The sequence below is a fragment of the Nesoenas mayeri genome (assembly GCF_963082525.1).
Source record: "Nesoenas mayeri genome assembly, chromosome: W".
Classification (NCBI taxonomy): Eukaryota; Metazoa; Chordata; class Aves; order Columbiformes; family Columbidae; genus Nesoenas; species Nesoenas mayeri.
In genome coordinates, this window is record NC_137553.1 from 16,793,405 (window position 1) to 16,937,583 (window position 144,179).

A 144,179-nucleotide genomic window follows, 5' to 3' on the forward strand; every position below is an offset into this window, starting at 1 on the left:
GTGTTTTTTAGAGGAGCTTATGCTTTGAGTTACATGACTTGCGAGCACTAGTGATATTTACAATGTGCAATGTCTTGAAATGTTTTACAGACAAAAGGTACATCATCATTTGGTAAGCGACGAAATAAGACACACACCTTGTGTCGTCGATGTGGGTCCAAGGCATACCATCTGCAGAAATCCACCTGTGGAAAATGTGGTTACCCTGCAAAGCGTAAGAGAAAGTGTAAGTAACAGACCTCAGATTAAAAACTTGTGTTTTTTTGTAATTTTCAATAGTCTGGTTTTTTTCTAACCAAGGAAGAATACTGTGTCATCTTGTAGTGGTTGGAGCTTTTTTTGAAATTACACTGATTTAACTTTATTTCAGCTAGCATATACTTATAAGTTTTTTTTCTTTTGTTTCTGTGTCAGATTGAATAGTTGTGCTATTCAAACTTACTGCGCATCTAATTATTTGTTGCAGATCTGTAACAGTAACTTATATGTTCTAGATAACTGGAGTGCAAAGGCTAAAAGACGCAACACCACTGGTACTGGTCGCATGAGGCACCTGAAAAGGGTCTACCGTCGATTCAGGTATGACATTTTATTACAAACTAGTGTAACATGAAATCTTGCATGGATTTCACTGAATTATAAAATGTGTCATTCAAAGTTAACGCACTTACTTAGTATGCTTAATGTGTTATGGTCTTGCTTTTTAAATATATTGTGGAAATAAATTATGCCTTATATCTTCGAAGAAATATACTGCCTATTATAAATAGCTCACTCACTGTTAATACATAGGATGTATAGCAAGCTCTGGTGTTTCTGTTAAGTGTAGATAGTACAGAACACAGAGGGTGTTGTAATAAAATGCCCATATTTAAAAAGGTATGCTTTGTGTAGCATCACCTCTATTTGTGAGTCACTGAAATTGCTGGTTGCACTGAAGTGTGGGGTTTTGTAAGAGACAGTTCTTGAGATGTGTTCCAGTCCCCTCTTGCCCACAAAAAAGAAGTTCAGGATTGAAATACTTCAGTAGTCACTCTCTAATTTGGAGTTCGGTTAGCAGTAAGTAAATATAACATGAGATTCTGAGTTACAGGTTTCTAAAACATGTTATAAAGCGTTGAGTTGCACTTACAAGGTACTATACTATTAAACTTGATAAGAATTTATTTTGTATGACCTCTATGTTCTAAACAGAGCTCTGTAACTTCTGGCTTAATACACCTGAAAGCTGGATGAAAAATACCAAGCAATTCAAGAGTCTTTTCCTAAAAATGTAAATTGGATTTAATAGTGAAAAGTAGGAGTCTTTTAAGACCTGGAACTAGGTGTCGTTGAGGGATCCCTTCATCTGGTATTTTTGGTGGGTGCAGTCTTTCCCAGCAGCAGCCAGAAAATGCCTTATGATGTGCAACTGCAGCCTGATTTCTAGCAAGCATTGCTGAAGTAGAAATGTCATATCCAAAAGCAAGCTTGGGGTTGACTCTTCTTTTGTCATGCCTGTCTTAATCTCTGGTTGGAGACATAGATGATTTCTGTAAGAAATTGACTTGTGCTTCAGTACTAACAAATGTGAAATCTTTTGCTGAGGTTCTTAGCAGGAACATAAAGTAAGGAGTGCCTTCAGTGAGTGTGCTGTATCTGATTCTGTCTTGCAGTGTTTACTCAGTTACTGAAATCTTTATTTTTGAAGAAGTCAAATTTACTTCAGCAGAAGAGAGAGAAAACCATATTGCTTAATCCAAACAGCTTGCCAATGATGTATCTTCTTAAAAATGTCTGAACATATGAACTCCATAGTGATTTCAGTGCATTACTGAGAGAAGCTGAAAAAAAGCTGATGAACTTGATCTAAAACATTGCTTGTTAGAAAATAACCTGGAGCAGAAATCACCCTTTCAGAAAGTGGTAACCATATTTCTACTTGTAGGAATGGATTCCTTGAGGGAACCACACTGAAGCCCAAGAGAGTTGCAGCCTCCAGTTCATCGTAAAGACTCATCTATTTGTTAAAATAAATGGTCTTATCCAGAAAATGTCACCTTTTATATGTTTTACTTCAGTGAAATATGGGACTTCTGAAAATACATCTATTTACACACACAAATTCTTGATGGTATGCACTGAAGCAATTCATTAAAAAATCCTTTAATTGACTTTTCATTTGATAGCACCTCCACCTTGAAAAGGACCATTATCTCTTTGCTGAACTTAAAAAGAGGTTTGTATGTGTTACTCAAAAGAACTTACCTGCAAGAGAAAAGGCATATCAGCACTATAGAGTGAGTTTCATTGTGCCCTAGCACAGAGGGTCAGAATTTATCTCAAAGATAGTAACTTTTAATAATGGCTCTATGTGCTGTTCTGGGAGGGACTAGTTTAAGAGGGATTCCCAGTCTTAGCCACTGTTTACTCACTGTTCTGTGGCTCTGAAAGGCCTGCAAAAGTGTTGCCTATTCAGTGGGTCATTGCTGCTTCAGTAAAAAGAAATTCCCAAGTCTGGAGCACACATACTGCCAGATATGAAGGGACTGGAGATCTGCTGTAGTTAAATCAGAAGTTATCCAAATTATCCAGGAAGGTCAGTGTGGAAATTTGTCACACAAGATCAGAGTTAATTATGCTGGGTGTAAACAACAAATGGTAGGTAGTATGATACAGAAGTCAGTGACTTGTTTGAATTATGGATTGATACCTGATAAACTTGCACTCTACATGATGTGTTACTGAGTCACTCAGCTGGCACTCAAACTCAGCTTTAAAAAAAGTGATCATAAGATGCTGTTATGAAAGCTTTGGGAATTCAGAAGATAGTAATCACTGCAAGGGTTTAGAGGATTTTCAGATGCCTTGAAGAGAACACATAAATAACACCACACCAAAAGCTTCTCATACTTTAAGCTGCTGAGGCTGTTCTATGATTCCTTTGGTTTAATCATGAATTTCCAGAAGTACCATGCTGCTTTGTCAGCACTGAAGGATCAGCAGTCAACAAATGTATCAGCTTGTGCAAATCACTGAAGAAATTTTCAGCCAGGTTTGAAATTGGAGTGCACCTGACTGCACTTTCTTATATTTTAAATGAAGTATAGTTAATGCTTTTGGATAATTGAGTGTATCTACTTAAGCTGTTTCCAAATAAAAAGAGAAATCTTGCCCTGCTGTTCTCAACATGTAACAAATATACTGTACCTGCTCTGCTTTCAGTTGGTCCTTCTGAGAGTCTGAAAGTGGTGTCGAAGCTGTTAAATTAAAAATACGTTTTGCATGTATTACACATCTATGTATTCACAGGGCTCAGGAGTGCATCTAAAATGTGGGTTTTGATGATATACTGGGAAACAAATGTAGGAGGAAGTAATCATGTTTTTTGTTACTCTGAGAGTGAGAATAACAGAGCATCTTAAAACGGGTCAGCAAGGCACTAAGGGCTTGTTGAATGATGGTGCATTTGGACAGTGGTATGGCAGGTATTCTGACTGGGTGGGAATTGAAAGCCTTTGCTTTGCAAAGTCTTATATGATGTTCTTTCTGTAACGCAGCATTTTTGTTTTGAGCAGCCTGTTACGCTGACCCACAAACATCATATAATACTGCAAAGGCAAGCGCTTAGCTACTTGCTGCTGTTACCCGTTAGCTCCTCAGCATGAATTATCCTGTACCATGCTTCTGAAAAACTAGCCTTTGTATAATATGCAACATATCAAGGTAATAGAGATTGAAACTTGCGATGGCTTGCAGTAACTTTGAAAACTTACAAACTTCATTTCAGAAGGAATTTTATGTACAAGCAGTTTGACAGCCACTGCATTTGCAACTGTTTTAAAATTCTTGGTGAGAGGCAGGAAATCAGTTAATTTGGGTTATATTAAACCCATTCAGAAGAGCTCAGGTAGCTCACCATTACGTCAGTCATAGTTGTGAGGCGCAGAAATTACTTTACAACCCATAAGATTGTAAAGAGGTATGTTTATACACGGCGCTGGACACACAAGGGAATCTTTTCCACCTAAGACGTTGTCGAGGGTTAAGATTGTGGGGTGACAATAAAACCCTGGCAGATGTATTGTTAGCCTCCTCTTCCCCCCACTTCCCCCTTTTGCCCTTCCCTCTCGCCCCTTCCCACTAAGGAGAGGCAATTGGGAGGAAAAGAAGAACAGAGAGAAGAGAGTTGGAAAAAATTAACAATGTTGTACTAATGCTACTAATAAGAATAGAGAAAATAATACAAAATATACAAAACCAATCTTGAAAGTCTCAGCAACTGCAGAGCCGGCACCCGAAGTCCTGGATTAGACTCTGCAGCCAACCGGGACTGGATTTAGTCTCTCACTAGGCCTCAGTTCGCAGGGACGACTAGCAAGGTCCTCTCCTAATGTTGGCCATAAGAACAAGAGAGCGAGATCCTCGTGATCTCCCATTTTATATGAAGTATTCACGTGAATGGAATGTTATACACAGTTGGTCAGTTTCTTGGTCACTTGTTTCTCGTCGCCCCTCTCTCAAGATGTCCATCCATGCTTACCAATAAGTTTGCATTCCATTGCAAGGTTTACCAAAACATGTGTCTGGTTCTCCAGGAAAATGCAGTTAATATGAAGGCTTTAGCTGACAGGCAAAATTCACTGAAAGAGAAACTTGTTTTTAACAAAACCAGGACATTCCACCCACCCCTTATAATATGCCATTCACTGAATACTTAAACCTTATCAATCAACACAATCTAATTAATCACTACTACTATATATATATACATATGTACATATATACACAGGAGTAATTAATCTTAATCAGTGGACCATCCTTTGAAAAGTTCATTAAGTTCATTTTGTCACAATAGTCTCCCAGGGCAGGAAAAATGGTACAAGTGCATTTCATGACCACTGTTTGTGGGTTAAAGACATCAACTTCGAAGAAGTTGTCAGGCGCCACTCGAAGAAGCTAGCTCTTGTTTCATCATCACTGTCTTGATCTGGAAGACACTTATTAAATACTGTTAGTATGGCAATTCACATCCTGCAGTTCAGTATTGCATATTTTCACCTAAACTCAAATCCCCTTGAGGTACACACCAAACTTCTCTATCCTTAAGCATCACCCACCAGGTGCTGCCAGGTCCCTGGGCAAAAACAATCCCACGAATGGGCTTGCCTTTGCCTGAGGCAGGAGTAACCCAGACTGCCTTTCCTAACAAATTTTTCATGTGTACTACAGGGACTTTATCTCCTTCTACAGTCCGTAGAATTTCTGATTGGGCAGGCCCGGCTCGATTGGTTGATCCCCTGGTGTTGACCAACCAAGTGGCTTTTGCTAAATGTGAATCCCAGTTTTTAAAGGTTCCACCACCAAGTGCCTTTAGTGTAGTTTTTAGCAAACCATTGTACCTTTCAATTTTCCCAGAGGCTGGTGCATGATATGGAATATGATATACCCACTCAATACCATGTTCTTTGGCCCAATTGTCTATAAGACTGTTTTTGAGATGAGTACCATTGTCTGATGCAATTCGTTCTGGCGTACCATGTCGCCAAAGGACTTGCTTTTCAAGGCCCAAGATAGTATTTCGGGCTGTAGCATGAGGTACAGCATATGTTTCCAACCATCCAGTAGTTGCTTCCACCATTGTAAGTACATAACGCTTACCTTGACGTATTTGTGGAAGTGTAATATAATCAATTTGCCAAGCTTCTCCATACTTATACTTTAACCATCGCCCCCCATACCATACAGGCTTTAACCGTTTCGCTTGTTTGATTTCGGCGCAAGTTTCACATTCATGAATAACCTGTGAAATAGTGTCCATAGTTAAATCCACCCCTCGATCGCGAGCCCATTTATATGTTGCATCTCTACCTTTATGCCCTGAAGCATCATGGGCCCACCGAGCTAGGAAAAGTTCACCTTTATGTTGCCAGTCCAAGTCCACCTCAGCTACTTTAATCTTAGCAGCTTGATCTGCTTGTTGGTTGTTTAGATGTTCCTCGGTGGCTCGACTTTTAGGCACATGAGCATCTACATGACGAACTTTCACAGGCAGGCTCTCTAGCCGAGCAGCAATGTCTTGCCACAGTGTGGCAGCCCAAATGGGTTTACCTCTGCGCTGCCAGTTGCTTTTCTTCCATTGCTGTAGCCACCCCCACAAGGCATTTGCTACCATCCATGAGTCAGTACAGAGATAAAGTATTGGCCACTTCTCTCGTTCAGCAATGTCCAAAGCCAGATGGATGGCTTTCACTTCTGCAAATTGACTAGATTCACCTTGTCCTTCAGTGGCTTCTGTGACTTGTCGTGTGGGACTCCACAAAGCAGCTTTCCACCTTCGATGTTTTCCTACAAGACGACAGGATCCATCTGTGAACAGTGCATACTGCTTATCAGTCTCTGAAAGAGTATTACACGGTGATGCTTCTTCAGCACATGTTACTTCCTCCTCATCTGGAGACATCCCAAAGTCTTTGCTTTCTGGCCAGTCTGTAATCACTTCTAAGATCCCTGGACGGTTAAGACTTCCAATTCGAGCTCGTCGCGTGATCAATGCAATCCATTTACTCCATGTAACTTCGGTTGCATGATGTGGAGAGGGAACTGTCCCTTTGAACATCCAGCTCAGCACCGGCAGTTGAGGTGCTAGGAGGAGCTGTGCTTCAGTACCGATCACTTCTGAAGCAGCTCGAACTCCTTCGTATGCTGCTAGTATCTCTTTTTCAGTTGGAGTATAGTTGGCCTCAGATCCTTTGTATCCTCGACTCCAAAAACCTAAGGGTCGACCTCGGGTTTCTCCTGGTGCTTTCTGCCAGAGGCTCCAGGTAAGTCCATTATCTCCGGCTGCGGTGTAGAGCACATTTTTAACATCTAGTCCAGTCCGAACTGGTCCAAGGGCCACCACATGAGTTATCTCACGCTTAATTTGTTCAAAGGCTTGTCGTTGTTCAGGGCTGTAGTCAGGAATATGCATCCTCCAAAAACCTACAACGCCCAAGAAAGTCTGTGTCTCCTTTTTATTAGTAGGTGGAGACATTGCAGCAATTTTGTTGATCACATCCATTGGGATCTGACAACGGCCATCTTGCCATTTTATTCCTAAAAACTGGATCTCTCGTGCAGGTCCCTTGACCTTGCTTCGTTTTATGGCAAAACCAGCATCCAAAAGAATCTGAATTATTCTCTCACCTTTCTCGAAGGCTTCTTTCACTGTGTTGCCCCATACGATGATGTCATCAATATACTGCAAGTGTTCTGGAGCTTTACCTTGTTCCAGCGTGGTCTGGATCAGTCCATGGCAGATGGTAGGACTGTGTTTCCACCCCTGGGGCAAGCGATTCCACGTGTACTGGATGCCCCTCCAGGTGAAAGCAAAATGCGGCCTGCACTCTGCTGCTACAGGAATAGAGAAAAATGCATTAGCAATGTCAATTGTAGCATACCACTTAGCTGCCTTTGACTCCAGTTCAAATTGCAGTTCTAGCATGTCAGGCACAGCAGCACTCAGTGGTGGCGTAACTTCATTCAGGCCACGATAGTCCACAGTTAGTCTCCACTCGTCACTAGACTTACGCACTGGCCAGATTGGGCTGTTAAAAGGTGAGCGAGTCTTACTGATCACACTCTGGCTTTCCAATTGACGGATCAACTTCTGAATAGAAATCAAAGAGTCTCGATTGGTGCGATATTGCCGGCGATGCACTGTCATGGTAGCAATTGGCACCTGCTGATCGTCAACCATCAGCAGTCCTACAACAGAAGTATCATCTGAAAGACCAGGCAAATCAGACAGCTGTTCAATTTTCTCAGTGTCCACAGCTGCTATACCAAATGCCCACCTATACCCTTTTGGGTCCTTAAAATACCCTCTCTTGAGGTAGTCTATGCCAAGGATGCACGGAGCATCTGGACCAGTCACAATGGGATGCTTTTGCCAGTTTTTTCCAGTTAGGCTCATTTCAGCCTCTACAACAATCAGTTCCTGGGATCCCCCAGTCACTCCAACAATATTGATGGATTGCGTTCCTTTATAATTAGAAGGAATTATTGTGCACTGAGCACCAGTGTCCACTAAAGCTTTGTACTCCTGGGGGGGTGTTGTACCAGGCCATTGTATTTGTACAGTCCAATAAACTCTGTTGTCCCTTTCCTCTGCCTGGCTGGAGGCAGGGCACTGTAGAGCGAGATAAGGACCAAGCAAAACAAGTCGATTCAATGTGAATCACGCTAAGCCATTTATTACAGAAACAAGTCTCCTTATATACGTAACTATATTCTAATCATGCGTCCACGCTTCAAGCATGGATTCGTTAAATGAGTATCGTGGGCTGTCCGTGCTCTGGAGTCTCACTGATGATACGTCCGATGATTCATGCCACGCCAGGAGCCCGGGGATTGAGGAACGCCCCTCTTTCTCACAGCAGACTCTGTTCTCCAAGTGGCCTTGAGATACCTTTGAGCCTGACTAATTCAGCAACAGGTCTTAATCTATCAAAACCCATCCACAGGGCACCTCTAATTTCTGTTTTGCACAGTCTCTGGGTGTGAATTAGAGGTTCCTTCAAGAGCATCAGAATCTCTTCTGCTCCTTTTGTAAACTGGAGCAGCCACCTTCCTAGGAGTTTTTCCTTTGATCTCACGTACTCATTCTTGAAGTTCGGAGGTAGGTCTTCCATGCCACTTATTCATGTTTTCTCCCTGCTCATGTAGGAAGAACCACAGTGAACCTCTTTTTGTGGGCTGCCTCTGTCCTCTCTCTCGAGATTGGAAACGCCTTTTCCTAATAGCTGAAACATAGGTTCGTACAGGTCGTGAATGGTATGTGTCTTCTCTGAGTTCTTTGATTTCTTGCAATAGCTTTTCAAACCGGTCATCAGATTTTTCACACAGTTTCTCCACAGCAGAGACACAAGCCCGTAGAGAACCAGCAAGGCTGTCCTCAAAGTCAGGGAGCTGCTCAATCACTTCAGTAATATCTTGTACACCTCTAGATGACCAGATCATTCCTGCCAATGACTTAGCATATGCAGGTGATGCACTTTGTCCAAATCTGTGCCACAGAGGTTGTGAACAATTGATTCTATCTGGGTCTGTTCCCTCTTGGCTGTTTGGTCCAAAATAGATGATCTCTCGCACAGCTAATTCTCTCAGGAACTGAATACCTCTCTCCATAGTATTCCATTTCCCTAACTTGGATATAGAATCTTCCTTGTAGGGAAATCTTACTTTCATAGCTGCCAGGAGTCGGGTCCAGAGAGTAGTGGCATTAGACTCTCTTGAAATTGCCCTATCAATGGTGGAATCTCTTGACAGAGATCCCAGCTGCCTGGCTTCACCACCTTCCAGTTCAATTGTATCTGCCCCATTGTCCCAGCATCGGAGCAGCCAGGTTAAAATATTCTCGCCTTCATGACGACTAAAGTCTTTTTGCAGATCTCTCAGCTTACCTGGAGAAAAGGACCGAGTGGTGGTCACTTCATCTCCTCTCTGTCCTAATGGTGCCCCTTGGTTTGATGTTGGCCCTGTGCCATCACCTGCTGCACGGGTAGTCTTTCTAGTGACTTTCTTACAACCAGCAACTGATGCTGATATGGGTTTACCATCATTTGATTCATTTCCAGAGTCTGAATGACTGTCACAGCGATTACTATGGTTACAGCAGCAACAGTGCCCACTGTGTGAAGAAGGGGGGGCTGCCTTTAAGGCTGCAGAATTAATGTTATCACCAGCAACCTTGGCAGAGGAACTCTGCGGAGGAGCTGTAGCTTCAGCCTGCGAAGGCGCCGTTGGTGGGGCAGTGGCTGCTTTCGCTGTTTTGCTCTTTCTCGAGCGGCCAGGAGTGCTTTTTGCTAAAGCTTCCGAAGACACACCGCAAATCTCAGGACAACAAAGAGACGCAAACCTCCTGTTGAATGCCATTTCTCTTAACAGAAGCACAAACTGACACACGTTCAGCAAACCAGATAACACCATCACAGTTCTATCAAAACTCCAAGGATATTCAAAGCTCTCTAAAACATTTGCGAACTGTCCTAGCGAAAAAATGAAAGTATTGTTAGTCAGCCTTTCTAAAGATTCGCTTGACCAATTAGCAAACACAGAGCCGTACTGCTCTTTAATCTCTCCTGGAGGCTTTTCAAGGTAAAGCAGAAGCGAGTAGAAATTCATTAGCGGCTGCAGTATAATGAAATAAACCAGTGACAAACCACACAGTATCATCATGACCATTGTCCAGTTCCTTGTTGTTATATAATGAATACTTCGATTTAAAAAGAAGGCCCAACACAGATATGGAATCAGTGAGCACAATGTAGAAAACAACTGATACAACTTATGCCATAACATCTTTAAATCAATGTAATTCACTTTGCCTTAATACAACCAAATAATATCCGAAGCAAACAGATGCGCAAGTATCACAACTCTATGAGTTGGCACCGTGCCAAGAAAATTGAAAGCTATGTCAGAGCAGTAGAAAAGCCAAAAATCTCCAGATTTACCCCTTTCTCGTGCCCCACGTTGGGCGCCAATTATCTGTCGAGGGTTAAGATTGCGGGGTGACAATAAAACCCTGGCAGATGTATTGTTAGCCCCCTCTTCCCCCCCACTTCCCCCTTTTGCCCCTCTCTCTCCCCCCTTTCCACTAAGGAGAGGCAATTGGGAGGAAAAGAAGAACAGAGAGAAGAGAGTTGGAAAAAATTAACAATGTTGTACTAATGCTACTAATAAGAATAGAGAAAATAATACAAAATATACAAAACCAATCTTGAAAGTCTCAGCAACTGCAGAGCCGGTACCCAAAGTCCTGGATTAGACTCTGCAGCCAACCGGGACTGGATTTAGTCTCTCACTAGGCCTCAGTTCGCAGGGACGACTAGCAAGGTCCTCTCCTAATGTCGGCCATAAGAACAAGAGAGCGAGATCCTCGTGATCTCCCATTTTATATGAAGTATTCACGTGAATGGAATGTTATACACAGTTGGTCAGTTTCTTGGTCACTTGTTTCTCGTCCATGCTTATCAATAAGTTTGCATTCCATTGCTAGGTTTACCAAAACATGTGTCTGGTTCTCCAGGAAAATGCAGTTAATATGAAGGCTTTAGCTGACAGGAAAAATTCACTGAAAGAGAAACTTGTTTTTAACAAAACCAGGACAGACGTGTGTAAATTTTCAGTAGCTGGGAGCTTGGTTAAATGCATTAAAGTGTTACATATTCATGAAAGTTTTAGGAACGCCTATACGTATTTATAACCTGTCCATGAGGAGGTGGTTCTTATTACAATGAGTTCCGGGAGACCATTTTCATAGTCTCCACCTCCGGCTTCTCCTGGTTGCAGCTGCGCAGTGATCGTGAACCCGGGTCCTCTTCTCTACATGGTCACCTTTGGTCCAGTGTGATGAGTTGGTTAGGTCTCAGACTGCTGAGTTGGTTAAAACTGGCGTATCTCCTGTCCTGTGCCCAAGTTTCTGTTATCTAGTTCACCCAAGGATGCACCCAAGGATTATTATCTTTGCAAGGCGTCAGCAAACTCCTGTTTCTCGTACAATAAGTTACACAAAGCTAAGCAAGGCTAGGCAATAGTGATGTGGGTTAAAGGGTTAGCTCTCTGTTAGCTCTTTAAGTGTTAATTAGTTAATTGTTAATTCCCTGTATCAGTTGGGTTAAAAGCTTTACAGGATATAGATTCTGAGGCGCTTCAGTTCTTTCTAGTGTTTTCTTAAATGTTGAAAGCTAGACTGCCTCAATGGTTTTTCAGTATATAAATAATCTTTTGTTGAGATCTTGTTATAATAATCTTAATTTGAGGGTTATCAGTTAGAATTGAACCTCTGCATAGTGTTCATTGGTAGTTTAGATCAGCCCCTTTATGTATAGAAGTATTACCATACATGGTCTGTAATATGTTTGATTTTTGTATCCTTCAGACTGATATGGCACAGTTAATCCAAGAGACCATTAGATGGTACAGTCTAAATTACATCAGAAGTTATTACATGTCATATTCAGTGTAGCACGTATTGCTTTTTAGACAAAAGTGTATCAGATGAAAGTTTCTCAGATAGGTGGTGTTCAAATGATTTTGGTGGCAGAAGATTTATCAGATTTGTTATGTCTAGCTCCAAAAGTGTAACTGCATGACAGTTTATAGTAAAGTGGAGGTTTTTGTGGTGTTTTTTTAAATTATTTTTATTTTTGTTTGTTTTGTGGTTTTTTGTTTGTTTTGTTTTTACTTATGTATGGAGTATTGAGGGTACCAGTACTAATGTTTGTATGTTGCAGTTAATAAAACTAATGCAGTCTCTCAAAGGTAATTTAGACTTCTAATACTGTTGTACTTCCTGCAAGGACGTGTAAATAACAGTACCTGCTTTAGGTAGGTTGTGTGTGTGAACTAGCAAGCCCAATAGGGTGAATGAGCTGTACCTCTCTCAGTGTGAGATTGTTGACTCCATAGCAGGAAAGGCTGAACAAGGTGTTTCACACTGACCCTCAGCTGTTTCTACCATCCAGTGTGCTAGCATAAAGTGGTACTAATTTCACTTTACCTATGAGTTAACTCATTTGTTGCTCTATTGTCAGGGTAGTATGGAGATCAGTCTAACTACATTTTCCACAATGACACAAGCAAACAAAACCCAGTAGATTTTTGTGACCCCTGGGAAGAGGAGAGGCAGGATATGTCATGGGATGCTTTGAGAAGAAAATGTTGGGGAAAGAAAGGTGTTAGTCACTTTTCCTCATGAATTTACATGAAAAAGTTTCATTTTTTGATTCATGACAATGATTTGAAGGCCTCTCCTAAGAGTAAATTACCTTCCTATACACAGCTGTAACTACTGCACTAGATTCTTAAGCTTCTCTGGTCTATTAAAATTTGATTCAGAGCCCTAAATGAAAACCTTTGAGGTCTTGACTTTACACTATAAATGTGGAGGCTTTCGTACTCAAAATATCAAATAACTTAAGTGATGCTGTTTGTTTTACTCCAAATGTGTATAAACTCCCTCACCTCATGGGGCAGTTGGCATAGGCTGTGTCCATAAAAACATGTAGATAAAGCAAGGTAAATTCCAACATAAGTATTTTTTTAGGTGTTTCATGAGGTGAACGTGTTAAGGCAGCAGTCCTCAATACAGGTTGTGGGCAAGCTGGCAAAAATGCAATTTGTTCATGGAAACAAAGTTGTATTTCTTGACTAATGGAGAGATCAAAGTTTCTTTCCAGAGAGCTTAGTAGTGTTATCTCTTGGGTGCCAGCAAACTGGGGACTATGCTTTCTTATAAGGTATTTTATATGTAGATAATAGAGATATTTATGTATAGGGAAAGATGATAGAGGACAAAGGACAGAATTTTCTAATTGCAGTAAAGCTGAGATAAATAAAATCCTGTTCATGGTGGGTTGGTTTTTGTTTGTTTGTTTTGTTTGTTTTTGTCTTTATGGTAAACTTACCTAATGATCCTCTAATTGTGTATATGCAAAATAATAATTAGCTGAACTTAGTACAGATCTTTGCCTATTTGCTACTGTTAAACTGTGGTATGTAGAGGGTCTGGTGTACTGTAGTAATGGCACAAGGTACAGTATATTGCCTACTGTATCAGTAAATACCACTGCAACTGTTTCAAGTGATTGCTGTTGCAGCTGTTGCAATATTGCACTGAAGCAGCAAAATATTACTAGATCGGAGTTACAAAAGAGGAATCGAGACTAAGATTTTTGGGATGCCCCATCTTCAAGAACAGAACAGGTATTTGAAAGCACATCTTCTGAAATCACTGGTTACTACCCTGACTATAACACTCTCCCTCTTTCACATATAATGAAGAAAGACCATAAAACGAACACAACAAGAATACAACACATGAAAGCTCATACACTTTGCAATAGAACAATGAATCAAAAGTTGTGAAAGTCCATAAGCACCTTCTAGAAAGTATGAAGAGGAGAATCTTGATGAAACGAAAGGGGCCACAAAAGGGAATGGACCTGTTTAAACAGAAAGCATGTTGCCTACTAGGTGATGCTCCAAGGAGAAAATGGTGAATAAATAGCTAGCTAACGTGCATGGACTAATATATAATTTATTTTTCAATTTGCTAAAGCATCTAAATCAAATCAGTGTGTACCACTAAACTGTAGATCCTAAGTGTGTATTTTAAAAAAATACACTGCTTTTCCTACAGTGTTACAGATTAGCCTTTCCACAAAGCCATAGATAGGATCCTATACAGAATGTAAGCATTTAGATCTGTTTGCAAACGTATTTGGGGGCTGTGCTTAGGGTAGGCAAGAGAAAGCATTTTAGTTTATATCATTCACTTAGTCTGGAGAACTTGGGAAAGGTGGTGAAAGGATGGGAGTTGACAGTAACCTTCCTCTTGAGTCGATGATCTCTCCATGCAAAAATATCCATCGAATTGTCACTCTTTCTACAGTTTCATCTGTTTTTTTTGAAGGCAGGGTTGGAAGTGATTAAAAAATAATCCAGTTATAGTCAATAATAAAGGAATATGGTCTTTGGTATGTAGAAAGCACACAATGCATGAATGGAAGGATACTGCCCTAAATGCAATGTGAATGAATGAGTTGGCAAGACAAACTGGAGGACAGGTTATCTGGTCAAGGTAGTAGGAGTTAAGCTGGTCCTACTTCTCTTTGTATTTCCCACAATAGGGTCTGGATTTACAAGGTCGATTGGAAACACAGAGACTTGATGTGTCTGGTTTTTGTGAGTGGCTATGTTTTCTGTCATAGGATCCCAATACTAAATTTTTAGTAGGACTAGTCTTCTGGCAGCTTATGCTCCTGAATTACCTTACTGAAGGATCAGACTGGTGTTTGCTTATGTCAGAGCAAGGCAGGGAGGTAGAAACATGGCTTTGCCAGCTTGCTTCATCTTAAAATGTCACAGACCTTTCTTCACTGCTGAGCACAGGTGGTTTGGAAACAGTATGCTCCCTGTGCCCGGATGCCACTCCTCATGTCGCATGGCAAAATGGGTTTGCTGGCCATTAGCCTTCTCAGCATCACTGGCAGAGCCAAGCGCATCAGCAACAACTGCACCTTGAATGGACCATTAAATCATGATATGCAACACATCGCATTATTAGCGCCTGAAACCCTGCCTGCATGTGGGTATTCAAGAGCTGCTGTGCACTCCCCACAAGCAGGCCTTGCAGCTGCTTATTGCATGGCACCCCGTGGCTGTGGCAATGCAGACAGCCTAGCAATTTCATTGTGATAGCATGATTTCTCAATTAAAAGTATGCATGTGTTCAACACATCTCCTTGCTTTGGCATTAGGAAGGACAACCAGTGCTGTGGGGAGCGCTTAGCCCTAGTTTCCCGCTATCTGCGGGCACACAGGAGAGCTTCCGCTTCGAGGCGGTGCCGCTTCTGATGCCAGCAGGCCCAGGCCAGCCCCTCGCACTGCGCCGGCGCTGAGGGTAACCGTCACTACCACTGAGAAGCGCCCTGCGCCCGCCTTCCCCCCTGGTCCCGAAATCCGGGTGAATCCCCAGTGCTCTTCGGGGGAGGTGATGGTGTAAAAACGCCCCGGTCCTCTCACTCCGTCTCGAAGCCTTTGGGGCTTGTTTCTCACATTCTGTCGCCTCGCCGGGAGGACCCGCCTACAGGAGCCGCACCCCTCTGGGCACCGCTAAACCGACTTAGCTCTTCCCCCGCGAAGAGCAATAGTTTGTCCCCGGGGAGGAAGGCGGGGAAGTGCGGAGTTCACTTCAGGGTTTCGGTGCGGACGGGCGCTGCATAGTTGCTCCTCCTCCACCAGCGTTTCGGTGTAGTGCACTATGCGCAGACTCGGGCCTTGGCTCAAGATGGCGGCAGATAAACAGAAGCATGAGCACGGGCGGGTGAAGATTGGGCATTACATTCTGGGTGATACGCTTGGCGTCGGTACCTTCGGCAAAGTCAAGGGTGAGCGGTAGGGCCGCATCCTGCCTCGCGGAGCGGCACGGCCCGGTCGGGCTGCAGGGGGTAGCGCGCCGGGAGGGTGTGTCGGGCTGAGCAGTGGAGTTTCCGTTGCTGGATGAGGGATGCAGTCGCCTGTGATCCCCTCACGGCAGCTGGACCCCTGAAGCTGGGGCCAGGTGGCCGCCGAGGCCTGACTGGGGCTGGGAGGTGTGTGAGGGCCGGGCTGCCGCCCTAGTCCAGGCTTGGACTCGCTCCATCTCCAGTTCAGAGTGTTAGGGGGGTATTGACGCGCGGAAACAACTTTACAACCTATAAAGTCGTAAAACTTTACAACTCACAAAGTTATAAAGCAGGTATGTTTATTTCGATGTCGGGCACAAGGGGGATCGTTCCACCATTCATGCGCAACTTCTAACAATATGAGGTGTGTTGAAATATAGTAAGGTGTTACATATTCTTAATGACCCCAGGAACACCTATACATATTCATAACCTTTCCCCACTTCTTATTAAAATGAGTCCCAGGTAGTCATTTCCATAGTCTCCTCCTTGACCCCGCCCTGTTGCGCCTGTGCAGTGTCATCTAGTGGTCTTGAGGAGGAGTCTTTGGATGAAGGCTCCTTCAGCTTTGTCACAGTGAGCTTTTTACCTTTGGCTCATTATGATGAATTCGCTGGAACCCGAGCTGCCAGGTCGACTGAAATCAGACTGGCGCCCCCTTTTTGCTGTAAATCTTGGCTATCTTGTCTCCTCAAGGTTACAGCTAGTGCTGTAAAACTTCTTATCTTGGCATTCGATGAGGTTCTGTTTTTCTTAACATAATTGTTTACATAAAGCTCTAAACTAAGCACTTATTGTGTGGCTAAGCCTTAAAGTGTTAGTTCATTAGTAGGCACCCATTATATGTTTAGTTAACCCTTAAAATGTTAGCTCCCTCTATCAGTATGAGCTTCGCTGGGGTAGCTGGGTTGCTGGGCGCTGCCCGGCCGTACCCACCGGGCTGGATGAGTCATTGGGCTGTGGCGATGCTAGTTCCGTGGGCCGATGGGGTGACTGTAGGGCTGACATGTCGGGGCAGCTGTGAGAAGGCGTTTCACATACAGTTAGATAGAGCCCCGGCTCTAGCCGCAATGGCTGTAGGGAGGGGGCCTGGGGCTACGGTTTGAATGCTGCTGAGTGTGGTAGTGTGGAAATAGCGCCTGGTATGCTGTGAATGTTTTTCAGGAACGAGTTGTGTTAGCTGATTTCTCAGGGACTGAGTGGGACTTGTAGTTCTAGAGCAGGAAGTAATTGCTGGAGGAGCAAAAGCTTTCTTTTCTGTATTTATGGAAATAATTTCTGGAAGCTATTGATAATAATAATTAATAATGCTGTGTTTATTTAAAACATCACTGGATGACTAATTAAAGTAGGCAGTCTTAATTCTTGAGCTGTCTGTATGTTTTGCTGCACAAATACTAATACTTGATGTCTTATAAGGAAGGCAAGCTTTGTTCCTTTACAAGGGGAGAAATAAACATAAAAAGATGGGCATGAGATTATTGGATTAACTGGCAACACAGTGGACACACAGACATGGGAAGACTTTGTGCTAAAAACATTTGACCAGTGGTTATCAAAGTTTTTTTTCACCTCAGACTTAAACAACTTTTCATAGTCGGGGTGCAGATACCATGCAGTAAACTTGAAGCCTAGTAGAAATAAAGCAGAAATTAAACTTTCCCTTGATGTCATTCACTGCAAGTGAAAAAACTCTGCATTATCTTAAACTGTTCCTGCTGTGTTGTTTGTGAGAACTGTTGAAATACTGGGGTATACAAATCGAAAATGTTGTTTCACAAATGAGTTATACTAGACTGAGGTTATATTATTAAAATAAGTGTATTTTTTTATGGTTAATCTAATGGATAACTCATTGTCAAGGGTTTATGATTGCGGGGTGACAATAAAACCCTGGCAGATGTATTGTTAACCTCCTCTCCTCTTCCCCCCCCCTTCCCCCTTTTGCCCCTCCCTCTCCACCCTTCCCACTAAGGACAGGTGATTGGGAGGAAAAGAAGGACAGAGAGAAGAGAGTTGGAAAAAATTAAAAATGTTTTACTAATGCTACTAATAAGAATAGAGAAAAGAATACAAAATATACAAAACCAATCTTGAAAGTCTCAGCAACTGCAGAGCCGGCACCTGATGTCCTGTATTGGACTCTGCAGCCAACCGGAGCTGGATTCAGTCTCTCTCTAGGCCTCAGTTCGCAGGGACAACTAGGAAGATCCTCTCCTAATGTTGGCCATAAGCAAAAGGGAAAAAGGAACGAGATCCTCATGATCTCCCACTTTTATATGAAGTATTCACATGAATGGAATGTTATGCACAGTTGGTCAGTTTCTTGGTCACCTGTTTCTCGTTGCCCCTCTTGCAAGATGTGAATCTGTCCTTATCGATAACTTCGCGTTCCATTGCTATGTTTACCAAAACATGTATCTGGTTCTCCAGGAAAATGCAGCTAATATGAAGGTTTTAGGTGACAGGCAAATTCACTAAAAGAGAAACTTGTTTTTTAACAAAACCAGGACACTCATGTACCAGTATAATTAGTAAAAAAACCTCCAGCTTATTCTGTTGTATCTAATGTGCTAGCTGGCTTTTAACATTATATCTTTTTTCAGTGTAGATGTTCTTATTGTATGTTCTCTGCACAAGCTTTTTCAACTATTGGCATGTTCTGAAGGAATTACTTATGTTTCAGCAGCCTGTTACCATGTTTTGTTTCAAATTTACCTCCCTTTAGTTCTGCTCAGAAGTAGCATTGGATTGTGGTCATATCTCTTTGTATGATTGAAGAAAGTGAATGAAGAACATAGATTTTCCTTTCTAGAAATTGAGAGTGATGTCATGGACAGTGCTCTGCATAATAGTAGAAACAAATCCTACCTGGAAGTCAGTTGTTAATAAGGAACTTCTGGCATCTTGTAGAAACTGGGAATATATTTGACTCTAAGAATATCTAGGAAAGCAGCAGAAGAATATTTTGAAGAGTAAAGCCCATTGAGTCTCTTTTTTTTCAAGACTGGCTTATAAAGTGACACCATCACCTGTCATCCACTGGGGAGCAGTGTGTGAGCTGGCACAGGCAGGATGCAGGAACAACCACAAAACCATGAATAAAATAAATGCAGAGTGTAAATTTATTTTCGTTACCTCACCAACCTGGGAATCGCCAAAGCAGTACCCAGGCAGAGGCACGCAAGTGGGGATGCAGGCACTGCAGAGTTTGGTTCATGTTAAAGGATCAGTGAACCTGCTGTTTTTGCCTGTATTTCAGGGATTTGTGCAGGTCTAGTTTTCCATTGTGCTTTGATCTTTTCCACAACAAAGCAGGAATCTCAAGCATGTTCAGTAGGGTGCTTCTAAATCTGTCACAGGCCTATGTTATCTAAACACAGCTGTTCTATTTGCCAAGCACACAAGACTAAACAACAATTAGTATGATTGTCCTGGTTTTAACTGAGCTAGCAATATAACCATAATAGCTGCTTGCTCACTTTCCCCATTCCCACCCCCAAATAGGAGAGAGAATCAAAAGGGAAGGGAGGAACTTGGATTGAGATACACACAGTTTAATAAAATAACAAAAAAACCTAATATACTAGTAATAAATATATATATATAATAGAAATAGAATATAAAATATACTTAATGCAATTCCTCATGAACTCTATCTGCACTGAGCAGCCAGTACTAGGAAGTAGCACCCTGGTCCCGAACAGCCAGTCCTGGAGAGAGGAGAAAAAGGCAGAAAGGCCCAGAAGCCTCTGCAAAATGGCAGGATGACAAAAGGCTGAACTAAGAAACTCCCAAACAGGACTCCACCCAACAGGTCTCTGTCCTGGCTCCAACCGAATGAGGAAAGAACTTAGCTGGAAGATCCCGACTCTCCTTAAATATGAAGCCTGATGCTAACAGCATGGAATATTCTTATTGATCAGTCTGGATGTCAGTCAAGGTCTGCCCCATCTATGCCCCCCTTACTAGCTGCCTCACACCTGTGGGCAGAGCACTCAGAATTGTCCTTGGCTCTCAGACCAGAGCAATTAAAAATATTAGCTCTGTCACAGAGTGTTATCTTCTTGTTCTCAAACTAAGTCCAAACAATGACCATGCTAGCTACGAAAAATAAAGGTTTCTAACTGCATGAAGGAAAGCTAACTAGTTTTCAGTCAAACCAGCACAATGATTCATGTGTTTTTCTGTACCCTAGCTGCAGATCATTTGAGTGTGTTTACAATCCTTCTTGCCAATCTTCCATTGTTTTCCCGCATTCAACCCCCTCACTCAAGAGACCGCTCCTGCTGAGACTGGCAAAGCTGGAGGGCAGTCGTGGAGAAGGCAAAGCTGGGCTTGCAGGGTAGTTTAGAGGCATGCAATAAACGCATATAGAAAAAGGAATAAACATATCCCTACAATAATGCTTTGAATCACATGTTTCACTCATCTTGTCTGGGGATTAAACCATTCATCCAGCCAGGCACCACCAGTAGATTGTTTCATTTGATGCATTAAGTCCCGAAGATATTGAATATCATCCTCTGCACTAGCTGATTCATCAGTTATGTTGAACATGCCTTCAAAATCAAAGCAGTGTTTATGGTGTTGAAGATTGAGAGTTTACTGCCGGTTGATTTTTGTAATGTTCCTTGGCATTCCTACTTGGAAAAAGCAGCAATGAGGAACATTAATATCAAAACCACTTAGCATAGCATAATTCTGTAATGCAGCTACTGGGGTTGGCATGCCAATGAAACATTGTCAAAAAATCTGCAGCTGTTAATCCTCTCTCAATACAAAAGGCAAATAAGTTAGTTACAGTCGAGGCTAACCAAATCTAAGTATTTACATGTTGATCTTGCAGAAATGTATCCAGGTCATGTGCTTGTAGTACAAGACTGCAAAGCACGAAGAGCCAAGTTGTGATAAGCGAGGAAAACAGGAGTGTAATTTCCTTCTAGTAATACATATGTGTTACTCTAGCTCTTGCCGCTAATATTAGTCCAGATAACCTGATATCAGGTAATTACTCACACAGTTTGGAGAGCTATAACTTGTGCTTTTTCAGATTGAACTTCAATTTGATGTTTGGTTTGTGACACCAATAACACCATTCCAATGCTCTCTCCTCTAGATAAAGCACAGGTATTCGTTGAAGATACCTGAAATACAATAACTCTAGAATCTGATATCAACAAAGGATGTAAAATAAGAGGACAAGTCAAGGTACAGGACCATATAGCATTCTCAGGGGTTGTTATATGAACCTTGCTAGTCTTCCATTATTTTACCACAAGTAGTGACCCCCAACTGGCAACTGAAGTACCATTCCTTTCCTTGAGAACTTGGTGCCTACTTAAATACAGAGGAAATGAGATAAGGGAGAAGACAGGCATCAGATTGTCCTTCTTCATGGAGGGGCTACATAGTTGAGGGGAGGAGTCAAATATATATATATATATATATATATATTTTTTTTTTTTTTCCAGTGCACTGCACAAAACTAAGGTGGGCATACCTATTGTTGTGTTAAGAGCGTTAATTTAGAAGTTAAGCCCTTTTGTTTTAGTGCGGCTGGGCTGAACCCCTGACCGATGCCCAATTACATCAAATAACCCTAAGTCAGCACTATTAGTCCAATTGTGCTCAACAGCCGGTCCGGCGTATGCCCTGGCACAGATTCACAAATAGTATAATATATACTATAAGTCTGAGTGCATTCAATGAGAAATTCTCACTATTAGATCCACAGATAATGAGGTATATTAAAGCAACAGGTACAAGTTCTTTTAGATGCTGTTGATAAATACAATGCCTGCAAAAACACTTTAGTTGCAAAATACACTTTAGTTGTTAAAAACACACATTAGTTGCAAGAAATAAGTATTGGTACCAAATATATATAAATTCTAAGATTACTATATAGCTCTATTGCCTTCCTTAAGTGTTCTGGGAATTTATTTAGGAACTGGAAGCAAGTGTTCATGGATTAATGATCTGTTTACATAAATTAAGTTTTATTATCTTGTCCTTAGATGTTGTTTTTATCTTGCTCTAGCTGTACTTCATAAAGGGCATATTTTCTGTGCTGCACTAGTTTTCTTCCTGAGCACGTTTTCACAATTTAATACCAGATACGTGATTGTTTTCCTGTAATCCTCAGCATTTTCCTTCTCTGGTGACTGATATGGTTTCATCAACTGACAATAAAAGGAAAAACTGTAGCTTTTTTTATTCAGTTAGGGTTTTCCTTGAGAGTTCATGTGATGTAGGGGGTCGGGAATATGGCTTTTTGAAAGTGGGTCTGCTGTCAAGGTAGCTGTCAGATGACTTCACCCTGCTACTTACCCTTTTACCCTCCCAGACAGATAACTGTTACTGATGTGTTATTTTTTCAGTTTAACTGTTCATCTGGCTGTACTAGCCTGAATTAACTACTGACTGACTTTAATCATTTGACTGTGCTTCAGATGGGCAGTCATGGAGAAGGCAAAGCTAAAACACCACAGAAGTAAAAAGCTGTGGGGTAAAAGAGAGTACTGAACCTAAACCTAAATCAGTTATGTGGAGTTTTTTGGTGTTGTTTTGTTTTGGGCTTGTTTGTTTTTTGGTGGGTTTTTTTGTTTTTTGTTTGTTTGTGGGTTTTTTGTGTGGTGTTTTTTTTTTTTTTTTTTTTGGGGGGGTGGTTTTTTGTGGTGGTGGTGGTAGGTTTTTTTTGTTTGTTTGTTTTTTTGGGGGGTGTCTGTATGTGGTTTTTTGTGGTGGTGGTGGTAGGTTTTTTTGGGGGGGCAGGGTTGATTTTTTTTGTGTGTTGTTTTTTTTTTGGGGGGGTGGTGTTTTTTTGTTTTTTGGTTTTTTTAAAGCTGATGTTTCCTGCTGAAACCAAATGCAAAATTTATTTCCAGATTTTTTCTTTTTAATAGCTTTCATAAAGGGAAGAGTAGTCAAGCTTCCAGTGATTTGTACTGAGAAAATGAGGGTACTAGTTAAGATTGTAAATATATTTGTTTCAGTCTATAGAACTAGGTTAAAAATCCTGGTCTGTGCAGCCTGCCAAACTGATGTAAATAGGCTATCTTGATTAAGGCAGTGATAAGAGACCTGGGAATGGACAGTGAAGATCACTTTGCTATCTAATGTTGTTGTGCAACAACATGCCTTTGCACAGCATTAACTTTTTTTTGTTGTTGTTAAATTAGTGTAAAAATTTGTTTAGCTCATTTTTTTAATGACTGCCTTCCTCTGAGCCTTGGGTTGGCTTTTTGGCATGTGACAGAAAGGCTTCATTAAATACAAAATATGCTTGTTCAGCTTTTTACTACAGCCTTCATGACTGGTACCTGGATTTCATAAGAATATGTGAATGGCCTTGGGATCTGTTTTCCAGTCAGAGATATAGTGAACTAAGTTTAGAGACTGTTGCTCCTGCACTTGAACAGTTAAAACAAGTCATTGCTGCTTTGAGTCTGTCTTGGAAATTCTGATGTTATGCATAGCCATAATGAAGCTTGAAGGCAATTTGCATTATCAAAGAAAAAAGAAATATAGGGTAATGTTGACTCTGTAAAGGGAACTTCTTTTCATAGTGATTCTTTTGAAGGACTGATAGCTCATAAAGGCTTAGGGTGACTAACATAAATATATTTTGATTACTTCTTATTTGTGAGCCTTCCCCTTCATAGTTAAAACTTTTGTCAAGAGGTAATACAAAGTAGCTTTTGTAAAGATAACACTGGCTTCTTTTCTACATGATGTTATCCGAGGTCTTACTTTTAGTTGTTGTCTTTATGCCAAATTCAAAAGTAATCAGTGGTTTCTTACCAGTTTTAGTGTCTGCTGCTTTGCTGATACCAGATACCTTGGAACTGCTTCATCATATAAGTTCTTATGGCATGTGGATAAAGACTTAAAACCTTAGTAACAGTTCAGTATGGTTTCTTCTTGGAATTAACAGTTTAGTTCTAATGTGATAGTACACAAACAATAACAAAGCTGCAAAGTCACTTTACAGTAGGAAAAAAAATGACAGCTCTTATTTATCTTTACTAAATGCATATGGAAAAACTTGTATTTGCTATTACGTTATGCAGCAAAATGAAGATTACTTTTGTCTGGGAAGACTGAAAGATTTCTGAAAAAAATACATAGTTTAAGACTTTGAATATGAGTTGTTGCAGTAACCAAACAGTGCTAATGGATAATTGGTGGATCACGTCCAAGACAGTTTTATTTCATGAAGTAGATGGTTAATGGAAACTCATATCTTAAAAAGCAAAATTTGATATAATCTTAAATTGAATGGGGGGGGGGGGGGGGGGAGGGAATTATTGAAGAAAATAGCCATTCATTTTTAAAAGTTTTAAGCAAGTGAAGAGGCTTTTTGGGATCTTTTTGTACCTGCACAAAACCACAGTGTGTTATCATTTCAATTATTTATTTGAAGTTAGCGAATGGCTGAAGAAGCAGAAAAACTTGTTTTCTTCCAGTCAATGAATAAAATCAAGGCTTGAGACACACAGTCTTGAAGGCTGTGATGGCTAGAATTGGTTTCAGTCAACTGCAAATATTACTGTTTAATTACTCTGAATGAAAACTGTGTTTGGATAAACTGTTTTCTTATGTTCCTTGCATATTGAACATAGAATGTTGTAGCTAATAAATTACTTTCTAATGTTTTTCTGAGTTCTGATTCCAGTTTTCATCTAAGGTAGACTGAGAAATCAGAAATGAAACAAACTTGCTGATAAATTAAACTTTATAATGCAATGCATGTCAGAACTGAATATCTTAATATTTATATGCTAAGCTGTAGAATTGCTCAAATGTATGCTACTTACATTTAAGGTGTTGTGGCAGATGTACTTCTGGACCACTACCATAAATGACCACAGCTCAGATTCAACTGGGTTATAAATGGAGTCTGCTGGAGACCCCCTTTGAGTTGGTCTTCCTTGGAGCAGTGGATATGGAGTCTTCTTTAGACTGGCTGTCTAAGGAAGGTTCCTTGAGGATTGAGGTGCCTTGCCTAATTGGCAAGTGATCTTCTGGGTACCCTTGAATGTCTTCACTTTGTATGAGTGGGAATGTAGTCATTACAAATTAAAGGAATTTATCCTGTCAGCAATTACTAACCTAAGGATGTGTAGGCAATATGCATCCTGTCAGCAATGACTAACTTAAGGATATGCAACCAGTGGACCAGTACCAGGTCAGTCTGCTCTTTAAACCAAGATATATTTAAGGAACTCCTTATCAGGAGCTGCTGTTCTTGCAGTTTGAACATCCTGGAACACGTGTAATTAGTGAAGTTTGTTTACCATATATCTTGAGACTGTCAGATAGAATGTCCCTTGGATGAACTTTGCTCATTATAATACTAAAAATAAGGTCCACAGGTCAAAAGACCCTTGCCTAGGTGAAGACCCTAACCCATGAGCATGTGTAGTACAAGAAAATGAATGTGTAACCATATGTAAATTACTAACCAACCCTGGAAAGGGGGTGGAAACATGGGGAGGTACTAATCAAAATCGAAAATATACATTATGTAAGTACTGTGAAGGTGGTGTGCTAGCTTTGTGGTTTTACCACCTAGCATCTGACATTGTGCAATCTTGTAATAAAATGATATTTCAGCTCTGTGTGTATGATTGGCAGATTGCACACCGGGTAAAGAACCCTGATTTTGGGACAACAGGGAGATGCGTATATTGAATCCATCACTCTAGAGTTTTGGCATCTGATCCCTTGAGTTTGAATTAGCTGTGTAGTAATTGAATTCCTAATTGGTATCTGAGATCTGTGTTTTATAATGTTGTCAGAGTGCTGAATAATTTTGGATAAACCCCATTTCTAGTTGGTTCTCCACTAAACAGTTCTGGTTAGAATAAAGTCTGTTTGGAGTTTATTGCCTGTGTGAATTGAATTTCGGAGTGCCTCTGTGATATTTAAATTGGTGTAGTTGAGCAGAATATCAATATTTGAGAAATTAGAGGCACAGCTGTAAACCTTCCCCCCCTTGCACACAGTGGGTGGAAGAAAAATGGTTTGATCCTAGCATGGTTGTAACCACGTGTACCATCCTATGTGCCTGTTTAAAACGGGCATGGGACCTGTATAAATACTATAAGCAACTGGAACAGGGTAATTCTAAGAGACAGTTGAAGATAAATGGTGTAAAGGTAGAATTGAAAAGAAAAAGAGAGCAGACACATGTATTGGAACAAAAGGAGATCACACTGGCACAAGTGGGCTGGCACAAGTTGGGGAGCCCCCTTCCCCCATGGCCTGAAGTCAAAAGTTGATGGCAGGTATGGATTCCAAGGAGGATTGGGATGGAGAAGTTTGGGGAGACCCTGATGAAAGCAGTTCTAATGAAATTGAGGAATTGGAGGGAAAAGACATGATCTCTTATTAAAACAGAGAGGCACACAGGTCCACAAGGTAGGAAACCCTAAGCTGTTGTCTGTGCAGCCCCAGGGATGGTCCTGAGCCTAGTGAATTGCAATGGAGACCAACACACTGTTAAGTTTGAGACAGGAGGGTGCAGGGGACCTGCACTGGATGGTCTCCCCCATCCTGGAAACCTAAACCATTCCATGGCTGGTCGGACTGGACTCCCCCCCCCCCTTCCAGAACCTGAACCCCATTCCCAAGTCGAATTTACCATCCAGGAGGGAATTAATTACTAGAGGAGAAAACTGGTTCAGCAACCACGCCCCTTCCACCTTTAGGAGGGTGAACTTGACCCTTTTGAGCCTCTGCAGGGAGAATAAAAAAAGTTAAAAAACTAAGTCACAGGTTGGGACATGGGCCACCCACTCTGTGGTAAGTTCTTGTCAATGGTCCACTGACAAAGGCTTTTTTTCTTTTATTAATACAGGAGTCACAGGGTGGAAGCTACCCGCATTAGGACTTTGCAACTCCGTCCTGTGCCGTTGCAGCCTGAGGTAGCAACTTGCATTAGGATCTGGCAGTCTGCTTCCATGCTGCTACAGCATGAAGAAGCTTCTAGTTTTAGGACTTCATAGCTCGCTCCCGTGCCACTGCAGCTCAAGGAAGGTGCTCACATTAGGACCTTGCAGTTTGCTCCTTCGTGGCTGCAGCCTAAAGAGAGTGTTTGCATTAGGACCTTGCAGCTTGCTCCTGTGTTTCTTCTATCCAAAACAACCTGTACTCCACAATACCCCCTGCTGAGTGCAGCAAAACAGGGCATTATGGAGGTTGTTAACGATCTTGAAAAAGACATAATCAGCTGCACTCATTCTCCCTATAATTCTCTGGTTTGGCCAGTTTGCAAGTCCAATGGGTGGTGGTACTTAACCTATCAGTTGTTGAAAACTGAATAGTAACACCCCACCCCTAATGGCCGCCATCCCAAACATAACTTCAGTGGTGACTGTGACACAAGCATGGCAGGAAATGGGACTGAACCTTGCAGCATGTGGAGGCCCTTAACGTTCTTAAAGATTAACTTAAAATCTGTCAGAAGCTGGGACTGCTGCACCCACAAGATCTGTTAAAGGTGGAATGAGGGTTCACAGTGTGTGCTTCCTTTTGTGGCAAATTCCAAAAGGGACCACAAGGGCCAGCTAGACCCTTTGTTATACCAGTGTGAGTGTTGTGTGAGTAGTTCAGTGTTTTATCCACCTCTAAGAATATTCAAAGTGATAATGGAACAGTGGTTCAGGATGGAGTTTGAGGGGAAGGTATTAAGTGGGCGTTCCATACACCATATTACCTTGTCCTGGTTTTGTTAAAAAAACAAATATCTCTTTTAGTGAATTTGCCTGTCAGCTAAAGCCTTCATATTAGCTGCATTTTCCTGGAGAACCAGATACATGTTTTGGTAAACATAGCAATGGAATGCAAACTTATTGATAAGCATGGATGAACATCTCACAAGAGGGGCAACGAGAAACCGGTGACGAAGAAACTGACCAACTGTGTATAACATTCCATTCACGTGAATACTTCATATAAAAGTGGGAGATCATGAGGATCTCGTCCCTTTTTTCCCTTTTCCTTATGGCCGACATTAGGAGAGGACCTTGTGAGTCGTCCCTGCGAACTGAGGCCTAGAGAGAGACTGAATCCAGCTCTGGTTGGCTGCAGAGTCCAATCCAGGACATCGGGTGCCGGCTTTGCAGTTGCTGAGACTTTCAAGATTGGTTTTGTATATTTTGTATTATTTTCTCTATTCTTATTAGTAGCATTAGTAAAACATGTTTAATTTTTCCAACTCTCTTCTCTCTGTCCTTCTTTTCCTCCCGATCATAGCTTCCCATGGATATATTTAAATAAAGCTTGAAACCTGAGGCTTAGTTAATTTTCAAGTGAGGAGAGGTACCCAGATGAATGAGTACTGTGTTCAGCAGATGTCTGTTACCAGTGTCCATTCAAGTGGACAAGGACCATGTAGGTATCCCTGGAATCTGCTTTGTCTTCAGAAGGTAGGATTCTGGGTGGTGGATGAAAGTGATGTAGTTATGATATTAATAGTTTTAAATCACTGCATGCAAAAATCAATGCAGATAGCAAAGCCTTCTAGTAGAAGAAATACCTTTTGTGGCTTATCTGTGATCCAGTGTTGCGTTTAAGAAAAATATTTTTAGCAAATCTGTTGCAGCTACTTACAATAGCACTTGCAAATTTAAGAGGGTTAAATGTCTAGGAAATGTTTTATATTTTCAGGTTCTCCTGTTTATAGAAAAAATGAAACTTGCCCACTCTCAAAGGCAGAGAGACTCTGCAGAGGGATCTAGGCAAATTGGGGAAGTGGGCAATCACCAACTGAATGAAGTTCAACAAGGGCAAGTGCCAGATTTTGCACCTGGGATACGGCAACCTTGACTGTACATACAGCCTGGGGAATGAGATGCTGGAAAGCAGCTCTGCAGAGAGGGATCTTGGGGTTCTGGTCAACGGCAAGTTGAACATGGGCCAACTGCGTCCTGGCGTGCATCAAGCACAACATTACTAGCCGGTCGAGGGAGGTGATTGTCCTGCTCTGCACTGGTGTGGCCTCACCTGGAGTACTGTGTATGGTTCTGGGCACCACAGTATAAGAAGGTTATAAAGCTACTAGAGAGTGTCCAGAAGAGGGCCACAAAGTTGGTGAAGGGATGAGGAGTGGCTAAAATCACTCGGTCTGTTAAGCTTGGAGGGGACTGATGGGAGACCTCATTGTAACCTACAGTTTCCTTGCAAGGGGAGGAGGAAGGATAGGTGCTGATCTCTGGTGACCAATAATAGAACCTGAGGGAATGGCAGGAAGATGTGCCAGGGGAGGTTTAGATTGGACATTAGGAAAAGGTTCTTCACCCAGATGGTGGTGGAGCACTGAAACAGGCTCCCCAGGGAGGTAGTCACAGCTCCAAGCCTGACAGTATTCAAGAAGAGACTGGACAACGCCCTCAGACACATGGTGTGAACTGTGTGGATGTCATATGCAGGGACAGGAGTTAGACTTGATGATCCTTGTGGGTCCCTTCCAACTCAGGACATTCTATGATTCTAGTAAATAAACTGAGGAATGTACAAGATTGCATGTTTACATTGCTTTTCATAGTCACTACTGGATTTTATTTTGTGCATTTCATATAATTTTTGCCCCTTTGTGTAATAAAGTCCTGATGTTTACTGCACAGATTGTGGAGCTTATATAGGGTCAGACTGCTCCAAGGACAGATAAATAGTTACTTTTCAAGTGAACTGATCAGATACTCTTAGCACTAATTCAGAGTAATTGCTGAAATGAGCTTCTTGGGAGAAGGCTACCAGTGATGTCTTCAGTAAGAGCATTGTTGTAGTAAGAGCTGTGGGAGAGCATGTCTGAGTTGGGTTACCAAGTGAGCCAAAAGCTTGGAGTGACATGTACAGGAAAAGAAAATGGTCTCCCTAATTAGAAAGGATGGCAGTGTTTTGGGATGCAAAATGTTTTGTTTGCAATAGTGCAAAAATGTAGTCATGTTGCAAGACTTATAAGGGTTAGGTTTAAGATTTGTTCCTACATATCTGGTTCATCTTCTAATGATAGGATTGTGGGAGGAATTGGAGTAGGGCAGAAGAAATAATGTGTCATCTGGTTTTCAACCTCCCCAATGATAATGGGCATATGTGGAATGCTTACATCTTAGCTGTTGTATTTCTTGGCTATAGTTGAAATGGTCTGATTAATGTATTTATGGAGCAATTGGAAACTCTGACTAAATACTTCTTTGTTCCTTGCAGTTGGTAAACATGAGTTAACTGGGCATAAAGTTGCAGTGAAGATCCTGAATCGACAGAAGATTCGCAGCCTCGATGTTGTAGGAAAAATCCGCAGGGAGATACAGAACCTCAAACTCTTCAGACATCCTCATATAATTAAGCTGTAAGTTTTGCTTGCTATAATCACATCTATTTAAGCAGTAATCTGTTGGTCTCACTGATCTTAAAAAAAAAAAAAAAAAAATGTTCTTAAAAACATACAGTATCACAGTATGTTTGGGATTGGAAGGGACCTCAAAAGATCATCTAGTCCAATCCCCCTGCTGGAGCAGGAACGCCTAGGTGAGGTTGCACAGGAACATGTCCAGGTGGGTCTTGAATGTCTCCAGGGAAGGAGACTCCACAACCCCCCTGGGCAGCCTGTTCCAGGCTCTGTCACCCTTACTGAGAAGAACTTTTTTCTCAAATTTAAGTGGAACCTCTTGTGTTCCAGCTTGATCCCATTGCCCCTTGTCCTATCATTGTTTGCCAACGAGAAGAGCCTGGCTCCATCCTCATGGCACTCACCCTTTATATATTTATAAACATTAATAAGGTCACCCCTCAGTCTCCTCTTCTCCAAACTAAAGAGACCCAGCTCCCTCAGCCTTTCCTCATAAGGGAGGTGCTCCACTCCCTTAATCATCTTTGTTGCCCTACGCTGGACCCTCTCCAGCAGTTCCCTGTCCTTCTTGAACTGAGGGGCCCAGAACTGGACACAATATTCCAGATGGGGTCTCACCAGGGCAGAGTAGAGGGGGAGGAGGACCTCTCTTGATCTACTAACCACCCCCCTTCTAATACATCCCAGGATGCCATTGGCCTTCCTGGCCACAAGGGCACAGTGCTGGCTCATGGTCATCCTGTTGTCCACCAGGACCCCCAGGTCCCTTTCCCCTACACTGCTCTCTAATATGTAATTTCCCAATCGATACTGGAACCTGGGGTTGTTCCTGCCCAGATGCAGGACTCTACACTTGCCCTTGTTAAATTTCATTAGGTTATTCCCCGCCCAACTCTCCAGCCTGTCTAGGTCTCGCTGGATGGCAGCACAGCCTTCTGGCGTGTCAGCCACTCCTCCCAGCTTAGTGTCATCAGCAAACTTGCTGATAGTACACTCTATTCCCTCGTCTAAGTCGTTAATGAATATATTGAAACCTGTTTGAATATATTGAAACCTGTTTGAAGTGCAATACTATTAGCAGTGTATTGTTAGGAAAGTAACCAGTTTCCAAGTATGCAACCATTTTCAGTGTACTCCATAATGCATTTTCACAAAACTGATCATCTCTGCAGGGCAGAGAGCTTCCCTTAGATCTTTACTTACAAATTCTTTGGGCAGGTATATAAAAGGTAGTTGCATGATGGATACTTATAGTAACATCCATTTTGTTTTGTTTTTTTTTTTTTTTTTCTGGTTATATTTGATCTTTGTTTCTGCTTAGAAACTAAGTTAAGAACAAGACCGTAAAGAGCATTTCCATAGTAAGAATATTGTGTTTTCTTTACTCAAAATAGTTTTGAGGGATGTGTTGATTAGTGACCTATGTTTTCCCTTGCTCTGCAGGTCTGTTAAGTGTCATCTGATATTTCAGAGTTCTTCCATATATTAGGTTGGTGCAAAAGTAATTGCAGTTTTTGCATTGTTGAAATTTACTGTTTGATATTGGAATGCATTCTTAAATGTGGTTCTGCTATACATCATTTTAATGCACTTTTCTCTCTTTATTTCTTTTTGCTACTGACTTATTACTCGCTGTTTATATTTATTTTAGACTATGGAAATGATGTTAGACAAAAAGCAAATCCGAGTGATTCTCTTATTCGAGTTCAAAATGGGTTGTAAAGCGGCAAACTCGCAATATCAGCAACATATTGGGCCCAAGAACTGATAATGAACGTACAGTGCAATGATGGTTCAGGACGCTTCACAAAGGAGACAAGAGTCTTGAAGATAAGGAGCATAGTGGCCAGCCATCGGAAGTTGACAACAACCAATTGAGAGCAATCATCGAAGCTGATCCTCTTAAAATTACATGAGAAGATGCCAAAGAACTCAACATCAACAACTCTACAGACATTCGGCATTTGAGGCAAATTGGAAAGGTGAAAAAGCTTGATAAGTGGATGCCTCATGAGCTGACCGAAAATCTGAAAAATCGTCATTTTGAAGTGTCGTCTTATTCTACGCAACAACAGCAAACCATTTCTCCATCAGATTGTGATGTGCAATGAAAAGTGGATTTTATAGGACAACCAGCAACAACCAACTCAGTGGTTGGACAAGAAGAACCTCCAAAGCACTTCCCAAAGCCAAACTTGCACCCAAAGAAGGTCACTGTCACTGGTAGTCTGCTGCCGGTCTGATCCACTACAACTTTCAGAATCCTAGCAGAACCATTCCATCTGAGAAGGATGCTCAGCAAATCGATGAGATGCACTGCAAACTGCAACGCCTGCAGCAGGCATTGGTCAACAGAAAGGGCCCAGTTCTACTCCACAACAACACCCGACTGCACGTTGCATAACCAATGCTTTAAAAGTTGAATTAATTGGGCTACGAAGTTTTGCCTCATCTGCCATGTTCACCTGATCTCTCGCCAATTGACTACCACTTCTTCAAGCATTTCGACAACTTTTTTGCAGGGAAAATGCTTCCACAACCAGCAGGATGCAGAAGATGCTTTCCAAGAGTTCCTAAAATCCCAGAGCTCGTATTTTACTCTACAGAAATAAACAAACGTATTTCTCATTGGCAAAACTATGTTGATTGTAATGGTTCCTATTTTGATTAATAAAGGTGTGTTTGAGCCTAGTTATAATGATTTAAAATTCACAGTCCAAAACTGCTATTGCTTGTGCACCAACCTTATAGCTTCTACCACTTGTCAAAACAAATGCGATATTTACAGTGTGCCTGTTTACATCTGTTTGATCAATAGTTCATCAGCAGAGTATAGTTGAATATGTTCCAGAGTAGACCCTTTATTTCTGATCTGAGGAAATAAATTAGAACTGCTGTTGACTTTTTAACTTCTGTTTCCTATAAAGTGAACCTGCATATCTAACAGGGCCTATCTAGAATGTGGGTGACTTTCACTATAAATCATGGTGTTGAATTTTAGTTTTTTTTCTTGGCAGTCTTTTCTTAAGACCATGCTGCAACTGATAGGTGCTATCCCTATACCCTCCTTTCACTTGGCAAGAGCACTTATACTGGAGCTAGATCAGATTGTGTCACATCACAGAATTATAGAGTAGTGGGGTTGGAAGGGACCTTCAAAGCTCATGTAGTCCAACCTCCCTGCAATGAGTAGGGATGTCTTTAAATCGATCAGGTTGCTCAGAGCCCCGTCCAACCTGAGCTTGAATGTTTCCAGGGATGGGGCATCTACCACATCTCTGGGCAACCTGTTCTAGTATTTTACCACCATCATTGTAAAAAATTTCCTCGTGTCTAGTCTGAATCTCCTTTCTTTTAGTTTAAAATCGCTATACCTTGTTCTGTCATAACAGTCCTTACTAAAAAGTCTGTCCCCATCTTTCTTATAGGCCCCTTTTAAATAATGAAAGCCTGCAATAAGGTCTTCTCAGAGCCTTCTCCAGGCTGAACAACACCATCTCAGCCTTTACTCATAGCAGAGGTGTTCCATCTGATCATTTTTGTGGCCCTTCTCTTGACCCTTTCCAGCAGGTCCATGTCTTTCCTGTACTCAGGACTCCAGGTGGGGTCTCAACAGAGCAGAGTAGAGGAGCTGAAGCACCTCCCTTGACCTGCTGGCCACGCTTCTTGTTATGAAGTCCAGGATGTGGTTGGCCTTCTGGGCTGTGAGCACACATTGCTGGCTCATGTCCAGCATTTCATCTACCAGTATCCCCAAGTCCTCCTCAGCAGGGCTGCTCTTAATCCCTTCATTCCCCAGCCTGTATTGACACTAGGGGTTGACCCAACCCAAGTGCAGGACCTTGCACTTGGCCTTGTTGAACCTCATGAGGTTTGCATGGGCCCACTTCTTGAGTTTGTCCAGGTCCCTCTATATGGTATCCCATCCCTTGAGTGTGTCAACTGTACCACTCAGCTTGGTGTCATCTGCAAATTTGCTGAGGATGTGCTCAGTCCCACTGTCTATGTTATTGATGAAGATATTAAACAGTACTGGTCCCAATATGGATGCCAGAGAGACACCACTCATCAGTGATCTCCATCTGGACTTTGAGCCGTTGACCACTACCCTCTGGATGTGACAATCCAACCAGTTCCTAATCCACTGAACAGTCCACCCATCAAATCCATATCTCTCAAATTTAAAGAGAAGGATATTGTGGGGAATCATGTCAGAGGCCTTACAGAAGTCATGATGACATCCATAGCTCTTCCTTTGTCCACTGATGTAGCCAATCCATTGTAGAAAGTCACTAGGTTGGTCAGACAGGACTTGCCCTTGGTGAAGCCATGCTGGCTGTCTCAAATCACCTCCCTGTCCTCCATGTGCTTTAGCATATCTTGTTGGAGGATCTGTTCCATCATCTTCCCATGCACGGATGTGAGGCTGACAGGTGAATAGTTCCCAGGGTCCTCCTTTCTATCCTTTTTAAAAATGGGTGAGATGTTTCCCTTTTTCCAGTCACCATGGACTTCACCTGACTGCCATGACTTCTCAAATATCATGGAGACCGCCTTGGCAACTGCATCAGCCAATTCCCTCAGGACTCTGGGATGCATCTCATCAGGTCCCATAGATTTATGTATGTTCAGGTTCCTCAGGTGGTCACAAACCCAATCTTCTCTTGCAGTGGGAAGGAATTTGTTCCACCAGTCACTGTCTTATAGTTCATCCACTCAAGAGATGTGAGAAGAGAACTTGCTAGAGAAGACTGAGGCAAAAAAGTTGTTGAGTACCTCAGCCTTCTCCTCATCTGTTGTTATCAGTTTACCAGTTGTGTTCATTAGTGGGGGTACACTTTCTTTGACCTTCCTTTTCTGGTTGACATACCTGTAGAAGCCCTTGTTATTCTTTGCGTCCCTTGCCAAGTTCAGCTCCAGCTGTGCCTTGGCCTTCCTGACCCCATCCCTACACAACTGGGCGGCATCCCTATACTCTTCCCAGGTTACCTGTGCCTGCTTGCACTGCCTGTGCATTTCCTTCTTGCCCTTTAGTTTGATCAGCAGATCTTGACTCAGCCATGCTGTCCTCTTGCCTTCCTTACCTGATTTCTTACACCTGGTGATCAAGAGTTCTTGTGCTCTATGGAAAGTGTCGTTAAAAATCTGCCAGCTGTGTTCCGCTCCCTTGTTGCTGAGTGCAGCTTCCCAGGGGTTCCTGTTGTCTAACTCCTTGAAGATCTGGAAGTTGGCTTTCCTGAAATCCAGGATCCTGACTTTACTCTTTGCCTGTCCCACATGACCCAGGACTGTGAACTCCATCAATGCATGATCGCTGCAGCTCAGGATGCCTCCAATGTTTCCTTCACCGATTAGCTCACTTGCATTGGTGACCATCAGGTCCAGTATCGCATACCCCCTGGTAAGGCTATCTGTCACCTGGCTGAGGAAGTTATCCGCAGTGCACTCCAGAAATCTCCTGGACTGCCTACAACTCACCATGCTACTTTTCCAGCAGATATTGGGATGGTTGAAGTCTCTCAGCAGGACAAGAGCTTGTGAGCGCAATACCTCCTGTAGCTGGAGTAAGGAGGCTTCATCGATAGTTTCCCTCTGATTGGGTGGCCTGTAGTAGGCACTGATCACAAGGTTTCCTTTGTTGCCTCTATTTCTGATTCTTATCCATAATCTTTCAAGCTGCTCCTGGCTGTTCTTCAGAAATGGCTCTTCACACTCTGTCCCTCTGGATGTAGAAGGCAACTCTTCCACCCTTCCTTTCTCACCTGTGCCTTCTGAACAGCCTGTAACCATCAATAGCCGCAGTCCAGTCATGGGATCTGTCCCACCAAGTTAAATGGCTTAATAGAAATAATTTGGAATTGGAATAGACATCTGAAAGTACAAAGACTGATCTTCCTATTGGGAAATATAAATTCCCTGCTAGTCTTGGCAATGATGGCATCACATAGTGAAAGTAGAGGAAATAGTTTCTGAAAAATATTATCATTCTAGTAGCTGTAAATTGGCTGATAATTTTTTTAACATATCCTTTTATTTGACTCTTTGCACAACTTTGGTTTTAACTAAATATAACTAGCTTCTTTTACTGTGTGCATAGACAAACAGATACCTTCTCTTATCAGGTACCAGGTCATCAGTACACCAACTGACATTTTCATGGTGATGGAATATGTTTCAGGAGGAGAACTGTTTGATTATATCTGTAAAAATGGAAGGGTAAGAACTCTGTAAATCAATGACTTGCATTCTGTTATTGCTTTTGCATCATTCCTGTTAAATGAAGGTTTGGTTTTATGTATTCAGCATTAATTTTGCAGTTAGCAGTTAAGATATACTTTATGACATTTTGTTTTGAAACAAAAAATGGTTATATGCTAACACGTTTTAGATCTTTATGTATTTCTTTGTAGCATTTTTTCCACTCTACTGAAGAATAAATTATACTTATATGTCAATTTACAATTACTGTGTACAAACTGGACGGGTATGTATCCAGTTGGAGTAGCTGAAAACTATTTCTTCAGTATAACCTATTGGAAAGTTACTCTTGTGCCCTTATTACCCTTTTCTACTAATAGAATTATTTATGTGAAAGTCCAAAAGTCACTTTTGACAAATCATCTAGATAGTCAGGATACTTTTAGTTAGTTGTTAGACTGAGCAAACTTTGACATGGATTAAGGTGTGTTTATAGGAAATGCCCAGCTAAGTCTGCTGTTTGGGGCTAGCTGCGAATGGCAGCATAAGTAGCATCTAAAATGTATCACTTCTGTACTGAGTGTCATCAGCTTTTGTCAACTTAAATCTTACACTGTGCTTAAATATCAAAGTTCATTGATATTCTAATTAGACAAAATTAATGTTTGGGTGCTAATATTTCTAATTACTGAGTATGTAACATCTGCCTAACCCATTTCAAAAGTGACTGAGAAATTTCAGTGACTCATAAGTTGGTGGATATTGTTTTGGTTTAGTCATTTTAGAACTATGAAGCTTTCTGCTACAAGTTCTGATCAGCTGCTGTATAAAGCATCAAAACTATGAATGTTAACTTTAGATCATGGGAAGATTTCCTTAATTCATATAGAGGAAAACCAAGTTATCTTCCACTGTCTCAAAATTGTTTAAAACCTTTGTTTGTCTTAGCTTGATGAGAAGGAAAGTAGACGTTTGTTCCAGCAAATACTTTCTGGTGTGGATTACTGTCACAGGCATATGGTAGTACACAGAGATCTGAAGCCTGAAAATGTGCTGCTTGATGCACACATGAATGCCAAGATAGCTGACTTTGGTAAGCATTGCTATTTTATATCTGATCACATTTCTGGTATTATTTAGATCCTGCTAATTGCTATGGGAAATATTTAATAAAATGTGTATACTTGAATATTGTAGTGGTGAGACATAATACAAGAAAACTTAAAGAGTATGAATATAAAGGAAAATGGTGTTCTTGCACATATGTAGAATTTGTTTTCCTCTAAAGCTTTCTCTTCAAGTTGGGTATTTTCTGTGACTGTGTGAAATTGTGAACTGCATTGTTTGGTCTTGCTTAATATTTTCTCTGAAATGCTAGACTTAGTTCCCCACCTTGCCACTTCAAAATTTACTCTCTTATTGCCTGTTTCTCCATCTGTAAAATGCAGATGCTTAGCTCTCTTGGAAGTACAGTGAAAGGGCAGTTCATCATATTTAAGAACCACATTGCTCTTGTAATGCACTACTCCTCCTATGAAACTACTCTAAATTCACTTTAAAAACTGTAAAGATGTGATTGAAAAAATGTAACTAAAGCATAAAAGTTAAAATAAGAACAATTAATCTTGCATACTCCTGTGCTTTTTGCTATATAGCTGCCTAACTTATCAGAAAGTTTAACTGTTTATATTAGCTGTTTAACACAGCTGCTGAGAAGACTGGTAGCTAGTTCTTTGAACTATCTGAATCTGGAAACCTGACCATATAAGCATAGTAAGGTATGCTACATCCATACTGCTACATCATCCCTATATATCTCTTGTAGGCATAATAGATAATACCTGCCCTTGTAAAGCACTTGGAAATCTCCAAAAGATGCTAGGTAATGCTGAGTATTTTAAGTATATCTTAAAAGTATTGTGTTCAAGTATGTGGGTGCTAGGATTCATAGTGATTTCTCAAGTGTAGAAATAGAAAATGCTTTGGGTGAAGTGGCTTACCTGGTAAAGAAATGGAGTACAGTAACTTATACAATATCATCCCGTAACTCAAGTATCAGAAAATCTGTAGCATTCAGTTAATTGTGGCAAGCTTATTAAACAATAACTTAATAAAAGCTTTTGTATATTAGAGTATGAAAGCTAGCCAAGCTGTGTTCTTCTATATTCTCCCCCTCCAAAGGGCATAATTCCTTCTGAGACTGAGTTCTCTGTAGTAATCTTGATTATGCAGCCTCCGCTGAGGAAACTAAAAGATGGTTTCCACAGCTATTCTAGAAGTGGTAATTCTTCATTGATCATAGGGTATGCTGAGGGCTGGGGAATGAAGATGGCCTAGTTCTAAAGTACACTTTAATCACTAACAGAATCTAAAAGTATCACAGTATCACAGTATCACAGTATGTTTGGGATTGGAAGGGACCTCAAAAGATCATCTAGTCCAATCCCCCTGCTGGAGCAGGAATGCCTAGGTGAGGTGGCACAGGAACATGTCCAGGTGGGTCTTGAATGTCTCCAGAGAAGGAGACTCCACAACCTCCCTGGGCAGCCTGTTCCAGTGCTCTGTCACCCTTACTGAGAAGAACTTTTTTCTCAAATTTAAGTGGAACCTCTTGTGTTCCAGCTTGATCCCATTACCCCTTGTCTTATCATTGGTTGCCACCGAGAAGAGCCTGTCTCCATCCTCGTGGCACTCACCCTTTATATATTTATAAACATTAATAAGGTCACCCCTCAGTCTCCTCTTCTCCAAACTAAAGAGACCCAGCTCCCTCAGCCTTTCTTCATAAGGGAGGTGCTCCACTCCCTTAATCATCTTTGTTGCCCTACGCTGGACCCTCTCCAGCAGTTCCCTGTCCTTCTTGAACTGAGGGGCCCAGAACTGGACACAATATTCCAGATGTGGTCTCACCAGGGCAGAGTAGAGGGGAAGGAGGACCTCTCTCGATCTACTAACCACCCCCCTTCTAATACACCCCAGGATGCCATTGGCCTTCCTGGCCACAAGGGCACAGTGCTGGCTCACGGTCATCCTGTTGTCCACCAGGACCCCCAGGTTCCTTTCCCCTACACTGCTCTCTAATATGTAATTTCCCAACCTATACTGGAACCTGGGGTTGTTCCTGCCCAGATGCAGGACTCTACACTTTTCCTTGTTAAATTTCATTAGGTTATTCCCCGCCCAACTCTCCAGCCTGTCCAGGTCTCGCTGGATGGCAGCACAGCCTTCTGGCATGTCAGCCACTCCTCCCAGCTTAGTGTCATCAGCAAACTTGCTGATAGTACACTCTATTCCCTCGTCTAAATTGTTAATGAATATATTGAATAATATTGGCCCCAGTACAGACCCCTGAGGCACTCCACTAGATACTGGCCTCCAACTAGACTCCGCACCATTGACTACCACTCTCTGGCTTCTCTCCTTAAGCCAGTTTGTAACCCACCTCACTACTCTATTGTCTAGACCACACCTCCTCAACTTAGCAACCTGGATGCTGTGGGAGACTGTGTCAAAGGCTTTACTGAAGTCAAGGTAGACCACATCCACCGCTCTGCCATCATCCATCCACCTTGTTACATTCTCATAAAAGGCTATGAGGTTGGTCAAGCATGACTTACCCTTGGTAAAGCCATGCTGACTGCCCCTAATAACCCTCTTATCCTTGATATGCCTTGAGATGGCACCAAGGATAAGCTGTTCCATTACTTTTCAAGCTATACTAACCTGCAGTGATTCAGGAACCAGTTGAAGTAGTGTAGGTGTCTAAATTGTGGCAAAGCTGTGTACACTCCTCAGTTCCCTTATTCTGTGTAACCTCTTAGAGAATTTTAGGCAGTTCTGTGGTAGCATCTTCCACTTCAGCATTTAGAAGCAAATGTGTTTTTTAAGACACTTTCTTGTTAATGACCCAAATCCTATATTGCTATGGTGTTCTGTCCCTTAGAGCAATTTTGTTCTCTATCATGCCTGTGTAATCCAAAATGGACTGTTTGGTTTTTTTTCTTGAATATATTTTCAAACATTCCTAGGTTGTGTGCAATAATGGATTGATGTTACATTTCTGGTAAACTATTAGGTTGGTGCAAAAGTAATCGTGCTTTTTGCATTGTTGAAATTTGCTGTTTGATATTAGAATACAGTCTTAAATAAATGTGGTTCTGTTATACATAATTTTAATGCACTTTTCTTTTTTTATGGTTTTTTACTACTGTCGCGGGGGAGTAATTTAGGGTTCTGCTTGCTGCAGAACAATGTTTAGATTTCTTAAAGCGAAGCGCGACTTAAAAGAGTTCGGTGGTGGGTTCACTCTATTATTTACTGCATGGGTGGAATATGCCAAGCCGAATGCTGCTTACCTTCTTTCAGACGAGGCCTGTATCTGTCACGGTGCAAACTTTCAGGATTCTTCTCTCCCTGATAACCGTTAGCTCTGGAGTCTGTGTTTTAGAACTCCAGCAGCAAACTTTCAGGCGAGGCCTGATAACTGTATGCAGAGCAGACTTTCAGGAGACAAAATTCTCAGAAAAAAAAATTTAACGGAGTACAATAGCAGAAGGGCTGGCTCAAGCTGGGTACCTGTGCAGAGGCCCAACCCGAGCATAGAAAACCATAGACTTTTATATCTTTACAAACCATTCACACCATGATTCAGTCCAATAGCAATATTTCACTTTGAGGTCTTCTTGCTTCTCATTGGATCTTTTTCCCTGATTCCACGTGGGCCTTTGTTTTATTCAGTTGTAGACATTGTTTATTGTCTGTAGCCTTGCGGGTACTGTTTTGTCTGAATAAATCCTTTCTTCTCAGCAAAGTGCAAAATAGGCCTTATCTTGCAAGTGTTCAGTGTAGTTTGTAGTTGCTTTTGGTAAATATGAGCAGAACTTTACAGCTTAAAATTTTAGCAAATCCAGCTTACCAAGTAACATGAATCAAAGAGTATGTTAAAAATCATGCAACCTTATATCTCTAAATAATCCATTACATTTGGTGTGCATCTACTTAAGCTAAATTATCAATATTGAACTTGAATTGGGCTCATCCACTGACCTGAGTAGTAAAACCATTGCCATACAGCTCACTTATTTAGCAGGGAGAGCTCAAAGTGGGCTCATCCAGACTGTTGTATTTATAGAATGAAGTGGTTGATTCGTAGTCAAATTGCATACAGTAGGAAAAGTATGCACGAGACTCCCTGCACTCACAAGTTACCAACGTTCAGTGTGCCATTCGGCTTCCTTGTGGGTCTCCTGGAAGGACTTCTTGGCCTCGCTATGGCTCAGACCCTTCCCTCCTCCGGAGCCTGGACCAAACTGCTGCTGGTTTGGCTGGGGGGGATCGAGTGCGTCTGCCACAGCTACTGACTTATTACTTGCTGTTTATTTTGTATTTATTTTAGACTATGAAAATGATGTTATACAAAAAGCAATTTTGAGAAATTTTCTTAGTAAAGTTCAAAATGGGTCGTAATGCAGCTGAGACAACTTGCAACATCAACAACGCATTCGGCCCAGGAACTGCTAATGAACGTACAGTGCAGTGGTGGTTGAAGAAGTTTCGCAAAGGAGACGAGAGCCTTGAAGATGAGGAGGATAGTGGCCGGCCATTGGAAGTTGGCAATAACCAATTGAGAGCAATCATCGAAGCTGATCCTCTTACAGCTACATGAGAAGATGCCGAAGAACTCAACATCAACCACTCTACAGACGTTCGGCATTTGAGGCAAATTGGAAAGGTGAAAAAACTTGATAAGTGGATGCCTCATGAGCTGACCGAAAATCAAAAAGATCATTGTTTTGTAGTGTCATCTTATTCTACACAACAGCAAACTATTTCTTGATCAGATTGTGATGTGTGATGAAAGTGGATTTTATAGGACAACCGCCAATGACCAGCTCAGATGTTGGACTGAGAAGAACCTTCAAAGCACTTCCCAAAGTCAAACTTGCACCCAAAAATGGTCATGGTCACTTTCCCTTGTTAAATTTCATTAGGTTATTCCCCGCCCAACTCTCCAGCCTGTCCAGGTCTCACTGGATGGCAGCACAGCCTTCTGGCGTGTCAGCCACTCCTCCCAGCTTAGTGTCATCAGCAAACTTGCTGATAGTACACTCTATTCCCTTGTCCAAATCGTTAATGAATATATTGAATAATACTGGTCCCAGTACTGACCCCTGAGGCACTCCACTAGATACTGGCCTCCAACTAGACTCCGCACCATTGACTACCACTCTCTGGCTTCTCTCCTTAAGCCAATTTGTAACCCACCTCACTACTCTATTGTCTAGACCACACTTCCTCAACTTAGCTGTGAGGATGCTGTGTGAGACTGTGTCAAAGGCTTTACTGAAGTCAAGGTAGACCACATCCACCGCTCTGCCATCATCCATCCACCTTGTTACATTCTCATAAAAGGCTATGAGGTTGGTCAAGCATGACTTAACCCTTGGTAAAGCCATGCTGACTGCCCCTAATAACCCTCTTATCCCTGATATGCCTTGAGATGGCACCAAGGATAAGCTGTTCCATTACTTTCCCAGGGACAGAGGTGAGGCTGACCAGTCTATAATTACCCGGGTCCTCCCTCCTGCCCTTTTTGAAGACTGGAGTGACATTTGCTTTCCTCCAGTCCTCAGACACCTCTCCCGTTTCCCAAGACTTGGCAAAGATGATGGAGAGCGGTCCAGCAATGACTTCAGCCAGCTCCCTCAGCACCCGCGGATGCATCCCATCTGGACCCATGGATTTATTGATTTCCAGACTATTTAGTTGCTCCCTAACCCAGTCCTCATTGCCTAAAGCAAACTCCTCCATTGACCTGGCTTCATCTGGGGTCTCAGGGGTACAGGGCTCCCCAGGACAGCCTCCAGCAGAGTAGACAGAGACAAAGAAGGCATTCAGTAATTCTGCCTTCTCTGTATCTTCTGCCACCAGGGCACCCACCCCATTCATCAGTGGGCCTACATTGCCTCTGGTATTAGTTTTATCTGCTATGTATTTGAAAAAGTTTTTTTGCTGTCCTTGACCCCTCTCGCCAACTGTAATTCTAAGGAGGCCTTGGCTATCCTAGCTGCCTTCCTACATCCTCTAACAGCAGCCTTATATTCCTCCCAAGTGGCCAGCCCCTGCTTCCATGACCTGTAAACTCTCCTCTTCTGCTTGAGCATACCCAACAGATCCCTATTCAACCACGCAGGCCTCCTGGCTCCCTTCCTTGACTTCCTACGTGTGGGGATGCTCTGATCCTGAGCGTGGAAGAAGCAATCTCTGAATGCATTCCAGCTATCTTGGGCCCCTTTTCCTTCAAGCAGTCTTTCCCTTGGGATTTCCCCTAGCAATTGCTTGAAAAGGCTTGTTGACCAGTTGGCATTGGGCAACAAAAAGGCCCCAATTCTTCTCCACAACAACGCCCGACCGCACATCGCTCAACCAACGCTTCAAAAGTTGAACAAATTGGGCTATGAAGTTTTGCCTCATCTCCCATATTCACCTGATCTTTCACCAACTGACTACCACTTCTTCAAGCATCTCGACAACTTTTTGCAGGGAAAATGCTTCCACAACCAGCAGGTTGCACAAGATGCTTTCCAAGAGTAAAATCCCGAAGTATGTGTTTTTACTCTACAGGAATAACCAAACTTATTTCTCATTGGCAAAACTGTGTTGATTGTAGTGGTTCCTATTTTGATTAATAAAGATGTGTTTGAGCCTAGTTATAATGATTTAAAATTCACAGTCCAAAACTGCTGTTGCTTGTGCACCAACCTAATAAATGCAGGATCATGTTGCATTTTCATATAAAAATTCCAGTAATTCCAGACCATGTTGCTTCCTTACTGAGACAAATTATTTAACTTTCTAATTTGAATTACTAGTGGTTTGTTCTAGGTGGTATATGCAGTGTGAAATCCTTTTGCTTTCTGAATCTTTAGTAGTTACTCTTATATACTTTCAGGTCTATCAAATATGATGTCAGATGGAGAATTTTTAAGAACAAGCTGTGGTTCCCCTAACTATGCTGCACCGGAAGTAATTTCGGGAAGGTAGTTTTTTTTCTATTGGATGCATGCGTGCATGTACTTCAGTCATTTTGCTGCTTAATTCTAAAGGCTACAAAACTAGTGTAATTGACAAACTTGATGCTGAGGAACTGTGGGCTGAACTCTTAATTTCCTTGATAATTTCTCATAAGTATTTAAGGGTTTGATAAACTAGCTTTGAATAGTTCCTGTAAGGTGGAGGTGATTTTTAATGTCCCAAATCCAGTTTTTGCAGTATGCCTGAATAGATTTTAAAATCTCACAGCGCAGATCTTGGAAGTAGAGGTATGGATAGAAATACAGGCAATCTACTGTAAAGCTGAGTAGCAGTGAGTAGTGTTGCAGATTGCAGAACAGGTATTCAGTCCGAAGGTAACTTTTTTTTTCATTTTGACTCTGTGATTGTCAAATCTGCTGCTTTCAGTTACCCACCTTAACATCTCTTGTTGATTGGAGGCCAAATGTATGTTTTATTCAGGTAGTAGCATAGAAGATGTAACAAATTCTGCTATATGGACTTGTCTTAAACTTCTCAGCCTCCAAAATTTGGAGGCTAGGTAACTGCATAGATTTCATTCAAACAGGGATAACTATGTATAACATAGGCTTTCTTGGTAGTAGGTGAAAGTTTCTTTCAGTTTACCATTGTCATAAATTGTATCTGTGAATTATTTTTATGTAACAGAGAAGAAAAAAGTAAGTACTTGTGCCTTAGCTTTTGATACCTATTTGGAGGGGAAGGATGCTAGATTTCAAGGGAGGTGTAGCACTGAAATGGTGTAGTAACTGCAGATTAATTGTCCCAAGTTCACACACTCTTAATTAATGTGATACAATGTAAGAAAGTAGAAAAAAAAAAAAAAAAAAAGTTTAACTGTATTAAGCACAAATTGCTAATAGTTAACTCTTTTACAGATTATATGCAGGTCCAGAAGTAGATATTTGGAGCAGTGGGGTTATTCTCTATGCTTTGTTATGTGGAACACTTCCATTTGATGATGATCACGTGCCAACCCTTTTTAAGAAGATATGTGATGGTATCTTTTATACCCCTCAGTACCTGAATCCATCTGTAATCAGTCTTCTAAAACACATGCTGCAAGTAGATCCAATGAAGAGAGCAACAGTCAGAAACATTAGGTAAAACATTAACTGATGTCTGATCACAGGATGCTGGAATGGTAATCTCAGTGAAAATATGCAGAACAAAGAAATCATTCTGATAGCTTGTCCCTGCTTTATAGTCTGAGATGGAAAAGTTCAACTTGTGGTTGTTTTGGCTTTAGCTCTGACTCTGATCTCCAGTGACCAATGAAGTATCTATTATAGGTCACAGTAAAACAAATATATATGTTACATAGAAATTCTGAGAAACTCTAGAGTTAAGACTGCTAAAGCAAACCTGTTTACTTGCAGAATGGTTTGCAAAAACTGTGCTATATTGACCTCTCTGGGCAAGAAAATTATTTGCTGTTAAGAACCGCTATTCTGTACTGTAAATGTCTGAGGGGAAGGTATGAATATTTAACCTGATAACTACCACTTTTATTCATATTTCTGCCGACTCTGAAAAATCATCTGTTAAGGCTGAATATTTCATGTGTGAGATGGCACTTTCTATTCTAGCATGAACCTGTGTATGAGTGACGATTACTAAATAGAATACTGAAAAGTTAAATCTTGTAGCTACAGATAGCCATAATGGGCTCCACATTCCAAGAGGGTGACCTTTTTGACAAGTGCACAGTGGGTAGAATAAATAAATAAAAAATGGTAGCTGATAAAGCTGTCCTTCATGCACTAGCTTAGTTTTTTCTTTCCTTTGTAAGAAGATCCAAGGACAGAGCTCTGAAATACTACCTTAGTGAAAATGCTTCCTCTTTTAGGGTTGGAAGTTAGGAAGCTGGCAATGTTCATGTTCTTTCCGTAGAACAAAAACTGTGGTACATGTATCCCTTGCTACTTTATTACAATGGGAAGTACTTTCTTGCAGAAATCAAAGACTGTAAGAACTAAACATTGTAAAACTTAAGCTAAGTTCCTATCCACTCATCTAAGTCATGTTAAACAAATCCAGAAGATAAATTATGTGAAAAAGATGTTGCAAAATGTTGACTACAGAGCATGGATGGATTTTGAATCCTAATCAGTTTTGTCCTCTTAGCCATGAGACATGCCATCTCAGTTTAAAGGACAAACTCTTGAGTTTAATTAAATACCTTAATTTTTCCAAGGGGAGGAAGGGCAAGGAAAGAAGGCCCACTGCAATGAATAGTAACAAAATACTCCTCTTGACCCAGTTATTCAGCTAGAGCTGTGCTTTGTAGTCATATAGGAAAAGCTTTTTCTGCTTTGAAATTAACTGCTTGCTTATGATTGAAAGTGCATTTTGCTCAGCACATTTGTGCTGAGGCATGTTCTCAGGCTCATACTGACTAGAGCTTGATCCATATAACTGCTCTTAAATATGTAGCAGGTCTTTATGCTGTAGACTAGGATACTTTTTTAAACTGTCATGCCATATCCTTTGGCTAGTTAAGCAGCTTACTCTAGGTACATAAAACAATTTTTTTTTTTCTGTATGATTGGGCAACTTAAGTATTTGGTTCTTTCTGTATATTTCCTTTTCCCTCTTATGAATACTAGCCCATGGATACAGTAGTAAAGAGGTACAGATTGATTCTTCCATAGCCTTCCCTCAACTCTTTAAGTCTTAAAGAGACAGAAGGGGTTTTTCTGAATGAAAAAATTATAGGCAGCTTATTGGGGGTGGGGAGGGTGTGACTTCAAAAATCCTTGTCCAAATATCTGCCAAAGAAACTATTCAGTATCAAGATTTCTTCAATTTGCTATATATTGTTATATATGTACTTGGGGAGGGACAACTCGAGTGGGTAACATTACAAATTTTAGTTTAAAATATCTCAAAACTAAGACAGTGGCTGGGAAGGAAAAAACCAAAACAATCATTTATATAAAAAGCTGGTTGATGAGTTATACAAAGATTTTTTTTGGAGATCAGGTAGTTAAAGTCCTTACAGGAAAGGGTTTTTTTCAGTCTCCTGCAAAGTGTCTAGCAAAAATCTTGTGAAGGAGGTGATAGCTTTCCATTATGCATTTTTGTGCTGCACAGAAGGGGACTTGAATTGACAACTGTGGGGTTTTTTGTACAGACTAAGAATTTTATTTTTTAAATATTTTAAAACTAAAAAGGCTTGCTTTACATACATATACTCAGACTTTGTTTTTAAATCTAGGGAACATGAATGGTTTAAGCAGGACCTTCCCAAATACTTGTTTCCTGAAGATCCAACATATAGTTCTACCATGATTGATGATGAAGCCTTAAAAGAAGTGTGTGAGAAGTTTGAATGCATTGAAGAGGAAGTGCTAAGTTGTCTATACAGCCAAAATCATCAGGACCCTTTAGTGGTTGCTTATCACCTCATTATAGATAATAGAAGAATAATGAATGAGGCCAAAGACTTCTACTTGGCTACAAGCCCACCGGATTCTTTTCTTGATGATCACAATCTGTCTCGCCCTCATCCTGAAAGAGTGCCATTCTTAGTAGCTGAAGCACCACTTCCCCGCCATACTCTTGATGAGCTGAATCCACAGAAGTCAAAACACCAAGGTGTAAGAAGAGCTAAGTGGCACTTAGGAATACGGAGTCAGAGTCGACCTAATGATATAATGGCTGAAGTTTGTCGAGCAATTAAACAACTGGATTATGAATGGAAGGTAAAAGAATAAAGGATCTTTACAGCAGACAACACTAAATTTTTGTTTGAGCTGTGTAATTACATAGCTTAGAAGTCTGAAAGTATGTTCTCCTGTGCTGGAAAATAATCTCATGTGCCTGTGCTGACAGCTTGTGCTTGCTGTGCAGGAAGGGTTTTGAGGGAGGCTATTGATGTTGACAGGAAAAATCTTGCTACTGTGTTTAACCTTTCTGTTGGGGCTGTAGGAATGTGTTGAGTGAGGTTGGTGTTTTTTGTTTGGTTGTGTGATTTTTTTTGTTTATTGGCCACAAAAAAAATGCTCTGACAGATAAGCTTTCAATCACTTGATAATACCAGTGAGTTGAAATAAGAAAAACAATATACAGTGCTTCTCAAGCAGTTCCAGTTACTAACTCAAATCTCTTTCGTACTAGGTGGTAAATCCATACTATCTGCGTGTTCGAAGGAAGAATCCAGTGACAAGTGCATATTCCAAAATGAGTCTACAGTTGTATCAGGTGGACAGCAGGACATACTTACTAGACTTCCGTAGCATTGATGGTATGTGAAGACTTACATAAGTTCATGGAGCTTTAAGGGAAATAATTCTAAATGCTAACGTCTTAATTTACTTGTTAAGAAGTGAAGTGTTGCCCTTTATTAGTTTAAGCCAAGCTAGATCTGAATTAGTGTTTCTTTATTGCTTCCTCGTCTAGTGTTCCTATGACCAAGTGGTTAGCTGCTTCATCCCTTAAATAATCACTTTTTAGCTATATCAGCTCCTGAACTACTCCATTTTCTGTCTGCACCAGCACTAATACCACTGGTGCAAAAGGGAAAGGATTGTGGGAGGTGAGATTTGGATTAACCTAAACTGCCTTTGGGACCTCACCCCCAAATTTAAACATTAATTTAGATCTGAAGCAAGTATGCAAACATATTTTCCTAGTGAAGATAAAGCTTGGCATCTATGCATGCAAATTTGACTTGGGCTGTACATGGCTGTACTGGGTCTGGCTGAAATTGATTTAATTTTCTTCATAGCAGGCTCTATGGTGCTGTGGTTTCGATCTGTGACTAAAAGAGTGTTGATAACATAGCAGCGTTCTGGGTATTGCTGAGTGCTACCTGCATAATATCTAGTCTTTCACCACTGTGCTGCACCCAATGAGTAGGCCAGAGGTGAACAAGAAGCTGGGAGGGGACAAAACCTGAACAGCTGACCCAGAGTGACCAAAGAAATATTCCATGCCATATGATGTCATGCTTAGCAAAAAAAACTGAGGAGGTGGGGGGTTGGGGAAGGTAGCCATTGCTCAGAGACTGGCAGGGCATTGGTCTGCTTGTAGGAGGTGGTGAGTGGTTGCCTTTGCATCACTTTTTTTTTTTTCCCCTCCTTCCCCATATTAAACTGTGTTTATTTTGATCTATGAGTTTTCTTGCTTTTGTTCTTCAAGCATACAACTGTTGTGGTTTAACCCCAGCCGGCAACTGAGCACCACTCAGCCGCTCACTCTCCCTCCCCTCAGTGGGATGGGGGAGAGAATCAGAAGAGTAAAAGTGAGAAAATTTGTGGGTTAGGATAAAGACAGTTTAACAGGTAAAGCAAAAGCCACACACACAAGCAAAGCAAACCAAAGAATTTATTCACTACTTGCTATTGACAGGCAGGTGTTCAGCCATCTCTAGGAAAGCAGGGCTCCATCACACATAATGGTTACTTGGGAAGACAAAATGCTATAACTCCGAACTTCCCCCTTCCTTCTTCCCCCAGCTTTTTATTGCTGAGCATGATGTCATATGGTATGGTGTTAGGGAAGTTTCTTTTCCTTAGGTTTCCCATAGCAGAGACTCAGGCATGGATTCCAGAAATTCTTCTCAATTTATTTGCAAGGTACAGCATAGAGCAGCTAGAGCTGGCTGCCTCTGGGAAGAGGAACCTGCAGAAAAAAAAACCTTGGACAATTATATCCCCACAATCCAAGCCTCTACCCCCCCCCCCATGTCACTCCAGGTCAATTGCAAAATTAGTCTTGGGTCTCCCCATTCTTCATTGAATCTCTTCATTTTTGTCAGGTGGGCTGTTAATCAAAGTCCTGACCTTCAGTTGCTATTTTGTACCTGCAACTGGAGAAAAATAACTTCTTGATAAACCAAAACATTCTTCTATTCCATCTTCTTTTAGACACTGTTCTGTTGTTTTACTTATCTCCAGGGATGCAGCTCCCCTTATCTAGTAGCTTGAACCACTCTGAGGCCTTTTTTACTTAAGCAGAAAGTTAGAGTTCACAGCTTGCAGAAGTTATGCTAAGCAAACTTACTTATGCCAAGTGAATTCTATATAAGCAGTTTCTAAAGAAGTTCTATAAGAAGCACTATACCAAATAATTAAATAAGCAAAGGCAGTCTATTCCCTAACAGTCCTCCCTTTGTTTTTGTTAAGCATCCCTGCTAATATGTGAAGTGGCATTCATGAAGTTTTTCTAAATGTATAATCATCTTCCTAAGTTTTATATACAAAATGATTATTTACAAGAGGTCCAGTAAGGCTAAACCTAGTAAAACTACTACAGGGTGCACTATGTGGTTGTATATTCCGGTTGCTGTGGGTGACCACCCTAAAAGGGTTTCCCACCAGAGGCGCGCTCCATCTTTTTTAAGTCTTTTGAGTATACTGTGTATTTCTTTTCACGGAATCACAGAATGGTTAGGGTTGGAAGATACCTCTGGAGATCATCTAGTCCAACCCACCTGCTAAAGCAGGTACACCTAGAGCAGATTACACAGGAATTAATCCAGGTGGGTTTTGAATGTCTCCAGAGAAGGAGACTCCACAACCTCGCAGCCTGTTCCAGTGCTCTGTCACCCTCGAAGTAAAGAAGTTTTTCCTCATATTCAGATGGAACCTTCTATGCTTCAGCCTGTGCCCGTTGCCCCTCATCCTATCGTTGGGCACCACTGAAAGGAATCTGGTCCCATCCTCTTGACATCCACCCTTGAGATATTTTCAAACATTGATGAGATCACCTCTCAGCCTTCTCTTCTCCAGGCTGAACAGACCCAGCTCTATCAGTCTGTCTTCATAAGAAAGGTGCTCTAGGCCCCTAATCATCTTCGTAGCCCATCTTTTGTATCATGGTGTGAACAGTGATCAAAGCATTCTATCCACTTTTACTTGCTTCAGCACTTGGTGTAGCTCATGATGCTGCGATAATTTCCTCACTAATGTGAGATTCATTCCAATGGATGAAGGCAGTAAATCTTAGTATAGTCTATAGTTAGATTGTAACAGTTGGTGGGAGATTACAGGGGCTGAATACAGGGGTTGAAGTCACACCCCATAATTTTGGTAAAGTTACAAATACAATTATTTGAGTGGTTACTTGTGTCTACAGGCACATTGTCTACAAACATAGAATTACAAAGGGTTCTCATACAAACACACCTCTTTACAGTGTACTCAAGTATAGTTTCAGGGGTTTCATCAGGACACACTTCAAAATGACAGACAGTTTCTTCAGTATCAAGACAAATGTCTCAGTCCTTAATGCTACTACTCTCTCAGATAAATCCTTGGTGTTTCCGCATAATGCATGCATTAGTGTCAGCAGTTTGCCATTTATTTTTGTTCCATTGGGCCCATGTTCTATGCTCTAAAGGGTACAGTTCCATTGCGATTTATTCATAAGGCAATGATTTGGTGTAAGGTATATACTGAAGCATTGCATATTGTTAAAACAAAAGTTGTGGCCTTGTTGTGGATAGGATCATAAGTAAAGCTAATAAATTCCACTAGGATTGGAACTCTCTTTCAAACTCAGTTGCAATGTCCCAGATTACTTCTCAAACTTCCGTGGATAAGGTGCCATCTTCACCTTTTTTTATAATTGCTGCTACCATTGATTGCATCCACAGCTGAACTTGGATACAACTGAGAGCTAGAGAAACATTATTTTGAGTTACACCAAGTGCATCCATGACTAATTGGTGGTCCTTTTCATTAATTCTCTGCCCTTGTGGCAATACATCAGATAAGAGCCATTGATTAGATCCTAGTGCTGATAGGGAGGACTGTAAGGGATGTTCTAATTTATTGAGATCATGCATGGCTGCACTGTTTGTTTGCAAGCACTTCAGCATCTATGTTGTTTAGGACTCCCAATTCTGTCCCGAAGATACTAGTTGCATCCCTTCTCGTTCTCTTCGAAGGGGTAAGAGACTGCCCATGTAACCATGCTAACTACCCTGCATAGGATGCACTTAGGAATGGTGAACAGACTGGTTTAATTGTAAAGATATTGATCTGCATTGATAGTTCCAATTGTTTGGGGGACCATGATGGATTAAATAACAATTGTTGCTGGCCTGTATTTTTAACCACATATGGTCCAATTACAGAAATCTGTGGAGATAGTATTTCTTATCTTTTACAGTTAGGGTGGATGTTAAGTGGTGGATATTGTTGTTCTAGGCTCAGCAACATCAATTTTGAATTTAAATGACAGTCCCACGTCTCTGTGAGCCCAGAGGCAGACTACAAAGACAGTTGTACTAAAGTAAAATTGTACCAACAGTCCAATTTTTCAGAGGTGCAAAGCTTTCTATCCTTTGCTGTTGGGTTTGGTGTAGTGTTGTACACAGAAATCTGAAATGCCTTCTCATGGGTAGACCCATTGATCATCTGCCATCCTATTTTAATTTCTTCCCTTGATGTTCCCTGAAGCAGGGGAAGTTTGCCATAAGCTTAATCTTTGTACCAGCTCCACTTATTCTCTAAGTATTTTTTTAGTTCCATGCATGACCATGGTGGAAAGATTTAAATTTTCCCTATTAGAATGTGTTCCCATACTCCTCATATACTTAACATGACCTTGAGACCATGGCCACTCTGGGGTTCTCCTGTTAATGGAAACTATCCTCCCTTTGGTTTTGTTAATAATCCAGAATTCCCTTTGAGATGGGGTGTATGCGGGATCTGTCCTTATAATACTTAGCCATGCTGTAGTAATCAACAGAATCAGCAGAAACAAGGGTGGTAAGATATCCCACTTTGGTTTTTGTCATTCACTGGTCATTCACTAGCTGGTGGGCTGCTGATTACTCGCTTGGCATGGGAATGATGTATCTGATTTTCTTTTCCTAGAACTTTAACAGCAAAATGAGAACACAATAAAACAGTGTATGGCCCTTCCCATTTAGGTTCTAATTTGGATTTCTCTGAAAATACCATAATAAAAACTTCATCTCCATTCTGTATATCATCCGTGTTTCTGGTGGTGCTGACTGATACCATTGAGCACATTTTCTGTTATTTTTGAACCCTTCTTGCATATACAGTATGTACTGGGTTAACCATTCATCTCAACCTAACAGGCTGGTCTTAGCTGGGATATAAGTCCCTGGTATAGCTAAATGTCTCCCAGAGAATTTCTACTGTGGTTAATGCTATGGGTTGCCATGGTCCATTTTGAACATCCCATAGACCTAAGTTCAGTGCTTCTGGCCACTTCAGTCCAGTGTGTGTGCATATCCTAGCTACTTTTTCCTTTAATGTACTGTTCATTCTTTCTACTTGTCCTGAAGACTGTGGGTGACTGGGAGTATGTAGGTTCTTCTCTATTCCCTCTCTATTCCCAGTGATAGATACAGCTGTTTGATTATACTTACTGCAGAATGGGTACCCCTGTCTGACTCAGTTGACTCTGGAACCCCATACCTGGGTATAATTTCTTTCATTAAGGCTTTTATTACTCCTCCTTTATCTGCTTTTCTTGTTGGGAAGGCTTCTACCCACTCTGATAGCTCATCTACTATTACTAAAAAATGTTCGTACCCATTAATAGTTGGCATATCTGCATAATCTTTTTGCAATCACTGGAAAGAAAAAAAGACCCATGGTCGTCCTCCAAACTCTGAGTTTGGTTTGGGATTTGAGAACTTTTGGCAGGTTGGGCACCTACTGGTGACTTTTTTTTTTTTTTTCTAGCAGTGCAAACCCCTGGTACTGTCCATACTCTCTGTACCTGGTCAGCTACTGCCTCCACTCCTCCATGAGCTTTGTCATGAAACCACCTAGTCACAGAAATTAAATAGTTCTTTGGTCATATCAGTTCTCACCCAGTTGTCCATATTCTGTTACTATCTTGTTTTGCTTCCCACTTTTCCCATTGTCTCTTTTCTTCCACTGAACAGTCTTTCCCATACATGATATGGGGTCTGTTAAGCTTGGCCATTTGCTCTGGTTTGCCAATAAAATTGCGATCAGATGCTGTCTCAATGGTTGTCTGGCTGCAGCCTTCACAGCTGCATTGGCTAAGGCGTTTCCTTTACTGATTTCTGTAGTGTCTTTAGTATGAGCAGTGCAGTGTACTACAGCAATTTCTTTTGGCAGTTGGACTGATTCCAGGAAATTGCATATCTCTTCCCCATTTACTACCTTTTTTTTCCCTGATGATGTGAAAAATCCCCACTCTTTCCATAATGTACTTGTTGCATGGCATACTGTGAGTCCATGTAGATGTTGACTTGTTTCCCTTCCCCAGATGTGCTGCATGTATTAAGGCTACCAGCTCTGCTCCATGTGTGCTCAGTCCTGTCAGGATTGGCTCAGCTTCTGTTACTTGTCCATGCCTGACCATGGCATACCTGGTCCGTTGTTGTCAGTGTAGGTAGAAGGACAAGCCATCTATGGCTGCACTCTCTCTAGTACCTCAATGGCCTTCTTATGATGAGGGGCCCAAAACTGAACACAGTATTCAATGTGGGGCTTCACCAGTGCCAAGTACAGTGGCACAATCACTTCTCTAGTCCTGCTGGCCACAATATTTCTGATACTGTTGGCCTTTTTGGCCATCTGGGCACTCTGCTGGCTCATGTTCAGCCAGCTGTCAATCAGCACCCCCAGATCCCTTTCTGCCCCGCAGCTTTCCAGCAACTCTTCCCTGAGCCTGTAGCACTGACTGGGGTTGTTATGACCCAAGTGCAGGACCCAGCACTTGGCCTTGTTAAACCTCATACAATTGGCCTCAGCTCAAGGATCCAGCCTGTCCAGATCCCTCTGTATGGCCTTCCTACCTTCCAGCAGGTCAACACTCCCACCCAATTTGGTGTAAATTTAAATTTACTAAGGGTGCACTCAATCCCCTCATCCAGATCATTGATAAAAAGATTAAACAGAACTGACTCCAATACTGAGCCCTGGGGAACACCACTCGTGACCAGCCGCCAACTGGATTTGGCTCCGTTCACCACAACTCTTTGGGCCCGGCCCTCTAGCCAGTTCTTTATCCGTCAAAGAGTACACCCATCCACGCCATGAGCTGCCAGCTTCTCCAGGAGAATGCTGTGGGATACAGTGTCAAAGGCTTTACTGAAGTCTAAGTACACAACATCCACAGCCTTTCCCTCATCCACTAGGTGGATCACCTTGTCATAGGAGAAGATAAGGTTGCTCAAACAGGACCTGCCTTTCATAAACCCATGTTGACTGGGCCTGATCACATGGTTTTCTTGTATGTGCCATGTGATGTTACTCAAGATCATCTGCTCCATGACCTTCCCTGTCACCAAGGTTAGACTTGACAGGTCTGTAGTTCCCTGGATCCTCCTTCTGGCCTGTCATGGTCCACTCGGTGATGGACTCGTGATGGTTCATTTACCTTGATCTCAGAGCGCAAAATTAAGGCAACCAAAAAGCCAAGGGGTTATGATTCAATCAAAGTGTTACTTTATTAATTTGCCCGTAAAGCAGCATGCGATAGAGAGAGAGAGAGTAAGAAAAAGAAAAGGGAAAATAAATGGGGAGAGTAAAAGTAAAGATGGGAAGTGAGGTTGCATTTACCACCAGTAGAGCTTCAGAGGCATCCCTCTGGTCTCCGGTCCTGTAGAGTCCTGCTGGTCCTCCGTCGTGGTTCGGGATCCTCTAGTGGGAAGATCTCCACAGTGTCCCTTCGGGAGTCATCTCTTATGCTTCTTCATCCCCCCTCGCTCCCATTGCTTGAGGCCAGTCTCCGCCTTGATTTCGCAACCCAGGCTCGTACTACGCAGACTCGAAAGATTCACGCTTTCTTTTGCCAACGCTTACGTGGCCAGCATTAAAGGGTCTTTCTCTGGTCCATTGGGTGACCTCAAGACCCTTGGTGAGCTTCTGGGCATGCTCCTTTTCATTGGCCATTGTTTGGGGGAGCAGGTGTGGGACACGTGTGACTGAGGCTGCAGGTGAGAACACATCTTCTGGACGGCAGCTGTTGTCCCTGGGTCAAAGAGACCCTCATAACAATCACTTTCAGGAGGTGGGGGCTGGTTTGGCTGAAGCAGCAGGCAAAGTCCATACAGCGGCCATTGTAAGCAGCAGCTCCCCCGTATCGGAGAAACCAATGCAACAATGCAATCTTGAAGAAGAGGTAGGTGAGGAGGTGGTGCCAAGCCTGCCTACAAGATCACATAGGAAGAGGTGGTTGACTTCACAACTTAAGACTGCCTCTGATAAGAAAGAAGGAAGGGTGATAGTAATAGGAAATTCCCTTCTGAAAGGAACAGAGGGCCCAATATGCAGAGTTGACCCTCATCTTAGGGAAGTTTGTAGTCTACCTGGAGCCCGGATCAAGGATATCGCTAGAGAGCTCCCCAAACTGGTGCACCTGACAGACTACTACCCGCTGCTGGTCTTCCAGACAGATGGGGAGGAAGCTGCTTCCCGTAGTCTGAGGGGAATGAAGAATGATGTCAAGGACTTGGGAAGGATGGTGAAAGACTCAGGGGCTCAAGTGATCTTCTCTTCACTCCTTCCATCTTCAAGTGACGATGTGGGATGGAATAGGAAAATTCATTCTCTAAATGGTTGGCTCCAGGACTGGTGCTACAGGCAGGGCTTTGGATTTTTTGATAATGGTTGGTTTTATAAGACACCAGTCCGGACAGTGTCACGCGGGAAAGGTTTATCTCGTAGGGGCAAAAGGATGCTGGGGCAGGAATTAGCTGGGCTCATTTGGAGAGCTTTAAACTAGGCTCGAAGGGGGATGGGGTTGTAGCTGGGCTTGTCCCAGTGGGGCAGCATTCTAAAACTGATGAGGGCCGGGTGGCCTCCTGTGTCCCTAGGGAGAAATGGGTGTGCTCTGCTCGCTCCCTGAAATGCCTGTACACCAATGCGCGCAGCATGGGGAATAAGCAGGAGGAGTTAGAATCCTATGTTCGGTCAGGAGATTATGATCTGGTGGCAATTACAGAAACATGGTGGGACAGTTCACATGACTGGAATGTGGTCATGGATGGCTATGCCCTTTTCAGGAAAGACAGGCCGGCCAGGCGTGGTGGTGGAGTTGCTCTCTATGTGAGAGAGCAACTACAATGTACTAAATTCTGCCCAGAAGTGGATGATGAGTGAGTTGAGAGTGTATGGGTCAGGATCAAGGGGCAGGCTGGCAGGGGTGACACTGTTGTGGGCGTCTGTTACAGGCCACCAGATCAGGCTGAGGAAGTTGATGAGGCCTTCTATGGGCAGCTGAGAGTGGCCTCACAGTCACAGGCCCTGGTTGTTGTGGGTGATTTTAACTTCCCTGATGTTTGCTGGAAGGACCATTCAGCCAGCCAGCCACAGTCCAGGAGGATCCTCCAGTGCATTGATGATAACTTCCTCATGCAGATGGTGGAGGAGCCGACTAGGAGAGGTGCACTGCTGGATCTCATCCTCACTGACAAGGAGGGTCTGGTCGAAGCAGTAAAGGCTGAGGGCTGCCTGGGTTGCAGTGACCACGAGATGGTGGAGTTCAGCGTCTTGTGCGGCAGGAACAGAATAGCAAGTAGAATTGCAACCCTGGACTTTAGCAGGGCTAACTTTGGCCTTTTCAAGCAATTGCTGGGGGAAATCCCATGGGCAAGACTGCTTGAAGGAAAAGGGGCCCAAGATAGCTGGATTGCATTCAGAGATTGCTTCTTCCATGCTCAGGATCAGAGCATCCCCACACGTAGGAAATCAAGTAAGGGAGCCAGGAGGACTGCGTGGTTGAATAGGGATCTGTTGGGTATGCTCAAGCAGAAGAGGAGAGTTTACAGGTCATGGAAGCAGGGGCTGGCCACTTGGGAGGAATATAAGGCTGCTGTTAGAGGCTGTAGGAAGGCAGCTAGGATAGCCAAGTCCTCCTTAGAATTACAGCTGGCGAGAGGGGTCAAGGACAGTAAAAAGAACTTTTTCAAATACATAGCAGATAAAATTAATACCAGAGGTAATGTAGGCCCACTGATGAATGGGGTGGGTGCCCTGGTTGCAGACTGGCACATCAAGGATAAGAGGGTTATTAGGGGCAGTCAGCATGGCTTTACCAAGGGTAAGTCATGCTTGACCAACCTCATAGCCTTTTATGAGAATGTAACAAGGTGGATGGATGATGGCAGAGCGGTGGATGTGGTCTACCTTGACTTGACTAAGGCATTTGACACAGTCTCCCACAGCATCCTAGTTGCTAAGTTGAGGAGATGTGGTCTAGACAATAGAGTAGTGAGGTGGGTTACAAACTGGCTTAAGGAGAGAAGCCAGAGAGTGGTAGTCAATGGTGCGGAGTCTAGTTGGAGGCCAGTATCTAGTGGAGTGCCTCAGGGGTCAGTACTGGGACCAGTATTATTCAATGTATTCATTAACGATTTACACGAGGGAATAGAGTGTACTATCAGCAAGTTTGCTGATGACACTAAGCTGGGAGGAGTGGCTGACACGCCAGAAGGCTGTGCTGCCATCCAGCGAGACCTGGACAGGCTGGAGAGTTGGGCGGGGAATAACCTGATGAAATTTAACAAGGGCAAGTGTAGAGTCCTGCATCTGGGCAGGAACAAGCCCAGGTTCCAGTATAGGTTAGGAAATTACATATTAGAGAGCAGTGTAGGGGAAAGGGACCTGGGGGTCCTGGTAGACAACAGGATGACCATGAGCCAGCACTGTGCCCTTGTGGCCAGGAAGGCCAATGGCATCCTGGGGTGTATTAGAAGGGGGGTGGTTAGTAGATCGAGAGAGGTCCTCCTTCCCCTCTACTCTGCCCTGATGAGACCACATCTGGAATATTGTGTTTAGTTCTGGGCCCCTCAGTTCAAGAAGGACAGGGAACTGCTGGAGAGAGTCCAGCGTAGGGCAACAAAGATGATTAAGGGAGTGGAGCACCTCCCTTATGAGGAAAGGCTGAGGGAGCTGGGTTTCTTTAGTTTGGAGGAGACTGAGGGGTGACCTTATTAATGTTTATAAATATATAAAGGGTGAGTGCCACGAGGATGGAGCCAGGCTCTTCTCGGTGGCAACCAATGATAAGACAAGGGGTAATGGGATCAAGCTGGAACACAAGAGGTTCCACTTAAATTTGAGAAAAAAGTTCTTCTCAGTAAGGGTGACAGAGCACTGGAACAGGCTGCCCAGGGAGGTTGTGGAGTCTCCTTCTCTGGAGACATTCAAAACCTGCCTGGACATGTTCCTGTGCGACCTCATCTAGGCGTTCCTGCTCCATCAGGGGGATTGGACTAGATGATCTTTTGAGGTCCCTTCCAATCCCAAACATACTGTGATACTGTGAACACAATGCTTCTCCTCGGGCTTCTCTCCAAGACATTCTCCATGCATTCTTTCTGTCAGGGCCTCAGTTCTCTCAGTTCCTGATGGCGATGTTAGGCAAATACTGCTCCATCTTCGGACCGACTCTTACACGGCCCTTCTTGTTGATGGGCATCATGTTAGCCAGCATCCAGTCAACTGGAAACTCCCCAGTTAACCAAGTTTGCTGATAGATAATGGAAAGTGGTTTAGTGATCACCTCTGCCAGCTCCCTCACCACCCTTGGGTGTATTCTGTCTGGCTCCATAGGCTTGTGGGTGTCCAAGTGGTATAGCAGGTCACCAACCATTTCCCCTTGAATTATTGGGGCTTGGTTCTGCTCCCCATCCCTGTCTTCTGGCTCAGGGGACTGGGTACCTGGAGCACAACTGTTCTATTAAAGACTGAGGCGAAAAAGGCATTTAGTACCTCAGCCTTTCCCTCATCTTCTGTCACTGTTTCCCCCTGCATCCCATAGCCCTCCTCTTCACAGAATCACAGAATCACAGAATGTTAGGGATTGGAAGGGACCTCAAGAGATCATCTAGTCCAGTCCCCCCACTGGAGCAGGAATACCTAGATGAGGGTACACAGGAATGTGTCCAGGTGGGTTTTGAATGTCTCCAGAGAAGGAGACTCCACAACCCCCCCTGGACAGCCTGTTCCAGTGTTCTGTTACCCTAATTGAGAAGAAGTTTCTTCTCAAATTTAAGTGGAACCTCTTGTGTTCCAGTTTGAACCCATTATCCCTTGTCTTATCATTGGTTGTCACTGAGAAGAGCCTGGCTCCATCCTCGTGACACTCACCCTTTATATATTTATAAACATTAATGAGGTAACCCCTCAGTCTCCTCCAAACTAAAGAGACCCAGCTCTCTTAGCCTTTCCTCATAAGGGAGATGCTCCACCCCCTTAATCATCTTTGTTGCCCTACGCTGGACTCTCTCCAGCAGTTCCCTGTCCTTCTTGAACTGAGGGGCCCAGAAATGGAAACAATATTCCAGATGCGGTCTCACCAGGACGGAGCGGAAGGGCAGGAGGATCTCTCTCGACCTACTGACCATCCCCCTTTTAATACAACCCCAGGATGCCATTGGCCTTCTTGGCCACAAGGTCACAGTTCTGACTCATGGTCATCCTGTTGTCCACCAGGACTCCCAGGTCCCTTTCCCCTACACTCTCTAATAGGTCATTCCCCAATTTATACTGGAACCTGGGCTTGTTCCTACCCAGATGCAAGACTTTCTCTAGTTATATTTCATTAAATTTTTCCCCGACCAACTCTCCAGCCTGTCCAGTTCTCACTGGTTGGCAGCACAGCCTTCTGGCATGTCAGCCACTCCTCCCAGCTTCGTGTCATCAGCAAACTTGCTGACAGTGCCCTCTGTTCCCTCATCCAAATCACTGATGAATATATTGAATAGTACTGGTCCCAATACTGACCCTTGAGGCACTCCACTAGATACAGGCCTCCAACTAGACTCCGCACCATTGACTACCACTCTCTGGCTTCTTTCCTTCAGCCAGTTTGCAGTCCACCTCACTACCCGATCGTCCAGACCTCACTTCCTCAGTTTGGCTGTGAGGATGCTGTGGGAGACTGTGTCAAATGCCTTAGTCAAGTCAAGGTAGACCACATCCACCGCTCTGCCATCATCTGTCCACCTCATTACGTCCTCATAAAAGGCTATGAGGTTGGTCAAGCACGACTTCCCCTTGGTGAAGCCATGTTGACTGCCCTTAATGACCCTCTTATCCATGATATGCCTTGAGATGGCACCAAAGATAAGTCGTTCCATCAGTTTCCCAGGGACAGAGGTGAGGCTGACCCATCTATAGTTACCCAGGTCCTCCTTCTTGCCCTTTTTTCAGACTGGAGTGACATTTGCTTTCCTCCAGTCCTCAGGTACCTCTCCCGTTACCCAAGACTTGGCAAAGATGATGGAGAGTGGTCTGGCAATGACTTCAGCCAGCTCCCTCAGCACCCGCGGGTGCATCCTATCCAGACCCATGGATTTATGGATGTCCAGATTGCTCAATTGCTCCCTAACCTAGTCCTTATCAACTAAGGCAGACTTCTTCCTTGTCCTGACTTCCTCTGGGGCCTCAGGGGTACAGGGCTCCTCAGGACAGCCTCCAGTAGAGTAGACAGAGACAAAGAAGGCATTCAGTAACTCTCCCTTCTCTATATGTTCTGTCACCAGAGCACCCACCTCATTCATCAGTGGGCCTACATTGCCTCTGGTGTTTTATCTGCCACATATTTGAAAAAGCTCTTTCTGTTGTCTTTGACCTCTCTCGCTAGGTTTAATTCTAAGGAGGGCTTAGCTTTCCTAGTTGCCTCCCTACATCCTCTGACAACAGCCTTATATTCTTCCCAAGTGGCCAGCCCCTCCTTCCATGATCTGTAAACTCTACTCTTCCACTTGAGCTTACACAGCAGCTCCCTGTTTCACCACGCAGGTCTCCTGCCTCCCTTCCTTGACTTCCTACGTGTCGGGATGCTCTGATCTTGAGCTTGGAAGAAGCAGTCCCTGAACACTAACTAACTATCTTGGGCACCTTTACCTTCAAGCAGCCTTGCCCATGGGATTTCCCCTATCAATTGTTTGAAAAGGCCAAAGTTTGCCCTGCTGAAATCCAGGGTTGCGGTTCTGCTTGCTGTTCTGTTCCTGCCACATGAGATCCTGAACTCCACCATTTCATGGTCACTGCAACCAAGGCAGCCCTCAACCTTTATCACTTCAACCAGACCCTCCTTGTTAGTGAGGATGAGATCCAGCAGTGCGGCGCAGACAGAAATTCATGCAGAGGCAGAGATCTTGTTCAGGAAGGAGTGCAGAGCCTGGCCAAGCAGAGAGCTGACCTAGGCCTAGGCTAGCTTCTTTATTCACCATTTACCATTTTATAGGATTTACAGGTACGAGCATGGACTAAGATGTTTACAAAAGGTGTTTTTCCACTGATTCTTATTAAGAACACACTAAACTCATGTGATGTTTGTCTCACTTGTATTTTCACTCATTCACAGACCAGGCCCAAGGACATTCACACATCCCATGCACTTGGGGGCAGTTATCCGGCCCAAGATACAATTCTCACGAGTCTGGGCTATAACTTTTTACAATTATGAGAAACGTACTTCAAAGTAATCTGTCCAAGCCTTTTATATATTTTATGTATTTATATATATATTTTATGTATTTTTATATATATATATTTAATAGATTTATATATCTGTCTGCCTTTTATATATTATTATGTTAGTATTATGTCTTCGACCGTTCAGATGGTCATGTTAGTATTGTTCTTCCTTTATCATCCAGATGGGTGGAACTGTACATCTTGCTTTCCCACATTTTATTTTCCAACATTTCCCCCTTTTTTGTTTTAAACATCAGGTTTTCAGTGAGCGCAGTAAGGACCCTGTCTTTGTTCTTTGCATTCTGTATCATTCTCCAGATGATTCGGAGGACTACAAGAAAAAACATCACACAAGCATATCCAATTCCCACAAAAAACCTATATAATGGTATTACACATATTTAGCACTCTGATAACAGAAAATACAGGTTCAGGTATCAGCTAAGGAGATTATTTAAATATAATATCATAAGAATAATGAGGAACCACAACGTGCATGTAGTCACTCACAAGAAACAAAACTAGAGGCCTTTTACTTCAGGGTACTCACAAGAAATAGTCACTCGCTCACATAAAGAAGTGAGGTGTCATTAATCCCAGGAAGTTTCCTTAGACGTTGTTCCTGTCTAAGGAAAGGACTCCAGTTTACAGACCCGCAGCTCCGAGAAGACCACTCAAAGGGTGTCTTCAGCGGGAACCCCGTTTCGTTATTTGGCCAGATGTGGCTGTGGGCATTACAACGTAGTCCAGAAGCTTCTCAGCTAGTCTGGGCACCTCCTTTGTTAAGGACCCTGTCAATTGACTGAGGGTCCCACCTCTCCTGCCCATCAGTTGGTAGAGGTGAATCTGATTGACAACACTTTGATACCTTTCTAGGTGTATATATGTGGGGACAGGCACGTGGGGCACACAAGGTGCTAAAGAACTGTCAACCTCCTCATTGAAGGCTCCAGATTTCAGGGGAATGTATACTGCCTCACAATCCAGCCTGTGACCACAGTCATCTGACAAACTACTTTGGAGTTGTAATGCAGTCACCTCTTGCCTCCAAAGTCAAAAGGGGGCATTCTGTTGGTGAGTTTGAATGACCACTGTGGATCATCATACCTTATGTGTCATTTTCTTGTTGCAAATCAACCTACAATAGAACAGAATAATACAAATTACAACAATTACAGCTATTAACAAATATTGGAGAAAGCTGGTTAGCCATACTAATAAGGAAAACAAATGCATTGAAAGTTTTTTCGCCAGTTAGTCCCCAGTCCAAATAATGTAAATTTGTATCATTCTGATATGCTAGTGCCTCTTCCTTTGGTCTCTTCTGTTTCTTTGTTGCCCTCTGCTGCAGGGACAGACGCTGTATCTCTGGCATTAGGTCCTGCATCGTGTTTGTCCAACTCATAGAAAGGTTTAACATATTTCGCAGGAAGCCACTTTGGTCCTGTTGGAAGAAGAACACAAGCATACCCCCTTCCCCAGGTGATTAACTCTACAGGCCCTTGCCACTGACTGTTGTGCAGGGGATTCTGATACAAAACCTTTGGTCTCTGAGACAGTGAATCTGGAACACGGAAGTGGTTTTCCACTGCTGCGATAGAGGAGGGAAGCATAGTACGATTCAAAAAATTTAAAGTATATGTTGCATTGTCTAATTGTTCTTGAGGCATCATATTCTCCCTTTTTTGTTTTAATAACATCCATTTCAGTGTGGAGCGCACCTGTTCAATAATAGCCTGTCCAGTGGGAGAACGTGGAATATCTGTGACCTGTGAAACACCCCATTGCTGTAAAAAAAATTGCGTGGATCTAGCAATGTATCCAGGACCGTTGTCAGTTTTAATCTGTTGTGGTACTCCCAGTATAGCAAAACAGCGGTTCCAGTGACGCTGAACATCTCTGCTTTTCTCACTTGTATATGCACAGATGCACAAAGCATACCTGAAAAAGTATCTATAGAAACATGTACATATTTCAAACAGCCAAAAGATGAAACGTGTAACATCAGACTGCCAAATGTCATTAGCTGAGAGTCCGCGAGGGTTAACTCCAAGGGAGGGCGAGCTTGCAATCAGACCTTGACATTCCGGGCAAGAGCGCACTATGTCTCTCGCTTGCTCGAGAGTGAGACCAAACACCTTTTTTAAGGCAGCAGCATTCTGATGGAAGAAAGCATGTGAAGCCCTGGCAGACTGGAAGCGGACTGTAGCTACAGTATAAGAATCCACAACTGCATTACCTTCAGTTGTGGGACCTGGTATAGTTGTATGAGAGCGTATATGAGTAACAAACAGTGGGTGTTTGCGAAGCTGTAATGCAGTTTGCAATGATACAAACATATCAAAAAGTTGCTGTTGTGAGATTTCTTTAAGAAAAGTGGAGGGGATGCGCTGTAGGACCTTGACTACGTACTCAGAATCACAAACCAAATTTAGAGGTTCCTCCCTAAAAAGCTCTAAGGCATGCAAAACTGTGCCAAGTTCCACTAATTGGGTTGAACCTTCAACAATTTTAACAGAATGATGCCAATCGTTATCTTCACACCAGACCACTACAGCTTCATGAGACTTCCCTGAACCATCAACAAAAACTATGCGAGCATTTGGGATAGGATCGAATACAAGTACGGTCTGTGGTCTGAAATCAAAGACATGCAGATTTTAAAGCAATTTACATTTAGGCATGCCAAAAGCTATTCTGTTAAGGAAATCAGCTAGCACAATTTGCAAGGACAGAGATTGTGAATAAAAAAAAAATCAAAATCTGCTTTCACAAAAGGTACATACATGACAGATGGATCACGGCCTACTAAAGCCTGAATCCGTTCTCTTCCTTTTTTGATCAGAGTAACAATCAATTCCAGGGGGTCAGTAATAGTTTTACGAAAAGAATTGGGCAAAAAAATCCATTCCAAGTATATCAGTCTGTTTGCATTCTCATCATACTGTCCCGCAATAGATAAAGGTTGTTTCTATGTTGTAGCTATAAATAGACAAATCTGCAAGTCCATTCAAATGCAGTTAGCTTGTAAGGTTGTCATAAATTTATTCATCCAAGTTTCTAACTCCATTTTGGCTGTCATATTTATTGGATATTGTTTTCCCTTACCGGATCGAAGTCCTGTTTCAGTTATATCAGTGTAGTGTTTAGTTTACCGATGCTTTGGTTGTCTATACTAGTGGAAATACAGCATCCAAAATTTCCTTGGAGATTTCTCACTTGAAGCAAGCATATCTGCACCATCCAAGCAGCTTCTTGTGGGACATGCAACTAAACAGAATTCTCAGAAAACATTATTTGAGATTACAATTTACTTAACAAATCTTGACCCAAGGGAGGTATAGGGCTTTCTGGCAAATAGAAGAATTCAGCTGTTAAAACTTTGTTCCAAATTTGGCATTCCATTGTTTTCAAAAAATGATCTTTCTTTCTTTCCCACAATCTCAAAAACTATCACGGTGAATTTACTAAGAAGTCTTTTACAACTAGTTACCACAGAATAAGTGTATTATCAAATTTTTGGTTTAATTTCCCAGTTTCATTAGAAGTACAGATCTACTAGGGATGCTTTTAAATTTCACCCTCAGACTGCTCTATTCAGTATTATAACATTGCTGCAGTGGTGGGGAGAGATAACCCCCTTTTCACCGCTTTAAAAGTGGGCAGCCAGGTTTTTTCTTTTTTTTTTTTTTTTTTTTATTTCTTGCTGCAGTTTAGATACAGGCAAGGCCACGCAGGTGGTGTTAAATGCTCGTGCTAAGTGGGAGCTGCCAGGGGGCTAAGTTTAATTTGCAGCTTGATACAGGCCTGAAATTTATGTTCAAACAGTACAGCACAGGCCTGGGATATTTTGCTTTTTTATTTTCCCATTTCATTCCAGCCATAATACACTCTATATGCAATTCTAATTAGCTGAGCAATAGTTACATTCCTCAGCCCCATTTACCGTTTGTAATGTCTTGCAGATGTCAATAAACAGCATATTAACTATCAACCGATTACTTTAATTTTCCTAGATCCAAACCAGGTCATATTCTAGCAGCTTTTAAATACAAGCTCCTCCGAGTTCACATCCATCATAGCATTTAGTTTTCTTTCCCATACCTCCAACAAACACATACATTCAATGCGAATCAGAGTTTAACTACTTAAATTCTTTTCTGGTCTCAAAATTATTAGATAACAATAAAAGCAACTACTCTAATGTGTAAAGATGTATCCTAAGGGGGAGCAAGGTGTTATTTTAGTAGAGGAACCGGTTCCCATTTTGTAATTATCTCCCCAAACAAAATTCTTTTGGTACCAAATATAAATATGCAAATTAAAATACTGAGCTCAGATATGAAAACCAAATACCAAGTTCAAATATGCAGATAGATCACAGTTACATTAATTCAAGACAATATCTTGATTTTAGCATTGCACCTTTGAACCGCTCACTGCTCAGCCAGGCAGAGGTACCGCTGGGTTTCCCTGACAAAACAGGTCAGTGCGCGCTGGAGCCCAATCAGCACCCGCCCCCCCCGCTGCTGCAGCAAGCTGGACTGGGCAAGGCTTTTATTAGCGTCTCATCTGGTGTGCTACAACTGTTATTCCAAAACCAGGATTCTTTACTTGGTGTGCATACAAAAGAGCCAAATCCAGCACATCGAGATGAGGCACAGCCTATCACAGAGCTGCGCAAGTCTGGATATTGGAATATAGCTAGCATGCTAGAAAGAAAAGTAACAGCTGTCACACACAAAATCTTATCATCACATTCACGCAGTAAAGAACTGAATTACGATCTTCTGTATTATCACAAAACGCACATTTTGAGTCCATGGATTCTCATTATTTAGCAGTCTATGAACTTACTGTACCATATAACAGACAAAGACCTATTAAACTGTAATATGCTTAAACAGATACCTAGAAAGAAAACAGGTTAATAAGGAAAAGTATCTCGCAGAGTTCAGCAAGTTTTCTATGACTTGTGTGTTATCACTTAATTCTCTCTCAGCTTGTTGAAGTTCAAACCATTCTGCCTGTAAAATTGTCTGAAATGATTCAATCATCTCTTGTAGAGTTTTATTTTTGTCCTGCTCGCTTTAGAAACAACAAAGTGTTATACTTCAAGGTTCTATTCTCTGGACACTTTTCCCAATCATCGAACTTATACAGCAGCCACCATTAATCACAATATTTCACAAGATCTTCCTTCTTCATATTTCCAAGTGCTTTCCTATATTCTAAAACACCTCCCAGTACTAATTTCTTAGGAACGTGACTGAAAAACAGTCGTTCCCGACCCCATCTCGTAAGTAAAAACCATGAGAGGAGGGAGGGAGGAGGGGAAAGCACAGAGCGGCTTGCGGCTCGAGTGGGAAAAGTGGGGAGAAGGCTTACAGTGCACTTATACAAACAATATCACAAAGAAACAACTTTAACAACAACAAATAAAACAATTAACTCACATTCCTGATAAGCTGCTTGATTTTCAGAAAGGCAATACACAGAAGCAGGTATTCCGTCATGTTCTGGTGGTTGTTATGGTTTGTAAGTAACTGGAAAGGCAAAAGAAAAATCGCCGTGCTCCATAGCCTTTTCACGGCATTTCGCATCACCCCTTTGTGTTCTGCTGTCTTAGTCATGAAGGGGTTACTGTGTGCTGTATAAGCATCATTAAAATCAGGCAAAGGAGGTACTGAGGGCAGAGTTTTAGACTCCTGACCCAGCTCCACACAAATTTCTGCTTTATCTTTACACAGCTGTGATGGCATTAATGATGGATATAGAACTGACTTTTTTCGAGATCTACAGAGCCTGACTCAAAAGGATGAGTGCTGTCAGGACTCAAATCATTAGCAACCTGCTCATTTGTGTTTTTCTGTCCATCCTCTCCTGTTTGCCCTTGAAGTATGTGTTCTGCCGACTGCAACTGCGATAGTGCAGAGTACACAAATCTCCAAGTAATATGTAAACTATTGGGAAGTGAATTCTTTTGCGCGTGTAGCTGTTCCCCGACCTGTTTCCAAATTTTACTGTCAAACGTCCCCTCACTAGGAAACCAAGCACAATTCTCTCTCACCCATACCAGGAGTGAAGCTACCTGCTTCTCAGAAATACGATACCCAAAAGAACGTAATAGCTGCAGTAAAACCTGCAAATACAATTTATGTTCCTGAGAAGCGACTTGCCCCATACTAACGCAATCCCGCAGCTCTCTCGTTCGATGAGGACTGCTTGTCCCTATCTATACCGTAGGGATTAATGTGGCCACATAAAATTTACTCGCCCGTCGGATTGTGTGGTCGCCGCCAAACACACTGCTCTATGAAGAGCCTCCAGGGCTCACACACTCAGAGGGGGCACCATTTGCGGCGATTAGGAACGACGCATACCAGGACGCAGACAGAAATTCATGCAGAGGCAGGGGTCTTGTTCAGGAAGGAGTGCAGAGCCTGGCCAAGCAGAGAGCCGACCTAGGCCTAGGCTGCCTTCTTTATTCACCATTGACAATTTATAGGATTTACAGGTACGAGCATGGACTAAGATGTTTACAAAAGGTGTTTTTCCCCTAATTGTTATTAAAAACACACTAAACTCATGTGATGTTTGTCTCACTTGTATTTCCACTCATTCACAGACCAGGCCCAAGGACATTCACACATCCCATGCACTTGGGGGCGGTTATCCGGCCCAGGATACCATTCTCACAAGTCTGGGCTATAACTTTTTAAAATTATGAGAAACGTACTTCAAAGTAATCTGTCCAAGCCTTTTATATATTTTATTTATTTATATGTATATAAAATATATTTTTATATATATTTATATATTTATTTATATATCTGTCTGCCTTTTATATATTATTATGTTAGTATTATATCTTCGACCGCTCAGATGGTCATGTTAGTATTGATCTTCCTTTATTATCCAGGTGGCTGGAACTGCACATCTTGCTTTGCCACATTTTACTTTCCAACAAGCAGTGCACCTCTTCTGGTTGGCTCCTCCAGCATTTGTGTCAGAAAGTTATTTTCAGTGCGCTGGAGGAACCTCCTAGACTGTAGCTGGCTGGCTGAGTAGTCCTTCCCAGCGATCATCAGGGAAGTTAAATTCCCCCACGACAACCAGAGCCTGTGACTGTGAGGCCACTCTCAGCTGCCTCTAGAAGACTTCATCAACTTCCCCATCCTGATCTGGTGGCCTGTAATAGACACCCACAACAGTATCACCCCTGCCAGCCTGCCCCTTAATTCTCACCCATAGACTTTCAACTTGCTCCTCATCCATGCCTGGACAGTACTCAATACACTGTAGTTGCTCTCACATAAAGAGCAACTTCACCACCACACCTGGCTGGCCTGTCTTTCCTGAAAAGGACATAGCCATCCATGATCACATTCCAGTCATGTGAGCTGTCCCACCATGTCTCTGTAATTGCCACCAGATCATAATTTCCTGACCGAACACAGATTTCTAACTCCTCCTGCTTATTCCCCATGCTGCCTGCATTGGTGTACAGGCATTTCAGGGAGTGAGCTGAGCACCCAGATTTCACCCTAGGGGGATGGGAGGCCTCCCAGTCTTCATCAACTCTAGAGTGCTGCCTCACTGATGCAAGCCCAGCTACAACCCCATCCCCATTCGAGTCTAGTTTAAAGCTCTCCAAATGAGCCCAGCTAATTCCTGTCCCAGCATCCTTTTTCCTCTGCAAGAATAACCTTTCTCACGTATCACTGTCTGAACTGGTGTCTTGTAAAACCAGCCGTTATCAAAGAATCCAAAGCCCTGCCTGTAACACCAGTTTTGTCACCAATCATTTATTGACTGAATTTTTCTGTTCCATCCCATGTCATCACCCGAAAATGGAGGGAAGGAAGAGAAAATCACTTGAGCCCCGGACTCTTTCACCATCCGTCCCAAGGCCTTGAAATCTTTCTTCATTCCCGTCAGACTGCAGGATTCATCTTCCTCTCCATCTGTCTGGAAGATCAGCAGTGGGTAGTAGTCTGTTGGGAGCACCAGGTTGAGGAGTGCCCTGGTGATATCCCTAATCCGGGCTCCGGGTAGACTGCAAACTTCCCTGTGATGAGGGTCAACTCTGGAGATTGGGCCCTCCGTCCCTCTCAGAAGGGAATTGCCTACTACAATTACCGTTCTTTCTTTCTTATCAGAGGCAGTCTTGAGGTGTGGAGTCAACTGCCTCTTTCCATGTGACCTTGTAGGCAGACCTTGCACCACCTCCTCACCCACCTCTTCTTCAAGATCCAGGGCCTCAAAGTTATTACAGAGGGGCACCTGGGGAGACAAAGCAGGCAGGGAGGGGGGTTGCCCGTGACTCTGAACTGGAACTTGCTTCCAACCCTCGCCATCTTTTCGGTCCCCTACTGCGAGGGCGAAAACTCATGGACTCCACACAATTCGATATTAATTCAAGCGAAGCCATTTATTTATTACAAAAACAAGCCTCCTTATATATGCAGTTATTTCCTGATCGATCACGCGTCCACGCTCCAAGCATGCATTAGCTGATTGGATATTGTCCATGTTCACGAGCTGTCCATGCGCCCGAGTCTCACTGCTAATAGGTCTGTTGATTTACATCTTGTTGAGGCCCTGAGGCCTCACTCCCACAGCAGGTGCTGTTTTTCAGCCTTTGAGCTGGCCTCAAGATTCCTTTGGCTACTTCAGAAATAAATTTCCATCTAATAGAAACCCATCCACACAACAACCTCAAGAAAATCCCTCAAATCTCCCACACCCTACCTCTGCCTGACAGCGACAGGGCAGGGGCTGTCTCGGGTCTTCCCCCTCTGCCTGACAGGGCAGGGGGTCCATCACCTTTTGGGGGGTATCCCCCTGGGGCCTTTCTGAGTGGCACACCAGGGAGTTACTCCACCAGTTGATCTCCTTTTCACACTCCCTGATGGACCTCACTGTCTCAACCTCCTTAAGTTTCGCAAACATGCTGAGCAGATTTTGCACCTGCTGACACCTCATGCAGGTGGAATGCTACCCTCCCTTCCCTGGCAGCAGGCTCTGGCACTCCCTGAAGTCGGACACCTGAACAGCCACAGTTCGGGGCAGGGCCTCTGAGTTGCCGCAGTCTTTTTGTGACAAGCTCTCTTTTTGGAGGAGACCATGGTCGGCAGCGGTCTGGGACACTGACAATAGGTGAGAGTGTCTAACAAGCAAGGAGTTACAACCTCTGTGCCCTACTGCACAAGCTATCACACCCGCTGCTGCAGCACAGTGTGGCTGGTACTCACCTGCATCAGAAGCTGGTTGCCCCTCCCAGTGCCTGATGGGTAGCGATGCGTCACTGCCCTCTCAGAGGCTTTTTCAAGATGAGGAGCTAATTTGGGCTAAGTTGCTAATATTTTTATAGAAACATTTCTTGTTGCCTTTTACAGCGGTAGCCAGGCCCAGCTCTAATTGGGCTTTGGCCCTTCTATTTTTCTCCCTCCATAACCTCACAGAATTCTTATGGGGAGGGATCAGGCACTACTGGGTAAAGAACCACTATGTGCTGGTTAATTTCCCGTATATCTCATACAAAGCGATATTCTGTGTTTCCTTCTTCATCTAATTTATTTTTCTATACAAGCAACTTCTAAACAAGTTCTGTAAGGACCAGTATACCAAATAATTTAATATCCCCTCCCAAGTTCTTGTGCACCCCCATCCTACTCACTTGTGGGATGGTGTGAGAAGCAGAAAAGGCCTTGACTCTGTGTAAGCACTGCTCAGCAATAATGCAAACATTCCTGCATTATCAACACTGTTTTCAGCACAAATCCAAAACATAGCCCCATACTAGCTACTCTGAAGGATATTAACTCTGTCCCAGACAAAACCAGCACATTCTCCACCCCTTGTTCCATACCATTTATGTCATGCTTGGTTCCCACACTATCCAATGCATTGTTATTACTCAACATCCCCCTTCCCATCCTTTGATATAATACCCTGTCGAGGGTTAAGATTGCGGGGTGACAATAAAACCCTGGCAGATGTATTGTTAACCCCCTCTTCCCCCCCCACTCCCCCCTTTTGCCCCTCCCTCTCCCCCCTTCCACTCAGGACAGGTGATCGGGAGAGAAAAAGAAGGACAGAGAGAAGAGAGTTAAAAAAATTAAAGATGTTTTACTAATGCTACTAATAAGAATAGAGAAAATAATACAAAATATACAAAACCAATCTTGAAAGTCTCAGCAACTGCAGAGCCGGCACCCAAAGTCCTGGATTAGACTCCACAGCCAACCAGAGCTGGATTCAGTCTGTCACTAGGCCTCAGTTCGCAGGGACGACTAGCAAGGTCCTCTCCTAATGTCGGCCATAGGGAAAAGAGGGGAAAAGAAGGGACGAGATCCTCGTGATCTCCCATTTTATATGAAGTATTCACGTGAATGGAATGTTATACACAGTTGGTCAGTTTCTTGGTCACTTGTTTCTCGTCGCCCCTCTCGCGAGATGTCCATCCGTGCTTATCAATAAGTTTGCATTCCATTGCTAGATTTTACCAAAACATGTGTCTGGTTCTCCAGGAAAATGCAGTTAATATGAAGGCTTTAGCTGACAGGCAAAATTCACTGAAAGAGAAACTTGTTTTTAACAAAACCAGGACATACCCAAATATCATTCCCTTGGTCTATGGACCATCCCTGTGAAATGTCTGTCAAATATCCACAAATGTCCACTGAGTCCATGACTTTGGACTCCATCTGTTATGGTGGTCACTCAGGATGGGAGAGGTGATGTGATGCATGGAGTTATTGGGCACCAAAGCCAGCTCAGATCAGCACACTACTGCACTTGCACTGCTTCTTTTAAGGCTCGTCCTCCATTGGTTCAGGTGGTTCCTACTATAGTTAAATTCCTATAACATGCAACTCAAATCATAGGTTACAATAACTTAAAGGTATTTCCATTACAGTCTCCACCCTTGGTCCCTTTGGGCCAAACCATAGGTTTTAACATTGCAATGAACTCTACCCCTTGCCCCTGCTCTGGCTTGGATTTATCCAGAGATTGCAGTCCCTTAGGGGTGTACCTACTCCAAGTGGAGCCTTATCTATGAGCCACAGTCTGTTTAGGGGTATATCTGCTGCAGTGTAGACTTATCCACAGCCACAGTCGCTTTGAGGTGCACCTGTTCCAGCATGGCCTAATCCATGGACCCCAATGCCTTCAGTGGTATACTTGCTCCAGTGTGGCCTTACCCACAGCCACAGTCCCTTTAGAAGTAAACCTGCTCCAATGTGAGTACCTGCTCTGCTGTGGGCTTATCCATGGCCACATGCTCCAACATGCACAGCCACAGATGCTTCGAGGTGTATCTTCTCCAGCGTGGATTTATCCTTTGGCCACAATCCCTTCAGAGGTATACCTACTGTGGAACAGACATAACCATGGCCACAGATGCTTCAAGATGTACCTGCTCTGGTGTGGACTTATCTGTGGCCACAGATGCTTTGGGGTGTCCCACTCCCACATCTACTCATCCACAAGTCACAGTCCCTTTGACTTGAGTTCACCCTGGCGTTCCAGACAGAACAGCAGCAATGCCTTGGCCATCTGCCAGCCCAGGTGCATGGCTATTGTTATCGAAATGTTTCCAAGCACAGCAGAGTATGATAATAAGCAGCAAAAGGAAGAAGAGGCCACTAACGAGCGCAAGACTAATTTATAGTAAGCCAAGCAAGCCCCATGGCAACCACAGGAGCCTGTCCATTAATAGCTAAACAACAATAACAGCTGTCAATTTGATCTAACACATTCCAATCAAATCTGTCATTACCTTGAACTCTTTATGCCCCATGTTGGCTGCCAAAAAGGACTGTTGTGGTTTAACCCCAGTTGGCAACTGTGCACCACACAACTGCTTGTTCACTCCCCTCCGGTGGGATGGGGGAGAGAATCAGAAGGATAAAAGTGAGAAAATTTGTAGGTTGAGATAAAGGTAGTTTAATAGGTAAAGCAGAAGCTGCACACGAAACAAAGCAAAACAAGGAATTCATTCACTACTTCCCATCGGCAGGCAGGTGTTCAGCCATCTCCAGGAAAGCAGGTCTCAGTCATGCATAATGGTTACTTGGGAAGACAAAATGCCATAACTGTGAATATTTCTCCCTTCCTTTTTCTTCTCACTGCTTTATATTGCTGAACATGACATTACATGGTATGGAATATCCCTTTGGTCAGTTGGGGTCAGCTGTCCTGTCTGTGTCTCCTCCCAAATTCTTGCGTACCTCCATTCTACTTACTGGTTAGGTGGTGTGAGAAGCAGAAAAGGCCTTGACTCTGTGTAAGCAGTGCTTGGCAATAACTAAAACATCCCTATATTACCAAAATTGTTTTCAGCACAAATCCAAAACATAGTCCCATACAAGCTTCTATGAAGAAAATTAAGTCTATCCCAGCCAAAACCAACACAAACTCCAAGTTGGATACCTTCCTGAAAATGGAGGAGCTAATATAGATTGGCCATAATGCTTTTTTAAGGGCATAGTAGACTGAAGCAGAATTACCTACAGCCAATGGAGTACACGAAATCCCTAGGAAAACATGTGGCATGGAAAAAGGATTTACTGGAATATGACTGGATTACACTATAGGATAGATATTACAGTATAGGATGCATAAGGCTGTGTCTCGTGACAGTTTAACCCAATCTGATTTGCCACTGCAGTTCTTGCCTTGTTCCTTCTGACAAGTGCTTATTTAGATCTAGTAGTATTTGATACAGGGGATGAATCACTTTCCTGTACTGACCTACTGCAGTATAGGACAAAGGCCATCCCTTTTGGAGGGGAGATGACTGCTTAAAGCCATGCAGCTGGGAGAGGGCAGCCTGCTGCAGTTCTGGCCTCAACTCTTGAGGAAATACAACCCAAGGGCATGGATTTGGCATCTCTTCCAATAGTGAAGCTGATTTGACTTTTCCTCTGCCACAGCTAACTGTTCTATTTTCCTCTTACTGAACTATAGTTTAAAGTAGCTTTGATGTGAAAAGGCAACCTCTCCTATGTTCACTAATTTATCCTGGAAATAACTTTTTCTGATGGCAGGTGTCAAAACTAATGTTGAGTATTTAAAGTAAGAATAAAGAGACTTCAGCAGAACAATACCTTCAGTATGAGGAGAAAATACTCCCATCTTAGAAGTAAACTTAAACTGCTGCAGCCCAAATGCATATTAAGGGGAAAAACTACCAAAAATGAAGGATAAATTAATGTACATGCTAACAATTAATGCATCAACGAATTATAATAAAAATACAAATAGCAAAGTATAAATAACCAACAAGAAAGAAAACAAATATAATAAAATAAACTCTATACTACCAAAAACATCTACAAAATGTTTGAACTGTTGTTTGACTTAACCTTATGATGCTATCCTGTTTCTGGTTTAAACTAAATCAATTGAACTATTAGGTGCTGAAACTAGTTCATGAAAAATATGATGAGTGCTGGTCTAAACTAGATCAGATAGTCCTGGAGCACAGTTCAGAGCACAAGAATAATTTGCATAAGGACATTTGATTCTGTGTTTCTATATATATAAATTTTTATTTTGTTATCAACTATATATAGTTTGCAAAAGCTGTTTATGTATTAATCAAGTTTTAAAAAATAAGATTAGAAGTGTGAGAAGGGGAAGATGTTTGCTGTTCCTATGACTGATTTGATACTTATAACTAACTTTCCTCCTCTCTCCACTTGCCCCCCAGATGAAATTACTGAAGCAAAATCTGGGACTGCAACTCCACGGAGATCAGGTTCTGTGAGCAACTGTAGATCCTTTCAGAAAGATTCAGATGCTGATGCACAAGGAAAATCTGCAGATATATCCCTTACCCCATCAGTGACCTCTTCGCTTGACTCTTATAAAGCTGACTTAACTCCAAGACCAGGGAGTCATACGATAGAATTCTTTGAGATGTGTGCAAATCTTATTAAAATACTTGCACAATAATTTTGAATATTGGGCTGATTTCTTTTACAGTAATAAGCATGCCTAAATCATAGTCAGATGCTTCCAGTTATAATCCAGTTAAATTAATGAAGGCACTGAACAAACTAGCCACAGAATGCAATTTGCAGAGGGATTGGAATGATTATGGGCAGTTATGTATATTATTTTGAACCTGGAGTGAATTCTGATTGTTTGCTGTACAATACCATTGTACAGGTACAGGAAGTCATATGCCCTTGGGGCAGTATTCACACTTTACACTGCATATTAGACTTCAAGTTACATGGACCTTCTTGATTTTTTTTGCTAGTAATACATCTGATTCACTGTAAGTAAATGTACACTTACTAGTTCAATGACTGAAGTATGACTTGTTGGTCACCATCTACAATTGTGCCTCAGTTGATCAGAATTGTCAACATCTAACAATAATGTGTTAAAACTGCTGTGATTCCTCCCCCTTATTTGACAGTAAATGATAAATAGTTTAATGAATTATAATGTAATAATGGCTAAATTTGATGAAATGCATGCAAATCCAACCAGGTGAAAAATGCATGTAGGTGCTCCGTAATGCACTAAGGGTGAAATTCTGTGGGCTGTAAGTAGAACAACTGACGCCACAACAGTGGTAAGAGACTTAATGCCAAGACGACTTGGCACCCTGTGGGCTGAAACAAAATGTTACTCTGTGAAGAATTATCAGCAGGTCCCTGATCTGTGCAGATTCGCTAGCTCATACCTTAGTGCGGTAGCAGCATAGCAGTTCCCTACTACTACTGCAGGCTGAGAATCCTGTTCCTTACAAACATGTGCATGTGGTTAAGAGCACAGCCCTAAGGGCTCTTGCATGCTATTCTAGAATCTAAAATTTACCATTTTTAAAATATATGTTAAAACTTTGATACAGCTGTTTATATTGTATGCTAGCTTATAATATATCATAATATATAGGATTCACTTTGCAGTTGAAACTACATATATAGATTTAGGTTTTCCCAAGCCACCTTTATAGTGAACTCTGCCATTTAAATTATGACATTAGTAGTTCAACTTTTCAGTTGAACATTTAAAACTGATCATGACAACTTGACTGTTAATATTAAAAAAAATTTTCAGCAGTAGATTGCCATTACAAATGACATAAATCCTTCTGCGTTTATGGTTTTTGCAGTGTTTTAGGAAGAAAATTGAACCTTAAATGTTAAAATCACAGCTAATACTTGCACAAAAATATATAATCTCTCGTAAATTTGATGTAATTATTCACAGTTCCATTTCCATCTAGCAGTAATAGATGTAAACATTAAAGAATAAACTGTATGTCATAAAACATTTAGTTTTGCATTCAAGCATGAGCATTCTCTTAAAAAAAAACTTCATGACCTCAGTTTCAAAGATTGTTCTCCCAGTTAGGGACTGGAAATCAAGGTATTAATATGAGTAGTGAAACCTAGACTTGTAAAAGTAATGGGGATTCTAGCCAATGACTAGTTGAAAACTGCTAGCTACAGCTTTAAGAACAGTCTAATCCAGGCCAGCTGATTTCAGTTCAGAAATTCATGAATATGCACAGCACAGAATTTGAAGAAACATAAAGATGCTTAACTCCTGAAGCTACTGTAACTGCGTTCTGAACTGGGCACTGGTATGGTCTGCCTAGTATGTAGGTACAAGTTAGAGCTTCAAGTTTTTATCCTTGAGTGTCACACACAGTCCCTGTAATGCAAAGTTGTATTACTGTATCTCAGAGTGGAAGATTTTTCTTAAATAAAGCTTTGGGTTTAAACTCCTGAGATTGAGATGTCAACATGAGGGACCAACTGCAAATCCTACTTAAGTTGGTTTTTTTTTAGCCTTGTAAGAATTGGTTCTGATGTACTGAATAAATTGGTGTACTCATTTTTGTTACCCTTTTATTTTGAAATTGTTAAATATTGCAATTGTACAATATAACAAATGCATAGTTTTTGTGTTTGTTTTTTTTTTTATTGCAGTAGTTCCTCATCTGGAAGTGGTTTGGGATCACTGAAATGGTCTCTCGCATATGCCAAACTAAATATTTGCAAATGATATCTGCTTCTGGTTTGCAAATTTGTAATGCTGACCACAAATGCAAGGTGTCAAGGTGCAAATAGCTTTTAATTTTTATATACTTTTTTGGCCCTCTTGCGCATTAAGGCAAACATGGCTTTTACTTTGTCTTGATGTCTGGAAGTTAAAGTAAATTTCTGGCCAGAGTGTACTGTATGCATAGTTTTAAATAAAGTAAATTTTATTGGTATGATAAATCAGTTTTGATGGCCAAAAGTTTCCTGATGGAAAAGAGTCGGGGTTTGTTTTTTGTTTGTTTCTTTGTGGGTTTTTTTGGGGTTGTTTGTTTGTTTTTTTGATATAGTGTGGGGGAGGGAGAAAGGGGGACTGACAAGCTATTTGAAGGGGGACTAGCAAGCTGTTGTGCTGTGTAACTTTCCTGTGTTTTGTAGATCTTGCTGTTGAAACTGCTTTCTGCAGATGTTCCTACTGATCTTACAGACCTTTTTTTAGCATCACACTAGTATCTGCCAATAGGCTGTGAAACAAAACTTAACAGAGAAATCTCCAAGGGTTGTAAGGAGGCAGCTTATGCAAATATACAAATTGGTCAAGTATGTTACTCTATGCTCCCAAGCTTACTCTAGTTGGAGTATGTTGAATTATCTTGCCTTTACATTGTAATTTTTTCCATGTATAAACCTCATTGTCCGTGTGCAGTATAACTCACTAGGTAATTAATAAAAATTTGATTTTGGTGGTGCAATATTTAAAAACTACTTTCATGGTTGTTCTGAGTTGGAAAAAAAAAATTTTACCAGTTCATTACTATTGTAAGATATAAAGTTCTGTTCTTTCTCAAAGATGTGCCTACTTCCTGTGTTGTGGGTCATTTTGTTTTTTGACAAAGCTGAATGGCCCAAATGTTTGTTTATAACTACAACTTTTTAAACTCTCAAAACTTAAAACTAAGTAAACATAAAACTAAGCCATCTTGTTTAAAACTTTACATGCTGTCTTCTAGTGTTATATATGTTATAAATTAATAGACAAACTTATTGGGTTGGTGCAAAAGTAATTGTGGTTTTGGACTGTGAATTTTAAATCATTATAACTAGGCTCAAACACATCTTTATTAATCAAAATGGGAATCATTACAATCAAGACATTTTTGCCAATGAGAAATAAATTTCTTCATTCCTGTACTGCAAAAAGACGTGCTTTGGGATTTGGGAAACTCTTGGAAAGCATTTTCTGCATCCTACTGGTTGTGGAAGTGTTTTCCTTGCAAAAAGTTGTCAAGATGCTTGAAGAAGTGGCAGTAGGTTGGAGAGGGGTCAGGTGAATATGGCGGATGAGGAAAAACTTTGTAGCCAAATTTGTTCCACTTTTGAAGCATTGGTTGTGCGACATGCAGTCAGGCATTGTCATGGAGAAGAAATGGCCCTTTCTGTTGACTAATTCCAACTGCAGGTGTCGTAGATTTTGATGTATCTCATTGATTTGCTGAGCATCCTTCTCAGATATAATGGTTTCATAGAATCATAGAATCATTTCAGTTGGAAGAGACCCTCAGGATCATCGAGTCCAACCATAACCTAAGCTACATCTAGCACTAAACCGTGTCCCTAAGAAACTCATCTAAATGCCTTTTAAACACTTACAGGGATGGTGACTCCACCACTTCCCTGGGCAGCCTGTTCCAATGCCTGGCAACCCTTTCTGTGAAGAATTTTTTCCTAATATCTAAACCTCCCCTGGCACAACTTGAGGCCATTTCCTCTTGTTCTATCACTTGCTACTTGGGATTCAGAAAGCTGTACTGGATCAGACTGGCAGCAGACCACCAAACAGCAACCATGACCTTTTGTGGGTGCAAGTTTGGCTTTGGTAAGTGCTTTGGAGGTTCTTCTCAATCCAACCACTGAGCTGGTCGTCACCAGTTATTGTATAAAATCTACTTTTTGTCACACGTCACAATCCGATTGAGAAATGGTTTGCTGTTGTTGCATAGAATAAGAGAAGATGACACTTCAAAATGACAATTTTTTTTTATTTTCAGTGATCTCATTAGGCACCCACTTCTTGAACTTTTTCACCTTTCCAATTTGCTTCAAATGCCAAACGACTGTAGAACAGTCAATGTTGAATTCTTTGGCAACTTCTTGTGTAGCTATAAGAGGATCAGCTTCGATGATTGCTCTCAATTGGTTGTTGTCAACTTATGATGACCAACCGCTATGCTCCTCATCTTCAAGGCTCGTCTCCTTTGCAAAACTTGTTGAACCACCACTGCACTGTACGTTCTTTAGCAGTTCTTGGGCCGAATGCGTTGTTGATGTTGCGAGTTGTCTCTGCTGCTTTATGACCCATTTTGAACACGAATAAGAAAATTGCTCAAATGTGCTTTTTGTCCAGCATCATTTCCATAGTCTAAAATAAATATAAAATAAACAGGAAGCAATAAGTCAGTAGCAAAAAAAACATAAAGTGAGAAAAGCGCGTTAAAATTATATATAACATAACCACATTTATTTAAGAATGTATTCCAATATCAAACAGCAAATTTCAACAATGCAAAAACTGCAATTACCTTTGCACCAGCCTAATATATTTTTTTTAAAACCAACTAATTATAATTTTAGAATAAGCAGCAATATGACAACTAAAATTATTGCAGAATTCCCAGCTAGGCAGGCTGGGTGCCACCAACTGCTAGCCTAGTGACTGACTGACTGGCTGTTTTCCCTTAGATTCTATAAACCCTCTTACAGCAAAATGGAGTTTGAGCTGGAAGGAACACTGGGAAAGTCCCCTCTTGCACTGCCCTATGGTGACTCGCCTTATCTATAATAGTATCTTGCACTTTGCTCTCTTTATGCACCATGGATGGTTCGTATAATGAGCAACGTTCAGCAAAAGGGCACTATCCAACAGTCGCGATATGTGTTAAACAAGACAACTAATTGTGCAGGCCTCAGAGTTTCTAAAGCTGCAGGGTCAGTAGTTTCTGATTAGGTGTTTTGCAAGTCACTCTTTCTTAGATGAGCATATGTGCTGGTTTGACTGAAAATGGGTTAACTTTCTTCATGCAGTTAGAAACCTTTCTTTTCCATAGCTAGCGCGGTCATTATTTGGACTTAGTTTGAGAACAAGAGATAGCACCCCAGCACAGAGTTAATGTTTTTCATTGCTCTGGTCTGAGAGCCAAGGACATTCTGAGTGCTCTGCCCACAGGTGTGAGGCATCGAGGAAGGGGGGCATGGATGGGGCAGAGCTTGACTGACATCCAGACTGATCAATAAGAGTATTCCATCCCATTGGCATCATGCTTCATATATAAGGAGAATCGGGACCTTCTGGGTGGCTCGTTCTCTCTCTGGGGGGCTCACTCTTCTGCTTTCTCTCTCTCACATCCCTGCTCTTGCTTGCTCTTGCTATTGAGCTGAAGGAGTTTGGTCGGGATGTTTAGTTTGGCCTTTTGCCATTTTGCAGAGGCCTCTGGGCTTTTCTGCCTTTTTCCTTTTTTTTTTTTCTCTTTTGGATCAACTGTTCAGGACTGCGGTATCATTTCCTGGGACTGGCTGCTTAGTGTGGATGGAGTTTGTGGAGAATTGCTTTGAGTATCTTTTATTTCTATTTTATATATATATTTGCTAGTAGTGTATTAGTATTTTGTTATTTTATTAAACTGTGTTTATCTCAATCCAAATTTCTCCCTTCCCTTTTGATTCTCTCCCCTATTGGGGGGGGGGGGGGGGGGGGGGGATGAGTTAGCGGGCTATGGTGGTTGTATTGCTAGCTCTGGTTAAACCAGGACAGCATACTGACCTAAACCTGATAGGATTTACATATCTTTAGGTTAGAAATTGCTGACAGGATTCATTCTTTTAAGTGGTAATGACTACACTGTGCCTACACCTCCCACCATGTCCCCTGGGGCAGATGGCAGTGAATTGTCTCTAGTGCCCTGAAAGATGGTGGGCCCTGCCACTCCCACTAGGTGGATGGGGAGGTCTCCTTCTTCCCGCTCTTCTTTGCTCCCTTGCCTTTTCTGTTGCTACCACCCTTCCTTTTCGCTTCCTTCCTGTTGGAAGGCAAAGGTCGCATGGGCCTTCCAGCCTGGCAGAGAGCAGTAGGTAACAGTTTCTCATTGTAGGCCCCTTTTCAAGGCTCAGTCTGTGAGAGGGCTGCAGGGAGCTTGGGATGGGATGGGGCCAAAGGAAATGCAGGATGCAGTCTCCCTCAGCCCGCCTGGCTGCTTGTTTTCTGCTGCCTCCCTGTTGGTTCTGCTGGGCCTTGTTCCCAGCCAGGGTGAACGGCAGGCTGTGCCCCGCCAGAGACACCCATCCAGGGGATGCCTTGCTGGCTGAGGAGCACCTGTGCGGAGAAGTTTCCCCACAGGCAGCCAGGCTGAAGGCATTTAGGTCTGTGCAATAGGAGGTTTGCATGGCTGTTGCACCTCATAGTGGTTTGGGATAGTGGCCATGCCTGTGATGGGTTGCTCACCTTGGACTGAGTTGTTTCCTTTTTCCTTGTGTCTGGTTTCTGGTGCGTTGGCTTCAATGTTACAAGGCTTTCTGGTGTGTCAGAACTCCGTGGTGTGGGTTTGTTTGTTTAATTGTTTGTGGGGGTTTTTTGTGTTGTGTTTTTTTGTTTATTTGGGGTTTTTTGTTTGTGGATTTTTGTTTGTTTCTTTTTGGGGAGTGTGTTTGTTTTGGTTTTGTTATTGGTTTGTGTGTGTGTGGTTTTTGTGTGTGTGTGGTGTGTTTTTTGTTTGGTTTGGGTTTATGGTGTGGGATTTTGTTTTGTTTTTTGGGGGATGTTTCTGCTTGATAATATCTTCTAGCTACACTCAAAATTATAATTGCCTGACTAACACCTCTAGTGAAGTTGATGGGCAGAAATTGGGTGGGTGGGTGGCAGTCTGTTACATACTTTTGTTTTAGAATCAAGATAAGCGAGTTGCATTTTTTTTTCTTCTACATACTTAAAACCTGAACTACCGAACTATTGAAAATATGTCTTTCTCTGGTTCTCCAAATGGCTTATTTTGAGTGGAAGAGAAAGATTGGTGAGAAAGTTTCAAAAGCTACTTCCCAGCAAATGGAAGCAGAAGCCAGAGATGACAAGTATCTGATTGATGACGATGTTAATTGGGTACAAGCAACTAAGAGAAGAAAGGAAATTCTCTTAGAAGATTTTGTAAAGAAAAGTAAGCAGCTGGAGGATGAAGATGCAAGTTTAGCAGAAAATAGGAGGTACAGCCACCTAGAACTTAGCTGAAACAAAAATCACTAAAAGAACCAGTCTTGTTTTTAACAAAACCAGGACAGTACTAATACTATTTTACTCTTTTATTTTTTGTATCAACTGAATATGTTAAATAGTATTTTAATCACTTCTCTAAATACTAGGGAATTTACTAGCAGCTGCATTCACATTTTTCGTATTTGAAAAATCTATCATTCCTTTCATTCTACCTTTACTGTCTGGTACTAAATAAGTTGTTTTCTTTGGTGGTGTTGGTAGCTGTGAATGAAGCCTGTATTCAATCTCACTTTTGTGTGTTCATGTAACAAAAAAATGATAGGAGTGAGACAAAAAACTGACTGGATCTTAAAGTTGAAAGGGTAAATAAGTTATGATGAGATAAGCCATAGTGTAAGTAAAGCTTTAGCTACTCTGGTAGCTTTTTCCTCTCCTGTAAATGTCTGGTAATCTTATTTTTCTGTTATTAAGAGTAAACTTATTTGCATGTATATAGTGTCTAGGCAAATTTTGCAAATAGCTAATGCAATGTAATTATGTCTAATTCTTTTGGAAAGTCAGGTTCAAGTAGCTACTCTGAATATCTGGTAGCAGTACTGAGTATTGAGACCAGCAATTTTGGAAGGATATTGCACAGATGGTTCCATTCTCCTATTATGCTTCAAGCAGAAAGTCACTGGAGTGAGGGAGGAGTAGAGGAGGGAAAGAGACTGTAAATTACATATTAATTGCATAATTTGACTACATCTTCTGGGAGGTGGGAGGGATGGGGGGCAGGACAATGGACATGGGGGACAGTTCCAAGAATAGTCTACTTAAAATCTTCAGAATGCTTTACATCTAAATCTGTATCCTGACTTTACTTGTGTGAGCATCTCTGCTTTATTCATTGTCCCAGACCAGTGATGACATTATTTTCCTGACAAAATAATTCCATAAGTCAGTATACGCTCCTGTTCTGTTAAACTATTTGTGTTAAGAAATTTTAGCCTAAAAAGGGTGCCCTGGGCAGTCTGGAAGAGATAACAACTTAGAAGTTTAAAGCAGGTAAGTTTATTTATAATAATAAATACACTGTGTGTGTGGTCTGATTTTAAAAAAATAATAATAAAGACTTTATTTGAGAAAAGGTTTTCTGTTCAAATATTTAAATAGTTTCCTCTTTTTACTGTTCAGTCTGATGGTGACACTGTTCAGGGGGGCAGTGATTAACTTTTGTACATCCTTTTGTATTCCTGAGTTCTGTAATTCCTGAATAAATTTTGAAGTGTTTTAAAGGTGATTTAATTTAAAACCAAATTAAGCTAAATCAGTTTTAAGCATGCTGCCATCAATATCTTTAATGCAGTAGCTGCATAAGTTGGTTACATTAATATTAATAGCTTAAAACACAGAATACACAAATTAAGAGTCTTTTGTTAACATCTTTGTTTCTAACACTGGAAATAAATCATACAGTGGTCTACAGAAAAGTAGGTCTCTTCTGTCCTTTTTGGGATATTGTCACAAAAATTTCTGAACTGACCCATGCCGACTGAGGAGAGAGAGGCTAGACCACAAAGTATAGAATTACAAAAGTAATTATTTTATTCATGCTCATGAGGTGTCCCATTCAAATTGAAGGCACCCTGTATGCAGTTTTACACTTGGTTCTCATACCTTTCAAGTGTTCAGGTACAACATGATTTGATCAAATCACTACATGTCCTTCTCCTTGCAATGAGCTGGGGTCCTTTAGTCATGTTTCCTTAACCATGACTATGCAGTATACAATTTAAGCTCTCATGCTCTCTTTCATGCAGTTTCATACTATAAAGACTAATTGGTACAATAGTTAGGGAATGAGATTTTCCTGACAATATAGAGATTGTGTTTTTAAGCTTGAGAAATTAAAAGTATTTCTAAGTGCTTTCATTGTACATCTGATAATTGCTAATATTTACTGTACTTAAAGATCAACTTCTGTTTAATAGATGTATTTCTCTCATATCTCCCTTCTCACCTTCACCCTCCTTGTATTTTGCTTTGGATGTTGTATATTGTGGAATAACCTTCTTTTCTCTGTATTTTACTGTATTTTTACTCCAGTGCTTTGCAAGTACTTTTTGTTAATTGAAGTAAATATTCAAGACTATTGCATTTCAGTACTCTTCTACTCCACACTTGTATTTGTCTATTTAATATATCATAGGACAGTAAGGTTAAGTAAATGCTTTTTGCACTTCAGCAATAATCCTAATGTCTTTTAATATTATTCATCATGCTGGCAGGTCAGTTGGGATGAAAGTGGTTGTCCACATGAGTCTTACTTGTGTGGCAGACATTCATATCATACTGTAGGAATGCAGTTGTCATTTGTTTCTTATACTGGTATCTATCACCATCGCATTTAGATGTCTGAAATCATGATCTTGGAGTGATGCAGGTCTCCAGGTAATGTGCCAATCTCATGGTGGCCTTGGAAAGATAAGGCAAGCTTTGAGCCATGTTATGTGTCATTAACTATGATTTATAGGCTTAGTTATGGAGATTCAATGCAAAGAATAGAATACTATTGTCCCAAAACCATGGTTCTTCACCCACTGTGCATACAAATGAGCCAAATTTAGCACACAGAAATACTGTGTTTATTAAAGAGTTGCGCAAGACTGGATGCTGGAATAAAGCCAGCATACCAGCAAGAAAAAGTAAAAGGCATTATATACAAAATCTTATCACTACGTTCACACCCTAAAGCGCCAATTGTTTACACATTTGCAAAATGCATTACATAATCCTTTTAGCATATAATGAGCAGTGTTCAGCTAAAGGACCCTGTATCCAACAGTCTTGAGATATGTATTGAAGCAAGACTCAGCTAATTGTGCAGGCCTCAAAAGGTCTAAAACTGCAAGGTCAGTAGTGTCTGTAGTTGGTGTTTAGGTGTTTTGCAAGTCACTCATTGACACGCGGAAACAACTTTAAAACCTATTAAGTCATAAAACTTTACAACTCACAAGGTTATAAAGCAGGTATGTTTATTTCGACATCGGGCACAAGGGGGATCGTTCCACCATTCATGCACAGCTTCTAACAATATGAGGTGTGTTTAAATACAGTAAGGTGTTACATATTCATAATGACCCCAGGAACACCTATACATATTCATAACCTTTCCCCACTTCTTATTAAAATGAGTCCCAGGTAATAATTTCCATAGTCTCCTCCTTGATCCCGCCCTGTTACTCCTGCACAGTGCCATCTGATGGTCTTGAGGAGGGGTCTTTGGGGGTCTTTGGATGAAGGCTCCTTCAGCTTCGTCACAGTGAACTTTTTACCTTTGGCTCATTATGTTGAATTGACTGGAACCCAAGCTGCCAAGTCAACTGAAACCAGACTGGCGCCCCCTTTTGCTGTAAATCTTCATTATCTTGTCTCCTCAAGTTTACAGCTAGGTGCAGTAAAACTTCTTATCTTGGCATTCGATGGGATTCTGTTTTTCTTAACATAATTGTTTACATAAAGCTCTAAACTAAGCACTTATTGTGTGGCTAAGCCTTAAAGTGTTAGTTCGTTAGTAGGCACTCATATGTGGTTAACCCTTAAAATGTTAGTTCCCTCTATCACTCGGTCAGAATGACCTAAAACTGAAAGAATTTACTTGTCTTTAGGTTAGCAATTGCAGACAGGATTCATTCTTTAAAGTGCTAATGACAACAGTATGGTAACAGGCTCATAGTAATATGTACTGCTGAGTAAAAGATTTCCACATTCAGAAACCTTTTTTTTTTTTTTTTTTTTTTTGTAGGGGACTTCACATCTAAGTAAGGCTTTGCTACTGCAGAATGCTTACTCTCTAGATACAACAGTCATTGTTAAGGGTAATTACAGAGATTGTGTCACCAACAGAATTTTGGTTTTTTTTGATCATGGGTCAGTCTACACAACACTAGACCTGCTAGCAACAGATGGGGTACACCTGTCTCAAAGGGGGAAAAGTATCTTTGCATAAGTGTTAGCAGGGCTCATTGAAAGAGCTTTAAAGTAGATTTGAAGGGGAAAAGGGATAAAATCAGACTCACTAGTGATAAGCCATGGGACAGCATACTGACGTTTGAGGGATGGTGTGCTATCGAGGTCCTTCAGTCTGCTCTACGATGTTCTGAGTACACTGGAGTGCATTTGAAATGTGTCTATACTAATGCATGCAGCATGAGAAATAAACAAGATGAGCTAGAAGCTTTGGCCTACTCCCAGAGCTATAACATCATTGGCATAAGCAAAACCTGGTGGGGTGAGTCCTGTGACTCTGTGACTGGGGTGCCATGATGGACAGTTATAGGCTCTTTAGAAGGGATAGTCAAAGCAGGCGAGGTGGTGGGGAGGTGGCACTGTATATAAAAGAATTGGATTGTATGGCATTTGCAGTTGGTGACAATATGACTGAGACCCTCTGGGTAAGGATGGAGGGGAAAGCAAATAAAGTAGATGTTTTGGGAGTCTGAAATTGACCACCCAGCCAGGATGACAACACCAAATAATTATTCCACAAGGAATTGAGGGATATCTCTAGATCAGCTGCCCTTGGGTGATTTTAACTTGCCAGATGTCAACTGGGAATATCATACAGCAGACAGAAACAGGTCCAGGAAATTCCTGAAGCAATGTTGAAGATAATTTCTTGGTGCAGGTACTAAGGGAGCTGACTGGGACATGTCCCCTACTAAATTTCTCGTTTGCAAACAAAGAGGGACTCGTGGGAGAAGTGGTGATTGGTGGCTGTCTTGGTCACAGTGACCACAAATTAACTGAGTTTCAAATCATTTGCAATAGGGAAAAACTGCCAGCAAAACTTCAACCCTGGATATAGGGAAAGCAGACTTTGGACTGCTGAAGGAGGTAGTTAGTAAGGTCCCCTGGGAATTTGCTTTTGAAGGTATTGGGGTCCATGAATGCTGGTCACTTTTTAAGAGCCATCTCTTAAGAGTGCAGGAGCAGGCAATTCCAAAGTGCTGGAAGTCAAGCAAGCAGGGCAGAAGGTTGGCTTGGCTGAGCAGGGATCTTCTTCTAGATCTTAGATGGAAAAGGAAAGTGTATGGACATTAGAAGCAAGGACAGGTGACACAGGAGAACTACAGAGGTACTGTTTGCCACTGCAGGGAGAAAATTCATGCAGCCAAAGCTCAATTAGAGTTCAAGCTGGCCAGCACTGTGAAGGACAACAAAAGGAACTTTTCAAAATGTTAACAGCAAAAGAAGAATCATAGATAACATTAGTCCATTACTTGATGAGTTTGGTCACCTCACAAATAGGAATGTAGACAAAGCAGAGACACTTATTGCCACCTTTGCCTCTAACACAGATGATGAGCCCTGGGACCCCCAGAGCCTTGTGTTGAAAGACCATGACTGGAGGGATTAACTTGTCTGAGACCTGCTGCTCCAGCTGGATGTGCATAAATCTATGGAGCCTGATAGGATTCATCCCAGGGTACTGAAAAAGCTGGTTGATGTTATTGTGGGACCCCTCTCCATTATTTTTCAATGGTCTTGGAAGTATGGAGAGCTCCCAGTTGACTGGAAGCTGACAAATCTTGTCTCTCTTTTCAAGAAGGGTAAGAAGGAAGACGGGTAATTTCAGACCTGTCATTCTCACTTCAGTGCCTGGTAAAATTATGGAGAAGATTATTCTGAGAGTTTGGCCTTTTCGAGCAATTGCTGGGGGAAATCCCATGGGCAAGACTGCTTGAAGGAAAAGAGGCCCAAGATAGCTGGATTGCATTCAGAGATTGCTTCTTCCACGCTCAGGATCAGAGCATCCCCACACGTAGGAAGTCAAGGAAGGGAGCCAGGAGGCCTGCATGGCTGAATAGGGATCTGTTTGGTATGCTCAAGCATAAGAGGAGAGTTTACAGGTCATGGAAGCAGGGGCTGGTCACTTGGGAGGAATATAAGGCTGCTGTTAGAGGATGTAGGAAGGCAGATAGGATAGCCAAGGCCTCCTTAGAATTACAGCTGGCGAGAGGGGTCAAGGACAGCAAAAAGAACTTTTTCAAACACATAGTGGATAAAACTAATACCAGAGGCAATGTAGGCCCACTGATGAATGGGGTGGGTGCCCTGGTGGCAGAAGATACAAAGAAGGCAGAATTACTGAATGCCTTCTTTGTCTCTGTCTACTCTGCTGGAGGCTGTCCTGGGGAGCCCTGTACCCCTGAGACCCCGGATGAAGCCAGGTCAATGGAGGAGTTTGCTTTAGTCGATGAGGACTAGGTTAGGGAGCAATTAAATAGTCTGGACATCCATAAATCCATGGGTCCAGATGGGATGCACCCATGGGTGCTGAGGGAGCTGGCTGAAGTCATTGCTAGACCGCTCTCCATTATCTTTGCCAAGGCTTGGGAAACGGGAGAGGTGCCCGAGGATTGGAGGAAAGCAAATGTCACTCCAGTCTTCAAAAAGGGCAAGAAGGAGGACACGGGTAATTATAGACCGGTCAGCCTCACCTCTGTCCCTGGACAACTAATGGAACAGCTTATCCTTGGTGCCATCTCAAGGCATATCAAGGATAAGAGGGTTATTAGGGGCAGTCAGTATGGCTTCACCAATGGTAAGTCATGCTTGACCAACCTCATAGCCTTTTATGAGAATGTAACAAGGTGGATGGATGATGGCAGAGCGGTGGATGTGGTCTACCTTGACTTCAGTAAAGCCTTTGACACAGTCTCCCACAGCATCCTCACAGCTAAGTTGAGGAGGTGTGGTCTAGACAAGAGAGTAGTGAGGTGGGTTGCAAACTGGCTTAAGGAGAGAGGCCAGAGAGTGGTAGTCAATGGTGCGGAGTCTAGTTGGAGGCCAGTATCTAGTGGAGTGCCTCAGGGGTCAGTACTGGGGCCAATATTATTCAATATATTCATTAACGATTTGGACAAGGGAACTGAGGACACTGTCAACAAATTTGCTGATGACACTAAGCTGGGAGGAGTGGCTGACACGCCAGAAGGCTGTGCTGCCATCCCGCAGGAGCTGGACAGGCTGGAAAGTTGGGTGGGCAATAACCTGATGAAATTTAACAAGGGAAAGTGTAGAGTCCTGCATCTGGGCAGGAACAACCCCAGGTTCCACTATAGGTTGGGAAATTACATATTAGAGAGCAGTGTAGGGGAAAGGGACCTGGGGGTCCTGGTGGACAACAGGATGACCATGAACCAGCACTGTGCCCTTGTGGCCAGGAAGGCCAATGGCATCCTGGGGTGTATTAGAAGGGGGGTGGTTAGTAGATCGAGAGAGGTCCTCCTTCTCCTCTACTCTGCCCTGGTGAGACCCCATCTGGAATATTGTGTCCAGTTCTGGGCCCCTCAGTTCAAGAAGGACAGGGAACTGCTGGAGAGGGTCCAGCACAGGGCAACAAAGATGATTAAGGGGGTGGAGCATCTCCCTTATGAAGAAAGGCTGAGGGAGCTGGGTCTCTTTAGTTTGGAGAAGAGGAGACTGAGGGGTGACCTTATTAATGTTTATAAATAAATAAAGGATGAGTGCCACGAGGATGGAGCCAGGCTCTTCTCGGTGGCAGACAATGATAGGACAAGGGGTAATGGGATCAAGCTGGAACACAGGAGGTTCCACTTAAATTTGAGAAAAAACTTCTTCTCATTGAGGGTGACAGAGCACTGGAACAGGCTGCCCAGGGAGGTTGTGGAGTCTCCTTCTCTGGAGACATTCAAAAACCGCCTGGACATGTTCCTGTGCCACCTCACCTAGGCGTTCCTGCTCCAGCAGGGGGATTGGACTAGATGATCTTTTGAGGTCCCTTCCAATCCCAAACATACTGTGATACTGTGAGTTACTGAAAAACACTTGAAAGACAACACAGTCATTGGTTATATCATGGGTTCATGAAGAGAAAGTCCTGTTTAACTAGCTTAATTTCATTTTATGACAAGGTGGCCCATCTATCAATAGCTGACCAAGGGAAGCTAGTAGATGTGTATTTTTTTTTTTATTTTAGCAAAGATTTTGATATTGCCTCTCACACTATCCTTCTGGACAAAATGTCCAGCACACAGCTAGACAAGTCCATAATATGATGGGTGAACAATTGACTGATGGGTTGGGCTCAAAGATTTATAGTAGATAGGGTTACGTTAGGCTGTCAGCCTGGTATTCTGTAGCACTCAGTTTCAGGGCCAATGCTCTTTAATGTTTTTATAAATTATCTGGATACACCGAAGTTGAATGCACATTAAGTCAGTTTGCCCATGATACTAAATTAGGAGCTGTGGACTCCCTTTAGGGTAGAGAGGCCTTACAGATTGATCTGGACAGACTAGAGAGCTGGGCGATCACCAACTGTATGAAATTTAAAAAGAGCAAGCACCAAATTCTCCACCTGGGATGGGGTAATCCTGGTTATACATACAAACCGGGGGATGAGAGGCTGGAGAGCAGCCCCCTTGGAAAGAGATCTGAGAAGTTGAATATGAGTTAACAGTGGGCCCCGGTAGCCAAAAGGGCCAACCATCTCCTGGAGTGCATCAAGTACAGCATAAATAGCCAAAGAAGGGAGGTGATTGTCCCACTTTAGAAAAAGTTAGGTGAGATGAACCTGTCCTCAGTGACTGAAACAATGGTGGTTGCCTGGGTGAAAAAGGTTATTAGGAAGGCGCTGGAGAGAGACTCGAACTCTCGTGGGTTACTCTGAGCAGTATTTATTGTAGAAGATTCGCAGGAACAGCAGGGTTGGATCACCTCCTCAGAGAGTGACAATCATACAGCCATACAGCTAGTCATTATATAGGGTTCTAACAGGTATTATGCAACTAAGCAAAATTTATCACTGTCTATCACTGTCAATGTCTTCAGGTTCCTTCCGTCCCAGTGGTCTGCAGGTTTCACTTCTTTCTTCATGTTCCACTTGGCAAGTACCGAACGAAAAGTCCTTGGGTTGCAGGGCTAGCTTTGAAGTTTTACCTGTCTCATTTGTTATCCATAGTTCATCAATCTAGTACAGAAATCAGCAAACCTAAGAATAGCATTTATCAATGTCTAAGGGTACAAAGCAAGCATAAGGTAACCACGCTTGTGGTTCTGGGCATGGGCTATACAGGGGACAAACTGAGGCTTGCAGCCTTAGCAGCACAGCTTATAACACTGATACAGGCCTAAAATCCAAATTTCCTATTTTCCTACAACAGTCCCCCATTTTCTCTTTAAAATTTCCCAATTTACTGATAACGATAATAAAGCTTCTGTTGATTCAAGAGATTACAGCAACAATTACAGAACATTGACATACATTGAATCAAGACAAAAATGATCACAATGACAATTACAATGACAATGTGGATGGTAGGGCATATGAAAAGCAGCCTGTATATCAAGAGCAACATAAACTTGCATTAGAACAGCAGCAGTAAAGTGCGGTCCCCTATCAGAATCAATAATTTCAGGGATGCCATACCTCGGAATGATATCGCGAAGCAGGGTCTTAACCACAACTTTCGAATCGTTCTTGCGAGTCGGAAAGGCATCCACCCAGTGCGAAAGTTGATCGACAATAACAAGAATGTACTTATACCCCATAGAAGGGGGGAGTTCTGCGAAATCAATTTGCAATTTTTGGAAAGGAAAGTAAGCAGGCGGCCGCTTGCCAGGAACTGTTGTGACCTTTGTGACCCCATATTTCTTGCAAAGATTACAAGAGTCAGTCAGGCGTTTTGCAGCACTGTAAACTCCAGGCGCTGCCCACAACTGTTGGATTTTAGAGGCTACAGCTTCAGGGCCCCCATGAGTACAATCGTGAATCCAGCGAGTTAGAGGAAGCACATACCTCACAGGCAATAAGGGTTTATCACCTAGTTTCCAAATGCCGTCCTGTTGCGTTGCTTCCCAGCGTTTCCATTTGTTGAGCTCTTCTTCATCCAGTCCATCATAAAAGGCAGGACCAACAGGAAAAGGAAGAAGAGTAGCAACCACAGTCGTAGCAGGAGAGACATCGTGGACTGCCGCTGCTCTCGCCGCAGAGTCGGCCAAGGCGTTGCCATGAGCAAAAGAATCGAGGCGTTTAGTATGAGCAGGAATGTAAATAACAGCAATTTCTCGTGGTTCCTGGATAGCAAGCAGCAAATCATGAATTAATTGTCCATGAGCTATAGTACGGCCGGCGGAGGTTAAAAAACCGCGTTCTTTCCAAAGTGCGCCAACAGAATGACAAATGCCAAAAGCGTACTTAGAGTCTGTATAGATGTTAACTCGGAGACCCTTAGCAAAGGTCGCAGCATGAGTCAAGGCAATTAGTTCTGCGGCTTGTGCTCCAAGCGCTGGAGAGAGAGGTTCAGCAAGAAGTACGCGATTTTCAGTGGCAACAGCAAAACCAGTAAAACGCTTACCATGTAGATAATAACTTGATCCGGCTGTGAACAGGTTAAGGTCAGGGTGGGCGAGGGGTACATCTTGCAAATCTTCTCTGGTTTTAGAGTAAGTGGTGACAAATTGTATACAGTCGTGTGGGTCGTTGGAAAGATGCACCTCAGGTAGAAGGGTAGATGGGTTTAAGGGTTTTGACCATTTTAGAGAAATATTATCAGTCAGTAACAGGATGGCTTCGTATCGATGTGTGCGCTGCGGTGAGAGAGACTTGGTAGCATATCGGGTTAGTAAAAGTTCAACTTCATGAGGCACGGCAACAATCAATTTGTGACCCAGAACAAGTGGGCGAACTTTTTCCACTAACTCCGCAGCTGCTGCTACTGATCTAAGGCAATGTGGTGAGCCTTTGATAACTGGGTCAAGAGCGACTGAGTAATAACCCACAGGTCTTTCATAGGGTCCATGAGGTTGTACTAGGACCCCCTTTGCAATACCACCCTTCTCGGTAGCATACAAAGTGAAAGGTTTAGAGTAATTTGGCAGGCCCAAAGCTGGGGCTGTGACTAAGGCTTGTTTTAAAGATGCAAAAGCATCGGTTAGTTCTGGCGTCCAGACAATTGGCTCTGGAGCTTTGTCCTTTGTAGTTTCAATAAGTGGTCTAGCTAGTTCGCTAAACCCTAAAATCCATGGTCGACAGAACCCAGCTTGGCCAAGGAAAGCTCTCATCTGTTTCTTAGTAACAGGTGGTGTAATTTGAAGAACAGTATTGATTCTGTCGGGATCAATCTTTCGAACTCCTCCTGCTAAAACAAAGCCCAAGTATTTTACCTCTGGTTCACAGAATTGTAATTTGGCTAATGAGGCACGATGACCCTTATGATACAGTCGAATGCAAAGGTGCTCTGTGTCAATTGCACAGGCCTCTCGAGTTCGGCTAGCAACAAGTAAATCATCAACATATTGAATCAGTGCAGACTTGTTTGGCAACTCAATATCTTGGAGATCATATTTGAGAATTTGCGAAAACAAGGTAGGAGAAGCAGTGAAGCCTTGAGGGAGCCGAGTCCAAGTCAATTGGCGACCTTCCCAGGTGAAGGCAAACAAAGGTTGGCTTTCTTCTGCTACAGGTATGCTAAAGAAAGCTCCTGTCAGATCTAAAACAGTGTACCAGTGCGCCCAAGATGGAATCTCAGTTAAAATTAAACTTGGGTCTGGTACAACTGAGTGTGGGGCTTCAACATAATCGTTGATAGCCCGTAAATCTTGTACAAATCGGTACTCAGGATCTCCATCCTCATCCAGTCGATTTTTACTAACTGGAAGAATTGGGGTGTTAAATGGACTCATAACAGGTTTTAGAATCCCTTCATCGAGAAAGGTTTGAATTTGTTTTCGCAAACTCGGTAGTGCAACAGCTGGTATTGGATACTGCTTAATAGCAGGAGGGGGGCCTCCTTTAGTTTTAATAACAACAGGTAGTGCAGATTTTAAAAGACCAATATCTTTAGTTGTACGGCTCCAAAGTCCAGAAGGGACATTCCGCAGTTCCCACGGAATGGCCACTTCTTTCTTCAGAATATGATCTAAAGTAAAAACACTGCCAACAAAAATTAATTTAGCTTTGTCTTTACCATAGGTTAATTGAGTGCCAAATTCTTGTAAAAGATCTCGTCCCAGCAAAGAAGTTGGTGCCCCCGGAGCAACAATAAAGCGAGCCCATGTAACTTTATCGCCTAAAGTAACAGGGAGCGGTTTAGAGAGAGCATGGTTAAGCACAGAGCCTGTAACACCCTTGATAGCAATAATTTCCTGCGATTTTTGCGGCACATCAAAATTAAGCAAAGAGAGAGTAGCTCCAGTATCTACTAAGAAAGAAACAGATTTTCCATTAACATCAGCTAAGACATGGCCTCTAGATGAAATTTCTAAAGCCATTATATGATTATACAATGCTTACTGAGAGTAGCTACGACGATACAGGGGTGGAGCAGAAGGAGCTCCAAATGGATTACCAGCAGCAGCAGGTGCAGGTGGAGTAGCTCCCGGTTGATACTGGGGTCGCAACGGGCATTCACGTTGCATATGTCCTAAATTACCACACCAAAAACAGGTTAATTGCGTTGCGTCATTCGTAGGGCTGGTAACAGCAGGGTTTGTAACTGGGAAAGAACCCCCCATGGGTGGAAAGGAACTTCCCATCCTAATTCCCCTACCAAGAAGTCCCCGACCACGAGGAAAATGAGCTTGGAATGCCCCACGGACCCCTCGGGGATACCCACGCCCTCGGTTTGCAGAAACTCCTTGAGCTATGGGTACAGCTAGTAAGTTCATATCTTCCTGTCTTTCTCTTTGATACCGGCGGCGTTCGACCTCACGTTCTTTCTCCTGCCAAAGGCGCTCAGCCTCCCTTTCTAATTGTAGCTTACGTTGTTGCTCTTCTGTACGGCCGTTATACACAAAATTAGCAACAGAGAGAACTTTCTGCAAATTCTCTGCTTGCCAGCCAGGCATATGTTTTTGAAAATGCTTTCTAATGTCAGGGGCTGACTGATTGACAAAAATGCTAATAGCCCATGGTTCCTGGAAATTATCCTCTGTCATGCCCCCGTATTGTATTAAAGCTTTTCTTAAGCGGTGCCAAAAGTCTCCTGGGTGTTCATCAGGAGCCTGTTGGCACTCTGTAACTTTTGACCAATTAGTCACTTTTTCATCACACTTTCGAATTGCTTCAATCAGATTATCAATTGCAACTAAATAGGTAGCTTTTTGGTCCTCCTCATGTAAGTTCCAATTTGGATCTTGTTCTGGCCAGGGAGTACGTCCCTGTGTCTGTTCAGCCAATTCTTTATCTTTAGCCAGGATCTTTTGTTTTTCCTCATGTGTAAATAATTCTGACAAAAGTGTTTGCATATCATTCCAGCTGGGAGAGTAATCTCGGGCAATAGTTCGAATTATTTTAGAGCACCGCTCCGCGTCGTCACGGAGTCGCGGCATTTTATCATGCCAGAGTAAAAGATCACCTGGCTTCCAGGGGTAATGTGTAGTCACCCCGAGAAGCGGAGGCTGGTTGCCAGCATTACTACGACCAGCTCTGGGATTTGCAACATAGGATAAAGTCATAGGGAAAATACCTGCAGGTGAATCAGTTTTGGACTTAGAATTGTCACTTATTTCATCATCCAGATAAGCAAGTAATTGGTGTTTATTCATGCTCTTTTGGAGTTGCTTTCGTTTTCGTATATCAGCATAGTCAAACCACAAATACAAATAGTCCATTTGTTGGGGCTGGCGGTCCTCCAGGATTTTACGGAGAGACTGCAATTTAGTTTCTTCAAAGGAGCCATAAATCGGCCACCGATCATCAGGGAAAGCCCCAGCCACTCTGCTTATAAAAAAGGCCAATCATCTCGGCAGAGGGCGATTAATCTTTTTATGTGCAACCCTGCGGTTCCTGACAATCTTCCCCAATTTGAAATCATTTCAGCCAAAGGCGTATTTTTAGGAACTGAGGGTCCCGCCCCCATCCTTGTAAATATATTTAGAGACTTGAACTCTAAAATACTTAAGAGACTTGAACTCTAAAATATAAAGAAAAGAAACAAATTGGGAGAACAGGGGAGACTCGAACTCACCTGTCCCTGGCCAGGTCCCGTTGTTTCAGTTTGTGCTGCAGAGTCCCATCTGGGTCGCCAACTGAAAAAGGTTATTAGGAAGGCGCTGGAGAGAGACTCGAACTCTCGTGGGTTACTCTGAGCAGTATTTATTGTAGAAGATTCGCAGGAACAGCAGGGTTGGATCACCTCCTCAGAGAGTGACAATCATACAGCCATACAGCTAGTCATTATATAGGGTTCTAACAGGTATTATGCAACTAAGCAAAATTTATCACTGTCTATCACTGTCAATGATGTCTTCAGGTTCCTTCCGTCCCAGTGGTCTGCAGGTTTCACTTCTTTCTTCATGTTCCACTTGGCAAGTACCGAACGAAAAGTCCTTGGGTTGCAGGGCTAGCTTTGAAGTTTTACCTGTCTCATTTGTTATCCATAGTTCATCAATCTAGTACAGAAATCAGCAAACCTAAGAATAGCATTTATCAATGTCTAAGAGTACAAAGCAAGCATAAGGTAACCACGCTTGTGGTTCTGGGCATGGGCTATACAGGGGACAAGCTGAGGCTTGCAGCCTTAGCAGCACAGCTTGTAGCACTGATACAGGCCTAAAATCCAAATTTCCTATTTTCCTACAACACTGGGTAATCGCAGAAAAACCTGTCTCCTTTCCATTCTGCTTATTCTTGCTCCTTTCACTCATATTTTTGTCATAGGTCCTGATGTCTTCACATGAAATGTTGCAGCATTGTATGCATCAGAAATGGCTGTCCAGAGAAACCCATGTTCCTAGGATACCTAGCAGACTGAGATGTGACCAGCTTGGATTAGGAAAGATAGCACTGGTACGAAATTAATGTGATAAAACTGTAAAGTGTATCTTCTGAATTGTGTGTGAGAGGATGAAAGTACAGAAGTATCGAGGTAGCTGAATATCCTTATGTAACTGAAAGTTTCTGTTGGAGCAAATAAAGGACTCAGCATTCCAACTCAATGTGAATCACGAAAAGCCACTTTATTACAGAAATAAGCCTCTTCATATATGCAGTTATTTCCTGATCACACATCCACGCTCTAAGCATGCATTAACTGATTGGATATCATCTATGTTCATGAGCTGTCCACATGGCTGAATCGCACTGCTGACAGGTCTGTTGATTTACGTCGTGTTGCTGCCTTGCAGCTGCTGAACTGTTTTACTTCCACAGCAGATCCTGTGTTCAGGTTGTCAAGGTGGCCTGGAAATTCCTTTGGGCCTGGCTAGTTCAATAACAAATCTCCATCTAACAGAAACCCATCCACAACTCCCCCTTTTTGTTCTTGAACCAGTCAGGCCTTGTTTACAGCACGCTAAATCATCTTTGAAATACACTGCGACATATAACACATGATTAACAACATAATTACAATTACATATAATGCAGTTAAGCCTTATTTAAGAAGATCAAACAACCACCCACCTATTCCCAAGATTTTAAGCCATTTGTCAAACCCTAATTCTACTATGACAATCTTATTAATGTGCTGTTTTAGTTTGTCTAAAGTACTATGAATAGATTCAGAATGATCAGACAAGTTCATACAATACATTCTCTTGAATTTTTCACAACCATAACCTAGTGTTAAAAGTAAAAGATCTATAACTGCGCAGTTTTGTAGAGCAGCATGCCTAATACCATCAACATCTACTATTAATTATGTTAGTATCTCAGAAGTTAGATTAGCCTGTTTAAAAGACCAACAGCTTAACTTTGATATGTCTCCTAAAGCTTTACCACCTGCTAGATCAGGGAGAAAGAGTGCAGTAAATACTATGGTAGGAACATCCCATAATTTTACCTCATCTTTGCATTGATTATCTACGCGTAATATCACCCTTTTGGGTGTCCTGCTGTTTGTTCAAATTGCCATTCTCTACAGAAGGTACACCACCTGCTTGCTAATGGGCTTCTAGACCACCAGGTCTGTGAGCATCTATAACAGTGAATTAGGATCCACGGTTTACATCTGAAACAGTCCTCACAACTTATCTCCCTCCTGTCCATCTGCATCTGTTGAATCTTTGTTGTCTTTATTCAGCCATGGCTTGACCCATTTCACAGGAATCCACTACGATCCTTGGCCTGTAATGACACCAGCACAACCTTTTCCCCAAGTTATTAATTGGAAAGGAACATCCCATTCACCAGTAACACTGTTGTGCACTTTGACCTGACACTGATTTTCTCTAAGGTCTGTCAGATGGCCTTTTAAACTTGTTCCCTGGCGAATCATAGGTGGCATATCAAACCCTTGTAGGAGGCGTAAAAAGTTCAAAACATATAATGCTTTGCTCAGTCTGTCATATGGAGTAGTGCAATCACTTCCCCCTTTTATTCTGTTATTTTGTTTTGTTTTAAAAACTGGTTTTTTAACTCTTGTTTTTAAACTGGTTTTTTTTTTATTTATTAAAAAAAAAACAGATCGGCGTCAGATAATCAGATATGTGCATTGGACCTTCACTACGTACTCAGAAACACAAATCAAATTTAAAGGTTCCTCCTTAAAAAGCTCTAAGTAATGTAAAGCTGCGCCATGTTCTGCTAATTGGGTTGAACCTTCAAAAATTCTTACAGAATTATGCCAATTGTTATCTTCACGCCAGACCACTACAGCTTTATGAGACTTCCGAGAACCATCAACAAAAACTGTGCAAGCATGTAGGATCAGACCCGATACAAGTATGGTCTCTGACCTGATGTTAAAAAGTTGCAGGTTCTGCAGCAATTTACATTTAGGCATGCCAAAAGCTGTGCTGTTAAGAAAATCAGCGAGTGCGATTTAAAAGGATATAAATTACAAATAAAAAAAAATGAAAATTAAATTTCACAAATGGTACATATATGACAAAAGGATCATGGCCTATTAAGACTTAAATTCATTCCCTGCATTTCTTGCAACAATCGGAATATCAGTAAGTTAGCAATCTCATCATACTGTCCCACAATAGCCACAGGTTGTTTCTATGTTGTAGCTATAAACAGACAAATTTGCAAGTCAAATCAAATGCAGTCAGCCTGTAAGGTTGTCGTAAATTTATTCCTCAAAGTTTCTAACTCCATTTTGGCTGTCATATTTATTGGATATTGTTTTCCCTTACCGGATCAAAGTCCTGTTTCAGTTCTATCAGTGTAGTGTTTGCTTTATCGAAACATTGGCTGTTAATACTAGTGGAAATACAGCATTTGAAATTTCCTTGGAGATTTCTCACTTGCAGCAAGCAGATCTGCACCATCCAAGCAGCTTCTTGTAGGACAAGCAGCTAAATAGAATTCTCAGAAAACATTATTTGAGCTTACAGTTTACTTAATACATCTTGACGTAAAAGAGGTATAGGGCTTTACGGCAAATACAAGAATTTCTATGGTAAAACATTGTTCCAAATTTGACATTCCTTTGGTCTCAAAAAATGGCCTTTCTTTCATTTTCTCCATGACCTCAAAAACTAGCACGGTGAATTTACTAAGAAGTCTTTTACAACTAGTTACCACAGAATAAGTCTATTAACAAACTTTTGGTTTAATTTCCCAGTTTCATTAGAACTACGGATCTGCTGGGGATGCCTTTAAATTTCACCCTCAGACTGCTCCATTCAGTATTACAACATTGCTGCAGTGCTGGGGGGGAGACAAACAGACAAACACCTGTTGGAGCGATAAAGGACTCAGCAAACAATTCGATTCAATGTGAATCACGCTAAAGCCATTTATTACAGAAACAAGCCTCCTTATATATGCAACTATATTCTAATCACGCATCCATGCTCCAAGCATGGATTCGCTAAATGAGTATTATGGGCTGTCCATGCGCTGGAGTCTCACTGATGATATGTCCGATGATTCACGTCACGCCAGGACGCCGCTGATTGAGGAACGCCCCTCTTTCTCACAGCAGATTCTGTTCTCAGCTTCTCGAAGTGGCCTTGAGATTCCTTTGAGTTTGACTAATTCAGCAACAAATCTTTATCTATCAAAACCCCTCCACAAACACCCCCTTTCACCGCTTTAAAACTGGGCAGCCAGGTTTCTCCATTTTTATTTTTTTTCTTTCTCTTCTTGCTGCAGTTTAGATACAGCCAAGACCACGCAGGTGGCATAATGGCTGATACGAAGTAGGAGGCTCTGGCAAACTTCTCAGTTACGTTGAGCTGAGTTTATCTTGCAGCTTGACACAGGCCTGAAATTTATGTTCAAACACAGGCCTGGGATATTTTGCTTTTTTGTTTTCCCATTTCATTCCAACCATAATGCACTTTATATGCAATTCCAAGTAGCTCAGCAGTAGTTACATTCCTTAGTTCCATTTACCTTTTAAAATTAAAAGATGTCAAAAACTAGCATATTAAACATTGATCCATTATTCCATTTTCCTAAATCCAAATCATTTCCTATTCTAGTAACTTAAATACAACCTCATACAATACCATGTTCACATCCATCATAGCAATTACTTTTCTTTCCCATACCTCCAACAAACACATAAATTCAATGCGAATCAAAGTTTAACAAGTTAAATTCTTTTCTGGTCTCAAAATTCTTAGATAACAACATGAACAATTACTCTGATGTGTAAGGATGCATCTTAAGGGAGAGCAAGGTGGTATTTTAGTAGTGGAACCAGTTCTCATCTTCCCAGACAAAACTCTTTTGGTACCAAATATAAATATAGGCAAATTAAAATACTGAGCTCAGATATGAAAACCAAACACCAAGTTCAAATATGCAGATAGATCACAGTTACCCTTATTCAAAACAATATCTCAATTTTTGCATTGCACTTTTGATCTGCTTACTGCTCAGCCAGGCAGAGGTACCACTGGGTCTCCCTGACAAAACAGGTCAGTGCGCACTGGAACCCAATTGGGACCTACTCCCCTGCCGCCCTAGCAAGCTGGGCTGTGCAAGGCTTTTATTAGTGTCTCATCTGGTGTGCTACAACTGTTATCCCAAAACCAGGATTCCTTACTTGGTGTGCTTACAAAAGAGCATAATTTAGTACACCAAGATGAGACACAGCCTATCACAGAGTTGCACAAGTCTGGATGTTGGAATAAAGCTAGCATGCTAGAAAGAAAAGTAACAGCTATTAGATACAATCTTATCATCACATTCACACAGTAAAGAACTAAATTACTCATGATCTTCTGTATTATCACACAACACACATTTTGAGTCCATGGATTATCATTACTTAACAGTCTGTGAACTCATCATACCATATAACAAAGACCTACCAAAACTGCAACATGGTTAAACAGACACCCACCAAAAAAAAACAGGTTAATGAGGAAAGCATCTTGCAGACTTCAGCAAGTTTTCTGACCTGTGTGTTATCAGTTAATTCTCTCTCAGCTTGTTGAAGTTCAAACCTTTCCGCCTGTAAAACTGATACAGGGAATTAACAATTAACTAATTAACACTTAAAGAACTAACAATTAACTCTTTTACACTTAAAGAACTAACCCTACCCCACATCACTGAAACTAACCCTTTGACTCATATCACTATTGCCTAGCCTTGCTTAACTCTGTGTAACTCATTGTACAAGAAACAGGACTTCACTGATGCTTTGCAAAGATAATAATGCTTGGGTGCATCCTTGGGTGAACTAGATAACAGAAACTTGGGCACAGGACAGGAAATACGCCAGTTTTAACCAACTCAGCAGTCTGAGTCCTAACCAACTCATCACACTGGACCAAAGGTGACCGTGTACAAAGAAAGAGGACCCGGGTTCACGATCACTGTGCAGCTGCAACCAGGAGGAGGCGGAAGTGGAGATTATGAAAATGGTCTCCCGGAACTCATTGTAATAAAAACAGCCTTCTCGGGGACAGGTTATGAATATGTATAGGTGTTCCTAAAACTTTCATGAATATGTAACACTTCACTGCATTTAACTAAGCTCACAGCTACTGTAATTTTACACAAGTATTAGCTGAAATGATTCCCCGTGTGTCTGGCGTCATAAATAAATACATATCTTCCTTATAACCTCAAGGGTTGTAAGGTCATTTCTGTGCCTCATTTTGGCGAGCCAGGCAGGAGGGTGTTCTGCTTGCCTTTTTGAACAATTGGGAAGGGATGTCTTAGGCACGCTCCGAAGATTTTTTTTTCGGAAAGTTCTCCAGTCCCTGTTGTTCATTGCAAGAGCAGACAAAAGACCTCCGGCCACGATAGCGGATAAGGTATGTTGTAATAAAATTGCGTTTAATTGCATTTGGCGGCAAGCCAGTAAGGCATGGAGAGATGTCTCACGCGTGGCCAGAGTTTCCACAATGGGAAAGGTACTCGAGGGAGAGTTGCTGTCTGTTCGTGGGTCAGCCGCAGCCGCTAGCGATCTTGGGGGTAGATAGAGTAACTCCGAGACTTCTGTGTCTTGATTCCGAGAGCCAGGATGGACTTTTGCTAATGACTAGTCTTAGAAAGAGTGAAGAGTAATGCAGAAATCTCTCTTTTTGCAGCTGCTGAAAAAAGGTAATAGTGAAAAAGGAATAATTGGTCTATAACTGCGTGTTATCTTTTGTAAGTGCCCAGGCATTCCATGCATTCCATTCTATATCGCAAAGTAACTCGTAACCAGCCGTGTCTGTGTGAGCTGTATGTGTGTTAATTACAGTAATTGCTGTTTATGGTGGTATGCTTTATATAAAACAGAAGATGAGCTTAAAACACCTTGATTTAAGTCACGTGACATATGAGTTAAAATTACAGTGCACACGATGTAAGAAAGTATATGCAGATATGTTTTTCACCCTTTGAAATAAGGGACATAGTAACAAAATGGGAACCTGTTCCGTTAAAATACTAAAATACCATCTTGCTCTTATTAGGATGCATCCTTACACATTGTAATAAATAATGGTCAAGGTTGTTGAACAAATCGAGTAGGGTTCAATCATATTATGCATATCATTGTAAGAAGTAATTGCGTTTGTGCAAGTTTCATTATATTTTGTAAAAAATAGTAGTTAAGCCAATGGCCGGATGCTGGGCCCCAACCAAGCCAATGGCCTGATGCCGGACCCCAACCAAGCCAATGGCCGGATGGTGCAACAGATAACAAAGCACCGGAATGGTGCAACAGATAACAGAGCGCCCAGATGGTGCAACAGATAACAGAACTCCAGAGGCAGAAACACCAAGCGACACCCAGCAACATCTTTCACTGTCGACTAGCCAACCAGGAGCTAACTTGTCAGGATGTCCCAGCGCGTGAACAAGTGTATAACATATATAAGCACATATGAAAAGTTGAGTTTGGTGCCGTTGGTGGAACTGAGCTTCCCCCGGTCACCCAGCGCTGTTTTGCTTAATTACTGCTTGCTTTAAATTCGCTTGCTCAATAAAATTAATTAATTGGCTCAAAGACTCGTCTACATTTATAACAAATTTTGGTGCCGTCACTCGGATTAAGGATTTCTCGGAGGAACTTCTAAACTTCAGGGAGGTGCCCCATCCCAGTTTCAGACGGCCCTGGAGTGGACGAAGGATCGCCCTGAAACCTTAACCTCCGAACCCTAAATTCAGGTAATTAGGCAAAAAATCAAGCCCCGTAAAACTTTGTGCACGAAGAACCGGATGAAGACCCCAGGGAGGGTAAGTATAGAAAGCGATTCCGTTCGGTTGGGGTGGGTTTCCTGGAGTGTGCTTGAACGAGACGCCCCCCCCTTTTTGGGGAGGAAGCGAAGCGAGTGTGGACCCTGCCGTAAGGCAGGGCGGGACTCTCTAGTAGTGCGGTTCTCATTGCCTGCGAGGGCGCGAGCCACGAACGAGGGGTGCGTGTGTGTGTGTGAAAGAAGGCACTCCAGAAGATGGGACAGAGGAAGAGCAAGCCCTCTGATCTCATGGGGAAGGGACCCAAGGAGAGGTCACCGGATATTCCCCGAGATTCCCCATTGGGCCTTATGCTCAAAAATTGGGAAGGTGCATTTTGCACGAGAAACAAGAGTAAAGAGAAAATGGTATATTATTGTATGTATGTCTGGGGAAACCAGCAGCGCCCTAATTGGGATAATCAAAACCCAGAACACAGGGGCCATATGGGAGATCTCTGCACTATAATCGTACAAGGGATTAAGGAATCGGTCCCTCGAGGGCAGAACATAAATAAAGCCTTTAATGAACAACAAAAGAAAGATGAGACTCCCACAGAATGGTTAGAAAGATTAAGAAAGAGCTTGCAGCTTTACTCCGGGATAGACCCTATGACACCGGCTGGGCAAGCTCTTTTAAAAACTCAATTTGTGGCAAAGTCATGGCCGGATATTAGAAAGAAGTTAGAAAAATTGGAAGATTGGCAAGTAAAAAGAAACCCGTAGGATATTATTCCAAATTATTAGATCCAGTTAGTCGCGGCTGGCCTACCTGTTTACAGGCCATAGTTGCTACTGCTCTCTTAGTCGAAGAAGCCGGGAAAATAACTATGGGAGGAGAATTAAAGGTATACACACCTCATAATATACGAGGGGTATTACAGCAGAAAGCTGACAAATGGATTACAAATGCTAGGTTACTGAAATATGAAGGAATCCTATTGCACTCTCCTAAGTTAGAGCTTGAAACCACTAATTTACAGAATCCAGCCCAATTTTTGTATGGGGAACCGAGTGAATCTCCTTCCCATGATTGTATCAGGGTAATAGAATATCAAACCAAGATAAGGGAGCATTTAGAGGAAGAGGAGTTGTTATGTGGAGAAAAATTGTTCGTAGATGGATCATCGCCAGTAGTGGATGGGAAAAGGAAGTCAGGATACGCTATAATAGACGGGAACAGTTGGACAATTAAAGAATCGGGTCCCCTTAACATAAGTTGGTCGGCACAAGCCTGCGAACTATTCGCAGTATTGAGGGCATTACAGTTGTTAAAAGATAAGAGAGGATCAATATTTACAGATTCTAAATATGCATTTGGGGTAGTTCACACGTTCGGAAAAATTTGGGAAGAGAGGGGCCTAATGAATTCTCAAGGTAAAGGATTAATACATGAGACCTTAATAAAGCAAACTTTGGAGGCATTAAGAGGGCCCAAACAAATTGCGGTAGTTTATGTAAAGGGCCATCGAAAGGGAACCTCCACGCAAATAAGAGGGAACAATTTAGCAGACGAGGAAGCTAAGAAAGCTGCGTTACTGGTAATAAAAGCAGTCGAACAGGATCCTGTACAAACTAAGTATGCTATGAGATTTACAAATCAGGAAAAGGAAAAATTGGAGCAAATGGGAGTAGTTGAACGAGAAGGAAAGTGGTGGCTACCTGACGAGAGGGAAATGCTCCCGAAAGGAGTAGCTTGGTGAGTCTTGAGAGAGTTTCATAGACAAACCCATTGGGGAGTACAGGCTCTGGTAGATCAATTCGCTAATAAATATATGGCCCTGGGAGTGTATGATCTAGCAAAAAGAATCGCTGGAGAATGTTTAACATGTCAAAAGATAAATAAACAGCGCCTTAGGGAAAGAGTCCCTGGGGGGAGGCAACTACCCAAGAAGCCATTTGAAAGGATTCAGGTAGACTTTACGGAGTTACCGAAGGTAGGCAGATATAAGTATCTCCTAGTTTTGGTAGATCACCTAACTCACTTTGTCGAAGCCTTTCCAGTAGCTTGGGCCACTGCAAGGACGGTAGTAAAAATATTATTAGAGCATATCATACCTAGATATGGGATCATGTCGGTTATCGATTCGGACAGAGGGCCCCATTTTACTTCCAAAATAATTAGAGAAACGTTAGAAGCTCTGGGAACCAAATGGGAGTATCACACTCCTTGGCACCCCCAGAGTTCAGGGAAAGTTGAAAGAATGAACGGAGAAATTAAAAAGCACCTAACCAAATTAATGATAGAGACCAAAATGAGCTGGGTGAAGTGCCTCCCCTTAGCCCTCTTGAACATAAGGACACAACCGAGGGCTGATACAGGACTTTCCTCCTTTGAAATGTTATATGGAGTGCCCTATGATTTGGAGAAACCAATAGAACACCCTAAAGTGGAAGAAAAGATGTTACAAGAATACCTTATAGAGCTCATGAAAAGGAGGCAAGAACTGTTAAAGCGAGGCCTGGTGGTTCAAAGACCACCTTTAGATATAGCAATACATAGTATTAAACCAGGAGATCAAGTACTCATAAAAACATGGAAGGAATCATCGTTAACCCCTCGCTGGGAGGGCCCTTTCCTTGTTTTACTCACCACAGATACCGCAGTCCGCACCGCGGAAAGTGGTTGGACATACGCTAGTTGAGTAAAGGGTCCTATTCTGCACACAGACTGGGAAGTCGCCGGGAAACCGGATGAGTTGAAGCTGACCTTCAAGAGGAAACAGACACGTGACGCATAGCCCTGGATACCAGGCTTTTTATGGACGATTGTAAGGAATTATAGAAGTCGCACATCGCATGTCCTGTATGTAAGCAATGCAATCCGTGGGTATGTCGCTGTGTAACGGGTGCGGGATACAGCAGTGGAAAAAGTTTCCTTATGTTGAATGATGGTGTAATGAGTGATGGGGAAAAACCTTAGATACCATTAGGATATTAATAATCACTGGACGAGAACATAGCACGGATCCTAGTTATGAATACTGTAGAAGAGATTGGTACAAAACTGTTGCACAATTAGAGGAAGAACTTAGGGATATAAGGTGTAATAAAACTATTCAAGTACCCTCTGTTTGGACTGTAAGTCCAGACATTTGGGAAATAACCAAGAGGAATTGTAAGAAGCTTTTTGGTAAGAAAAGATACAGGAAGTGTTCCAAAACCTGTGAGGATTCGGGACAGTGGCCAAAACCTTGTATTCAAAAATAGCCCTATTGGGTTGAGTATTAGAAAGTGGGTTGTGACAGAACAAGAAGAGAATTCAGGAGGCAGTTCCCTGAAGACTACAACTGCTGCCGAGAAGATAACTTACCTGGCTACTCTGAAGCAACAGAGTAGGCCCAGGGCAAGGCAGAGGGGTATCCTTGTGGGGATTGGCAAGTGCCTCCGAAAACTTCTAAAATAAAGCAGCTCCATTAAGCAGAACAACCCTCAACAAAATGAACCTCCACTGGCTGATTTTGAGCCAACTAAGGGCTGGGTCGCTCTCCCTAATCCTCCTTACCTTACCGGTAATAATAGCAATAAACCAAGGGAGTTCCCATCAACCTTTTAAATGGACCCTCTATCGATGGGAGGACCAAACGATAATACAACAACAAACCACATCAGGGTCACCCTCTTTTACTCCAACCTTATGCCAATTAGTTCAGGTTAAGCCATGCCTTAACGAAATGGGGTTTTATATGTGCCCTAGCACAGGGCCCTCATTTTGTAATACCCCAGGACACTATTATTGCGCTTACTGGGGGTGTGAAACAATTGCCTCAAATTGGCAGATTCCTCAGGCCAATGTGGATAAGTTTTTAAAGGTTGAATGGGGACCTCCAGGATGCATTTCCTCTAAGTGACTCAGGGGCGGGATGCAATTGGCTCGCCGTGGGAAACTAGAACCCGATGGCAGCTGTAAATACATAGTCATGAACATAACAAATCCTGAACATAATGGATGGCTTGTTGGAAAAACCTGGGGAATGCGGTATTATCAGCCGGGTGATGACAGAGGAGGCATGTTTATCATAAAGAAGGAAGAAGTTAAACCGACCTTTCGAGCAATAGGTCCCAATCCAGTAGCAAAATCCCCTCCCCCTCTAGGTAGGGAAACAAAGACAGTAGAAAAAGAGAATATAATAGTAAGAGAGGAAACTGTCACTGAAGCCTTGAAATCTCTGAATACTGAAGCCTCAGAATCTTTGAATCCTCTATGGGAAATTATCCGGGCTACTTATCAAACCCTAAACTATACTCAACCCAACCTAACCACTGGTTGCTGGTTGTGTTATAACGTTAATTCTCCTTTTTATGAAGCTATAGGGGATAATCGTCTGTATACCACAAGCAAGGAGTCTGCGCCTATTCAGTGTCTTTGGGAAAAGCAGTAAAGAGGGATAACTATGCAACATGTAACTGAGATAGGGACTTGTATAGGTAAAGTACCAAATTCCAAGAGGTCACTTTGTGGTAAGATCATACCGAGCCTTAATGAAACCACAGGATATATTATTCCCCCGAATGGAACAAAATGGATATGTTCCAGGACGGGACTTACTCCATGTGTGTCTTTGAAGGTGTTTAACAGTCCCCGAGAGTATTGCATGTCAGTTACCATTATTCCAAGGATATTATATCATCAAGAAGATGTGATGTATCCTAAATCGACTTATTGGACTAGTTAAAAGCCGTGTAGAGCAGGTACACCTTATGCTGCTACAAAAATATGGTACTGATGAAGAAGCTGAAATGATCTTACTAGCCCAAGAAGCGGTAACTCGATTTGATCAACAAATAGATGCTCGAAAGGAAAGGGGGGAATTGTAAGAAATAATGGTCAAGGTTGTTGAACAAATCGAGTAGGGTTCAATCATATTATGCATATCGTTGTAAGAAGTAATTGCGTTTGTGCAAGTTTCATTATATTTTGTAAAAAATAGTAGTTAAACCAATGGCCAGATGCCGGGCCCCAACCAAGCCAACGGCCGGATGCCGGACCCCAACCAAGCCAATGGCCGGATGGTGCAACAGATAACAGAGCGCCCAGATGGTGCAACAGATAACAGAACTCCAGAGGCAGAAACACCAAGCGACACCCAGCAACATCTTTCACTGTCGACTAGCCAACCAGGAGCTAACTCGTCAGGGTGTCCCAGCGCGTGAACAAGTGTATAACATATATAAGCACATACGAAAAGTTGAGTTTGGTGCCGTTGGTGGAACTGAGCTTCCCCCGGTCACCCAGCGCTGTTTTGCTTAATTACTGCTTGCTTTAAATTCGCTTGCTCAATAAAATTAATTAATTGGCTCAAAGACTCGTCTTCATTTATAACACATTAGAGTAACTTAGTAGGGAAACTTGATAAAAGAAAGTTTGAAACAATATTGTATTCACTTGTGGTTTGAATGTGGGGCTATATCTATTAGTGGCAATTAAATGTTGTTCTGCAGAACTTGGAAAATAGCATGAGATACAGTACTTTAAGTTAATTTGCTTTCATTGTTATCTAATAATTTTGAGACCAGGAAAGGATTTAAGTTGTTAAACTCTGATCCGTATTGAATGGATGTTCTAATTGGAGATATGGAAAAAGAACAAACTAAATGTTATGATGGATGTGAGCTTGGGAGATTATATTTAGAAGTGGTTTGAAAGTGGCTAGAATATAAATTGAATTGGATTTAGGAAAATAGAAATAATGGACTTATGTTTAATATGTTGTTTTTCTGACATCTGCAAAAGTTAAATGGGACTGAGCAATGTAACTATCACTGAGCTAATTGGAATTGCATATGAACTGTATTATGACTGGAATTAAATGGAAAAACAAGAAAGCGAAATATCCCAGGCCTGTGTTGTAACATAAATTAGAAGCCTGTGCCAAGTTGTAAGATAAACTCGACCTCCCCTGTCCGTGTGGCCTTTCCTGTGTCTAAACTGCAGCAAGGAGAGAAAGAACATAGAAAAAAAAAAACGCTGCCAGAAGCGGTGGAGGGGGAAGGAGGAGAGGGAGGACAAGCCGTATGCCTCTTAGGGTAGCCTGACACCTGAAATGGTGCGAGTTCCCCTAGAGAAGTTATAGAAACTGAGGGCAACAGAAAGAAGAAATTTGGAAATGTTGTTAGATGAAGCTTGGAGAGTATTCAGTAACAGGGAAAAGGAAGATTGTTGAAAGGATAAGAAAGTAGGGAACTGAAGAGGTTGTAAGACTTTGAAAGCCTTTAGAGAGATCAATGTATATTGGGAAAATGAATGTTGGGGAAAGTACAGAAGAAATAGGCAGAGAGAGAGAAGGACAGTAGCAAGTTTTGAAAAAGACTGATGGGAACCTGGAATGAACAGAAACAAGTGGAATTTTTGGTGGATTGACAATAAGTAACAATCAAATAGAAGGTAAAGGGAGTCACTGGCCAAAGTGAAAGGGCATATTTTCATGAACCTTTGAAATACAAATTGTGTAAACAAGTAGGTATGGATAAATTTCTATATATGTCCAATTCCTCAAAACCTTTTTGGGAGAAATTTGTTGGAACAAATGGATGCAGTAATCAGATTTGAAAAAGGAATAATTACTCTGGAGGTAAATGATCAGCAATATATGAAAATAGGCTTGCTTTTAGCAACTGTTCCCACAGAAGGCAAGATTAATGAAGAAGTCATGAACCAAGTGCATCCCAGGATATAGACTACTGATGTACCTGGAAGGGCAAAAATGCTGTACCCGTCGAGGTAAAAATCAAAGAAGGAGAACAGCTGGTAAGGATAAAACAATACCCTTTGAAAAGAGAGGACAGGGAAGGAATTTGGCCAGTAATAGAGAAATTCATACAAATCAGGTTATAAACAGAATAACAAAGGATCTCTATCCAGTGGTAGCAAACCCATACACCTTTCTGACTGTATTAACTCTAATTTGATTTGGTTTACTGTTTTAGATTTAAAAGATGCCTTTTTGCCTCTCTCTCCATGAAGCCAGACAGACAATATTTACGTAAAACCCAGATCACATGGACGGTGTTGCCACAAGGATTTAAAAACAGCCGGACAATATTTGGAAATCAGCTCGCTAAAGATCTTGAATCTTGGGAAGCCCCATCTGATGAAGGACAGATGCAACAATATATGTATGACATTTTGATCTCTACCAGAACACAGAAGACATGCATAACCTGAACTGTAAGCTTATTGAACTTTTTGGGGCTCCAAGGATACCAGGTATCACAGAAGAAAGCCCAGATGATACAGCAACAAGTAACTAATTTGGGCTATGAAATTAGTGCAGGGCAGAGGACCCTGGGACAGGCTCAAAAGGAGACTATATGCCAAAATCCAAAGCCTCAAACTGTAAAAGAATTACGGACCCTTTTTGGGCATGACAGAGTGGTGCCGCTTGTGGATTTATAATTATGGATTGTTTGTCAAGCCATTGTAGCAGCCACAGAGCAGAAACACCTGCAATGGAATAAAGGAGCTACACGAGCCTTAGAAGAACTTGGTAAAGCTTTGATGACAGCGCTTGCTTTAGGACTCCCAGTTGTGAGTAAACCATTTTTTTATTTTCTCATGAGAAGCAGGGAATAGCCTTGGGTATACTGGCACAGGATCTTTGCGGCGATTAGAGATGACGCATACCGTGGCGCAGACAGAAATTCATGCAGAGGCAGGGGTCTTGTTCTTGAAGGAGCACAGAGCCTGGCCTAGCAGAGAGCTGACTTAGGCCTAGGCTAGCTTCTTTATTCACCATTTACCATTTTATAGGATTTACAGGTACGAGCATGGACTAAGATGTTTACACAAGGTGTTTTTCCACTAATTGTTATTAAAAACACACTAAACGCATGTGATGTTTGTCTCACTTGTTTTTCCACTCATTCACAGACCAGGCCCAAGGACATTCACACATCCCATGCACTTGGGGGTGGTTATCTGGCCCGAGATACCGTTCTCACGAGTCTGGGCTGTAAGTTTTTACAATTATGAGAAAGATACTTCAAATTAATTTGTCCAAGGCCTTCTATATATTATTATGTTAGTATTATGTCTTCAACCATCCGGATGGTCATGTTAGTATTGATCTTCCTTTATCATCCAGGTGGCCGGAACCACACATCTTGTTTTCCCACATTTTACTTTCCAACATTTCCCCCTTTTTTGTTTTAAACATCAGGTGCAGTAAGGACCCTGGCTTTGTTCTTCTTTGCATTCTGTATCATTCTCCAGATGATTCGGAGGACTACAAGAAAAAACATCATGCAAGCATATCCAATTCCCACAAAAAACCCGTATAATGGTATTAAACATACTTAGCACTCGAATAACAGAAAATACAGGTTCAGGTATCAGCTAAGGAGATAATTTAAATCCAATATCATAAGAATAATGAGGATCCACAACGTGCATGTAGTCACTCACAAGAAACAAAACTAGAGGCCTTTTACTTCAGGGTACTCATAAGAAATAGCCACTTGCTCAAATAAAGAAGTGAGGTGTCATTAATCCCAAGGAGTTTCCTTAGATGGTGTTCCTGTCTAAGGAAAGGACTCCAGTTCACAGACCCACAGCTCCAAGAAGACCACTCAAAGGGTGTCTTCAGCGGGAACCCCGTTTCATTGTTTGGCCAGATGCAGCTGTGGGCATTGCAACATAGTCCAGAAGCTTCTCAGCTAGTCTGGGCACCTCCTTTGTTAAGGACCCTGTCAATTGACCGAGAGTCCCACCCCTCCTGACCCATCACTTGGTAGAGGTGAAGCTGGTTGACAATACCCTGGTACCATTCTAGGTGTATATATGTGGGGGCAGGCACAGTGGGGCACAGACGGTGCAAAAGAGCCATCAATCTCCTCATTGAAGGCTCCAGATTTCAGGGGATTGTGTACTGCCTCACAATCCAGCCTGTGACCACAGCCATCTGACAAACTACTCTGGAGTGTCAAACTACTCTGGTAGTCACCTCTTGCCTTCAGAGTCAAAAGGGGGCATTCTGTTGGTGAGTTTTAACGTCCACTGTGGATCATCATACCTTATGTGTCATTTTCTTGTTGCAAATCAACCTACAATAGAGAAGAATAATACAAATTACAACAAATACAATTATTGCGGAGAGCTAGGTAGTTATCCTAATAAGGAAAACAAATGCATTGAAGGATTTATTTTACCAGTTAGTAATCTATACAATTCTGATATACTAATACCTCTAATCTAAAAATATCTTCTGTGGTAAATTTAGATACCTTATACATTAAGACCCTGTTGGAACGATAAAGGACTCAGCATTCCGATTCAATGTGAATCATGCAAAGCCATTTATTACAGAAACAAGCCTCCTTATATATGCAACTATATTCTAATCACACGTCCACGCTCCAAGCATGGATTCGCTAAATGAGTATCATGGGCTGTCCATGCACTGAAGTCTCACTGATGATATGTCCGATGATTCACACCATGCCAGGACCCTGCTGATTGAGGAACGCCCCTCTTTCTCACAGCAGATTCTGTTCTCAGCTTCTCGAAGCGGCCTTGAGACTCCTTTGAGCCTGACTAATTCAGCAACAAATCTTTATCTATCAAAACCCCTCCACAAGACCCAAAATGGAAACAAAAGCTAAATTACTCTGAACTACACTTCCATTCCATCATTACTGATAAAACAGACAGAACTTTTCTGACAAATAATTAATAGGTTTTGCTGTAATTTTTTGCTGTCCCAGGTAACATCACTGGCCTCCTTCTTCAGTCTCTTCTGTTTCTTCATTACCCTCTGCTGCAGGGACAGATGCTGCATCTCTGGTACTGGGTCCTGCATCATGTTGGTCCAACTCGTAGAAAGGTTTAACATATTTTGCAGGAAGCCACTTTGGTCCTGTTGGAAGAAGAACACAAGCATACCCCCTTCCCCAGGTGATTAACTCTACAGGCCCTTGCCACTGACTGTTGTGCAGGGGATCCCGGTATAAAACCTTTGGTCTCTGAGACAGTGAATCTGGAACACGGAAGTGTTTTTTGACTGCTGCAATAGAGGAGGGAGGCATAGTACAATTCAAAAAATTTAAAGTATATGTTGCATTGTCTAATTGTTCTTGAGGCGTCATATTCCCCCTTTTTGTTTCTATGTTGTAGCTATAAATAGACAAATCTGCAAATCCATTTGAATGCAGTCAGCCTGTAAGTTTGTAATTTTGTGTGCTACCAGCTCTAATTCTCTCTGTGCCTGCAGAGTTAAAGTGCGAGGAGATGTTAAATCTGAATCTCCTTTTAGCAAATTAAACAGATGCTGGAGTTCATGGTTAGAAATGCCAAGCATGGGTCATACCCAGTTAATTGTACCCATCAATTTCTGTAAATCATTCAGTGTCTTAATGTCATTATTAATTGTCAAAGGCTGGGGTCTGATCATAGTTTCTGTTAAAATCCAGCCCAAATATCTCCAGGGGGGCACAGTCTGCACTTTTTCCTGTGCAACTTGTAAGCCATGAAGTTTCAGAGCTTGAAGTAAGTGTGTTACCACATCTTGGAGGTAATCAGATTGTTCAGTACAAACTAAAATGTCATCCATGTAATGATATATTATAGCCTCTGTAAATGCCTCATGTGTAGGCTGCAGAGCGGTACTCACAACAAGCTGTCAAATTGTGGGGCTGTTCTTCATACCACGTGGTAAAACCGTCCACTGATAACGCTGCATAGGCTGAGCATTGTTAATGCTGGGAACTGAGAAAGCAAAATACTGACAATTGACAGAACGTAGTGGAAAGGTAAAAAAACAATCCTTTAAATCAATAATCTATAGTGTCCAATTATTAGGCAGCATAGTGGGATTTGGGACGCCAGGTTGTAAGGCTCCCATAGGTTGCATTACTGCATTAATTGCACGTAAATCTTGTAGCAAACGCCATTTCCCTGATTTTTTCGGGATAACAAAAATGGGAGTATTCCACGGACTCATGGAAGGTACTATGTGTCCTGCCTGCAACTGTTCTTGAACTAGTGAATGAGCCTGGAGCAATTTTTCCCCTTTCAAGGGCCACTGGTCGACCCAAACCGGCTTGTCTGATAACCAAGTTTGAGCAGGGGTTTTAGATCAGCGACCCTTAAGATAAATTTGTGCATGCAGTGGTTAAAGTAACGTGCCATTGCCGTAGCAAATCCCTACCCCAAAGGTTGATAGCAGTCTGTAAAACATACGGCTGAATTCAAGCTGAAACTTTATCTGGGCCAACAACCTGCAACACCCGAGCACTTCTCATCGGTATTTGACTTCCTCCAATTCCAACAATTGTGGCCATAGCTACTTCCAGGGACCAGTTTTCAGGCCATTGCTGTTTAGAAATGATAGAAACATCAGCACCAGTATCCACTAGCCCTATAAAAGGTCTGCCCTGAATTGAAACAGTAAGCACAGGTTGCTGCGTAGTAATTTCCTGGGACCACAATACTTGTGGCTGGCCAGAACTCCCAAAAACAGAATCACCTCGTCCAGCTGTAGCTGTCTGAGGGACCCAGTACGGCAAAAGCAACAATTGCGCAATTCGCTGATTAGCTAGTGAAAAAGGTTACTAGGAAGGTGCTGGAGAGAGACTCGAACTCTCGTGGGTTACTCTGAGCAGTATTTATTGTAGAAGATTCGCAGGAACAGCAGGGTTGGATCACCTCCTCAGAGAGTGACAATCATACAGCCATACAGCTAGTCATTATATAGGGTTCTAACAGGTATTATGCAACTAAGCAAAATTTATCACTGTCTATCACTGTCAATGTCTTCAGGTTCCTTCCGTCCCAGTGGTCTGCAGGTTTCACTTCTTTCTTCATGTTCCACTTGGCAAGTACCGAACGAAAAGTCCTTGGGTTGCAGGGCTAGCTTTGAAGTTTTACCTGTCTCATTTGTTATCCATAGTTCATCAATCTAGTACAGAAATCAGCAAACCTAAGAATAGCATTTATCAATGTCTAAGGGTACAAAGCAAGCATAAGGTAACCACGCTTGTGGTTCTGGGCATGGGCTATACAGGGGACAAGCTGAGGCTTGCAGCCTTAGCAGCACAGCTTATAACACTGATACAGGCCTAAAATCCAAATTTCCTATTTTCCTACAACACTCTCCCATTTTCTCTTTAAAATTTCCCAATTTACTGATAACGATAATAAAGCTTCTGTTGATTCAAGAGATTACAGCAACAATTACAGAACATTGACATACATTGAATCAAGACAAAAATGATCACAATGACAATTACAATGACAATGTGGATGGTAGGGCATATGAAAAGCAGCCTGTATATCAAGAGCAACATAAACTTGCATTAGAACAGCAGCAGTAAAGTGCGGTCCCCTATCAGAATCAATAATTTCAGGGATGCCATACCTCGGAATGATATCGCGAAGCAGGGTCTTAACCACAATTTTCGAATCGTTCTTGCGAGTCGGAAAGGCATCCACCCAGTGCGAAAGTTGATCGACAATAACAAGAATGTACTTATACCCCATAGAAGGGGGGAGTTCTGCGAAATCAATTTGCAATTTTTGGAAAGGAAAGTAAGGAGGTGGCCGCTTGCCAGGGACTGTTGTGACCTTTGTGACCCCATATTTCTTGCAAAGATTACAAGAGTCAGTCAGGCGTTTTGCAGCACTGTAAACTCCAGGCGCTGCCCACAACTGTTGGATTTTAGAGGCTACAGCTTCAGGGCCCCCATGAGTACGATCGTGAATCCAGCGAGTTAGAGGAAGCACATACCTCATAGGCAATAAGGGTTTATCACCTAGTTTCCAAATGCTGTCCTGTTGCGTTGCTTCCCAGCGTTTCCATTTGTTGAGCTCTTCTTCATCCAGTTCATCATAAAGGGCAGGACCAACAGGAAAAGGAAGAAGAGTAGCAACCACAGTCGTAGCAGGAGAGACATCGTGGACTGCCGCTGCTCTCGCCGCAGAGTCGGCCAAGGCGTTGCCATGAGCAAAAGAATCGAGGCGTTTAGTATGAGCAGGAATGTAAATAACAGCAATTTCTCGTGGTTCCTGGATAGCAAGCAGCAAATCATGAATTAATTGTCCATGAGCTATAGTACGGCCGGCGGAGGTTAAAAAACCGCGTTCTTTCCAAAGTGCGCCAACAGAATGACAAATGCCAAAAGCGTACTTAGAGTCTGTATAGATGTTAACTCGGAGACCCTTAGCAAAGGTCGCAGCATGAGTCAAGGCAATTAGTTCTGCGGCTTGTGCTCCAAGCGCTGGAGAGAGAGGTTCAGCAAGAAGTACGCGATTTTCAGTGGCAACAGCAAAACCAGTAAAACGCTTACCATGTAGATAATAACTTGATCCGGCTGTGAACAGGTTAAGGTCAGGGTGGGCGAGGGGTACATCTTGCAAATCTTCTCTGGTTTTAGAGTAAGTGGTGACAAATTGTATACAGTCGTGTGGGTCGTTGGAAAGATGCACCTCAGGTAGAAGGGTAGATGGGTTTAAGGGTTTTGACCATTTTAGAGAAATATTATCAGTCAGTAACAGGATGGCTTCGTATCGATGTGTGCGCTGCGGTGAGAGAGACTTGGTAGCATATCGGGTTAGTAAAAGTTCAACTTCATGAGGCACGGCAACAATCAATTTGTGACCCAGAACAAGTGGGCGAACTTTTTCCACTAACTCCGCAGCTGCTGCTACTGATCTAAGGCAATGTGGTGAGCCTTTGATAACTGGGTCAAGAGCGACTGAGTAATAACCCACAGGTCTTTCATAGGGTCCATGAGGTTGTACTAGGACCCCCTTTGCAATACCACCCTTCTCGGTAGCATACAAAGTGAAAGGTTTAGAGTAATTTGGCAGGCCCAAAGCTGGGGCTGTGACTAAGGCTTGTTTTAAAGATGCAAAAGCATCGGTTAGTTCTGGCGTCCAGACAATTGGCTCTGGAGCTTTGTCCTTTGTAGTTTCAATAAGTGGTCTAGCTAGTTCGCTAAACCCTAAAATCCATGGTCGACAGAACCCAGCTTGGCCAAGGAAAGCTCTCATCTGTTTCTTAGTAACAGGTGGTGTAATTTGAAGAACAGTATTGATTCTGTCGGGATCAATCTTTCGAACTCCTCCTGCTAAAACAAAGCCCAAGTATTTTACCTCTGGTTCACAGAATTGTAATTTGGCTAATGAGGCACGATGACCCTTATGATACAGTCGAATGCAAAGGTGCTCTGTGTCAATTGCACAGGCCTCTCGAGTTCGGCTAGCAACAAGTAAATCATCAACATATTGAATCAGTGCAGACTTGTTTGGCAACTCAATATCTTGGAGATCATATTTGAGAATTTGCGAAAACAAGGTAGGAGAAGCAGTGAAGCCTTGAGGGAGCCGAGTCCAAGTCAATTGGCGACCTTCCCAGGTGAAGGCAAACAAAGGTTGGCTTTCTTCTGCTACAGGTATGCTAAAGAAAGCTCCTGTCAGATCTAAAACAGTGTACCAGTGCGCCCAAGATGGAATCTCAGTTAAAATTAAACTTGGGTCTGGTACAACTGAGTGTGGGGCTTCAACATAATCGTTGATAGCCCGTAAATCTTGTACAAATCGGTACTCAGGATCTCCATCCTCATCCAGTCGATTTTTACTAACTGGAAGAATTGGGGTGTTAAATGGACTCATAACAGGTTTTAGAATCCCTTCATCGAGAAAGGTTTGAATTTGTTTTCGCAAACTCGGTAGTGCAACAGCTGGTATTGGATACTGCTTAATAGCAGGAGGGGGGCCTCCTTTAGTTTTAATAACAACAGGTAGTGCAGATTTTAAAAGACCAATATCTTTAGTTGTACGGCTCCAAAGTCCAGAAGGGACATTCCGCAGTTCCCACGGAATGGCCACTTCTTTCTTCAGAATATGATCTAAAGTAAAAACACTGCCAACAAAAATTAATTTAGCTTTGTCTTTACCATAGGTTAATTGAGTGCCAAATTCTTGTAAAAGATCTCGTCCCAGCAAAGAAGTTGGTGCCCCCGGAGCAACAATAAAGCGAGCCCATGTAACTTTATCGCCTAAAGTAACAGGGAGCGGTTTAGAGAGAGCATGGTTAAGCACAGAGCCTGTAACACCCTTGATAGCAATAATTTCCTGCGATTTTTGCGGCACATCAAAATTAAGCAAAGAGAGAGTAGCTCCAGTATCTACTAAGAAAGAAACAGATTTTCCATTAACATCAGCTAAGACATGGCCTCTAGATGAAATTTCTAAAGCCATTATATGATTATACAATGCTTACTGAGAGTAGCTACGACGATACAGGGGTGGAGCAGAAGGAGCTCCAAATGGATTACCAGCAGCAGCAGGTGCAGGTGGAGTAGCTCCCGGTTGATACTGGGGTCGCAACGGGCATTCACGTTGCATATGTCCTAAATTACCACACCAAAAACAGGTTAATTGCGTTGCGTCATTCGTAGGGCTGGTAACAGCAGGGTTTGTAACTGGGAAAGAACCCCCCATGGGTGGAAAGGAACTTCCCATCCTAATTCCCCTACCAAGAAGTCCCCGACCACGAGGAAAACGAGCTTGGAATGTCCCACGGACCCCTCGGGGAAACCCACGCCCTCGATTTGCAGAAACTCCTTGAGCTATGGGTACAGCTAGTAAGTTCATATCTTCCTGTCTTTCTCTTTGATACCGGCGGCGTTCGACCTCACGTTCTTTCTCCTGCCAAAGGCGCTCAGCCTCCCTTTCTAATTGTAGCTTACGTTGTTGCTCTTCTGTACGGCCGTTATACACAAAATTAGCAACAGAGAGAACTTTCTGCAAATTCTCTGCTTGCCAGCCAGGCATATGTTTTTGAAAATGATTTCGAATATCAGGGGTTGACTGATTGACAAAAATGCTAATAGCCAATGGTTCCTGGAAATTATCCTCTGTCATGCCCCCGTATTGTATTAAAGCTTTTCTTAAGCGGTGCCAAAAGTCTCCTGGGTGTTCATCAGGAGCCTGTTGGCACTCTGTAACTTTTGACCAATTAGTCACTTTTTCATCACACTTTCGAATTGCTTCAATCAGATTATCAATTGCAACTAAATAGGTAGCTTTTTGGTCCTCCTCATGTAAGTTCCAATTTGGATCTTGTTCTGGCCAGGGAGTACGTCCCTGTGTCTGTTCAGCCAATTCTTTATCTTTAGCCAGGATCTTTTGTTTTTTGTAAATAATTCGGACAAAAGTGTTTGCATATCATTCCAGCTGGGAGAGTAATCTCGGGCAATAGTTCGAATTATTTTAGAGCACCGCTCCGCGTCATCGTGGAGTTGCGGCATTTTATCATGCCAGAGTAAAAGATCACTTGGCTTCCAGGGGTAATGTGTAGTCACCCCAAGAAGCGGAGGATGGTTGCCAGCATTACTACGACCAGCTCTGGGATTTGCAACATAGGATAAAGTCATGGGGAAAATACCTGCAGGTGAATCAGTTTTGGACTTAGGATTGTCACTTATTTCATCATCCAGATAAGCAAGTAATTGGTGTTTATTCATGCTCTTTTGGAGTTGCTTTCGTTTTCGTATATCAGCATAGTCAAACCACAAATACAAATAGTCCATTTGTTGGGGCTGGCGGTCCTCCAGGATTTTACGGAGAGACTGCAATTTAGTTTCTTCAAAGGAGCCATAAATCGGCCACCAATCATCAGGGAAAGCCCCAGCCACTCTGCTTATAAAAGGCCAATCATCTTGGCAGAGGGTGATTAATCTTTTTATGTGCAGCCCTGTGGTTCCTGACAATCTTCCCCAATTTGAAATCATTTCAGCCAAAGGCGTATTTTTAGGAACTGAGGGTCCAGCCCCTATCCTTGTAAATATATTTAGAGACTTGAACTCTAGTATATTTGAGAGACTTGAACTCTAACATACAAATTTGATAACAAAACAGGAGAACAGGAGAGACTCGAACTCACCTGTCCCTGGCCAGGTCCTGTTGTTTCAGTTTGTGCTGCAGAGTCCCATCTGGGTCGCCAACTGAAAAAGGTTATTAGGAAGGCGCTGGAGAGAGACTCGAACTCTCGTGGGTTACTCTGAGCAGTATTTATTGTAGAAGATTCGCAGGAACAGCACGGTTGGATCACCTCCTCAGAGAGTGACAATCATACAGCCATACAGCTAGTCATTATATAGGGTTCTAACAGGTATTATGCAACTAAGCAAAATTTATCACTGTCTATCACTGTCAATGTCTTCAGGTTCCTTCTGTCCCAGTGGTCTGCAGGTTTCACTTCTTTCTTCATGTTCCACTTGGCAAGTACCGAACGAAAAGTCCTTGGATTGCATGGCTAGCTTTGAAGTTCTACCTGTCTCATTTGTTATCCATAGTTCATCAGTCTAGTACAGAAATCAGCAAACCTAAGAACAGCATTTATCAATGTCTAAGGGTACAAAGCAAGCATAAGGTAACCAGGCTCGTGGTTCTGGGCAAGGGCTACACAGGGGACAAGCTGAGACTTGCAGCCTTAGCAGCACAGCTTATAACACTGATACAGGCCAAAAATCCAAATTCCCTATTTTCCTAGAACAGTTGCATTTGTCAGAAACAATTGAACCCAAAGGAAGCAACCAAAATAGGCATTGATGGAGATAAAATTGATTGCAAAGGTGCTATAGGTAGTGTGGGACATCTAGTTTGGGCCTTAAGTGATGGGACCTGGACAACACATTTACCGATAGCAGGACCAGTAACGGAAATTACTTTGGGGCTACCGACCCTATGTCCCATTTGGAAAAAGTCGCCTTTGAAGAATAGGCAAGAACTTCTACAGGTTAAGCACAAACGAGAGACAGATGAAGATGATGTGTGGCATGAACCATCAAGCAGTGTTAAATTTGGCTGGGCGCTAGAATCTTTCTTTGCACCAATTGCAGCCTATAGAAACAGAGAAATGATTGACAAACTAATTGGGCAGATGGATCGATTAGCAAGGATAACTAAGAAAGGTTTTCGAGATTTCAGTATACAATTGGAAGCCACGACCAAAATGACTTTGCAGAACAGAATGGCACTTGACATAATGTTGCTAAAAGAAAATGGTGTTTGTGGATATCTGAAAGACAGGGTCGATCATTGTTGCGTTCATATCCCAAATGCAACTTCTGAGGTTGAGAAAGACATCTCCCAACTAACTCAAATGGAAGAGGAATTGCAAAAGGAAAAACAAGAAGCAGAACAAAGCTGGATTGGGGCTTTACTAGGTAAATTTGACTTGAATTTGGGAGGATGGGTACATTATTTGTACTCGTAGTCCTGATTGCTCTTCTCTTTTTGCTGTATGCTTGTATTAAGCATCTAATAAGTCGAGTAAATACCAGAAACTATCGTATCTTCAGTGTTCTCAGCAGAAATTATACCAGCTTATGAAGAAGCACAACGCACATGGCCACAATTAAAAGCAATCACCGACCGGCCACAATCAAGGCCAGTTGTTGAAGAAGCTAATTAAAGTGAAGTGACAATGCATTGTCTAAGAATAGAAAAACATTTTCAAAGGGGGGAAATGTTATAGTTGAATTAATTTTTGTAAGCTGTATCTAGGATGCTGTATCTAAGAAGCTGTATCCAGGGTTCTTATCAAGTTTAGGAGAACATTAAGGCAGCAACCAACCTTGTAACCATAGAATCCTTGTACTTAGCAACCAAACTCTATTCTTAAAATTGACATAGATTTATGACATATTCTTTTAAAACAGGTAACTTAGAAATAACTGATAAACATGAGAATGTTACTTAGTATCGCTTAGTTAGACAGTTTGTGTTAGAATAGGTGTGGAATATGCTAATGGTTGTCAAGAAATGTAATGAATATGTATGTGACCAAATTGTATAAATATGGTATAGTCTGAATCAGTTGTTAGAAACCAGCTTTGGGTGTGAACCCCTGTTTTCCCAGTGCTGAAATAAAAGCACCACATATAACTACGTCCATGGTTATGTGTCTTGTTTGCTAACAATGGGGAAAGATAAAATGGGGTCACTGGGCCTTGAATACCTGGCAGGTCGATTATATGGGCTCCCTGCCCTTGTCTAGGGGATGGCAATATGTATACACTGCTGCGGGTACCGTGTCAGGACTGACTACAAGGGAAATGGAATTTTTCACACCAATGGATTGTGAAGTGGGACTGCAATCTATTGATCTAGATGTAAAAATTCATTTAATAACTGCAGAGAATGTTGTATGGCTCTGTACCCTGACTTCTCTTATTTTACATCCTTTGCTAATATCGGATTCTCGAGTTCTTGTATTTCGGGTATCTTTGATGAATACCTGTACCTTATCTAGAAGAGACTGCATTGGAACAGTGTTATTGGTTTCAAGAAGGCAACATCACACTGAAGTTCAGTCAGAAAAAGTGCAAGCCAGAGCTCTCCAAACCATGTGGGTAATTACATGTTTTATTAGCATGACAACTCCAGTAGCTGCATTACAGAATTTTGCTATGTTAAGGGATTTTGATATTAATGTTTCTTACTGCTGTTTTTTTTTCTGAGTAGGTAATGGCTGTAAAAGCTGCTTCGATTTTGAAGGCATGTGTTGCTTCAACATAACTGATGAATCAGCCAGCATGGAAGATGACATTTAACATCTTCAGTACTTAATGCATCAAATGAAACAATTTACAAATAATGCCTGACTGAATGACTGCTTTAGTTCCTTGACAAGATGAATAGGACACGTGATTTAAAGCATTATTGTACAAACATGTTTATTCTTTTTCTATACGTGTTTGTGGCAGATGCACACCCCCCCTCTCTCCCCCTCCCTTCCTTCGATATGGAAGGTGCAGACACATCCCCCCCTCCCCCCTCCTGCAATGGAGTTAACAGCTTCGTTTGTTTTAACCCCGTGTGAAATACAGTTGTGATTCGTGCTAAGATGTTTGATGTTTACAGATATAACCAAATGAGGCACGGACTCTGAACCTGGAAAAAGGAAAAGGTGGTTAAGTTCTATGTTAAAAGTTATGAAACTTGCTTATGAAGTTATATTGACAGAAGGAACTAACATTTTAAGGGTTAATTAAACATATAATGGGTGCCTACTAACGAACTAACACTTTAAGGCTTAGGCACACAATAAACGCTTAGTTTAGAGCTTTATGTTAAGAAGAACAGAACCCCATCGAATGCCAAGATAAGAAGTTTTACTGCACCTAGCTGTAAACTTGAGGAGACAAGATAACGAAGATTTACAGCAAAAGGGGGCGCCAGTCTGGTTTCAATCGACTTGGCAGCTTGGGTCCCAGTCAATTCAACATAATGGGCCAAAGGTAAAAAGTTCACTGTGACGAAGCTGAAGGAGCCTTCATCCAAAGACCCCTCCTCAAATTCACCAAGTGGCACTGCGCAGGTGCAACAGGGGAGGGTCTATGGAAATGGTTATCTGAGACTCATTTTAATCAGAAGTGGGGAAAGGTTATGAATATGTATAGGCGTTCCTGGAGTCATTATGAATATTTAATACCTTACTGCATTTAAGCACACTTCTTATTGTTTAAAGGTGTGCGTGTTGGGCGGAGCGAATCCCCCGCGCACCCAGCGCTGTTTTGCTTATGCTCTAACAAACACGTGTTTAAGGAATACAAGGAATTGGATTAAATGTTGTTTATCCATAGAAAAAACGTAAGTTATTTATTTTACCCAGAACCCATTGATCAGGGTCATTAAGAGAGAGAAGGGGTGGGAGCGTGAAGGCGCCACAGAGCCACTGGGTGCACGCAGCCAGAGTGGGGATGCTTAGAAGTTTCAGGACACTCCACAGCCAGAGTGGGGGTGCAGAGAAGCTTCTGGAATGCCTACAGTCAGATCTGATCAGGCTATATAAAACGGGATTCTCGTCGAGGCTCCGCCCCTTGCATGGACCTCTTGGAGCACGAGCCAGTTGCTGTGGCTGAGAGCCCTCCCGCTTAGGCAGGATGGCTGCCTAAGGTAATCTCCTGGGACCAGGATTCCCCCCCGCCCCCCACCCCGCCCCGAGGGTGAGTGATAAATTTTCTTTAATTCGTCGCAGCATCGCGAGTGCTTACTCCATGCTTCAATATAAGCACGTGTATTTTCTTTAATTCCTCGCAGGATTACAAGTGCTTACTCTGTGATTCAGTATAAGCACGTGTATTTTCTTTAATAATTCCTTGCCAGATTCAGGCAAGTGTATACTTTTCCCAGAGTCAGGGATGGCTCTAGCGTTCTTTTTGGTGAACCACGTCTATGCACACCGTGGATCCCCATTGTTATTATTTGCTGAACCTCGACTGATACTCGAACCTGTATTTATGTCACTATTGGAGAGCTAAAACCCCGTCTTCCACCAGTTAATCTGCAGCACTTTCTTTACCGAATAAAAGTCTGTTTTGGACCCTGTTGTCCATCTAAACTAACTTTGGGGTGCCTCTGTGACAGTGTTTCTTGTGTGCCTCTGTAAATTGCTCTGTGCTACACCTCACAGTCCCAAAGGAACATCTCCGCCTTTGCCTGTCCCAGCAGAAGCAGTCTCTTAAGCAAGGGTGTGGAATGTGTGGGAATAACAGAAGATTTGTCGAGGAGAAGAACTGTGAATAGGCTCAAGCGACTGCAGCTGGGGTGTAGAAACACACATAAATCACAAGTAGAACCTCTGTGTTTAGATAACAGGACTGTGAAAAAAAAGTCATAAAGGCACCTTATCATTGTCACGGAAGCACCCCGAGGTTAATTTAAAGGACAACAGGGTCCAAAACAACTTTTATTAAACCGGTGAGAAACAGGGTTTTAGCACTCCAAAAGTGACTTAAATAAAGGTTCGGATATCAGTCGAGGAAAATTATTTAGGGGCAGCAACCAGTACAACAGGCGGTCCACAGTGTGCATGCACGTGGCTTCACTCAAAACAATGCCGGAGCCGGCCCTGAGTCCCGGAGAAGAACACGCTTGCCCAAACCCGGTGCGGGATTATTTTTAAAGAGATACACGTACTCGTAGTGAGTACGGAAAGTGTACACTCACGATTCCGCGAGGGTAAATTTATAATACACTCGCAATCCTGCGAGGGTTAATTTACTTAGACGTGCAAATGTGCACGGATTATTACACGTGCTTACGTGGAAGCACGGGAGGAAAATACACTCGCGATTGTGCGAGGAAATAATTTAAAGTACACGTGCAAATGTGCACGGAAAGTATACGTGCTTGTATTGTGCACGGAAAGTATACGTGCTTGTATTAAGCACGGAAGGTACGTGTGCTTGTATTAAGCACGGAAAGTACGTGCGCAAATGTGCACGGAAAGTTACGCGTGCATATGTGCACGGAAGGAAAATACACCCGCAATTCTGCGAGGATTAATTTTACACGTGCTCATATGGAGCACGGAGAGTTATACGTGCATAAGTGCACGGAAAGTACAAATATACTCGCAATTCTGTGAGAAGTTTTACTCACAGCCGTGGTGGCGAGGCAAGCAGAGTCTCCATTCCGGGGAGTGGGGCTCTCGGCAGCAGCATCTTTCTCGTGCTCCGAGAGACCCGCGACAGTGGGCGGAGTCTCGACGAGAACCCCGTTTTTGTAATCTGATCAGACCTGACTGTAGGCATTGTAGAAACTCCTCTGCACCCCCCACACTGGCTGTGGGTGCCCCCAAAGCCTCCCAAAAACATCCCCCACCCTGGGCGTGGGCGCCCAGTGGCTCTAATGGCCCTGGCCAGGGTGCTCTGGGGCCAAACAAAAGAAGCTGTTAGCCTCAAGTAGCCGGGAGAGAGGGAGATGTGCCCACTCCTCCACACTGAAGGAGGGAGGGGGAGAGAGGGGGCAGAGAGGGGGAGAGAGGGGGGGTTGCATTCTGCCACAATCATACGTCCTTGAAACTCACAGAATCACAGAATGTTAGGGATTGGAAGGGACCTCAAAACATCATCTAGTCCAATCCCCCTGCCAGAGCAGGAACACCTGGATGAGGTTACACAGGAAGGCGTCCAGGTAGATCTTCAATGCCTCCAGAGTAGGAGACTCCACAACCTCCCTGGGCAGCCTGTTCCAGTGTTCTGTCACCCCCACTGAGAAGAAGCTTCTTCTCAAATTTAAGTGGAAACTTTTGTGTTCCAGTTTGTACCCATTACCCCTTGTCCTACCGTTGGTTGTCACCGAAAAGAGCCTGGCTCCATCCTTGTTACACTCACCCTTTATGTATGTGTACACACTAATGAGGTCACCCCTCAGTCTCCTCCAAGCTAAAGAGACCCAGCTCCCTCAGCCTTTCCTCATAAGGGCGATGCTCCACTCCCTTAATAATCTTCATAGCTCTGCACTGGACTCTCTCCAGCAGTTCCCTGTCCTTCTTGACCTGAAGGGCCCAGAACTGGACACAGTATTCCAGATGTGGTCTCACCAGGGCGGAGTAGAGGGGAAGGAGAACCTCTCTTGACCTACTAACCACTCCCCTTCTAATACACCCCAGGATGCCATTGGCCTTCCTGGCCACAAGGGCACAGTGCTGGCTCATGGTCATCCTGCTGTCCACCAGGACCCCCAGGTCCCTCTCCCCTACACTGCTCTCTAACAGGTCATTCCCCAACTGATACTGGAACCCAGATGTAAGACTCTACACTTTCCTTTGTTATATTTCATTAAATTGTTCCCTGCCCAACTCTCCAGCCTATCCAGGTCTCACCTTCTGGCGTGTCAGACACTCCTCCCAGCTTGATGTCACCAGCAAACTTGCTGATAGTACACTCTATTCCCTCATCCAAATCACTGATGAATATATTGAATAATATAGGCCCCAGTACTGACCCTTGAGGCACTCCACTAGATACAGGCCTCCAACCAGACTCCGCACCATTGACCATGACTCTCTGGCTTCTTCCCTTCAGCCAGTTCGCAGTCCACCTCATTACCTGATCATCTAGACCACACTCCCTCAGTTTAGCTGTGAGGATGCTGTGGGAGACTGTGTCAAATGCCTTACTCAAGTCAAGGTAGACCACATCCACCGCTCTGCCATCATCCATCCATCTTGTTATGTCCTCATAAAAGTCAATGAGGTTGGTCAAGCACAACTTCCCTTTGGTGAAGCCATGTTGACTGCCCCTAATGACCCTCTTATCCCTGATATGCCTTGAGATGGTACCAAGGATAAGTCATTCCATCTCTTTCCCAGGGATGGAGGTGAGCCTGACCGGTCTATAGTTACCTGGGTCCTCCTTCTTGCCCATTTTGAAGACTGGAGTGACATTTGCTTTCCTCCAGTCTTCAGGCACCTCTCCCCTTTCCCAAGACTTGGCAAGGATGATGGAGAGCAGTCCAGCAATGACCTCAGCCAGCTCCCTCAGCCCCCACGGGTGTATCCCATCCAGACCCATGGACTTATGGATGTCCAGATTGCCTAACTGCTCCCTAACCCGGTCCTCATCAACTGAGGCAAACTCCTCCATTGTCCTGACTTCCTCTGGGGCCTCAGCAGTACGGGTCTCCTGAGGACAGCAAAGATTTCCTTTAGGCAAAGATCAAAGCAGCGTGGTAACCTGTGCCTGCGTGAATCTCTATATACAACCCAAAATGAGCAGGCTTGTTGATCTTCATCAAGGGCTGAATTCTGCAGTGCATGTGTCTCCACTTGTGTGACCTCTGCCTGGGAGCTTAAGTGCTGTTTTGGAGATGCCCCAGTTAGTGAGGAAACAAAAATAAATTTGCTCTTTGCCTTGCACCTGTGGCATCTGTTTTTTCCTGCAACTTGCCCACTTCGGCTCACACAAAACCACGTCGTCACACTCAGCAATAAAAGCTGGGGGAAGAAGTAGGAAGGGGAGGATGCTCAGAGTTATGGCGTTTGTTTTCCCAAGTACCCACTGCGTGTGATGGAGCCCTGTTTTCCTGGGGATGGCTAAATACCTGCCTACCAATGGGAAGTAGTGAGTTAATTCCTTTTTTTTTTTTTTGTTTTACTTGTGCACACCGCTTTTGCTTTACCTGTTAAGTTGTCTTTATCTCAACACATGAGTTTTCGCTTTTACCCCTCTGATTCTCTCCCTCATCCCACTGCAGGGGAGTGAGCAAGAGGATGTGTGGGACTTACCTGCTGGCCAGGGTATAACACAACACTTTATGACAGTAGCTCTGATTTCTGTGCATTTTGGGTATTCCATAAGTGTGATCCATTACTAGAATGTGGCTTTTTAAAATCAATAAAATTCCCTTACTAGCACCTCTAAATTTGTGAACAAAAGTCACAGTTGGACACAATGCACTCTCAGTTACATGCAGGAAACTCCCATTATATTACACTTGATACTTGGAGAGTCTTAAAATGACTGAGACTCCCTGATGCCACATGCAGCACAAACACAAAGGCTGAGATTCCCTGTCTCTGCATAATTTACAAGTCAATTTAAAACAGTATGTACCACATTATGTGATAACATCAGGCAAAGGGGAAGGAAGGTATGCAGGTAACAGTCTTAAAATACTGTATTTTCATTTATGAATATCACACCTCTACAGCACAGGGTTTTTGTGCTATGCTTACAGTGTGTTGCTGCAGAGCTTCACCTTTTTGGATTATTCTAGAGTTATCTCAAAGGTCTATATTTTATTTCTGAAGGACAATGGCAGACATGGGTGAAACTGTACTTCCTGGATGTATCTGTGTTTGACCAAATGCGGTAAATCCAAAGTAAGTGCATTGTAGCCTGTAAGATTCTTGGATACATGTAACATCCGCACGTGACATCTTTTACAGAGCCAAGGGCAACATAAAACATAAGCAATAATGACAGTACAATTAATTACCCTGATAACTCTGTTTCTTCACACATCATAGAAGACTAGTGTCAGAGCCAGATTAGAATCATAGAATCATTTTGGTTGGAAGAGACCCTCAAGATCATCAAGTCTAACCATATGTTGTGGTTTAACCCAAGCTAGCAATACAATCACGATAGCCGCTCACTCACGCCCTCCCCCACCCCCCCACCCCAACAGGGGAGAAAATCAAAAGGGAAGGGAGAAATTTGGATTGAGATAAACACAATTTAATAAAATAACAAACTACTAATACACTACTAGTAAATATATATATAAAGTAGAAATAAAAGATATTCAAGGCAATTCCTCACGAACACGCTGAGCAGCCCATCCTAGGAAACAGCACCTGGTCCCAAAGAGAAAAGAAAGAGGAAAAAGGCAGAAAGGCTCTGAAGCCTCTGCAAAATGGCAAAAGGCCAAACTAAACATCCCAACTGAAACTCCAACAAAAAAAAGCAAAGGTAAAAAAAACCAACGCATGCAAGAGAAAATGCCCAAGAGTGAGAAGGAGAAGAAGAGCCTGAGAGATCAGAAGAGAAAACTGGAACGCCCCAACTTCTTAAATACGAAGCATGGTGCTAATGGAATAGAATAATCTTATTGATCAGTCTGGATGTCAGTCAAGCTCTGCCCCATCCATGCCCTCCCTTCTCAATCCCTCACACCTGTGGGCAGAGCACTCACAATGTCCTTGGCTCTCAGACCAGAGCAATTAAAAACATTAGCTCTGTGCTGGGGTGTTACCTCTTGTTCTCAAACTAAGTCCAAATAATGAGCATGCTAGCTATGAAAAAGAAAGATTTCTAACTGTATGAAGAAAATTAACCCATTTTCAGTCAAACCAGCACACCATAACTTAGCTCTGGCACTAAACCATGTCCCTAAGAACTTCATCCCTAAGTCTTTTAAACACCTCCAGGGATGAAGACTCAACCACCTCCCTGGGCAGCCTGTTCCAGTGCTTGACAACCCTTTCTGTGAATAATTTTTTCCTAATATCCAATCTGAACCTCCCCTTGAGGCCATTTCATCTCGATTAAAGCTTATCCTGCAGAATGCTTCTTGCTCTTTACTTTATTTGCATGTCACACCTGTTCTGTTCTTCTACTTCATAAAATACTAACGTTCTTTCCAAAACAGGATTCTCTCTGGATGAGAGTACATTAGCACAAGGAAATGTCAAATAATCTAATTCAAGCACTTTTAGAAAACTGACATAAAATTGAGACTGTAATAGTATAAGCAGAGAGGTGAAATTACACCCCAGTAGAGAAAGAAAGAAATAGAGACACTGAGAATGAGTGATAGACAGCTAGACAACCATTATATATCTATGTTGAAACACACTTATTCACCATAAGAAACATACATCTACCCAATAAGTCACACAAAATGTTATACTAGTTTTCATTTATGGGAATCACAGTAGTGGCAGGGACTGTCATTCTCACTTTTTTTTTTATGCTGTACAAACACCTTCCCACAGAGAACAATCTGTTTCTGGAGAATGAGACAGAGCATCCCTCAAGCACAATATCAAGCCCTTTTACTAGCAAGGTCATATCCAGCCCTCCAGCAGATTAAATGGGTAATGCAGGGCTGCCATGGAAGGCAACAGAAAGAGAAATGAAAGAGCTATAAAAGCATCAAAAAGTACCAAACATAACTTCCCTGGATACAAATACTTGATGTCTGGGAAGTCTTACAAGGGGCTTTTCCAGACCTAAAAGCATGTGATGGATCCATTTAGGGAACTCCCTTTTAAACAGACATAAAACTCCTTTTTTCAGCCTCTCAACATTAAAGTAGTAGATACTAAAATCATTATATATTTGAATACATAGAAAATTTACAAGCCACAGATGAAATTTATTTTTTGTTTTTGGGGCATATTCAGTTGTAATATCCAGATGCTATTCACACTTCCAATGATAGAGCATCCACAACTTCTCTGGGCAGCCTGTTCCAGTGCCTCATGACCCTCATAGTGAAGAATTTCTTCCTTATATCTAATCTATTTACCCTCTTTCAATTTAAAGCCATTACCCCTTGTCCTATCACTATATGTCCTTGTGAAAAGTCCCTCTCCAACTTTCTTGTCGGTCCCTTTTAGGTACTGGAAGGCCTCCCTAAGAGGAGGTCTTCCTAGAGGGTGTCCCTAGAGCCTTCTCTTCCCCAGGTTGAACAACACCAGCTCTCTCAGCCTGTCTTCATAGTGGAGGTGCTCCAGCCCTCTGATCATCTTTGTGGCCCTCCTCTGAACTTGCTCCAACAGGTCCATGTCCCTCTTATGTTGGGGGCCACAGAGCTGAAGGTGGTACTCCAGGTGGGGTCTCATGAGAGCAGAGGAGAGGGCGAGAATCACCTCTCTTGACCTGCTGTCACAGAATCACAGAATGTTAGGATCTCAAAAGATCATCTAGTCCAATCCCCCTGCTGGAGCAGGAACACCTAGGTGAGGTCACACAGGAAGGTGTCCAGACAGGTTTTGAATGTCTCCAGAGTAGGAGACTCCACAACCCCCCTGGGCAGCCTGTTCCAGTGTTCTGTTGCCCTCACTGACAAGAAGTTTCTTCTCAAATTTAAGTGGAACCTCTTGTGTTCCAGTTTGAACCCATTACCCCTTGTCCTACCGTTGGTTGTCACCGAGAAGAGCCTGGCTCCATCCTCGTGACACTCACCCTTTATCTATCTGTAAACATGAATGAGGTCACCCCTCAGTCTCCTCCAAGCTAAAGAGACCCAGCTCCCTCAGCCTTTCCTCATAAGGGAGATGCTCCACTCCTTTTGTCATCTTCATTGCCCTACGCTGGACTCTCTCCAGCAGTTCCCTGTCCTTCTTGAACTGAGGGGCCCAGAACTGGACACAATATTCCATATGTGGTCTCACCACACTTCTTTTGATGCAGCCCAGGATACAGTTGGCTTTCTGGGCTGCAGGTGCACATTACTGGCTCATGTTGAGCTTCTCATTAACCGACACCCCCAAGTCTCTCCTCAGGGCTGCTCTCAATCCATTCTACACCCAGCCTGTATTTGTACATGGGATTGCCCCTATCCATGTGCAGGACCTTGCACTTGGCCTTTTTGAACTTCATGAGGTTCACACAGGCCCACCTCTCAAACCTGCCAAAGTCCCTCTGGATGTGTGGAATAATTAGTGAGGGGGCAAATTATTGAAACTAATTGTCGAAGGTACACTTATTGAGAATAAAGTTACGTCCACATTCTCGGCACGTAAGGCAGCTGCTTGGCATGCAAGGAATCTGTTGTGTGATGGTTCCCACACACACACCTGGACTGCATCCTTATATGTTCACACATTGGGGGAGCTCAGTGTGATGGCACCAAGGAGAACAGAGTAAGGAGCAATGTGGATATACTGCGATCAGGCTCTGTGTACAAGGCAGGTACAGTAACTAGATGGTACTATGCACATAATTGCTGTCAAGTAAGAGATAATATTCTATTCCATCCAAAATGCTTGTTGCTGAGCTAGCAGTTGTGGCGAAATTTGTCCTGTGGATGAACTTTGCTCATTATAATATCATTGAAATACCAAAACACATCTCTGTCTCAAAAGATACCCTCTTCCATCCTCACCCAAGCATGCTCCCTGTATTCTTTTAAGTCTGTACCTTTAAAATTGAAGCGAGAGAATTTTAGAACAATCAATAACAAAGGTATGCATCACTCAAGCTCTACCTAAACGTAGAAAATTGTATAAAATACCCTAATAATAGGGGAAAGTTAGGGAAGACAACATAATGTCAGACTGGCTGTTGAGCACAATCAGACTTATAGTGCCAACTTGAGGTCATTTGATGTGACTGGGCATCACTCAGAAGCTAAGTTCAGATGCCCCCAGTCCCCAGTAATTTACTGAGGACAAGTTGGAACACAAGGAGGTTTAGTTTCTGCCATATTAACCCCTTTAATGCAACAGGATGGCATCTCTTCTCTCCAGTATGTTGACCATGTCGAGGGTTAAGATTGCGGGGTGACAATAAAACCCTGGCAGATGTAATGTTAACCTCCTCTCCCCCCCCACTTCCCCCTTTTGCCCCTCCCTCTCCCCACTTTCCACTAAGGACAGGCAATCGGGAGGGAAAGAAGGACAGAGAGAAGAGAGGTGGAAAAAATTAAAGATGTTTTACTAATGCTACTAATAAGAATAGAGAAAATAATACAAAATATACAAAACCAATCTTGAAAGTCTCAGCAACTGCAGAGCCGGCACCCAAAGTCCTGGATTAGACTCCACAGCCAACCAGAGCTGGATTCAGTCCCTCACTAGGCCTCAGTTCGCAGGGACGACTAGCAAGGTCCTCTCCTAATGTCGGCCATAGGGAAAAGGAAAAAGGGAAAAGGGAAGAGATCCTCGTGATCTCCCACTTTTATATGAAGTATTTACGTGAATGGGATGTTATACACAGTTGGTCAGTTTCTTGGTCACTTGTTTCTCGTCGCCCCTCTCACGAGATGTCCATCCGTGCTTATCAGTAAGTTTGCATTCCATTGCTAGGTTTACCAAAACATGTGTCTGGTTCTCGAGGAAAATGAAGTTAATGTGAAGGCTTTAGCCGACAGGCAAAATTCACTGAAAGAGAAACTTGTTTTTAGCAAAACCAGGACATTCCACCCCTTATAATATGCCATTCACTGAATGCTTAAACCTTATCAATACAATCTATCAATACAATCTAATTAATCACTACTACTATATATATATATACATATGTACATATATACACAGGAGTAATTAATCTTAATCAGTGGACCATCCTTTGAAAAGTTCACTAAGTTCATTTTGTCACGACAGACTCCCAGGGCAGGAAAAATGGTACAAGTGCATCTCATGACCACTGTTTGTGGGTTAAAGACATCAACCTTGAAGAGGTTGTCAGACGCCACTCGAAGAGGCTAGCTCTTGTTTCATCATCACTGTCTTGATCTGGAAGACACTTATTAAATACTATTAGTACGACAATTCACATCATGCAGTTCAATATTGAATATTTTCACCTAAACTCAAATCCCCTTGAGGTACACACCAAACTTCTCCATCTTTAAGCATCACCCACCAGGTGCTGCCAGGTCCCTGGGAAAAAACAATCCCATGAATGGGCTTGCCTTTGCCTGAGGCAGGAGTAACCCAGACTGTCTTTCCTAACATATTTTTCATGTGTACTACAGGGACTTTATCTCCTTCTACAGTCCGTAGAATTTCTGATTGGGCAGGTCCGGCTCGATTGGTTGATCCCCTGGTGTTGACCAACCAAGTGGCTTTTGCTAAATGTGAATCCCAGTTTTTAAAGGTTCCATTACCAAGTGCCTTTAGTGTAGTCTTTAGCAAACCAATGTACCTTTCAATCTTCCCAGAGGCTGGTGCATGATATGGAATGTGATGTACCCACTCAATACCATGTTCTTTGGCCCAATTGTCTATAAGACTGTTTTTGAAATGAGTACCATTGTCTGATTCAATTCTTTCTGGCGTACCAAAGGACTTGTTTTCAAGGCCCAAGATAGTATTTTGGGCTGTAGCATGAGGTACAGCATATGTTTCCAACCATCCACGGGTTGCTTCCACCATTGTAAGTACATAACGCTTACCTTGACGTGTTTGTGGAAGTGTAATATAATCAATCTGCCAAGCTTCTCCATACATATACTTCAACCATCGCCCCCCATACCATACAGGCTTTAAATGTTTCGCTTGTTTGATTTCGGCGCAAGTTTCACATTCATGAATAACCTGTGAAATAGTGTCCATAGTTAAATCCACCCCTCGATCGCGAGCCCATTTATATGTTGCATCTCTACCTTGATGCCCTGAAGCATCATGGCCTCACCGAGCTAGGAAAAGTTCACCTTTATGTTGCCAGTCCAAGTCCACCTCAGCTACTTTAATTTTAGCAGCTTGATCCGCTTGTTGGTTGTTTAGATGTTCCTCGGTGGTTCGACTTTTAGGCACATGAGCATCTACATGACGAACTTTCACAGGCAGGCTCTCTAGCCGAGCAGCAATGTCTTGCCACAGTGTGGCAGCCCAAATGGGTTTACCTCTGCGCTGCCAGTTGCTTTTCTTCCATTGCTGTAGCCACCCCCACAAGGCATTTGCTACCATCCATGAGTCAGTATAGAGATAAAGTATTGGCCACTTCTCTCGTTCAGCAATGTCCAAAGCCAGCTGGATGGCTTTCACTTCTGCAAATTGACTAGATTCACCTTGTCCTTCAGTGGCTTCTGTAACTTGTTGTGTGGGACTCCACACAGCAGCTTTCCACCTTCGATGTTTTCCTACAAGACGACAGGATCCATCTGTGAACAGTGCATACTGCTTAGCAGTCTCTGAAAGAGTATTATACGGTGGTGCTTCTTCAGCACGTGTTACTTCCTCCTCATCTGGAGACATCCCAAAGTCTTTGCTTTCTGGCCAGTCTGTAATCACTTCTAAGATTCCTGGGTGATTGGGACTTCCAATTCGAGCTCGTTGCGTGATCAGTGCAATCCATTTACTCCACGTAACTTCGGTCGCATGATGTGGAGAGGGAATCGTCCCTTTGAACATTCAGCTCAGCACCGGTAGTCGAGGTGCTAGGAGGAGCTGTGCTTCAGTACCGATCACTTCTGAAGCAGCTCGAACTCCTTCGTATGCTGCTAGTATCTCTTTTTTAGTTGGAGTATAGTTGACCTCAGATCCTTTGTATCCTCGACTCCAAAAACCTAAAGGGTCGACCTCGGGTTTCTCCTGGTGCTTTCTGCCAGAGGCTCCAGGTAAGTCCATTATCTCCGGCTGCGGTGTAGAGCACATTTTTAACATCTAGTCCAGTCCGAACTGATCCAAGGGCCACCGCATGAGTTATCTCACGCTTGATTTGTTCAAAGGCTTGTTGTTGTTCAGGGCCCCACTCAAATTGGTTCTTTTTCCGAGTCACTCGATAGAGAGGGCTGACAATCTGGCTGTAGTCAGGAATATGCATTCTCCAAAAACCTACAACGCCCAAGAAAGTCTGTGTCTCCTTTTTATTAGTAGGTGGAGACATTGCTGCAATTTTGTTGATCACATCCATTGGGATCTGACGACTGCCATCTTGCCATTTTATTCCTAAAAACTGGATCTCTCGTGCAGGTCCCTTGACCTTGCTTCGTTTTATGGCAAAACCAGCATCCAAAAGAATCTGAATTATTCTCTCACCTTTCTTGAAGACTTCTTTCGCTGTGTCACCCCATACGATGATGTCATCAATATACTGCAAGTGTTCTGGAGCTTTACCTTGCTCCAGCATGTTCTGGATCAGTCCATGGCAGATGGTAGGACTGTGTTTCCACCCCTGGGGCATACGATTCCACGTGTACTGGATGCCTCTCCAGGTGAAAGCAAACTGCGGCCTGCACTCTGCTGCTACAGGAATAGAGAAAAAACGCATTAGCAATGTCAATTGTAGCATACCACTTAGCTGCCTTTGACTCCAGTTCAAATTGCAGTTCTAGCATGTCAGGCACAGCAGCACTCCGTGGTGGCGTAACTTCATTCAGGCCACGATAGTCCACAGTTAGTCTCCACTCATCACTAGTCATACGCACTGGTCAGATTGGGCTGTTAAAAGGTGAGCGAGTCTTACTGATCACACCCTGGCTTTCCAATTGACGGATCAACTTCTGGATAGGAATCAAAGAGTCTCGATTGGTGCGATATTGCTGGCGATGCACTGTCGTGGTAGCAGTTGGCACCTGCTGATCGTCAACCATCAGCAGTCTTACAACAGAAGGATCATCTGAAAGACCAGGCAAATCAGACAGCTGTTCAATTTTCTCAGTGTCCACAGCTGCTATACCAAATGCCCACCTATACCCTTTTGCGTCCTTAAAATACCCTCTCTTGAGGTAGTCTATGCCAAGGATGCACGGAGCATCTGGACCAGTCACAATGGGATGCTTTTGCCAGTTTTTTCCAGTTAGGCTCATTTCAGCCTCTACAACAGTCAGTTCCTGGGATCCCCCAGTCACTCCAACAATATTGATGGATTGCGTTCCTTTATAATTAGAAGGAATTATTGTGCACTGTGCACCAGTGTCCACTAAAGCTTTGTACTCCTGGGGTTGTGTTGTACCAGGCCATCGTATTTGTACAGTCCAATAAACTCTGTTATCCCTTTCCTCCACCTGGTTGGAGGCAGGGCACCTCTCATTTCTGTTTTGCACAGTCTCTGGGTGTGAATTAGAGGTTCCTTCAAGGGCATCAGAATCTCTTCTGCTCCTTTTGTAAACTGGAGCAGCCACTTTCCTAGGAGTTCTTCCTTTGATCTCACGTACTCGTTCTTGAAGTTCTGAGGTAGGTCTCCCATGCCACTTATTCATGTTTTCTCCCTGCTCATGTAGGAAGAACCACAGTGAACCTCTTTTTGTGGGCTGCCTCTGTCCTCTCTCTCGAGATTGGAAACGCCTTTTCCTAATAGCTGAAACATAGGTTTGTGCAGGTCGTGAATGGTATGTGTCTTCTCTGAGTTCTTTGATTTCTTGCAATAGCTTTTCAAACCGGTCATCAGATTTTTCCCACAGTTTCTCCACAGCAGAGACACAAGCCCGTAGAGAACCAGCAAGGCTGTCCTCAAAGTTACGGAGCTGCTCAATCACTTCAGTAATATTTTGTACACCTCCAGCTGACCAGACCATTCCTGCCAATGACTTAGCATATGCAGGTGGTGCACTTTGTACAAATCTGTGCCACAGAGGTTGTGTACAATTGATTCTATCTGGGTCTGTCCCCTCTTGGCTGTTTGGTCCAAAATAGATGATCTCTCGCACGTCTAATTCTCTCAGGAACTGAATACCTTTCTCCATAGTATTCCATTTCCCTAACTTGGATATACAATCTTCCTTGTAGGGAAATCTTACTTTCATAGCTGCCAGGAGTCGGGTCCAGAGAGTAGTGGCGTTAGACTCTCTGGAAATTGCCCTATCAATGGTGGAATCTCTTGACAGAGATCCCAACTGCCTGGCTTCACCACCTTCCAATTCAATTGTTTCTGCCCCATTGTCCCAGCATCGGAGCAACCAGGTTAAAATATTCTCACCTTCATGATAACTAAAGTCTTTTCGCAGATCTCTCAGCTCACCTGGAGAAAAGGACCGAGTGGTGGTCACTTCATCTCCTCCCTGTCCTGACGGTGCCCCTTGGGTTGATGTTGGCCCTGTGCCATCATCTGCTGCATGAGTAGTCTTTCTAGTGACTTTCTTACAACCAGCAACTGATGCTGATATGGGTTTACCATCATTTGATTCATTTCCAGAGTCTGAATGACTGTCACAGTGATCGCTATGGTTACAGCAGCAACAGTGCCCAGTGTGTGAAGAAGGAGGGGCTGCCTTTGAGGCTGCAGAAGTAATGATATCAGCAGCGACCTTGGCAAAGGAACTCTGCGGAGGAGCTGTAGCTTCAGTCTGCGAAGCCGCCGTTGGGGAGGCAGTGGCTGCTTTCGCTGTTTTGCTCTTTCTCGAGCGGCTCGGAGTGCTTTTTGCTAAATCTTCCAAAGACGCATCACAAATCTCAGGACAACAAAGAGACGCAAACCTCCTGTTGAACGCCATTTCTCTTAACAGAAGCACAAACTGACACACATTCAGCAAACCAGATAACACCATCACAGTTCTATCAAAACTCCAAGGATATTCAAAGCTCTCTAAAACATTTGCGAACTGTCCTAGCGAAAAAACAAAAGTATTGTTAGTCAGCCTTTCTAAAGATTCGCTTGACCAATTAGCAAACACAGAGCCGTACTGCTCTTTAATCTCTCCTGGAGGCTTTTCAAGGTAAAGCAGAAGCGAATAGAAATTCATTAGCGGCTGCAGTATAATGAAATAAACCAGTGACAAACCACACAGTATCATCATGAGCATTGTCCAGTTCCTTGTTGTTATATAATGAATACTTCGATTTTTAAAGAAGGCCCAACACAGATATGGAATCAGTGAGCACAGTGTAGAAAATAACTGATACAACTTATGCCATAACATAATTAAATCAGTATAATTCACTTTGCCTTAATACCACTAAATAATATCCGAAGCAAACAGACGTGCGAGTATCACAACTCTATGAGTTGGCACCGTGCCAAGAAAATTGAAAGGTACGTCAGAGCAGTAGAAAAGCTAAAAATTTCCAAATTTACCCCTTTCTCAGGCCCCACATTGGGCGCCTATTATCTGTCAAGGGTTAAGATTGCGGGGTGACAATAAAACCCTGGCAGATGTATTGTTAACCCCCTCTCCCCCCCACTTCCCCCTTTTGCCCCTCCCTCTCCTCACTTTCCACTAAGGACAGGCAGTCGGGAGGGAAAGAAGGACAGAGAGAAGAGATTTGGAAAAATTAAAGATGTTTTACTAATGCTACTAATAAGAATAGAGAAAATAATACAAAATATACAGAACCAATCTTGAAAGTCTCAGCAACTGCAGAGCCGGCACCCAAAGTCCTGGATTAGACTCTACAGCCAACTAGAGCTGGATTCAGTCCCTCACTAGGCCTCAGTTCGCAGGGACGACTAGCAAGGTCCTCTCCTAATGTCGGCCATAGGGAAAAGGAAAAAGGGAAAAGGGAAGAGATCCTCGTGATCTCCCACTTTTATATGAAGTATTCATGTGAATGGAATGTTATACACAGTTGGTCAGTTTCTTGGTCACTTGTTTCTCGTTGCCCCTCTCGCGAGATGTCCATCTGTGCTTATCAGTACGTTTGCATTCCATTGCTAGGTTTACCAAAACATGTGTCTGGTTCTCCAGGAAAATGCAGTTAATGTGAAGGCTTTAGCCGACAGGCAAAATTCACTGAAAGAGAAACTTGTTTTTAGCAAAACCAGGACAGACCATGAACACCATGGTGAAGCAGGTTATTTACCTGCATCCCATGGAGGTCCACAGTAGAGCAGATATCCACACTGCAGTCCATGGAGGACCCCATGCCAGAGCAGGTGGATGCCTGAAGGAGACTGTGACCCCATGGAGAGCTCACGCTGAAACAAGTTTGCTGGCAGGACCTGTGGCCCCATGCGGGACCCAGACTGGAGCAGTCCTCAAGGACTGCATCACATGGAAAGGACCCATGCTGGAGTAGCTCTTGAGGAACTGCAGCCCATGGGAAGGACCCACATTAGAGAAGTTCATGGAAGACTGTCTCCCATGGGAGGGACCCCATGCTGGAGCAGAGGAAGAATGTGAGGAGGAAGGAGTGTCAGAGACAACGTTTGATGGACTGATCACCACCCCATTCCCCATCACCCTGCGCCACTCAGGGGGAAGAGGTAGAGAAAAATGTGAGTGAAGTTGAGTTTGCTCAGAAGGGAGGGGTAGGGAGGAAGGTTTTTATAAGATCTCATTGGTAATAAATTGATTTCCCTGAGTGAAGTCTGTTTTGCCTGTGATGGTAACTGGTGAGTGATTTCCCTGTCCTTATATTGACCCATGAGCCTTTCATTATATTTTCTCTCCCCTGTCCAGCTGAGGAGTGGGAGTGGTTTGGTGGACACCTGATGTCCAGTCAAGGTTAACCCACTACACATGAAATGTATCTTATTATATTAAATATATTAAAATGTATGTCATATTATACTAATTGTGTTTCATATTATATGTATCTTTCATCTCAAGGTTGTGAGAGAGGGACAACTCCACCAATTAGTGCTATTTTTAACTGATAGTGTTGCCCCAAAACCAGGGTTCTGTCACCTGGTGTGCATGCAAATGAGCCAAATTTAGCACACAAACACGAGATATTTTTTATTACAGAGTTACGCAAAGCCAGCATGCCTGAAAGAAAAGTAACAACCATTGTTGGAAAGTAAAATGTGGGAAAACAAGATGTGAAGTTCCAGCCACCTGGATGATAAAGGAGGATTAATACTAACATGACCATCCGGACGGTCGAAGACATAATACTAACATAATAATATATAAAAGGCCTTGAACAGATTATTTTGAAGTACCTTTCTCATAATTGTAAAAAGTTATAGCCCAGACTCGTGAGAATGATATCTCGGGCTGGATAACCGCCCCCAAGTGAATGTGATGTGTGAATGTCCTTGGGCCTGGTCTGTGAATGAGCGGAAAAACAAGTAAGACAAACATCACATGAGTTTAGTGTGTTCTTAATAACAATTAGTGGAAAAACACCTTTTGTAAACCTCTTAGTCCAGGCCTGTACCTGTAAATCCTATAAATTGTCAATGGTGAATAAAGAAGCTAGCCTAGGCCTAAGTCAGCTCTCTGCTAGGCCAGGCTCTGCGCTCCTTCATGAACAAGATCTCTGCCTCTGCGTGAATTTCTGTCTGCATCCCGGTATGCGTCATCTCTAATCTCCGCAAATGGTGCCCCGTGTGAGTGTGTGACCCCTGAAGGCTCTTCATTGAGCAGTGTGTTTGGCTGCGACCACACAATCCGACGGGGGAGTAAATTTTATTTGTGGCCACATTAATCCGTATGGTAGAGATAGGGACAAGCAGTCCTCGGTGAACAAGAGAGCTGTGGGATTGAGTTAGTATGGGGTAAGCCGCTTCTCAGGAACATAAATT

The 144,179-nt window shown here is 42.5% G+C and overlaps 2 protein-coding genes across 3 annotated transcripts in view; both read left to right on the forward strand.

The window, feature by feature from the left end:
- The window catches only part of LOC308051453 (large ribosomal subunit protein eL37-like), a 3,148-nt gene extending 662 nt beyond the window's left edge, over positions 1-2,486 (forward strand). The window contains exons 2-4 of the mRNA XM_080361890.1: positions 91-226; positions 495-579; positions 1,928-2,486. Coding sequence (XP_080218016.1) covers positions 91-226; positions 495-579; positions 1,928-1,991 — 285 coding nt within the window. The 3' untranslated portion in view covers positions 1,992-2,486. The remainder of the gene's footprint in view (positions 1-90; positions 227-494; positions 580-1,927) is intronic.
- Positions 2,487-15,775: 13,289 nt separating this feature from the next.
- Positions 15,776-77,141, forward strand: LOC308051364 (5'-AMP-activated protein kinase catalytic subunit alpha-1-like). 2 transcript variants are annotated; one of them, XM_080361746.1, is made up of 9 exons: positions 15,776-15,917; positions 30,192-30,333; positions 36,456-36,549; positions 37,480-37,624; positions 44,483-44,570; positions 45,483-45,707; positions 47,825-48,311; positions 48,727-48,853; positions 76,726-77,141. In XM_080361746.1, exons 1-9 carry the CDS (start codon positions 15,791-15,793, stop codon positions 76,968-76,970), a joined length of 1,680 nt encoding a protein of 559 aa, XP_080217872.1. In that variant the 5' UTR covers positions 15,776-15,790; the 3' UTR covers positions 76,971-77,141. The 2 variants fall into 2 exon arrangements, with proteins under 2 accessions (XP_080217872.1, XP_080217873.1); XM_080361747.1 differs by having other exon boundaries at positions 15,838-15,896.
- Positions 77,142-144,179: the final 67,038 nt, after the last annotated feature.

Coding starts and splice junctions, on each gene's coding strand:
- LOC308051364 (XM_080361746.1), top strand. CDS start 15,791: ATGCGCAGACTCGGGCCTTGGCTCAAGATGGCGGCAGATAAACAGAAG. Junction 15,918..30,191: donor TACCTTCGGCAAAGTCAAGG/GTGAGCGGTAGG, acceptor TGTTCCTTGCAG/TTGGTAAACATGAGTTAACT. Junction 37,625..44,482: donor TGCCAAGATAGCTGACTTTG/GTAAGCATTGCT, acceptor ATATACTTTCAG/GTCTATCAAATATGATGTCA.